At 45.9% G+C, this 143,048-nt stretch overlaps 8 protein-coding genes, 1 long non-coding RNA gene and 1 other non-coding gene across 23 annotated transcripts; 6 read left to right on the top strand and 4 right to left on the bottom strand.

The window, feature by feature from the left end:
- The first annotated feature begins 14,347 nt into the window (after positions 1-14,347).
- LOC117853704 (auxin-responsive protein SAUR71) lies at positions 14,348-15,241 on the top strand. Its single transcript, XM_072292962.1, has one exon. The coding sequence runs from the start codon at positions 14,642-14,644 to the stop codon at positions 14,942-14,944; it is 303 nt and encodes a 100-aa protein (XP_072149063.1). The 5' UTR covers positions 14,348-14,641; the 3' UTR covers positions 14,945-15,241.
- Positions 15,242-23,691: 8,450 nt separating this feature from the next.
- LOC117853743 (twinkle homolog protein, chloroplastic/mitochondrial) lies at positions 23,692-30,422 on the top strand. Of its 2 annotated transcripts, none has more exons than XM_034736032.2 (21): positions 23,692-24,032; positions 24,555-24,685; positions 25,840-25,895; positions 26,012-26,069; positions 26,155-26,298; positions 26,446-26,529; positions 26,620-26,700; positions 26,778-26,843; positions 26,948-27,061; positions 27,149-27,196; positions 27,292-27,377; positions 27,469-27,529; positions 27,642-27,824; positions 28,224-28,355; positions 28,434-28,495; positions 28,636-28,692; positions 28,856-28,987; positions 29,148-29,244; positions 29,325-29,459; positions 29,569-29,636; positions 29,746-30,422. In XM_034736032.2, the coding sequence occupies exons 1-21, from the start codon at positions 23,759-23,761 to the stop codon at positions 29,927-29,929; spliced, it is 2,253 nt and encodes a 750-aa protein (XP_034591923.1). In that variant the 5' UTR covers positions 23,692-23,758; the 3' UTR covers positions 29,930-30,422. The 2 variants fall into 2 exon arrangements, with proteins under 2 accessions (XP_034591923.1, XP_034591922.1); XM_034736031.2 differs by having other exon boundaries at positions 23,698-24,032; positions 28,636-28,719.
- A 928-nt stretch (positions 30,423-31,350) lies between these two features.
- Positions 31,351-33,562, top strand: LOC117853744 (patellin-4). Its single transcript, XM_034736033.2, has 4 exons — positions 31,351-32,546; positions 32,631-32,755; positions 32,863-33,007; positions 33,102-33,562. The coding sequence occupies exons 1-4, from the start codon at positions 31,491-31,493 to the stop codon at positions 33,363-33,365; spliced, it is 1,590 nt and encodes a 529-aa protein (XP_034591924.1). The 5' UTR covers positions 31,351-31,490; the 3' UTR covers positions 33,366-33,562.
- Positions 33,563-33,963: 401 nt separating this feature from the next.
- LOC117853745 (tubulin beta-1 chain) lies at positions 33,964-36,616 on the bottom strand. Its single transcript, XM_034736034.2, has 3 exons — positions 36,095-36,616; positions 35,546-35,815; positions 33,964-34,848 (listed from the first exon to the last, which is right to left on the bottom strand). Exons 1-3 carry the CDS (start codon positions 36,486-36,488, stop codon positions 34,175-34,177), a joined length of 1,338 nt encoding a protein of 445 aa, XP_034591925.1. The 5' UTR covers positions 36,489-36,616; the 3' UTR covers positions 33,964-34,174.
- Positions 36,617-54,743: 18,127 nt separating this feature from the next.
- LOC117854135 (protein G1-like2) lies at positions 54,744-56,722 on the bottom strand. Of its 2 annotated transcripts, none has more exons than XM_034736430.2 (2): positions 56,455-56,722; positions 54,744-55,901 (listed from the first exon to the last, which is right to left on the bottom strand). In XM_034736430.2, the coding sequence occupies exon 2, from the start codon at positions 55,881-55,883 to the stop codon at positions 55,071-55,073; it is 813 nt and encodes a 270-aa protein (XP_034592321.1). In that variant the 5' UTR covers positions 55,884-55,901; positions 56,455-56,722; the 3' UTR covers positions 54,744-55,070. The 2 variants fall into 2 exon arrangements, with proteins under 2 accessions (XP_034592321.1, XP_034592322.1); XM_034736431.2 differs by lacking the exon at positions 56,455-56,722 and adding an exon at positions 56,013-56,448.
- Positions 56,723-63,483: 6,761 nt separating this feature from the next.
- Positions 63,484-67,745, top strand: LOC117851646 (uncharacterized). Of its 3 annotated transcripts, none has more exons than XM_034733504.2 (8): positions 63,484-63,666; positions 65,205-65,562; positions 65,644-65,744; positions 65,825-65,862; positions 66,689-66,866; positions 66,996-67,140; positions 67,222-67,305; positions 67,429-67,745. In XM_034733504.2, exons 2-8 carry the CDS (start codon positions 65,247-65,249, stop codon positions 67,557-67,559), a joined length of 993 nt encoding a protein of 330 aa, XP_034589395.1. In that variant the 5' UTR covers positions 63,484-63,666; positions 65,205-65,246; the 3' UTR covers positions 67,560-67,745. The 3 variants fall into 3 exon arrangements, with proteins under 3 accessions (XP_034589395.1, XP_034589398.1, XP_034589397.1); XM_034733507.2 differs by having other exon boundaries at positions 63,485-63,666; positions 67,419-67,745; XM_034733506.2 differs by having other exon boundaries at positions 63,486-63,666; positions 66,692-66,866.
- Positions 67,746-90,133: 22,388 nt separating this feature from the next.
- On the bottom strand, positions 90,134-92,757 carry LOC117852782 (polyubiquitin). Its single transcript, XM_072293343.1, has 2 exons — positions 92,487-92,757; positions 90,134-91,463 (listed from the first exon to the last, which is right to left on the bottom strand). Exon 2 carries the CDS (start codon positions 91,461-91,463, stop codon positions 90,318-90,320), a length of 1,146 nt encoding a protein of 381 aa, XP_072149444.1. The 5' UTR covers positions 92,487-92,757; the 3' UTR covers positions 90,134-90,317.
- Positions 92,758-94,349: 1,592 nt separating this feature from the next.
- Positions 94,350-102,333, top strand: LOC117851703 (uncharacterized). The gene is made up of 2 exons (XR_011898092.1): positions 94,350-94,832; positions 101,139-102,333. It is a non-coding gene; the product is annotated as an uncharacterized lncRNA (long non-coding RNA).
- A 3,756-nt stretch (positions 102,334-106,089) lies between these two features.
- Positions 106,090-126,201, bottom strand: LOC117852589 (uncharacterized). Of its 10 annotated transcripts, none has more exons than XM_072293341.1 (9): positions 125,857-126,201; positions 124,072-124,214; positions 123,094-123,245; positions 122,550-122,758; positions 121,370-121,496; positions 118,723-118,822; positions 117,675-117,793; positions 114,636-116,808; positions 112,832-114,039 (listed from the first exon to the last, which is right to left on the bottom strand). In XM_072293341.1, the coding sequence occupies exon 9, from the start codon at positions 113,533-113,535 to the stop codon at positions 113,020-113,022; it is 516 nt and encodes a 171-aa protein (XP_072149442.1). In that variant the 5' UTR covers positions 113,536-114,039; positions 114,636-116,808; positions 117,675-117,793; positions 118,723-118,822; positions 121,370-121,496; positions 122,550-122,758; positions 123,094-123,245; positions 124,072-124,214; positions 125,857-126,201; the 3' UTR covers positions 112,832-113,019. The 10 variants fall into 10 exon arrangements, with proteins under 10 accessions (XP_034590627.1, XP_034590626.1, XP_034590629.1 ...); XM_072293338.1 differs by lacking the exon at positions 124,072-124,214 and adding an exon at positions 118,895-118,997 and having other exon boundaries at positions 125,857-126,198; XM_072293340.1 differs by lacking the exon at positions 124,072-124,214 and having other exon boundaries at positions 114,636-116,635; positions 116,740-116,808; positions 125,857-126,198.
- Positions 126,202-136,156: 9,955 nt separating this feature from the next.
- On the top strand, positions 136,157-138,251 carry LOC117854207 (uncharacterized). The gene is made up of 3 exons (XR_011897957.1): positions 136,157-137,393; positions 137,480-137,634; positions 137,726-138,251. It is a non-coding gene; the product is annotated as an uncharacterized protein (transcript).
- The last annotated feature ends 4,797 nt before the right edge of the window (positions 138,252-143,048 follow it).

Here is a 143,048-nt window from a genome sequence, read left to right as displayed (position 1 = left end):
TTTTAACGCGCAAAAATACAATTGATATATGTGGTCAAGTTAACATTATTATATTGATCGAATAAAGGTTCACCATAGAGCATTACAATATAATTGAAAGGTTCTGATAACTATAGAGCATTACATAAAGGTGCACCATATATAGTGCATTCCAATATAACATTAAAAAACTTCTTCTTGATGAAAATTCCTTGGTCATGATCGCGGTGTAAGTACGGAGCCTTTTCTTTGGCTAGCATCATGCTTGGGTCAACTTCGACAGCGAATGGAGGCATGCCATCAAAATGATGATGCTCATCTGACTCGTCTGTTTTGTCCTCGACTCCCACGATTTTTCTTTACCTGGATGAACAATGTGGCACTTTGGCTCCCATGGTTTTTTTTATCTTCTGAATTTCTTTTGGATTTGCTAGGCATGTCCTTTACATAGAAAACTTGATGCACATCATTGGCAAGGACGAATAGTTCATCATTGTATCTAGTCTTGGTCAGGTCCACTATTATCATTCCATACTGCTCTTTTGTTACGCCACCTCCAGTCAGCTTCACCCATTGGCAACAAACTAGAGGGATGTTCAGCAGTTCATATTTGAGTTCCCAGATCTCCTCTATGAAACCATAATACGAGTCCTTACTCTAGTTGCTGTCCATGGCATCTATACGGACACCACTATTTTGGTTGGTGCTTTTTTGATCTTAGGTTCTCGTGTAAAATGTATAACCATTTATCTCATAACCTTGATATTTCACGATTGTGCTAGAAGGTCCCCTACCTAACCAAGTGAGTTGTTAGTGAATTGCGGAGTTACCCATAAGGTGTTAACGCAACCAACAAGGAAAAGTATCCATGTGATGACGTATAATACAGTCATCGGATTTTGTCGGGTATTAGAAAAATAGAATCTGCTTGTGTTCCTCGATATAAGGAGCAACAAAGGATGATTGTTACAGAACCGTGAAGTATGCTTTATGGAACAAATCACTAGCATTGTTCAAACTTGATTTCCTTCCAAGGGTGCACTTTCCCCGTAGCCTCCCCTCGTGATGTGATACTGGAACCCAGATCGAATTAATTGAGTCAATAAAATCAACATAAAACTCAATGACCTCCTCTGTTCCATATCCCTTGGCGATGCTTCCTTCTGGACGGGCACGATTAAGAATATAGTTTTTTAGACTGACATGAACCTCTCAAAAGGCCACATATTGTGCAGGAATACTAGACCGATAATAGTAATCTCTTTGACTAGGTGAACCAGGTGGTGCATCATAATATTGAAGAAGGATGGTGGAAATAACAACTCAAAGTTGACAAGACATTGTACCACATCATTCTGTAGTTTTAGTAGCTTGGTTGGATTGATTGCCTTCTGCAAAATCGCATTCAAAAACTTGCATAGTTTTACGAGCGCCAATCGTACATTCTCTAATAGAATACCCCTCAGTGCAATCGGAAACAACTGGGTCATCAACATGTGGTAGTCATGGGCCTTTAGATTTATCAAATTTTTTTCTTTCATATTTATTATTCCCTTTATATTCGAGGAGTACCCAAACGGAATCTTGATACTATTCATGCAGTCAAACATGTTATCCTTCTCTTCCTTGCTGAGAGTGTAACTGACAGGATGTAAGTAGTGTTGTCCTTTGTCTCTCTTTTATGGATGTAGGTCATCTGTTTGCTTCATACATTTCATGTCTTGTTGTGCTTCCAATGTATCTTTTGAGTTCCCATAGCAAACCAGGAAGCCTAGCATGTTCACGCAAAAATTCTTCGTCAGGTGCATCACGTCAATTGTATTGCGGACCTCTAGGATTTCCCAATAAGGTAACTTCCAAAATATAGACTTCTTGCTCCACATGGGTGCCCGTCCGTTATTGTCGTTCAGAACAAGTTCGCTACCAAGACCCTTTCCAAAGCCTATCCTTACATCCTTTATCATCTCAAATACACGCTTTTCATTATGGTGTGCAGGTTTTTTACGATGGTCTTGCACCCCTTTAAAATGTATCCCTTTCTTTCTTCACGGGTCGTTAGCAGGAAGAAATCGACGGTGACCCATATCCACGACCTTCTTACAGTATTTCAGATACATGCTGTCTGTGTCATCTAAACAATGGGTGCATGCTCGATATCCTTTTTTGTCTGTCCTGAAAGGTTACTCAGCACAGGCAATCATTAATGGTTATGAACAACAATGCTCGTAGGTCAAAGCTCTCTTATTTATCCTCATCCTACACACGTACACATTTTTCCTTCCAGAGCAATAAAAGTTCATCAACCAACGGTCTTAAGTACACGTCAATGTTGTTGCCGGGTTGTTTTGGACCTTGGATAAGCACCGGCATCATAATGAACTTTCGTTTCATGCACAACCAAGGAGGAATGTTGAACATATATAGGGTCACAGGTCAAGTACTCACCGAATGGATTGAATTCATCAATACTTATACCAAACCTTATGTTCCTTGCATCACTTTCAAAATCCAGGAATATTCTATAAATTGATCTTCAATGAGCCCCATCAACGGGGTGTCTTAGCATGTCATCTAACTTACGTTCTTCTTTGTGCCATCGCATCAACTTAGCATTCGCCTTCTTTCTGAACAAACGCTTCAAACGTGGTATTATAGGGAAATACCACATCACCATCGCAGGAACTCTCTTCTTGGGAGGCTATCCCTCAACATCATCAAGATCATCTCACCTGTTCTTATACCGCAGCACTCTGCATACAGGACAAGCATTCAATTTCATATTCATCACCACGATAGAGGATACAATCATTAGGGCATGCGTCTATCTTCTGAACCTCCAATCCCAGAGGGCAAAAAACCTGTTTAGCTTCATATGTTATGGACGGCAATTCATATTCTCGGGAAGCATGTTTTTTGCAATTTTCAATATCCCCTGAAATGTCTTATCGGACACACCATTTTTTATCTTCCATTGCAGCATTTCCAGTGCAGTACCTAGTTTTTTATGCCCCTACTTGCAATCTGGGTACAATAATTTTTTATGATCATCTATCATACGGTGCAACTTTTCTGATTCCTGACCAAGATCATCAATAGTGCCATCTTCTACAAACTCTTCATCAGCCTCGCCCATTGTAGTATCTGCAAAACCTTGGCCTGCAGTTCAGTCTGGAATGTTGTTATCATCCTTCTCTTCTTTGTCATCTTTCATTATAACCCTTTCACCGTGCTTGGTCCAAACTAAATAGCTAGGCATGAAACCGTATCTAAACAAGTGGCTGTAAAGAGTCCCTCAGGAAGAGCAGTCCTCCTTGTTACTGCATTGGAAGCATGGACAACATATGAATCCCTTCTCTGGCTTGTTTGCTTTGGCCACTTCGAGAAAATAATGCAAGCCATCAACGAACTCCTTGGTCCGTCTGTCCGCGTTGTACATCCATTGCCGGTCCATCTGCATTGTATAACGTGAAAAATGGACATAAGTCTTCATATTAGATAAAGAACTTGATCAATATTGATAATTTACACCAATCAACCTTAAGAAAGATAAAAATAATTCATATGAAAATTACACCAATCAACCTTCATAATTCACTAGGTTGACAAAAAGAAAAATGTTGTTAGAATTCTGGAACAAGACAATAAAGATATATATACACACTAAAGATTACAAACGCTCCATAGTGGACTTCACGTAGTCAATAATCCTAAAATAATGGTACAACATAGCATAATGTTTGCCCTCCAAGCCATCTCTACATATGACTCAACCTTATCCGAAGTCTGTGGAGAGTCACCTCCGCTCGTCCAGTGCTAAAAAATAATAGTCGAATAGAAGATCTTCGAGTCCACATACTCTTGCTGAATATCATAAAGGAATCTTGAAATAATTGTCCAAACATCTTTTGGAGCAAGTGCCACATTTTTATAATAGAAGTATGGTGGCACAATAGCCTGTCCAGACAAAAGACCTGTTCACTGAACATGATCCATTTTGGCAAGCCAAAATCGACAAAAACCGATAGGTCAAGGTCAGTGAACAAATCACTGCCTGAACATGGTCCATTTTGAACTCCACTATGGAGCGTATATAGTTCTTAGTGTACCTTTGTTGTCCTGTTCCACAATTCTACCATTAAGTTGACCGGTGTAATTTTTATGTCACTCTAATTTAACATGCAAACTATCCAAAAAAATTATAGCAATGACCAAATTCTATTTCTTACACCTACAATTTATTTACCTTTGTTTTATTACAATGACTAAATATTAAAAACACATTTACTCTATTTTTTCCAATACCTAATGCTGATCAAGATATTTATCTAATATGAATCATATATAACAAGCAAGCTATCCATCAAATTCTAGCTCAAAAATATGTACAAATAAAAAATCCTCTCCATTCTCCCTCATTCTTAAAAACTCATTTTTCTCTATCTCTAAAGCATAAAACGAAGCATAATAACAATAAATGAAGGTTGATGAAGTCGCTAATCTTTACAACACTTTGGATGAGTGAAATCCCCAAGAAATTGAAGGAAAAAAAACGGGCAGCACCTTCCTAAGCTTGCTTGGTCGCTATGGAGAAGGAACCCGAAACTCTCGGTCTGAGTGGCTCGAGCTCGGGGAGGAAAAAGCTAACTTTTATAGGCGAGGCGTTTAGTTTCGGTTGGTAACACCAACCGAGACTAAAGGCCACCATTTTAGTCTCAGTTGGTAACACCAACCGGGACTAAACGCCTAACCAGAATCCATCATCTTTACTAGCCGTTACCACTAGGACTAAAGCTCCTGTCGTTGGTGGTGGTCGTTTGACTCAGGACTAAAGCTCCTTCAGTTCCGAATCAAAAATCGTCGAGACGTATTACGCTGGATGGAAGATGTATTCTCCACCACTGTAGTCAACCCGGCCGTTTCGATTTTGTCGTAGGGATTTTAAATTGTATGTCCGGTGCGAATAGGATTAGGAGGACGGAGGGGTAGAAAACCCCTCGCCCTCTCTGTTTTTTTTTCCGTGGAAGTGGCCATATTTGTGTCGCTGCGAGGAGAAACAGTGGCTTGCACGTTTGCTTGACAAACCGTTGAGAGTTCCAGATTACTCTATGCACCGTTCCAGCTACTTCCCTGCTTGAATTAGCATATAATCTATACCAAATACGGCTGACGCGTATGCATAATTTCCCGAGTCGTTTTGCACCGAATATGTTAATCATCAGGAAACAATCGAGTCAATGGAAAACGGACGTTTTCGTCACTCGCATCTTGACCAAATAAACAAATGCAGTAGGGGCAAATCATCCCCCACACCCCCACCCTAAATTTATTTAAATCGGAGCTCAAAATTTCCTTGCTTAAATGAGCATATGTACATATACAAATACGCTAGACGCGTATGCTTAATTTCCCTACTCGTTTTGCGCGGAATCTGTATGATTGTTTGGGTCTCCAGCTCTCAATGCAGCCACGACGTCCCGGTAAAAATCCAAGACCTGCGCCACTGTAACGATGCATATTGCATAGAAGCAAGACATATCAAGAATTACGGTAGGGGCAAATTATTTTTCAATTCGAATCTGAACGGGATAGCCATTCTCCAGTTCTAAAGAATATAGGCAAGTTGCTAATCCGTCTCCGCGTATATACGCTGGCCCGTGGCGCGCAGCCAGCTCGCCGTGGCGGTTACGCGCCGCGTACGTCCGTCCCGGACACCGGGGGAATATACCCTCCTGGGAGACCCGTACGGAGCTGGTGCGCGTGCCGAGCGCCCGCACATGGTGGTGGAGTGGGGGACCCAGCTGCTGACCTGACCTGTCACGGCGTGCCCACCCTTGGATGGGTGGATTAACAATTGCGTCCGTCAGATGGAGGGGATCGCCGCTCGCCGGCACGAACGCAAAAGTACCTCCTGCTGCGACTGCGACTGCGACTCTTCTGCGCAGCAGCGTACGGGCGACCGGTGCCGACCAAGGGAAAAAAAAAAGTGTCGCGCCGGTGGTGGGGCCCGGTTACCGTACAGTCCGGAATCACGGGCCGTCCTGGCTGCGTCCCCCGTCGTGGGGTTGATTCCGTTTCGTGCCGTTTGCCTCCAATCCTCCATGATTGAGTTGGTGGTGGTCGTCGTGTGCCGTCATGGTGTGGCTGGTTTGGTCCACGGTTTTGGGGTTCCGGCTGGGACACTCCCCACCAAAGCTGCGTGCTCGTTTTTGTTTTTTGTTTACACAAAAGTTTAGGATGTATTTGATTGTATGCACCACGTGATGCATACATGTATTAATTGAGATGATCTCATCCTGGATGAGTCGGTACAATTCACCCTACCAAACAAAACGATTATTATTATTTTAAATCATTTAATACATGAATCAAATAATACAATCAACTAAAGACACCTACTGTACGTATACCATAAACAAGTCGTCCCAGTAGCAGTTGCGAACGAACGGGCCGTTATCAGTCGTCGATTGTGACGATCTGCCGGGGACGGTGGTGCGTGTTCTCGTGACACACTCAGCAGCAGATTTCCCGAGGTCCAAATCACCTGACGCCACGCGCGGCGCCCCCACGACGTCGACGGAAGCTGCCATGCCGAGCAGGTGGCCGGTGATGAGCGATGACTGGTGAGGCGCGATCGATGGGTTTGGCCTAGAAAACTCGGCTCTGGAGACGAAGGAGAAACCCCCGGTCTCTCCACGCAACTAGGAGTACGCAGGAGGACGCAATGGTTTGTCCTCACGTCAACCCAACGTGCTACGACCTGCAGCTACTCCGGCCGGTATACCCGGTGCCCCGTCCAGCAGGGGATCTACAATGAGTGATGATCTGAGCATCATCAGGCATCACGCAGATGTCAGTGTGAACCCAAGCTTATGTGTACATAATTAATGATTCCATAAAATGATCCAGGCAACCACACCCAACAGTCCTTTTTTCTTTCCATTTTTGTGGAAGAACGCCCTCAAGAGAATTATGAACAGATCTTGCACGGATGGATCGATCAGCTAGAATTTTCCCAAAAAGGACGAGAATTAAGACCAGTTCGATTATATTACATTAGTCAAACCATTAGCCAATCGTCGATCGTCGCACTAGCAATCTCATTAGTCACGGGGTTTCAGCTGCTTCTTCTTCTTCTTCCATGGAGACCGAAGAAATGGTTTGGCCGTTGCTTTCTTGACGTGAGTGCACGGGCATCAAGTTGCACTCTTGCACGTACGTACGTACGATTTATCGTCCCCGTTCGCAACCAGTCAACTGTCAACCACTGGTACGGTGCAGCTTGCAACCAGTGAAGAAATTGGCCGGATGATAGCGGACCGGTTTTTCCCCACCACGTTTTTCGGAGACTCCATCTAGTCACTAGTCACTAGGCCCGAATATGAGGTCGATCTTGGTCTTGGACGTCCAGATCTGAAGCGCATGCTATGCAAAAAACCTCTCGCACGAACTTTCGTGGTACGGCGAGGTCCGTACGGGGCGGCTACGGCGTCCATGCGTACGGAGAAATTCCTGCCTCTGTCAGTGTCAGCCAGCCAGCCAGTGACAACAATGTAAATGGCGCCGTGGAATATACCGTACCTTCACTGGCTTAACTAAAACGGAGCTAGCAGCCTAGCACGGTGTCGTCTAAAAGGAGCCTAGTAGTTCCCATCCCAATAGAGTGTGCTTGATACCAGATGCTAAACTTTAGTAGGATCACATCAGATGTTCGGATGCTTATTAGAAGGACTAAATATGAACTAATTACAAAGATGGAGTCTAATTCGCGAGACGAATCTATGAAGATTAACTAATCCATCATTAGCAAATGGTTATTGTAGCACCACATTGTCAAATCATGGACTAATTAGGCTTAATAGATTCGTCTCGCGAATTAGGCTCCATCTGTGCAATTAGTTTTGTAATTGGACTATGGTGCCATTCAGTACCCTGTACCAACCATATGGTAACGGGTTCATGGCTTCGATCATGTACTGCTTGGTGCAATCATCGTCACCGTCGCCAGTGAGGTGGCGCTGACAGGGATCCGCCCAGCAACCCCGCGGGCGTTGACAGGGACCGGCGGCAGGAGTTCCAATGTACTACTGCAGCATGCAATCTGCAATCGCTTGCTGCGGCTGAGGATCGTGTCAGCTGACGCGGCAGGACGTTAACACGACTAGCTAGTCAACAAAACCGCCTGGCAGTCACACATGCAGATCGAAACAGCACGGTGTCAGCCGCCCATAACACGCATACACACTGCTAGTGCCGGTTGTAATAATGCAAAGCGCTGTCACTGGCCCCGCGGCTCCGAGCTTGCTCCATGGGAACACACCAACACGGACGCGGACACGGCCACCAGTTGGGTTTCTCCCCGCAGAGGCCCACGCCGCCGCACCTCCGGCCACCGCGTGAGCCGCCGGCAGATCAACCAATCCAATCATGCGCGCATTCCGTTCCGTCAGCGAACGTAATCATCATGCATGTAGTTGCAGCAGCAGCAACGCGCACGATAACTAATCTCCCCAGGGCAGGCTTCGCTTCTCCTGACGATGGTCTGGGACGGAAAGCGAGTGGCCAAGCAGTGGCTGCCCCAGTGTCCCGAATCAAGAACCAACTTAACGCGGCTGGACGGACAGTTGTGGCTGCGCTTGCACATGGTCCAACCCGGAGGGGCTCTCCAGTCTTTTCTTGCCCCCCAAAGCTCCTCTTTTTGGCTTGCGCGGAAAGATATAACAATGGCTCACTCGGTAAGCAGTGGGTGGCGCATGATTTGGGTAGATTCTCGCTAAGCTCTATGGGTTGTATGGATGGTGCTCGTTTGGGAGAACCGGGATTCTTCAGCAGTGGTGTGGTGTGAAGGCGACTCTGCAGTTGTGGAGTCCGGCGAACAGCCGTCACAGGACACAAGAAAAAAAAAAGGAGTGTCTACCCGTCACCTGGATATTTAGAGCTCCCCGTCACTCGATTTTTCTGCACTCTTTGCCATTCTTTTTTACTCCCCCCCCCCACGTGCCCCTACCTGTCCGGCGGGATCCTAGCTCGCCCGTGCCGGCCGCCTTCCTGCCCCACCTGCCGCCGCCTCCCACCGCCGTCGTCGTTCCCCCCACCCTAGCACCGCCCAACCGCCGTCCACCACCGCCCGGCCGGCGGCGCCCCCACCACCACGCCTCACCACCCATGCACCTGCCACCTCCACCGGGCCGGCCTACCGCCGCCGGCCTTCCCTATAGGGCCACCGGTGAGCACCCACCCCGGAAACTCCGACGCTCTAATCTCGTTGGAATTTAGCTGGAATTGGAGAAGAGCGTGCAGATGGGGAGGAAGAGAAATTCGGATGATGGGGAGCTCTACAACACCCGGGTGACGATTAGCTTTTCAAAAAAAAAGGGGAAGAACGTGGGGGTGGATAAAAAGAAGGCATGTGGGATTGTGGGCTTCGGTTACAAATGTGAACGGATTGTTTTGGAATCTGAATGATTGTTTGGGTCTCCAGCTCTCAATGCAGCCACGACGTCCCGGTAAAATCCAAGACCTGTGCCACTGTAACGATGTATATTGCATAGAAGCAAGATATATCAAGAATATGACTGACCAAGTGTCCAAGTGACAAGTCTTTTCAGATTATTTTTTTACTAAAATATCAACCATTTTTGAACCAGTTGCATCTCAATAAATTCGAACAAATACATCAAGCTGATAAATTTATCAAAATCTGCAGCTTTATAAAATATACCAAAACTGTCATCAGCTGCTACTACTCTCTAGGTTCGCTCATGCACTTGGGTCTTGGGCTTCAATGAAGTTGGGCCGACACGGCCACAGATCCAAGCGTGAGATGGGCTGGGCCTTCTCAACTCTGGGCCTCCGCCAGTTTGAACGCACGCTGGAACTGAATTCTTTCTTTTATCTCGAGAGTTTGAACAACCCTGAATTCTTTTCTTTTAAAACAAAAAAAGGGGTTATTCCGAATCTGGAAAGGCAATTTTCTAGGTTATCTGGAAGGCTTTGATTTACTAAGGGAAATTTTGCACGAGTGCAGCGTGTCGTGCAAATACTAAGTGCGACCTCCATCATAAGCCACTCGAAAGCACCGCTGCCAAATTTCCCGTCCTAAAAGTCACGTTACTTTTTCAAACACACCGAGAAACTCAACACGCATGGTTATGATAAGCAGCGGCTCCAACACCACATGTCCGCATGTAAGTAATCGCTGCCTTGGATTGCATTTGCAAGAGACTTTGGAAAGACCTGACCGGAGCACGCAGAAACGTGCAGATCCAAGTGCCTGATCGTCTATCATGACCCACTCCAGGTTGCAGAAAGTCGTGTCACCGTCCAAAAGTCTCTCGTGATCGATGCATCATTTACGTTACGATCTGCACGGTTGCAGCAGCCTGTGAGGTCAGAAAATATCATCCTTTTCAACCCCAAGAAAATCAGTGTGAGAGGACAAGAGAGGGGACGGGCGGTTAAAAAGTTTGACCACGAATCAGTACGACCTTTTCTGGGGATGAGGATTGAAAAACATTTTTGCACGTCCCATTTTATCTTTACCGGGCGCAGCAAAGCTGGACCATCGTCAGAGTCCCACCACGCAATTTCTTCCATGCACAGCACAGGTCTTGTTTTGGATTCAGTCGTTCAACGACGAGGACGCGAGGTCGATGGACGGATGCTGTCAGTCCGTCACGTTTGATGTCGTCGGATTTCACGGCCAGCAGTCAATATTGGCAAGCCAGTAGGCATAATGCGTGCATCCATGGTATCGATATTGCAGCATCAAATCGATTAAAAGAGCGAGGGTACATACTTTGTACGTAGCATTCCATGGTTTCTAGAACGGTGAAAATCTTGATGTTGGAGGGATTCGCTTTCACTGGCCTCTTTGGAAAGCTTGGAAAAAGTGCCTTTTTCTCTTGAAAAAAAAGTTGAAAACTGATGAAGGTAGAAGAGGCTTTCGTTGTCTCATGGACAAAAGGGAAAGCGATAGTGGTACTAGTTTAATCACCCAATGCTTTAGTTTCGCCAGCCAATCCATTTCGCCTTTGCAGCCAATATAATGCTGGTGGTTACATTGCATACTTACATCTGGTTTCTTAACAATAGCAGCGGTTCGTTCATTTAGCCATCGGTAACTGTCAAACACCAAGTCTGTACGGAGCAAGACGTGTACAGATCCGGGCTAGCTAGCTGGTGAGAGCTACAGGAGGACTGTTCAAAGTCGGTATGCGGCGGAGAGGAACTACCCTGATCGACGAACGAGCGACTAAGATGAGGCTGGAGAAGCCAGGTGCGTGGCTCGTGGAATTACCTTTCAACGCTTCAACGAGTAGAATCTCCACAGCCCAGCCTAGACCAGGCCAAGAAAGTCTCTTTACTGAGATTGGTCTTTATTTGTCTCACGTGCATGTGCTTATTATGCAGTAATCCACTAATCATGGCACGTGCTATATATATAAAACCAGTAAAACACACACACACACACACACACACACACACACACACACACACACACACACACCAAGAAATATCTCCCGTCGAGAAAACGAGAGCCTCGCGCACCTCGCTCTCTCGTCGTCGTCGAGACGTTGGTAGGAGGAACGTAACAGTAGCTCTCCTGGGAAGCTCAGGCGAAGCTTCACCGCAGCAGACCAGGCCAGCTCGGCATTGTGACGTTGCGAGAGAGAGAGAGAGACCGTGAGATGAAACCGATGGCTGTGGAGGTGCGCGATGAGACAATGACGGGCTCGGACTTGTCCACAGGCGACCGAGAGCCGGCGGACGTACGCGACGCGAGCACGGTCACTCAATTCTACTGGTCCGGTGATTGAACAGTGGTGGCGCGGAGACAGACGCGTACGGATCCGATGGTGACGAGCACGCGCACGCACAGTGTACGTACGCCGACGTACGAGCGAGGCAGGGTCACGCGATGCCGCGTCGTCAAAGTTAGGCGCGCGCGGGCCGAGCCGGGATGAAGTTGCTGTAGTGGTGGCCTGGTGGCGAAGGTGATGGTCGTCGTCGTCGTCGTCGTTGCAACTCGCAATTAACTTGCAAGTGGCGGGCGGTCACCGTGGGAGATCGAGCAGCGATCTGCGACTCCGGCGCCGCGCCCGCCCGCGCACGTCCAAGGTCAAGTCGTCGTCGCACGCAGGAGATCGACGGGTCGCGCGTGTGCGCCGGCGGTGATCGGCCGGCCGGGATGTTGGGGGGCGGTACGTGTCGTCGTCGGACGCTGACCACCCGAGCCCGAGCCACTCGCGGTTCTGCAGTTGCAGTGGAAGGTGAGGTGGGCGTGATCTGTCAGAGACGGACGACGAGCGGTCCAGGAGCGACGACGATCACATATCCCGGTCCCTTTGATTCCGCCCTAAAGCTGCGTTTACACTAGTGATGACTACTTACACAAATGGTATATGCAATTGGGTTTTGTTATCCTCGATTAATTCCAATCAATCAATCATATAAAATTTAGTCTGTCGATCAATCAATCAATCAATTGACTACTTACACAAATGGTATATGCAATTCGAGTGAAAATGCTGTTCCTCTCTGTCGATAAACTGAGCCTCGCCATTGCTGGTTCGGGATCGGACGACTCTTGTTCCTTTTTTTCTCATCCACCGGCTTGACGATGTGACTATTCGGCCGTTGGGCAACTCATTCCAATCAATCATATAAAGTTTAGTCACGTTTTGAAAAACAGGGGAATTTGGTTTTGTTATGCATACTTGCCCCTTTTGCATAGGCAATCCAAATTGTTTGTTCAGCTTGCATATAAAATAATATACTCCACGGACTTAACCAGATTGGCAGAACCAATTAGCCATGTTTGTTCTTTTTTTTTATTTGCGTGTGAGGCAAATAAGGCAATCCAACTTATTTGTTGAACTTGCATAAAGAAAACATACTCCATTGATTTAACAATATTATTAGCATAACCAAATAGCAATGTTTTATCATTGACTTTTTTTTTTCTTTCGGATTCAATGAATATCTAGGTGTCCTTCATTGTCTGCACCATGCTTACATTCGTGGTCCTTCCAAAATGTGCGTGTTAGCTTGCGAGTGGCGGTCGGTCGTCGCTCGCTTTGCGCCGGCAACAATTTCAAGCCCACCTTTACATACCAGCTCGCACGTTCAGGAACCCAGAAAGTCCACGCTAGACCAAAAGGTAAGAGAATTTCATGATACATGTGCAACCGATCGGCTGTCCTTTAGCTGCCGCGTGGAGGGAGTTAGGTCACTATCAAATCCACTAATCCAGAGTTCCAGACCCATACAAAGATTTGGTTCTGCTAATCTTGTTTGTTTAATCGACTGAATCTACAAGAATGCTGCTCAGACTAGATCACTCATCATCATGTGGCCTTAATTAAGGGGGTGTTTGGGGGAGGGGGTTAAATTAATCCCCGTCACATTGAATGTTTGGATACTAATTAGGAGTATTAAACCTAGACTAATTACAAAACTAATTACACAACCTCTAGGCTAAATCGCGAGACGAATCTATTACGCCTAATTAGTCCATGATTTGACAATGTGGTGCTACAGTAACCATTCGCTAATGATGGATTAATTAGGCCTAATAGATTCGTCTCACGATTTAGCCTAGGGGTTCTGTAATTAGTTTTGTAATTACTTTATGTTTAGTCCTCCTAATTAGTATCCGAACATCCGATGTGACAGGACTAAAATTTAACCTCCAGTATCCAAACGCCCCTTGAGTCGCCTTCTACCTTTAATTTTGCTCGTGCTCGAGGCTACTATTTGCTAGCATCACTCATCACTAGCATCGATGGTTTTAAGCTGCAAGGTCGCCTAAACGTTGAATTTAGGCATATATCTCCGCTTTTGAGAATACCGTGGACGCCACAATAAAGATTTCAAAGAACAACCAAATTAATCTGATACGGTGATAATAAGCTGGTTGTTTGTCTATTTCCTCACAAAAATAATATCATTTTGGTATACCATCCCATCTAAACAGTGCTCATTTTGGTATACCATCCCATCTAAACAGTGCATCAAATTTCTAGATAAGACGGTATACCATCCCATCAAAACAGTGTGTCAAATTCCTAGATAAGACGCATCCTCGTAGCTAGCGTGCTGCTCCCTCATTCTAAATTGTAGGTCGTTTTCACTTTTCTAGATTTATATATATTATTATGCATCTATCAATTTACATAATAATATATATAAACCTAAAAAAGTTAAAATGACATACAATTTGTAACGGAAGGAGTAGCATGCAACAAATCCACATCTATCTTCAATTCCCGCATTGTCAAAGAGGAAATTCAAGGCTCTCTTAACTTTCAAAGATGCTCATGATAGCCAGCATTTTTTAAACCCACTGCGTGCGTGGTCTCCGCTGACTCCAGGGCAACGCCAGGCCCCCAATTCTCTCTCTCAGGAGTTAGGACGCACGCGCACGCTCACTGGCCCATCGGTTACTTCCCCATCATCTCCTTCGCATGCCCTCGCCGGCCTGCCCTAGCCCTATAAAAGCAGCTCGCCAGAGGCCGGCCAAGCGCGCACAGCCAACGCAACCCACACGCATGCAGATCAAGGTTTAGCTATAGCTGCGTAGTGCGTGCACCGGCGACCCTCGCCGTCGTCTTCACCGTCGTCGGCTGATCGTAGGACGCACACCGGCGTACGTACGTCGACGATGAGGGAGCTGATGCGGCGCCTGAGCTTCTCGGACCGCGTCAGCGACGGCAGCGGCGGCGTTCCGCGCGGGTGCGTGCCGGTGCTGGTGTGCGACGGCGGCGGCGACGGCGAGGGCGAGCGGTTCGTGGTGCGCGTGGAGGCGCTGCGGCACCCGTCGTTCGCGGCGCTCCTGGAGATGGCGGCGCAGGAGTTCGGGTACAAGCAGGAGGGCGTCCTCCGGGTGCCCTGCGACGTCCGCCACTTCAAGGACGTCCTCGCCGCCGTCTCCGCCGTCTCCTCGCCGCGCTCTACTAGGAAGTAGGAACTGATCCGTTCTTTAACTAAGGGAGGCATGCATCGGATCTGAATTAAGAGCCTAACGTGTTAATTACGCATTAGCTTAGTGCTGATGATGGTTGGGATATACTAGAATTAGTGCTTACTTTCCTGTTCTTTCCGCTCTTCTTCGTGTTGATTATTTGGTTTCTTGGTTCGGACAAGATCGACGACGGAGAGGATTTGCTAGGTACATGCATCGGCGCATTGCAGTGCGCGTGTAATTAAGATCAGGCCTCCTGTCAATGTTCATGGGAATAATGGATGGTGTTCACTCTGCACATATACTTCTCTTATGATATTGGTTTCATTCCTGCATTGTATAACGAAATCTGAAGGAATCAAGTTTTCAAGTCAAGTTTTAAGAGCAGAGTACGTAGGTTTTCAAGTTAGTACGCAGTGGAGTCAAGTTTTCAGTAATGTCCTAGCGCGGCGCGCGTATCGCCGTCTGGTGTGCAGATTCTCCCCGACGGTGCTAGTACATTTGAGTTAGTTTTGTACCTCCTATTTCATAAATGGTGAAGACTAGTCCCTAGTCAGAGTGGAATCCAATAAATGTATATAGAACAGATTTTTCTGAAGACTCGATCACAAATACTCCATAGGGAAGTCGGTCAACAGCGAAGTGGTGAGTGGCTGATTGTGTCTGTACTTTGTTTAGCAAAAAGAATAGACAATTGCGACAACACGGGGACATCTCCAGCTACCTAAGTCCAGCACCAATGTAACAAACTAACAATAAAGTTTGTTTCATGGAAAACAAATTCCAGTTCAAATCCCCTTGATAGTGTACTCACACACTAGCACTCGGAATTTATCCCTAGCCGTCGTTGCTCACCTTAATTCAATGATAAATTGCTAATCCTATAGGAAGAGAGCGGAATTACCGTACATGTAATGATTATTGCTACTTGTACGGTTGGACTTGGGACATGATCATGCAGTAATAATTAGTAAGGGCAGAAACTTTTTAAAGTAACAGTGTACATATTCCGCAATGATATCATCTACTCCCTCCGTCCCAAATTATAGGTCGTTTTGACTTTATTAGATTCATAGATTTTGTTATGCACTTAGACATACACTATGTCTAGATGTATAATAATATCTATGTATCTAGAAAAGTCAAAACGACATATAATTTGAAACGGAGGGAGTACGTACTATTGGGATTTTCAGCGTGTAGTATGCTTTGGTATTGGCCATGTGCCCCCCTAACCCCTGTTACGATTGTTTTGTGAATCTTTTTGAGCTGTTACCGCCACACTGGCGCAATAATACAAATGGATGATCTCTAGTTCTCAACTAGGTGGTAGAAAACTAGCAGCAGGCCATCTCATTTCATCCCTATTGTTGTTTCTCCTTTTTTTTGGGGAAAATTTAAGGAGGAGGAAAGTTGTAGTAGTGACGTACTAGGTGTACATGTATGGAAGTTTCTAGACATGCAAGTGCATCATGTATTCGTTGCATTCCAAATGACTAGGGCGTTTAGTACCGTAAAGAAGTTTCAATATCGCACCTAAAACTCCTGACCTTGTGAGGCTTCAACTCTCGTTCATACGTTTCCTCCTCTCTATTATTGATGATGTTCAACGCGATGCAATGTCTGACCGCTACATGTCAACGCCGACCAATACGAACAGATTGGCTGCCACACACTCACGTAGCCCCGATAGCACCGTACCATTTGAAAAAAAATGTACAACGAATCTAAAAGGATGGCACGTGCTATATGTCAAACTTTTGTTTGGGACACCAGTTCATCAACCCGTACTCCTTCACGGGCTACGAATTTTAAAAACTATAGTTATTTAAAAAATAGATTCTCTATCTAATAATCAAAATTATTTATTTGTGATTATTTATTTATTTAATATTCTTCTAACACTCCAATTTTGATTGATTTTAATTGGTACACTTTTTTCATCAAATTCATACTTTTTTCACTCACAATTATAACTACCACCATACATTACCGAGGTGGATAATTTATATGTCAGTATAGTTTTTATTATATTTTCTAAAAAATTACCCACATATGTCATTATAAAAATTACCCACAAATACTATTAGAATATTTTCACAACAATAGTGGTGGGTAAATTTTTAGAAAATATAATAGACAAATGGCTATGATTATTAAGTCTACAGGACTGATGCCACATGTTTATAAATTTTGTGACGATTTTCTAGTGTGTCTTGTTACAATTAATGTGTTGTCTTCAATTTTTTTTAAAAATAAGGGCACATAGCTTACGGCCAAAGTTGTTAACTTGAGCTCTCTCATTTGTTAAATAGGCTGATACAATACTTATATAGAAAAATATAATTATTATCTTCAACCTATTGTGATAGGTTTTAGTTAGTAATTACTCTACAACGTTTTCATTCACATTTAGAACCTTTTTTCACTTTCCATTGCAGGTATGTGCTTGAATTTATTTAATGGACTCTAAATTTGAGCTATATTTTAACATAAAAATCTATATTCTCATCACTTCCTCTATATATTTATAAATGGTGACACACATCATCACTACAAGAAACCTGTTAATTTATGATGAATTCTTCGTGATGGATTTATAGAACTATCATTAACGCTACACCATCTGATTTGTGAATTTTCATCACATATCTTCAAATGGCCCATCCATGCTCAAATTCAGGCCCGATTTCTGTGACGGACCTCGGTAACCATCATAGATTGAAAATAAAAATTGTCATAGATTTGATACCATACTTAACCACAATCTTGACAAAAAAAATACATTGCTTACTTAAAAAAACTTAGATGCGTTACTTTGTTTTCAAAAATATTGGTGCACTCCTAGGGAGGCAAAAAGGAAAACAAAACATATGGTAACTTGGGGGTATTGAACCTAGTACTTTACATAACAACTTCAAGTGTCTTACTACTAGGCTACACCAACACACAACCTCTCTCTATCGAGGTAGAAGCCTTACCACTACACAAGTTGTATTTTTGTGTTTAGTTGTGGCATTTTATTTTTAACATCTTATATTTGCGGCCGTGGTGTGCTTGATACAGCCACTAATCACCACGCGGCACTGCAGGCTTGGCTAAGCGGCGATGCCACGGATTGCGCTTCGCAATCTGCGCGCATTTGTTTCGGCCAATAGAGTTGTGCCACCTAGAGGAGCTAAAAAATGGGGGGGGGAATTGTAGTAGAAGTGGATTCGAACTAGGGACCTACCGCTCAACAAAGGCAACAATGAACTACAACGTTATTTGGTTAATCCAAAGCGAATCATACTATATAAAACAATAAGAATTTGGTTGATTCAGATGAAGAATAGATGAATAGTTCCTCTTTCTCTTTTTAATCTAGGATAAAAATTTGTACTTGGTATTTCTCCATCATAAGTAATCCAAATTTGATGCTTATTTTTTCTAAATTTTTCTAAAATCATACTCTTTCACTTAATGATGTTTGTTTGATGTAAATTTCTATTTCTTGGATCTTTTTTACATTGCTTGTCTTATTCCACCTAAGTACAAAATAGAAAAAACATTTTCCCCCAAACAATTCTAATGTAAGCTCATATTTTCCAATGTTAAGGTAAATATAAGGTTGTGTCCAAATTTGAGGTGCATACGAGTTTGAAAATGCTCCAAGGTATGAAAACTTCAATGTTTGAGTTAAGTTTTGTGAAACAACGTGAGAGATGTATCTATTTGTGAAGAATGTGTAGTCCCACTTTATTGAAATGATTCAATCTTTTTATGGCAAGCTTATGAACCCAAAATATGTTGCCATGTCAGTTTGTAGAATTGTTTGAGCAAATTTACATATTATTTCAATTATTCTATGGTAATTTGGAGATAGAAGGTTGAATTATCCCTAGCATAAAATTATTTTTTCATCTATCTCTAGGATATGAGCTACAATGGAACATATTAGGCAAAATATAATTTTTTTGCAATTTTTTTAATATTATTCGAGGTACACATAGTTCAATTTGGAATTACTATTGATAAGCACGTAGAAATTCATTTAAACCGTAGAAAATAGAAAATTGGTTCAAAAATTATTGAAACTCATACAAGACACCTTATACATAATCTATTACATTTAAAAAATATACTGGTGTATATACGTTATATTATTTTGCAAGTTACTTGACAAGTTGCGCTAAAATGGAAAAAGAAAATAAAAAATATTAAATCGTGAAATCTGCTGAGACAGACCCAATTTTGGCCCGTCTAACTGCTTTGGCCCATGAAAGTGCACAGCTTTTAGCCATTGGATCGAATAGACCGCTGCCTCCTCTCCCGTGCCTCGTCACCCTCTCCAGATCCATGCACCGCCAACCCCATGCAAGTGCCAGGACGGGGCGCCGCCGCTCCCCATCGGCACGAGCACCGGGCAGGCCCCCACGGCCCCATCAGTGTCGGGGCTTGGGCGGAGCGCCTCCCCATCTGAGCCGGGGCTGGGGCCGAGCGTCGCCGCTTCCCAGCGGCGGCCAACGGCAGCTTCTCCCTTGCTCTCGGTGGAGGCGGCGCTCTAGCGCTCTCCCTCCACAAAAACGAGGCAGCTCCCATCACCAGCAGCAACACACCCCTCTCCATCTCCACGAAATCCCAGGTCCCGTCAGCCCCAACTCAACACCATGAACTAGCAAATCCCTCGCCTCTAAATCCCACCACTACCAGAACGTTCCCCTCTCCCAATCCCATCCCAAGATTCTGCAAATCGAAGATGTGCAACCTCCTGGCACTGCTGATGGACAAGGAGAATGTTACGGAGAAGTAGATATGCAACCTTTTCACCTTCCTGAATTAGAGCTCAATCTTTTTGCTCTGCGTCTTCTTCGACGACAACGACGAACTGTTGCTGTTCTATTTCTTCTACGACCTCTACTTCTGCTGCTCATCTTCCTGCATCAAACTCCAAGATCCAGATTTGCATCTACCTCTTTACGTGAGAAGCTCTCCCTCTCTTATGTTCTGTTCCTTGCTCTATTTTTTTAGTACTGTCTTGCTAATATCCTAAACTGATAGTTTATACTCTAAATTGAATGGCTGTGGTAGATTCTAGAGGCACAAATGATAAACTGTGAGATAAATCTGGTAGTGTTTTAGTGCCAGTTGTTTGTTTACCTATGTCAGTTTTGATTTCTGTTTCTTTTCTTCAGATGACAAATCCAATTTAACGAATATCTTTGCTTCAAATTCTAGTCAAACTGCAGCTTTTATGATCTGTATATCTTGGGTGTGCTGAGATAAACTGTATTTCAGAGAGGGAGCTTGCTATTGCTTTTGTCATTAGGTATCCTTGTAGTAAATTATTTAACCTAAACAGCTCCTCCTATTCAGCATACAAATAATAATATATTGTTTATTCAATACATGACCTTAGTTTATTCAGATCAAGCTCCTGCTATTCACAATAGTATATTTTTGCAGCGCTTGAACTTGAAGATAGATCAAGCTCATGACACAAAGGCGATGGAGAAGCAAGACAGATAAAGCTCATGACACAAAGGAGATGGAGAAGCTCAACGTGACTTTTGCTCTCGTGACTTGTGGGCCTGATGGTATTATGCCATGGTGCATTGCTTTGATGTTAGATGAAAAAATGTCTGATGATGAATGAAAGCTTGAGATATTGTATCTGATTTGATGTTTCACTAAATTATGATAAATGGGTTGAAAAACTGTGTATTGGGCTGAAATTCGTATTATGATAAATAGGTTGAAAAACCGTTTCAAATTTGGTCGGCTGAATTTTTATGAACTGTGTTAGTGGGCTAGAATTTGAGTGGGCACGATTGAAATTAATAGTGGGTTGAAAAAATTAGCCCAGCTTATAGGCCTACTTCTCAAATGGGCCCTTGATGATGTCAACATCCACACCAGCATCCATATCATCATCATTGTCCACGTCATTATCCATCTCAGCAGCTACATCAATGTCCATGTTATCCGTTGGTGATGTTGGTGATGTGGCTGTTTAATCTATGATGATCTATGTGGCACCTGTGTATGACATTTATTTTTGCCACTAACGTAGGGCTGAGCGGGCCTGAGACTATTTTATGACTAATTAGAAACGTCACGAATTATTTTGATCTGTGACAATTACGCAAGAAACATCACGGGGTGTAATTTGTGAGTTTAATACATGACAATATGCGAAATCGTCGAAGACACTACTTTATGATGGTTTTTTAGCGATCTGTGATGAAAATTTTCCGTCATAGATTAATAGGTTTCACATGCATGTGTATATACCTTAATTATTATTATGTATAGTGCAAGAATAGACAATTTAAAATCGTATATTGATGTACCTTTGGGTATACTTTTAATAATAGCATATGTGGGTGATTTAGATACAATTATTTTTTTATAATGTTAGTGGTAGGCAATTCTGGAAATTTAAGGAGTTATTTTAAATTATTTTTTATAATGGCATAGGTGGGTAATTTAGATGAAGATTAGGGTGTTACTTTAATTTATTTTATATAATGGTAGAGGTGGGTAATTTAATTTAGATATAGATTTAGTGGGTTATTTTAGACTATTTTCATAATAGCATATGTGGGTAATTTTTTAGAAAATATAATAGATCCAATGACTATGATGATTGAGCCTATCTAATTGATGGCTAGATGTTTTGCTTTTTTAAGAGAATTTTTAGAATTTCTCTGTTTTTCTATGGTGTCTTCAATTAGTAATAGTAAGATAAAATTATACTAGAAAGAGATCTTATGCTACTAACTTCTCTGGATGGCCACATCTCTCTCTCTGCGGTCTCGAGCGTAAGGCTCACGGCCGATTGACTGTTTGAATGGACTCAGCCCTCAGGGCTCAGGCGAACGGCCCCATTGCCTAACGTCAAGCTGAAGCTGGTGTAGATATTATATTTATATACAGGAGCACGTTTCCAATTGACGGAGCCGTACATCTGGAAGAGCCAGAGGTTCAGCTGCTACGGTGGCGGATGATGGCGACGATCAGGAAGTTCGATCGGTGCTCTTGGGGAGGACATCCGTGGCGGCCGCCGACGATTCTTCGCTCCAGTTTCTACAGCCCTGCTGCTGATGATTTTACATCTGGAGCTTGGACGTCTAATCTTTGGTAAAAAGGGAACGCAGACCATGGGTGAAAACGTACATGGAGAGAGAGAGAGAGAGAGTCAGAGAGACCAAGTTCGACTCAGCTTCGGTCACGACTCGACTGAGAGAGATTAGAGATAAGCATGCAGGTAATAACACCTTGAGCACGTCACAGTCTCGTCAGTGGAGGCAGTATTTTGCACGGCTGCTGTTTCTCTGCGGAGGGTTGGAATTCAAGCGCGCGCCGCGCCAGTCGTCTGCTCGTGTTGAATGGATGCGACGGGACGGAGCCCTCTGGTCTAGCACGCCTCTACGGCGCGGCGGCTCGGCGACGACGGCGAGATGCGCCGCGATTGGAGCTTCGGAAGAGGAATCAAACTTGCATGGGCGCGTGCTTGCGCGTGGAATTGAGGAGCGAGCCTTGGGCCGTGCCTGCCAAGAGAGATTGGTAGGCTACCGTGTGGGCCGTGGCTCCGATGATAGATAGGCCGGTAGAAAAATAGTTTGGTAATCTCAAAAAAGAAAAGAAAAAAAGTTTGGCCACCAGGCCGAATTGACCCGGAAAACCTATCCACGTAGGAACACATTGAACCTAATTTGGAGCTTTCCAATCAATTTTATCAAAGCAATTCTGTCTGCTAGAATAACAAAAAAGCGTGGGTAAGAAATGAGATCCATCGTATGCATCAAATCTAAACCTTAACTCCCACCCCCTACCTCCCTTGCCTGCGCCGCCGCCCCCGCTGGCGCCGTCACGGCCCGCCACCCTGCATTGCCGCCCTCGCCGACCCCTGTGTCGCCCCTACCTGCGCGCATGCTCGTCGGCAGCCGGATCCGGAGAAGAAGGCGCGGCTGGCGGCAAAAAAGAAAAATCAAGAATTTTTTTAAAAATGTTGAAACAATTAAAAAATATTGGATCAACTTTTCTTGAAAATTTTTTGGCGTAATTTTTTTTCAAAAAATGTTGAATTCAACTTTCTAAAGAAATGTTGGCTCAACTTTTTTGAAAAATGTTGGTTCAACTTTTTGAAACAAATGGTGGTCCAACTTTTTTAAAAAATGTTGAACAATATTTTTATCCAACATTTTTTTAGTGGGCCATCATCAAATGAGAGGGTTGGGGAAGAAGGTGAGAAAGAAGAAGATAAGATTGAGATGGACTTTGGTGGCTAAAAATTTCAACTTCTATCTATCTTCCACGAGATAAATAGGAGCCCCGAATTGACCATAAAGCCACAAATTTTGTTCAGTTTTCAACCTTCAGCGCAAAAATTAATTTGTACAGTATTGCTAAGTATCGTATCGTTTTTCATAATCGAATCGAACGGCGTCTTCTCTTCTGCCGAGTTCGCCGTTCCAAAATTTCTCGAACCCACCTTTTTTTTTAGGAACTTCTCAAACCCACCTGACAGTTTGGATTCACGGAGGTAGCCTCAATTCATAACAGCCTCTGGACATTGGGACCCACCTGTAAGGCACGGGCGCACCCCGGGAACGGGAACATCGCCCGGCCAAAACCCTAAACCCCCTCCCCACCCAATCCGAAAATCCTCGGCTCTGCCCCTCTCCTCTCTCTTTCCTTCTTCCCCAAGACCCCCAACCCCCCCCCCCCCCCCCCCCCCCCCCCCCCCTCCTCCGCTCGCTGCTCCGCTCCGCCCCATGCGTCCCCGCCCCTGACCCAGCAAGGCTGCCGAGACCCCTACCCGCCGTCCCCGTGATGCCCCCGCGGCTGTCCCTCCACTCGCTGCTCCTCATGGCCGCCTCCGCCTCCTCCTCCGCCGCCGCGGCCGGCGGGGACTCGGGTCTCCTCCTCGCCGCGCGCCGCCGCCTCCCCGTCGCCGCGGCCGCGGCCGCCGCGGGGGGCCACCGCATCCGGCTGCTCCACTCCTTCGCGGGGGGCCGCGTCACCAGGCGGCTCGAGGTGGCCTGCTGCGTCCGGAGCGCCCCGGGCGCGCGGCCCGCGGGACCCGTCACCGTGCGCTCCAGGAACGGTAATATGCGCTGTGCTACTCTGGAACACTCGTTGCTCTGAAAGTTTGAAGTGGGTCTGTTGCTCCTTTGGATTGGGAGATGAGCACCCGGGAAACTGTGCTAATTTGCACGTTTGATATACCAATTTGTTGCCTATTGTAATATCTTTGACCTCTAGATAGCTATGGCGTGCTGTGTTCTTGTGTCCCCTTGAGAGCTCACACTTGAAAAATGCTTCTGGTAATGTCACTAGTTGGCATTGGAATTATAGCAGAGCAACTCAGTGAACAGTGAACCTTGATTTTAAATGTTCTTAGAACTGTAAGTTAAGTGGAGTTGGGTGTTAAGTTAATTGGTGGTACGCCGCACTGGCTATGCTGCCAAATTTCACTGTTCCAGTAGTTTAGGTGATCACATCGTCTACTTAAGCTGCTAGTACCTTTTGACAGTGTAATTATTTTCATTCTGGTTATAACTCATAACAACTGGATGCAGATTCCTAGTTGGTTTTTAATCTTTGTGATGTCTGTTCGACATAACAGTTCATTCGGAGAACAACTACAAGGCTGCATCTGAGGAGAGACTTGGGCAGCTCGTTCAGAAGTTGAAAAGTGAAGGTATTAATCCCAAGCAGTGGAGGCTTGGAAATTTTCAGCGCATGATGTGCCCCAAGGTAGGATGCATGTGGTTTCTTTTACAACCTTACTGCACTGCTTCCATTTGACTTCCTTTTTATGAATTATACATAGCTTTAAAACTAAGCAATCTTTTCCATTACGGGCACTGCCCTGATTTCATTACTTGAACAAGCAACGAAATTACAAAGTCAGTACATGTCTTAACAGAATGCTCAGCAACTCAAGGGCTAAGCCACCCAGCTGAAACCAAACCCCTTAAGATAAATATAGCACTAAGCCTTATTACATTTTAGTCTTCCTTTCTCAGCTCACATGATAAGGCAACAAAATTCAGATGACATACGACATATATCTGAAGATTGGACATACTACTCTATTGGCAAGATAACTGAATTGAACTCAACTTTTGCCTCACATCTTCCTCGATGACATCTTTTTACTGCAGCAAGACCACACCCGTGTCCGCCGTTGGAGCCTCCTGTGGGTGGAAGCTCAGCGCCACTGACTTGAGTGCTTCAGCTCCAGCCTCCAGAGCCTCTCTGTCTCCCTCCTGTTGTAACTCTGCCCAAAAGAAAATAAAAGATGAAGCTAAGCAGATGATCTCAGTAGGAGATCTTACTAGTTTCTTTTCAAAACAAACAGAGTTTCTAGATCGCCATATTGCCCAACATATCCCAGCTAGACCAACCATATGAAAACGGTTGCCTCCAGGCATAGATCTGTCAGCCCAAACCCAGAACTGATCAAAGGAACCTGGTCTGCAGGTCGCCCCAACAACAAAGGCAACCAAACTCACAAACAAATTTAGCCATAGAGCATTCAAAAACAAGTGATTAACAGATTCATTTTCAGAGAAAAAGGAACATTTCACATCGCCATGCCAGTTTCGTCGAATCAGGTTGTCCTTAGTTAGGATAGCGTTTTGTTGCACTAGCCACATGAATATTTTTATTTTTAGGGGGATTTTGGCTTTCCAAATCTTATCTGATTTAAGATACGAAGGATGGTAATAAATTGTTCCCGAGAAGTGACCATCGCTAAATCACACATTGAAATTGTTTAGATTCAAGATAACATGTTAACCTGGACGCAACATGGATGTATAATTTCTTTTTAGTGATCCATTGTGTTTTTGATATTGAGCTATCTAGCAAAAATGATGATGTATAACTTTCCTTATGTTCGCCAGTGCAATGGTGGATCTAATGAGGAGTTGAGCCTCAGTGTCTACATCCGAATGGATGGGTGAGTTGTCACATATCACATCTGAATATATGATTTTATTGGTTAGAGTTGTTTCTTCAGCTATATACTTCAGGGGCTGCCTCTCTCCTGATCTTCATTCTATGTTATTTCGTCAGTACGAACGCAACATGGACTTGTTTTAGATCGACATGTGGGTGGAGAGGTTTTATCCAGGTGCGTACACCAAAAGAATGAAAAAAATGAATTAAGAAACCATCTTGATGTCATTCCTTCTCTCTCTCCCTCTCTATCTATCTAGCCTGATGGAGTTCCCAAGGTATCCCAAGCGAAAGGTGACATAGAAAGTGAAACGGATCAAGAGGTCGAAGCTAACAAGGCAGCAAAAAAGGTTTACAGAAAAATCAGCGAAGAGGACCTCAATCTTGAGCCACTTTGCGATGAGGTAATTAACGATTGCTACTTATATATGACAGAATTGGTGTTTTGTAAACCATGAAAGTAAAACTAAAAACCAGATGCTATTTTTTCTTTTACTTTTGATTTGATGTATACTAATGAAATCATTTGTATCTACAAAATGCTTTGGCAGCTTGTAACGTACTTTTCTGAGAGAAGGATATCCGCGGAAACACTTCGAAGGAATAAAGTAATGCAACGTAAATGGAAAAATAAGGTATAGCTCTACTGCTGTGGCAGTTGTAGTTTGGTCGCATCAGCTGTTGTAATAGGATTATAATTTATAAGCATGTTCCCCCATTTGCAGATATCCATTGCTTTCACCTACAGACGTGATGGTGTTGTTGTTGGCTGCAAATACAGGGAAGTTGATAAGAAATTTTCACAGGTTTGTGGTCCTCTTCCTCTTTGCAATGTATTAGTTTTGCTATATTATTATCAATATGCATTTTTCCTATGTGTCAGGAGGCAAACACGGAGAAAATTTTTTATGGTCTGGATGATATAAAGCGTGCACAAGATATTATCATTGTATGCTCATGATCTCCCATTGGATTTACAGTTAAATTTGCCCAGAAAATTTATTCAACCCATTTGATTCCATGTTTGCAATTTTTTTTTGTTTGGCATTTCAGGTTGAGGGTGAAATTGACAAGCTGTCGATGGATGAAGCTGGCTATCGTAATTGTGTTAGCGTGCCTGATGGTGCACCACCAAAAGTATCCAGTAAAATCCCAGACAAAGAGCAGGTTAGAACTATTTTCTGGTATTGCTAAAAGTAAATCTCTATCGACAATCTGTGACCTAACGTCTGCATACATTCTCTGTAAAGCTAGGATAAGAAGTATCAATATCTGTGGAACTGCAAAGACTATCTTGACTCGGTGAGAGTTTTCTTCAGAATTCAATCATGTATAAACTTATTTTCTGAAGCACACAGGTATCACTCTGCTGACTTTGTTCTGGCACATGGGAATAGACATCTAGGATAATACTTGCCACCGATGCTGATCCTCCAGGCCAGGCTCTGGCTGAAGAACTTGCTCGTCGACTTGGTAAAGAAAGGTTTGTGCATCAGCAAGCATTAACCTTTGTGAAAAACTATGCAACATTTTTTTTTTCATTTTCTTTTTTCTAATTCATTTGATGCAATCAGATGTTGGAGAGTTAAGTGGCCAAAGAAGAATGAGACAGATACTTGCAAAGATGCAAATGAGGTTTGTTAATTGTTATGGAACACATGGGTTCATTTCACGTGTTCATGAATCAGTATCTGAAACTTGGCTCTGATGCCTTTTGTCATTATGTAACACGTCTTTTGACCTACAGGTACTGATGTTTTTAGGTCCGCAAGCATTGAGAAAGGTTATAGAAGACGCGGAACTGTATCCTATAAGAGGCCTTTTTGCATTCAAAGATTTCTTCCCCGAGATTGATAATTACTATCTTGGAACCCATGGGGATGAGCTTGGTATTCATACTGGATGGAAATCTATGGATGACCTTTACAAGGTAACTTTTAGTTGCATTTCAATATTCCTTATTCTTTATGTTGAAGGTTGGTTCTCAAGCAGAAGTTTGCTTTCTTCTTTATTTTAAGAGTACAATATTTTGTTTATTTCATCACAGAAGGTTTCCTTCGCTGACTGAAGTTGAATTTGGCAATCTGTTTGCTTTATTGAACCTGTAGAAGTTGATTTTTTTTATCTGGCTAAAATTCAATGAGAGAAGTCCGTCATCCTTTTGTCTGTGGCCCATTAATATCACCTGAACAATATGACTTGCATTGCATGGTTAGTGAGCACAGAATAGATGGCCTACACTGCCATGGAGCATATGGGGGATGTAATTGCAGTTTGCCATTCATTACCAGCAATGTGTCACATTGTCCTATTGTTTTGCCCTTTTCAGGTTGTGCCTGGGGAGTTGACTGTAGTAACAGGAGTACCAAATTCTGGTAAAAGTGAGTGGATTGATGCGTTGTTGTGCAATATAAACAAAGAAAGTGGGTGGAAATTTGTTCTGTGCTCAATGGAAAACAAGGCAAGCCATTGTTAGTATTTGATGTCAGCTAACTAATCTCATTGGACGCTTTCAAATAACGGAGCTTTTGGTGTTTAGGTCAGGGAGCATGCTAGGAAACTCTTAGAGAAGCGCATTAAGAAACCATTCTTTGATGCTAGGTAAGTTGTCTGCATTAGTGTCCCTAAAGTTTATCTCATTAATTATCTCTGTTAGAGGATCATTGGTACTTTCATTGTGTTTGTTTGGTTAAGATGATTATTTTGAGTTGGTTAAGCACTTTTTGTTTTTGTTACTGCAGGTATGGTGGGTCTGCAGAGCGAATGACTCCTGATGAATTTGAAGCAGGAAAACAATGGTTGAATGAAACTTTTCATCTTATCCGGTATTTATCAAATTTGATAGTAGATCTGCCACTTTCTTGAGTTTCTCTTAATTTGCTGGAATGTACCTTCTCTCCAATCATATGCTTCTCTTGAAAGATGGTACGTGTCTTCATATTTAAATGTTTCTTGTTACAGGTGTGAAGATGATAGCCTTCCATCTATTAATTGGGTTCTTGACCTTGCGAAAGCTGCAGTTCTAAGACATGGAGTGCGTGGTCTTGTGATTGACCCTTACAACGAACTTGACCATCAGCGCCCCTCAAACCAGTAAGCATTACTTTACCTCTCTGAAGCATGATGGCCATTTACAGATTTGTTGATAATTGTTATTCATGTGTGTTATAAAATATCTTTTCCCCAATAAGCTTATTGTAGCTTTGTTAGTATTTATATATGCTGTCAAGTCACATTATTGTGTCATTAACAGAACAGAGACAGAGTACGTCAGCCAGATTCTTACCAAGATTAAGCGCTTTGCTCAACACCATTCATGTCATGTATGGTTTGTTGCTCATCCTAGACAGGTAATCAAACTGTACATAATCAGTTATCAGTTTTGTTGACATCCAATGAGGTCTTATTTGGAGTTCATGTTCTCTGCTAGCTCCATAACTGGAATGGAGGCCCACCAAATATGTATGACATAAGTGGAAGTGCACATTTCATAAACAAATGTGATAATGGAATTGTGATCCACAGAAACAGGGATAAAAATGCAGGCCCTCTTGATGTCGTGCAGGTTACATTTGCTTATCCTTGCTTCAATCTAATTCTGTATTTGTTTTATTTCTGTGGAGATTTAATGATGTTCCTAACTCTCTGTTCTATTATCTGGGTTGTTATTGTAGGTTTGTGTGAGGAAGGTGCGGAACAAAGTGATTGGACAAATAGGAGATGCTTTCTTGACATATGACCGGTGTGTCCTTTATTTTTTATGTTGAAGTTTCTTGAGCATGGATTGTCTTTATCAAGTCATCAAACTACATGGCTCAGCGAATCGCCAAATTTAACATTTTTTCCTACAGGGTTACTGGTCAATTCAGGGATGCTGGTAAAGCCACCATAGCAGCCGCAACGGCAGCAACAGCACAAACCGCAACGCGAAAAAACAGTTATGGAAAGAGTACAAAGGACAATGTGGCATATGAGATGCCAGTTCCGCATGTGGCTGAAGATGACTCGGTTTCTGGTCTAGACTCTCTCTTTTAGGTCGGCCTTCTGCTGAAGACTAACTGCCTGGCACAATCCTTAATCCTGAATTCAGTTTGCTCGGGTTTCAATGGTTCAGAAGAAATGGACATGTTCTTGGGTGTTTTTCTCTACTTGTGTCAATTGGCGCAAGTGAGATGGCACCATTGTTTCTGGGGATGGCCTGTTGCAGCTAGGTTCACTGTTCACCTCATACATAGCGTACTTATCTCTAGTTCTTCTGTGATATGGCACTCATGAGTTGGGTTGGAAACCTCAAGTGCCTACTGTTCCTGCTGCAAATGGGGTTGGAGGCTAACCTCACTCGGATGGATACAAGAAATTGGCGGGGTGGTGTATAGTAAGCTTATGTAATTAATTGCCACACCAGAAGCTAGCACAATGAGCAGCTGGGTTATCATGTAGGCCTTTACAAAAATTGTAGCAGTTGGACGGGCATCAATTGATATCTGTTCACACTTCTATACACCTGACCTAGTGACCTGGGAACCTATATTTAATGTGCCAGAATTGTGAAATCAGGTGTTCGTTTCTTCGACCGGACACATGCCATGCAATCTATCAACCATGTGCCGAGCATTTTAAATTGGCCACCTCCCCCGTCAACCTGTTTTGGAACTGGATTGGCCCCTGCCTGTGCTGTGTGGAAGCTGCAACCATGAACGAATGCTTCCAAAATCTCAAATCATTTGGTCCTTTACCCCCTTTGCATAGATTATAATTGTGGATTCTGCTCTTTCCTTGTCATTTTGGCTGTCAGTGCTTGGCAACCAGCTGCACATGAGGGCAAAAACTTAGCAACCAGGAAGGGCATGCCACATAGGCACCACCTGGTCAGTAGCTTTGCTCTGTACATTTGTACCTGTAACCTACATCTGTTGCAGCTGTGTGGTGTGGGCAATGTGTTCTTGTTCTTTGCCAAGCCAGAGTGCCAGACCACCTTGCCTTGGCCAGCTTGTAAATCCTGCATGATTGCACACTAAATCCTAATAACACAGCACTATGAAGTTGTGAACATGACTTTGTCTTGAGCTGCATAGCTGTCCAGTCAAAGACCAAGCTGTCAGATTAGCAATCAGGCCCCCCAAAAAAGGGGAGAACAGCCTTGCATATGCCATCACAGCTGCAGCACAGCACAGGCCATCTCTGTTCTCTGCTATCTTCTTTAGCTTTTGTAGCCACTAGTAAACAAAGCAAGCTATAACAAGCTAGCCGTTGGCAGGTTGGGTTGGGGGGCTGGACGTGCACCACCGCAAAAGCAAAGCCAACGCCCGCCTGGCGCAGCCCACGGGCCCCACGAGCCCAACGGACCGACCCAACGGCTCCCTCCCTCTCTACCCGCCTACCTGTCGCCACCCCATTGGTCGCCCCCGCCGTAGCCGTTGCGCCGTTGCCTCCCTCACTATATAGCCGTTTCTTCCCTCTCCTCCCCTCTCCACTCGACTCTCTCTCTCTCTCCTCATCGCCGCCGCCGCCGCCTCCATTGATTGCTGGGGGATCTGCGCACCTGCTTCCTGCCGAGTTATTGTGCTCGGTGTTGCGTGTTGTGACTGTGAGCGCCATGGCCGTGGAGGCTGTGTCAGGGAACCGCGGAGAGGCGGTGGCGCCGGCGAAGGAGGTGAGCGCCAAGGAGGCGGTTGCGGTGTCCAAGAACGCGTCGTTCAGGGAGGAGAGCAACTTCCTCGATGACCTCAAGGAAAGCGAGCGGAAGGCGCTCGCCGAGCTCCGCGACAAGGTCGAGGCCGCCATCGTTGAGGGCAAGCTGTTCGACGACGGCAAGCCGGAGGTGAAGGAGAAGGAGGACGCCAAGAAGAAGGCTGAGAAGGCGCCTGAGGAGAAGAAAGAGGAGGAGGAAGTGAAGAATGAGCCCGAAGCCGAGGAGAAGAAGGAGGAGGAGGGCGGCAAGAAGGAGGCTGAAGCCGAGGGCAAGCAAGAGGAGGAGGAAAGCAAGGAAGAGGCTGAGAAGGAGGCGGAAGAGGAGGAAGGCAAGAAGGAGGAGGCCGAGAAGAAGGAAGCCGGCGAGGGCGAGAAGGTTGCGGCTGCGGCGGCGGAGGAGGAGAAACCGGCGGTGGCCGTCGTCGTCGACAAGGACATCGCCCTGTGGGGCGTGCCGCTGCTCCCGAGCAAGGGCGACGAGGCCACCGACGTCGTGCTCCTCAAGTTCCTCCGCGCGCGCGACTTCAAGGCCGGCGCCGCGTTCGAGATGCTCCGCCGCACCCTCCGCTGGCGCAGGGACTGGCCCGGCTTCAGCGCCGGCGCCGACGCCGACGCCGACGCCGACCTCCCGGAGGAGCTCGCGGGCGCGTGCTACCTCGACGGCGCCGACCGCGAGGGCCACCCGGTGTGCTACAACGCGATGGGCGTGTTCACCGACGACGCCGTGTACAAGAAGGCGCTCGGCTCCGAGGAAGGCAAGGCGCGGTTCCTCCGCTGGCGGGTGCGCGCCATGGAGAGCCACGTCGCCGAGCTGGACTTCAAGCCCGGCGGGGCCGCGTCGCTGCTGCAGGTGACGGACCTCAAGAACTCGCCGGGACCGGCCAAGAAGGACTTCCGCGTCGCCGTCAAGCAGGTGCTCGACCTGTTCCAGGACAACTACCCCGAGCTCGTCGCAAGAAACGTGAGTACCGATCATCAAAAGAAATTTCTTCTCAGGCCGACGCGTGTGATTTAATATGTTTTCTTTGTATGATTTAACCTGCAGATCTTGATCAACGTGCCGTTCTGGTACTACGCGTTCAGCACCCTGTTCTACCCGTTCCTGACGCAGCGGACCAAGAGCAAGTTCGTCATTGCTCGCCCGTCCAAGGTCACTGAGACCCTCCTCAAGTAAGTAAATCGTAAAGCCTGTCTTGTTGCCATGCCTGCAAGAAGCAATGTTAGCTTTGTGCGTAATTTCGAACAATTTTTGACAAACATTGTTCCCCTTTCTGAAGGTACATTCCGATTGAGGCCATCCCGGTGAAGTACGGCGGCCTGAAGCGCGACAGCGACACCGAGTTCTCCGCCGATGACAGCGAGGTCACTGAGCTAACAGTAAAGGGAAGCTCCACCGAGACCATCGAGATCGAAGCCACTGAGGTACCGCACTGACATACATTGAAGAAGTTTCTTCAGACAATTCAGGCCGGGATGCAGAGTTGTTCTGACGGAATTGTGTTTGGTCTTGATCCAGGCTGATGCCACCCTGACATGGGACCTGACGGTGCTGGGCTGGGAGGTGAACTACAAGGAGGAGTTCGTGCCTGCCGACGAGGGCTCCTACACCATCATCGTCAGGAAGGGCAAGAAGATGGGGGCCGGCGAGGAGGCGGTCCGCAACTCCTTCCGCGCCGGCGAGCCTGGCAAGGTGGTGCTCACCGTCGAGAACACCTCGCACAAGAAGAAGAAGGTGCTGTTCAGGTACAAGGCCAAGAGTCCCTGCGCCAAGAAGTGCTGAGCTCGATCGGAACAAGATGCAACCGAATTCTTTGGAGGCTGAGAGATGTGCTGAGAATTGATCGTGTGGAATTCTTTGTGTGTGTAAGAGAGAGGAGAGTACATTGTTTGTGTTCATGTGCTGATTATTTGAGGGGTGGTTGTTGCGGCATGGCATTCATTACCTGAGAATAGAAAGAAGAGTTGGTATCACAAAAATTCCATGTGCTTCATTGAGCAATCGAGCGTTCACCAATCACCATGGTCCGTCCGTCCTCTGCTTCAACCAAGCTGTCTATGATCTGCGGTATCATCGGGCCTGGGTGTCCACTCCAATTGTTCTGTGTTGCTTCAACCAAGCTAATGCGCAATTGTGATGGTTTCTTACTTCCTTGCAAACGTTACTCTTCGATTTTGTTGGAGGAATTGGCATCTTCGATTTCATCGGAAGATTTGTGGTAATATTGGTGCGAATGCATCAGATCTTCCAACTTAACACACGTAAATTCTATCGCATAAACACAAATAATCGAAGCTTTTAACATAAACTGCCGATGCACCACCGAACATATTACTGATGAATTCTACTAATGCATAAGACACTTGTAATGCTGGAGTAATGGTATAACAACAATGATTTAAGCTACCTCATAGAAATAACAGCTTGAGCAACATAAACACAAAGAAATGCAGTTTTTTCACCACAACATCGCATTCATAAGAAATACCACCCACCTATCACCTAACATCACCACAAGCACCTCAAGCGACATAATGACTAACAGCGATACAAGGGATATCACATCTGTAGCAAGCACAGGGAAAGGTAGCTTATTCAGCAATCTCCTCTTCCTCCTCCTCATACTCCTCTTCATCCTCCGCCGTGGCATCCTGGTACTGCTGGTACTCGGCCACCAGGTCGTTCATGTTGCTCTCAGCCTCAGTGAACTCCATCTCGTCCATGCCCTCACCCGTGTACCAGTGCAAGAAGGCCTTCCTCCTGAACATGGCTGTGAACTGCTCGCTCACGCGGCGGAACATCTCCTGGATGGAGGTCGAGTTGCCGATGAACGTGGACGCCATCTTCAGGCCCTTGGGCGGGATGTCACACACACTCGACTTCACGTTGTTGGGGATCCACTCAACAAAGTACGATGAGTTCTTGTTCTGCACGTTCAGCATCTGCTCATCCACTTCCTTGGTGCTCATCTTCCCACGGAACATGGCGGATGCAGTGAGGTAGCGGCCATGGCGAGGGTCAGCAGCACACATCATGTTCTTGGAGTCCCACATTTGCTGGGTCAGCTCTGGTACAGTGAGGGCACGGTACTGCTGGGAGCCCCGCGAGGTCAGTGGAGCAAATCCAACCATGAAGAAGTGTAGACGTGGGAAGGGGATCAGGTTCACTGCAAGCTTCCGGAGGTCAGAATTCAGCTGACCAGGGAAGCGCAGGCAGCATGTGACACCACTCATGGTTGCAGAGATAAGGTGGTTGAGATCACCAACTGCACCATAAAAGACAAGGTTAAAGGAAGTGCCAACTAGAGCACCAAAATACTTGCATGTACAACAATAACAACCAGATTATGACAGTGGCATATTACTTTGGGCGTCTAAGATAACAATATGGACTAGAATATTAATTAGAAGACAAGCAAGGATGAACAATATCAACCCCCTACAACATTACACACAGTGACACCATTCAATTTAAACAATTTATTGGTTGAGTGATTACATGTATATAACAAGTTGAGTGTTTACATGTATATAGCAAGTAGAATAGAAAAAACTGTGTATTGGCAATACATGAGTTAAGCATGTTTCCAAAGCATAGTCAACAACTACTCTGCTTGTGCTGCATTCCAGGGAAAAAGAAATGAATGCAATGTAAAAATCATAACACTCCTCAGAATCACAGCTCGCATATTATTATTAACAGGATTATCAGCACCAAGCATGAACAGGCATATCATTGTGTAACCAATTCGCAGAACATAAGCAAACCAGCTATTATACTATCAACAATAGAAGTTGGGATAGAAAATCACTGATCATCATGTTGCAAACACATAAGCAAACAAATTTCTTCTATGAACCAGAACGTGCCACCTAAATATCAACAACAGAAGCTGAAGAAATGCAAAAATTGAACTGTAAACATTTTGAACGACATAAAGCTGAAGAGCATTCAGCACTTACAGGTTGGTGTTGCAAGCTTGAGCGTGCGGAAGCAGATGTCATAGAGAGCCTCATTGTCGAGCACCATGCACTCATCCGCGTTCTCAACAAGCTGGTGCACGGAGAGCGTGGCGTTGTAGGGCTCCACGACAGTATCAGACACTTTGGGCGACGGGAAGACAGAGAATGTCAGCATCATCCTGTCCGGGTACTCCTCCCTGATCTTGGAGATGAGCAGTGTGCCCATTCCTGAGCCAGTACCTCCTCCCAGCGAGTGGCAGACCTGGAAACCTGCAGTAAGGAGAAAATGCATACTGAATAACTAGGCCTGGCAGCTATCTAACTCAACAATCACTCAAGGACTACATGTAACCTCTAAAATGGCCATGAATTAACCGCTCAATTTGAAGAAATTCTCGTGAACCGCTTAGATCTAGGTCCTAAAGTTCAGATCTACTAGCTCAGAACAAGCGCAATGCCGCATAAAACCTTAGATCCAGAAGGCACGCGGCTCCAGAAACCGAAATGAAAATGGGGGAAAACATCAGATCCGGCTAGATACACACATACCTTGGAGGCAGTCGCAGTTCTCGGCCTCCTTGCGGACGACGTCGAGCACGGAGTCGATGAGCTCTGCGCCCTCGGTGTAGTGTCCCTTCGCCCAGTTGTTGCCGGCGCCGGACTGGCCGAAGACGAAGTTGTCGGGGCGGAAGATCTGGCCGTAGGGTCCCGAGCGCACCGAGTCCATGGTCCCGGGCTCGAGGTCCATGAGCACGGCGCGCGGGACGAACCGGCCGCCGCCGGCCTCGTTGTAGTAGACGTTGATCCGCTCGAGCTGGAGGTCGGAGTCGCCGGCGTACTTGCCGGTGTGGTCGATGCCGTGCTCGTCGCAGATCACCTCCCAGAACTTGGCCCCGATCTGGTTGCCGCACTGGCCGCCCTGGATGTGGAGGATCTCTCTCATGGCGCCGGGTTGGGGGGCGGGGCGGGGCAGCGGCGGCGGGTGAGGGCTAGGGTTCCGGCGAGGCGGTGGGGTTTGGGAGGTTTGGGGAGGCGGAGCGCGGAGTGAAGTGTGGAGGGGTAGGAGAGGGGTGGGAAGAGATTTTATTGGAGCGCACCAGAACTGAAATGCGGTGGGCCATTTTAAATACAGTAGATTTTTTCCCCGTACAAAGATATCCAGAAAAATCTTTTGAAACACGCGTTTTTTTTTTCTTTCGAATTTCAAACGGGATCGTCATTTTGGATGGTGACCGTTACGTATATATTTTTTTACTATTTTGCCCTGCAAAACGGACGGAGGATCTGATGTGTCGCCGACGCCCCCGACGTCGATGCGCCAGCGACCGTACGGTTGGAAAAGGCACAAAGCGCCAGCGCGCGCATCGCAATCCACATGAGCCGCTGGCTGGGCCTGGGCCAAAAGCGCAGGGGGCGCATCACGTGGCCCGTGAAAGCGGAAGGGGGCCCTGGCTGGATGGATACGCGCGCGCGCACATCGCCGCCATAGCCGGCCGGCCGGCGTCCGGTGAGCTGTCGTCGTCGCCGAGATCTCTGCACTTGCAAGTTAGGTATATACTTGGATTGGATTCCAAGCTACGCCAACAACCATTAGTGAGCAACCGTACTTGATCTAGCAGAAGCTTGTGACAAGCTGAGGCGTTAAACAGCTTCACTGCCATTGAAGTGCCTCTTCAACACCGATGTAACGGGAGAGAGACAGAGATTAAAAAGGCAAACAGAAACGCGCTGATCCAGTAACTTGGCGATTTTTGACCGATCGCCACTTGATGGCAGGCAATTGACTGTCCAATTACTTCAGTTTCGTTTCAGCATCCATGTACATTCATTCTGTTCGTAATCGTGTACTATATATAGCCCGGTTCGATCAATCGCAATGTACTGAATTACTGCTCTGCTCCGTGGAAGCTGCAGCAGCAAATCTCGCTCGAGCATTGCAACAAGCTGTCGACGTCGAGGGCAAGCTCTCGATCGCACCGGAGCTAATGGCCCGCGTCGTTCTTGTCGCCGCGCTCGTGCTCTACGCAGCCGTCGCCGTGGCTCACGCCACCCGCGTGCTCGAGTACGAGCCAGCCAACGCCAGGTTCGGCGAGGGGCCTACCGGCCAACTGGCGGCGGAAGCCGTGTCGCCGTCGTCGGCACAACACGTCGCGCCGCCTGCGGTTCCCGGCGGCGGCCGGGACCAGGAGGGAGGCAGCGCGATCGCCGACATCCTGTGGTTCGTGCTCAGGTGGGCGAACGAGGCACCCGCCGGCGACAGGCGGAAGGACTACTGACGAGCTTGATCTACGAGTAGGAAGTGATTGGGTGGTGACGAAAGTTAAACTCTCGCGTCTCGTCGTCTTGGCCTCTTTGATTTACTTCTGATGGTTAATAAATCTCGTTAGTTTTCAACATTAGCAAGAGCTGCTCTCTTTCTGCCCAGTTCGTTTCCTCTTGATATGCTAATTTTTTGATATTTTATTTTAAAATAAATAGATATAAATATTTATGTTCAATCGTGTCATTTAACAGACTAAGGTATCATCTACTCCCTCCATCCCGAACATAGTGCATAGTTGGCTATATATCTGGACAAACCATTGTCCAAATATACATGGTAAGGAATGCCCATTGCCTCGTAAGCCCTTGCATATGCTGGTTTTCTTGCTCCCTTTATCCTCCACGTCCCTCTCCAACCTTTGAATGACCATCTTGTGGCTGCCGCTACCCTCAAGTTTCCCCCATCATGTACCAAATCTATTCCTCTGCTGCTGGATCCAAATAGATACTCCATCTACCCGATGTTCTCTATGTCTCTCACTATCAACTTTTTCGAACATCAGCAACAACTACGCTAGCTGGATTTTGGAGGACAGACGACCACTGGGCAGGTGCAAATTTCCACCCATTAGTCTGGCTTTGATTGCTAGCCCTACTCGTCAACAGCTGTGGAGGTTGGCGGCAGCTATGGAGGTCGGCAGCAGCCAACAGTGTTGATTGAATATGCAATTTGACCCCCTCTCTAGCTCTATGCCCTTCCTCCCTTCCTCCCCTCCCTCTTTCTCTCTAGAAGGCTCTAGTGATGATGGTTGCCGTGATTAGAATTGTGTCAGGTCAAGTGTGGTGGCCTCATTATTGGGCGGCCACCATGTTTCTCGAGGGTTCTTATTCTCACGTGTCCTTATATTCGATTATCGCTAGTGCGGATATGCCCTCTTCCATGATGATTTTGTCTCTAGGATCCATTATTTGTTTCTTTCTCCTTCAAATCTAACACATACACCATGATTTTTAGTGGATTCCATCTTCTAGCCCTCAATGTTGCATGAAGTTAGCAAACGTTCATGGTGCAAAGTTGTTGCCGCTGACATCCACAATTCTGATGTTCCATTTATGCATTATGCCTTTGTTATGGTCCAACATAGGTGTCTCTACTCTTCTATCCACGGCCCTAAGCTTCTGACTAAAGTCCCTAGGGAGGTTTGGCCCTCAATGTTGCACAAAGTTAGCACACGTTCATGGTGCAAGTTGGTGCTGCTGACATCCACACTTCCGATGTTCGATTTATGCACTATGCCTCAGCTGTCGTCCGACGTATACGCCTCCACTCTTCTATCTCGCAGCTCTAAGCTGCCGACTAAAGTCCATCAAGAGGTTAGGTATGGCTCGTTGCAAAAGCTATGTGGCCTTAAAATCGAATGAATCAGTACATGGGTTCTCTTTTCTAATACTACACACTACTATCATAAATCCAATAATGTACATATTCTTTTTTCATTAGTATGGTAATTTCTAAACTATCTCGATGAATGTGATGAATTGTTAATATTATAGTATTAAAATAATAATAGATTATACTAAAGGACAACGCAAGACAAAAATAAAGAAATAGGGAAGATTGTTTGCAACTGGTTTTATTTTGTTTCATTTTGCTGAAAAATAAAAGGTGTTTGGTATGAAGATGTAAAAAGATAGATTAGAACCCCTCGATCATGCAAGGATGCGATACTTACATACAAAAAAGCAAAAATATTTAAAATGGGTTTTATTGCTCCGTCTCTTCTCTAATTGAGATACGGTCTATTTTCAAACACATTTTTTCCCATCCCTACTACATCTTGTCTCTCTTCTCTAATTGAGATACGACCTATTTTCAAACACATTTTTTCCCATCCCTACTATATCTTGTCAACGTAGCAGGTAGGGTCCATGTAAGGTTTAAAACCATCCCGTATCATATCTTGCAGAATTTTTTATTTTTTAGTACTAATTATTACGGTAATTATATAAGTAAACCTTAAAACTGCAAAATTACAAAAATATATCTTTGTCGTCCGTGGAGTGGGCAGACGAAATACGATTACTGAACGCATTTTGTCTGCTGGTGCGACGAAATTTCTTTTCATCCGCACCATCGACGAAAACATGTGCATAAACTTCACCCTAGCGGTTTGCGTCGCATCGCACCACGCGGAGCGTGATTCAGCTGCGGCCTGCGGGGCTAGTTGTGGAGGCTCGCCGCAGCGGTGTTGGCAGCATAGGCGAGCGTCAGCTCCAGCGGGGGCGAGGCGCTGCGGAGGGAGGAGGTGGGATGAGAAACCGGCCGGGACGCCGCGCGAATGCAGGACCGGCCGGCTACGCCGGCGAGCAGCCCCTAGGCGTGGATTCTGCTCGGGCTAACCCGAGGGCATGAGCCGTCGCTAGCATCCATGCCGCGCCGCTTCTTCCGCCGCCCGTTCCCTGCCTCGCTTCGGCCAGCGGGTGCCGGCATGCGCATCGCCGGTCTGAGTTGGGGCGCGGCCACTTCAGCTACATCAGCATCGCACGCGCATCCTATCTCTGAAGCAAAGACCTCGCCGTTCGTGATCTAGCACTCCTGTTTTACTCAACGCAAAAACTTTTGAGTTCCAAGCTATCAATCGTCTTGGCTTCTGTCCTCCTGCCATCTCTTCTCTCTTTTCTTTCGACGGTTTGAGACTCCGAGCAGCTGGCGGCGGCGAGCGAACAACAGGCGCCGGCAGGCGGCACCGCGCGTCACCGCGTCGGTTCTCGTCTGCTAGCGGATGAAATCCCGTTTTCGTCTGTTGATTAGACGAAACCCAATTTTCCTCATGCAAAATCAAACGATTTTATTTTAGTCTGGCACACAAACAATATTATGCAAATATCGTCCACTCAAAATATTTTCGTAATTTCGTGATTTCGGGGTTTTTTGAATTAAATATTTATTTGTCGTATATGATATGGACTCTTTAGAATAATATAGATATTCTTCTTTTTTTTCTGATTAATGTGGGAATTTCTATACCCTCTCGATGAACGTGATAACTTCTTTTAACACTATTATATAATAGATATCTAGATAAAAAAAACCGAATCTTAGTTGCTCTAATCATGTATAACAGTACTTGCATGTGTTGGCGGCACCCCGACGATCGGCGGAGAGCATGTACTCCTATATGGCTATTAATCATCCAGATCAGGGTTTTCAATTTCGATTTTGCTATTTTTTCGGTCGCCAGAGAAATTAACGAAATTTGTTAAAAATTTCGATCAAGATTGTTCGGAAAAATGTCAATTTAAATTTAGAAAAAAGGTTAGTAAATTTCCTATTGAGTTAGTATTTACATTATGGACAATAGCGCAGTGGTTTGCGATCGATTGGTCTTGGTTTAGAACCATAGTTGGGTCTTTTTTGTTTTCTTTTATAGTAGACCACACCTGTCGCTAAGAGAAAAAATATCCAAAAGATGAAAAAGGACACGAGGAATACCCTCGAACCATCAATAAGGTGGAACTCCGACCACTACACCAAAGCCTATTACATGTTTTACCTTGCTTATTATTGACTCTATATTATATTATTCTTGCCGAAATTGTTAACCGAAATTGCATTTTTTTTGTTCACCGGAATTCACGAAATTTTGCTGAAATTTCACCGAATTTTGAACCCTATTCCGGATGTCCTTTTCAGATGACACATCATAAGTACTAATCTGCTTTCATTTACTTAGAATCACCATGTGTCTTTCGGAATGTTTAATTTGAGTTTTGTTTCCACCATCATGTTTTGTGTAGAAAGCTGAAAGCTTAACAAAATGAGATCGATGTTGGATATGTTTTAAGGACGTTTAGCAATTTATACACAGTTTTTTAATTAAAATTGTCAACATGTTGTTTCTGGATCAACAGGTAATACAATGTATATGGCTTTAGCAACATGTCTTACTGCTCTTTATATCTGACTGAAGTACTAACATCTTTCGATTCAAATTATTACTGCAACAATAGATCGACGACATTTCTTTATGTTTTTAGCTCAAGTAGAAAAAACATTAAAAATTTTTAAGGAAATTTGATATTCTCCTTTTCATCTCTCAGAATACATGATATTATAGGCTTGCCACCATATTACTGTTTTTTCTTTTATTAAAAAAAAACAGAGACTCTTTGAGTAGGAGCAACTTAACGAACGAGAGCCGTCGTACTAGGCCGTATTCTGCCCCAACCGGATCTCTAAAAACTTGCCTCACATCTGTGTTGGTTGCAACGATACTAGCTAGCACCTACAAATATCGCCATATCGCCGTATTCTACTGTTGTGTTGTTACTATGGATAATTTAATTGTTCTCTTATGTGTTTTTAGGTGTTCGATGATATATGTTTTTTACTGTTCCTATGTGGCTATGTTGTTCTGACTGTACATTTCAATAGTTCCAAAAGGTGTATAATTGTTCACTTAGTTTATTTCAATCATTTTGATAGTACATTTGAATTGTTCAAACATTATTTGTTCCACGTGTATAAATTTCTATACCATCTGCAAATTGCTTTATTAAATTTGGAACAATTTTATCTTACATCTGAAACATTTTCTCGTGAATTGGAAGATTTATTCTAGATTTACTAAAAAAAACATTCCGTTATCATAAAATCATTCTTAAGAAAGTATCATCGAAACATATTAAAATGTGTTCTTGTTTAAAGATTTTGTTTTAAAGAATACGATGGTGCAATTAGAATTTAATTGCACGATCCGTTTAAGAGTACATGAGTGCAGGGGGGTGATTGGCGATGGTTCCTGCAAGTCATACCCGCATCCAGCCATCCACAGCCAAGAGCTTGCCGCGTTCCTGCAACCGTGCAAAACCGCGAGAGGCATTGCTCCTGCTGTCACGCACCGTACAAGACTGCAAGCGCCAGCAACGTACTGTTCCCCATAGCTTCTCCCATTTTTGTGTGCGCATGGGCGTGCGACAAGTTCCCGTATGAGTTCATTTACAGGATCAAAAGCACACTTAGGCCCCCTTTGGAATAAAGAAAAGTATAAATGAATCTTGGTGGATTCAGTTCCTATAGAAAAGTACTCGATCAGGACGTCAAATGGGAATGCCACGCCAATATCAATGGCAAGAGTGCGAGGCTAGGAGTAGGACATGAGATACGATGTTATTGTGGCATCAGTCTCAATGTATACATACTCCCTCCGGTAGTATATATAAATCCATTTCACGCCGTGCTGCTACATTTCCAACCGCCGCTCTCAACTCGACGCTCGGTTCTGCCAACGCACGGCGCCTTCACGGCAGTATCACGGGCCCCGCGCGCCGTGCGCCGGTGAGGAACGCGCTCGCGGCGGAGACGTCCGCCGCCGGCTGCTGCTGCTGCTGCTGGCTCGGCGCGGCCGCATCCGGGAACGCGTCGGCGACATCGATGACCCCGGCGTCCAGGCTCGACGACGGGGCGGGGCTCTCGGACACCAGGAACGCCGGCGGCCACCTGGTAACACCCGGCGGAAGCTCCTCCGCGAAATGGGTTGCGCCGGCCGGCGGTGTAAACGCCGCCGCCATCAGGACGACGGCCGTGGCTGCGGCGCTGCATGCACGGGCCATCGGACGTTTGGTCGTGGGAGAGATCGCTTCTGCTGCAATGTACAAAGTGGTTCAGGACAGCAGGAATGCGCGTTCTCTGTGGATGCTGCTGCGGATTTGGAGGAACTTGTGGTGAATGATTCATTTGAGAAGAGGTTGGAATTTATAGGAGGAGAGATCAATGAACGCTTGTTCGAGTGTGGCGTAGTTCCATGCGTTCGTGCGTGCCGTCATTATGGTGTTAATGTTGAATCGATTAACTGATAGGGGGCTACTGACTGAATTTGCTCGAGGGTTTTTAATAGGAGGGTCGTTTCTGTTTTTGAGCTGCCATTTGTCGTGTTTCTGGGCTGAAATGGCGGAAGGCCCGATACGTAAAAGCCGAAACGTCGAAGAGACGACATCTGACTATGGGCCGAAAGAAAGTACTGTTCCGTATGGTCGGTGGGTGGGCGGGCAGCCCAACTGAAAAAAGGAATTCCCTCCTCTTTAGTCGGCTTAAAGTTTGATGGTCCATTAAGGCTTGGGCTGGGCCGCTCAATTCTGCGGCTGCAGATTATTGATCACCGGAAAAAACACGTCTTCCGCACAAACCAACCAGGAACTAAAAAAAGTTAAACCAGAAGCTACTGTTGTGTCGGTTAAGGTTAACGCTAGCAGTGCATAGCCAGCCTATCAGAGTTTTAGTTATAGACCTTTTTTGTAAAAAAAATTAACAGTAACATTTTAGCTATAGACCTCGCGCTGGTGCTCACAAAAACAAAAAGACACAAGCATAGGCATACGAGAAGCATGCGTGTCGAAGCTGTACGTTTGGTTGGTGTGTTTTGCGTGTTCTCTATGTGCCAGATGGGCGTAAAACAAACGCAACGGCTACGGAAACTTTCTGTCTCTTCTCATGTGCATGATGATTGTTTACGTTATCGTTATCTTTCCCTATTGCCACAGTTGGAAAAGATCCAACGCCATCTCGGAACTTGAGCGCCCAAGCTAACCTATACTAGATTATACAAGACACATGACTACATGAGGCATCCCTGTTTCATGGTTTGCAGCAGAACTAGGAAACCAGCAACATGCCTTCCTGGCGCTCCACTCCAAAGAGTCCAAAAGGAGTCCTCGCATCCCAGCAAAACGAAATCCAACCAAAAGATACTCGCACCGAACCGCCACCTCTCCCGTCCCATCGGCCGCAATTGTTTATGCCGGCGCCGGCTCGCCGCCGATGTGGCCGCACCACGGCCATCCGGCCCTGGATTTCTTTTTAGCGGCGATTAGACCCCGTGATCTGCCTCCATGATTCGAGACATGACCCCTATTGCTATCTTCTTCGCTTGTGGTGCACGGACTAAAGTTTAATCCCCCTCATATCGAATATTTAAATACTGATTAGGAGTATTAAATATCTCATGAATTAGCCTCAATATGTGCAGTTGGTTTTATAATTAGCTACGGTTAATAGATTCATCTCACGAATTAGCCTCAATTTGTACAATTAATTTTATAATTAGTTTACATTTAATCTTTATAATTAGTATCTAAATATTTAATAGGATAGGGATCCGTGGAACCAACCACCCTGAAGTCTTCCTTCCCCCGGCCAACCCAACCCCTCCACTACGGCGTTGGATCTCGGGCACCGGCGTCAGTCGTCACCGCTCTGACGCGGACCGGGCGAGGCAAGGCATGTGTGTGCATATCTATCTGCACCTGCACCTGAAAGTCTGGCCGTAGGGTGTTTTGTTTAATTTCTAGGGTTCGTCGAGCTGGCTCCCTTCGATTTGCTGAGGCAGATTAGGCTGACTCATGCGAGTGGATGAATGAGTGATCCATCGATCATCGCAGGCGGGCGCCAATCATTGGAGCTGATGAACAGCCGATGAGATCATGAATCAATGATCGAGCCTTCGCTTTCTCGATCCAACGGCTCGTGTCGCTACGAAAGAAAGACAAACCGGCCGTGCCTTTCGTCGTAAAGGTAGAGGACCCGAGAGACTGCTTCGCCAACAGTGCATATCGTGTAGATCGCTCGCCGTTTCAGACGACGATCAGGCTAACTGCCGACCACGAAAATGGGCCTGTCACAGTGCACGTACACGTATCCAGATGGATCGATCGATCGCCGATGAAGGTTACCGTCAGCCGTCGCGCTCGTGTGGACGGAGGCCATCGATCCGGGTCGTGATCGCCATGATATCGAGCACCCGTGGCGAGCCCGATCGATCGAGCCGTCGTTGTCCGACCGCCCCCCCCACACGATGAGCTTCCAGAGGATGATGGATGCAGCAGCTGGGCCTGCTTGAGGCAACTTGCTACTGATACTATTTGGACGAAAAACACTTGCATTCATGGACGCGCAACTTGCAAGTTTTGTTACTTGCTTTTCTCCCAAAAGAACACAAAGAGTTTGTGGCCCTGAGGTTTTTTGAATTTTGGCTTTTTGTATATGTGTGAAATTAAAGATATCTTTTGCAAACTGTAATGACTAATGAGTATGTGTATCTGGAGGTCAGATAGCGATTGTGATGGCTGAAGGTGGCAGCGCGAATCTGGGAGGAAGACGCTACAGCAGAACAGCCTATATGGCTATATCTACATACATTTCTGAAGAAAAAAAAATACAAGCTCGTACGGCCATGTAAGTGCCACGTTTAGCTTACTGTATGTGTAAAGATACATAAGGGCGCTATAATTGTTTCCTAGCTTTTATTTGCATGTTCCCTTTTTTTTTAGGAATATATAAACATTCCGTTTCCAGGCTTGTTGATAGAGACAAGGATTAGACATGGAACACAAGGAAACAATATGACGTCCACAATAATAAAAAAAAGGAGATATATTCCGTGTTCCAAATGGGGCTGAACTTCGTCAATGTAGTGACTTGTTGATGCTTACACCAAGCTACTGAAAACAACAGTTTTTCCCCCCTGAAAACAAAACAATCTTTTTTAAAAAAAAAATATTCCCAACAGGAACTGAGTAATAGAACAGAGCAGAGGTACCAGTGATGAGGCCCTGCAGGCAGGGATCCAGGACAAATTAATTAGCTGCAGGGAAGTACGTACTATAGCTAACTGCCCGGCGTAATCTTCTCTGCCTTGCCCGTTCTGCACCGCATGGAGGACAGAGCGACAGACATCAGGTGCGCCTCTCGTTCATGGCCAGAGTCACAGGTGAGGAGTACTAACTGACGAGATGGAGCTGGTGTATTACGCCCACGAGGCCAAGAGGATCGATGAGGTCACAGCCATGGATGGAATTTTGATGCTAAAGTGGCGACGACACAGCACTAATCAACGATCATCGATCAATAACCAAGCGTTCAATACGGCTGCATTAGCAGTGCTGGCCAGGAGTACCATACCACGCAGTGCTAAGTTAAAAGCTAATAGCATGGACCATCGAGGGTGATGATATCCACTGGACACTGACCAGTTCAACTGCGTTTGTTGCAGCGCAGCCAGATGCCTGCTCTTGCTCGGGACCGATGGACGACGAGGTAGAGTAGTACAGTAGAAATAAACACATTGGTCCGGCATGCCATGCATGTCTGCGATGAGATGAGACCATCTCTGCTCGACCTGCGCCTCCGGCGATGGTGGCAGTCAGCGGCGCTCAGCAGACAGCAGTGGACTGCACTTCATTTATCGCGTGAGCCCATGGCCATGCATGAACCGACGACTACGCCTGCGTGCAGACCTACCTGGCATTCTGGCTAGCTGCAACAGCCCCGCATCGTCAGCTATAGGCCACCCATATCACATTTTATGCGTTGAAGAAGTACTAACAGTCCTGCATCGTCAGTAAAAGATAGGAGGGGCAATAAGTCCGCAAGTTTATTAATAATAGATTATGTTTGAGTTTTCTGTCAGCTTCTCGGTATGGAAAGTTAGCAACTCAAACAAACAATGAAAATTTCTATTGCATCTTTCGAAAAGACGAAAGCGCAGAGTTTACATGGAAAGCTTATTCTAAGCTTTTTTAGCATTTTGAGTCCAGAAAGATAAACGCACCTTCTAAAGATTATTGTTGGTTTTTCAGAATAAAAGAAGCTAGCAGTAGCTTTTCAAAAAGCTCCAAAAATTAGAGCTCAAACACACATACCCTTAGTCTAGAATGCACTTGAAGACGTATATATATGCAGCTTTTAATCTCTCCATTATTCAACTGTGAAAAAAAACACTCCATATTATTTTATTTAAAAAAGCTCGTGTTGCTTTTGTCCATGGGGTTGGAGTCGTTGGTTGAGTAGCTTGGTGTTAACCTGTCGTCGTCGTCGTTGTTATTATTTTTCTCATTAGATATATGGTTTGATCTAAGCTTTTATTTTTTATTTTTTTTTTATAATCGGTTTATTTTTTTAATTGTGCCATGATGCTTTAGTCGAGCTTGCACATACGTCGCGGCCATGAGCTAACCCTAGCATGCACCTCACTATCTTCGCAGTGTAGGTGCTAACTAAAGCCGTCGTCGACGATCTCCGGGTGGGTCAAACCCGGGGGTGCACGCGCAAGCGAATGTGGCATTCAAGATCCGTGAAACGCGGGCGCGTGACGCTGGAAAACGCCAGGTGGAGCCCGTGACAGGACGTGGCACGTCGCGGCGCCATGTCACGCCGTCCCCGCCTCGACCAGACACCCCTCGTGTGCACGATTATTAGGACACCCTCCTCGCTGGCCCTCGGGCCCCGCCTGTCTGCTCGGATTTCGTCTCCGTCCCAAGATACTCCTATGCGGCTGCCACCGGAAATACGTACACGTAGACGGTAGACCTTTGTCAGCGTGTCGCGTAGCGTGTGCACGTATACGTACGCCTGGTAGACGTAGAGGAACGCCATGGTAGAGCCGTGAATACGAGCATGGTGGCGGGGGCAAGATGGTCATCTTGATATGTCTCTGGAGTCCCTGTCGGGGCGGCAGGCGACAGCCGCGGCCCTACGGCCACGCGGCGGCCGGCGACTCGCCCGCTCCGCCTGCCACGACCGATCACATCGCCATCAAAGCTTGACAAGACCCCGGCGCCTGCCGAGCGGAAGCGGACGGACGCCCGCCGGCCGAGAGAGAGCTCTTTATCTGACCGTACCGGAGCGTGACTCGCCTCGTGCCCGGCGGTCGCTCCCACGTCTCGTCACCGCCGCGCCCGCCGCGCTCGCGTATTCAATCAGATCTGCACCGCCGCCCACCGGCACTCGCCGCCGCCGTGCCCGCGCGCGGCCTTCGAGAGAGGGGTTTGACGCGACCGAGATCTTCTGAGCTCAGCAGCAGGGCCGATCCGATCCGCCCATGTCTTGCAGGAACAACCTGTGCCCTGTGGGATGGGGATGGACGCGTCGGGAGGTGGCAGGAGCAGGGTGCTGATGCGGTAGGTCTCGTCGTCGACGACTCGACGTCCTGATCGTTCTGATGGCACAGCCTGATCGACTCTGACAGACAGGCACGTACCTGAATGAAAATTCTCGCACGAACATGAACATGTCTTTTCCTTCGTGCGAAAAAACTGCAAGATACCAATATCTTCGGCTAGTTTTTGCCATGAAATCACGCCGTTCGGATCCTGTGTGGCGTGCACCATATGACCAGAGAGTGTGTGTGTGGCGGATTGAATGCGTGGCAGTAGGATGGTAGCTTTCGGGACGAGATTATCGACGTGGAGATTCGGGCGTCAGAAGACGCTACTTCTTTGGATGAGGCGAGAAGAGTTGGGCTCTGTGATGCCGAAACATGCATGAATTTTTCTCCAGCATGTCGGCATCGCCATTTTTCCCGTGATAACAGCTATACTCTTGACAGCAACGTCTCAAAGCTGTCTGTTAGCGATGTGTTAGTACCTGTCTTGCGTAAAAGAAATACATTAGTCTCTTTCGTGCATTAACTACTACATACATCACTTGAATCTTGCCCACCATGAATAAGAGACCCATGAGCATCTCCAACAGTAAACTTGCTTAGACTCATACTATCATTTATGACATATAAATCCTCTAAAAGACTATCTACAGTATGCTCTCTAGTATTTTCTTAATAAAGGAAACTTTATTAATTTACACAAAATGTTCTTGGTATGAGTTTATTGACACTAAATTCTGAATGCATCTTGGATTACATTATAGATTAGTGTTAGGAAGTAGCTCACCCTTTCTTAAAATGTCTTCAATGGTGGACATAATCACCATATCTAGATGTATGCCTTCTGTAGTGCCACATCAATTAGCTATAAGGTCACTTGCATAAGTTTTTTTTTGGTCTGCTTAGCACATTGTAAAGTAATTGAGGATAGATATATATAAAGGTAACCCCCTGGTAATTAGTATTTCAATACATACTCTATTACATGTGAAACTATATTAGTTGCGGAAAACATGTTGTAGCTAGACCATTAGAGATAATTTTATAGTGATGTGCGCAATGTTATAGCTTGCAAATAATCTATTATGCATCTAATAAGAAATGTGGGCAGATTATTTTATAGATAGCATAATAGATGCTAATCTACATAAAAGTATTGATATTTATGGCACAAAATATAGATATAGTATAAAAATATATTTCATGATATAATAATAATTATCTAAGTATGTAATGCACTACACGTGCACATGAATCAGATTGATTAATGGTGCAGACAGGTGCGTGTTTGTTTATGAGCGTCTGTCTATGTTTTGAAAAAAAAAATAGTGAGAAACGCTCTCTTATTGAAGTTGAGGGTTATGCACTTTGTTTTATGTTTACGTACCTATGCGGTACTGCACTGCATTGTGGCACATCGAAACCAGAGAGAAGACAGGGATCAGCTGCAAGTTCACCAGGCGCTGCAATGTGCTGCGAGCGGTTGGGCACCGGAAGGCCGCAACATGTGGTTTCTTCGTGGCAGGGAATCAGACAAGCTCCCGAGTTGGTGGCAGCAGAGGAGGAGAGGCATCCCCATTGCACGGTGCTGTTGAAAGATCTAATTTTCTCGTTATTAAGAAATGCCTCCTACCGAGCTTTTTTCTCTCACACACAAATATGATGTGTGGCAACTCTTTATAACCCCGTTTAAATCATCTCATTATACTTGCTTCCACCACATTTATCATTTCTCCGCACATTTTTAATGTCGTAAGATATGACTGTAGCCCTATTAACTTAATCAAACCCTTTCGCAAAAAAACCAAACCGGCGAAAGCTCCGCCATCAGACGAGAAATACCTACCCTAGCCCTGTAGCCAATGCACTGAACCTCATGAATGAACCACTTTGTGGGAGCACACTTTTTACTGTACATATCCGTAAAAGTTGTGCTTAACATTTCTGCCATTGCCCTCAGTTTGCTGCAACTGCAAAACCTTTACCGAGCAAGTAGCTACTACTCTACTCCTATAGCTTCTAGCTTCCTCCATCCGTGCCGTCGGTTTTAATCCTCCAGTCTTTTCACCGTAAACAATCAACCGCTCTTATTTCATGACGCCAGGCCGATACTGTTGAGCCGGCCGGACGGGCACTGTTCCGAATTTATGCGGCTCCGGCCAGCGGCCCAATGGCGACCGGTGGTGGATGGAGTTCACCGGCTCACCGCTGCTCGTCGTCTCTCGTCGCCTACCTCGCCCAAAGTTATTGTCGCCAACACGGACCTCAACCGCCTCGCGCCAGATGAATTGAACGCTCGAATCTGCCAAGGATTCAGGGCTCAGGCGGCAGGCAGGACGGCGAGGCGACGCCCATACGTCTCCTCACGTCGCGTCTCGCGTCGTCGTCTTTGGGCACGCACGACAGCAGGTCAGGCACCCTCGTCCCGTCTGGTCCGGTGATCGATGGACGATGGATCTGATGAAGAACACACACGCGCACACATCCAGCTTTGGATCCTTTAAATGGGGCGCCCGAAATCTTCCCTTTTCGAGTGAATCCTGTGATCGGCCGAAGTGACATGTAACAGATGTAACAATAGTATGGTGCCTGAACAAACCTTGTACTGTTCAGTTTGGTACACATCCATCAGGTTGAATGCATGTATCCTACTATATCCTAGAAAATTCACATGAATTTGGCAGGGGAAAATCAGGTATTCCAGTACAGAAAGGCTGCTCTACTCTAGCATCTACAGTGGGAGATAGGGGACAGCAAATGGATCGAAAAACATGTGGTTTTGGACGAACGCGAGCGAGCATGCGTGTCCTACCATGTGTCAAAATGATTGGCCGGACCCGCCACACGGCCCATTTGCAGACAGGTTTTTCTCCCGGGTTAAGTTAACCAGCGTGTGCAGGCAGATAATCCAAACCAGGTCCCTGTTCCATGCAGGAAATGTCATGCATCCCAATAATAAAGCCAGTGTTAAGCAGGCCCTACAACGTACAGACGGGTCACGACTCACGAGAGACGACAAAGATCAAAGTTTAACACGTACAGACGGGGTCACGACTTGCGTGATGTGCATCTTTATCATCATTTGGATTCTGGAAGGTGCGTTGCAGGTGCAGTGAAAAGCTGCTCACCATTGCACGTTCTTGCATTGTTCCTCGGTATTCACACGCATGGCTTGTCGTCCTCTACGCTAGGAAACCTCTCTCTCGTAGCGAGCTATCAAGCTACGCGATGCACCAACTTTGCAAGTCCAGGACCACCGCTACTTTGTGTGCATGGTGCACGATGGCATGTAGCAGCTGGTCAACACAGTAGGGTGCTGGCCTTGACCTTTCTGCTTGGGAGAAACTAACAAGAGCTACCGCCTGAAGGCCTGATGAGCACAGTGTGAGAGGCCTCATTCCTGATAGGGCAAGTGCATATTTTATTCTGTTTGTATATATGCAGATATTAATCATGCCTGCATTTGAGCAATGACCAAGGTGAGCCTTTTGGACTTTGTTTAGTAGTCCTGCAAGGAGGTACGTGCATTACGCATTGCCTGGTGCGACCATGGAACTGTTTGAAAAGGAGAGGCCAGCGGCTGCACAAGAATCCATAGTCACTGTGACTGTGAGACAGGTGCTGGGCTGCTGGCCGTGGCCGGCATGTACTGCACCACCTGAGAGGCTGAGACTGCTTGCTGCAAGGACCTGAGAAGTACTTAGTGAGAACAATTAATGTAAAAAAACAAATGTGTCTGTTCAAATGCAAAACATCCTCACCAAACATAAAGATGCATATATGTAACAAAACTTCTACAATTTTCCTTTTTTTTTAAAAAAAATAAACCTGATATTCCTTTTACATACTATAGGCATCATTGAACTGAACCATGCACTGCACACTCACTGTGCTCGTCTAGTCCCCAGCACTGTAGGACCGGCACTACTCCTCCTGTATGTAGTAGTAAATGACAAGACACGATTAGGCCCGGCCGGCAGTGTGCTTACTGCTTAGCCAGTTAGCCGTGTGCAAAAGAAGAAAATTCTTGGCCATATATCGGGGTGGGTCTGATGATCCGGGCAATGAGTGAACCCTTTTCTCCGGCCTTCAGGAATCAAATCATTTGGGAATCCATGATCCATCTATCGCCTCGCGCCCTCGCCTGCCCCTAATCATCGAGCACAAGAAAGCCGCACGGATTCCCATGGCCGTTCCATCACCTCGAGGGGGAAAGAAAGATTAAAAGAAAGTGAGAACACGCCAACTCCCGGCCCTTCGTTTCAACATGACCATGGACCAAACGTTTTTCCTCTTTTGCGAGGCCAAAATGGTTGCTGCTGGTTGCCGCACACATGTCAACCAGTCGCGTCGGCGCCACGCATCCTCCGTTGATGCATCGTCCCTGCTACACTGGATCTTGATTCTTGTGGGAGTGATGAGAAAGCTTGTGTGTGGTTGGGGTGAACCAGCTAAGATGGAGATGGTGTTTGGTGGGCCGTACTACCGCCGCCGGCGAGCTCGAGTCGCTTCATCAGCTGGTAAGTGGTAATCGATCGATGTGCTATGCTACTCCGTAGTGGTGGTCAATTTAATGGCTACTGAAACGGACATGAACATGGCTACCGAAACGGACATGAACATGGCTAATTGGCTACTCGCACAAGCAAGCGCCATGCAATAGTGATCTATCGCGTACTACCATATGTTTATTACATTGTGGCTTAAACAGTTAATGAAGTCTATGTACGTGTGCGGAGACAGTAAATTGTGGTAAGAAGGAATTCTAAAATAGAAAGATTCATCTCTCACTTTTTTGTGGTAGAATATTTACAATTTATAAGAGGTAAGAAACGTCATATATATGCGCGCGCGGATTCGAACAGTGCAAGTCCTAGGATTAATGCATATTGTCAACTAGAAAAGGAGGTGGAGCATATGAAAAATGAAAGGAGTATTAATCTCCTCAATCCGTCATATTTGAAAATAAATTTCAAATGCCAGGGTACTTAGGCTAATCCTAATGAAATTTCATAGATGTTTCATGTACATTAAATACGATGACACATCAGCATATGTAATGACATGGCAACGTAATTACAATTATGAAGGTAAGGGAAGAAATTTTATCAGGATGAAACTGTGTGTGTACTGTTACCAAAACTATGAAAGCTTATTATTAACGACCACGAGAACACATGGACGTGGAAGATCAAGTACAGTTGTTTTCATAGTACTAAGCTTTCCGGTCTTTTCCTATTTCGGAGTTGGTTACTGTTATTTGCAGAAATCCACCAGAGCACAGTGCATGAACAATGAGTGATGGTCCAGCCAACGCTCTTCTGAATAATTTGAGCAGGTAATCATCTTGTCTTGATGAAAAACGTGCTTCCAGACATTCGCGAAGGAACAAAAATAAATCTTTTCATGTTTAGTCGTTTACCTTCAACGATATATGCATAATTTGAACGGGTTTTGCTGCTGCGACTACTACTTAGCTACAATTATGTTTTTTACTCAAAATTTCTCCAGATCATGTAAATATATGCATATTCTTGTTTGAACAGTAAGAGAAATATCCTTTCTATTTTATAGTTAAGAGTAAAATCTGAATTTTGCGCGGTTCTCTTTTTTATCACCAAGAAGACTGCTGGTTGATGTTTATTTGGATAATCCTTTAATTTTGTACACAGAAGTGATCATACATACATGATTTACAGTATATACAATCTGACAAGCGGTTATAAACTTATAATTCATACGAAAAATCAAGATAACCCAGAAATTGGAACCACTTAGCTTTGAGAGTAATATTTATCAATCAATTAGGGCAAAAGATATACCTGAAATTCGAACGGGCAGATCGATCAAGACACTGCCAATATTGGGACAAAGAGGATGCATGCCATCTCAAAAGAAGAGAAAACCACGGAAAGGAAGCAATATAAGGAAGCACAACCTATAAAGAACAGCAAGAAGGGAGATCAAAAGTTAACCAGAGAGCTAGCTCAAGAACTGTATTAGCCTGGTAATTAAGCCTTCCATTATATTATCTCCATCATCATTGCATTGCATACACAAACCAAGCAGCATCCTGCAAACCCTACAGTACCAAGTACCACTACTATTTCCCAGCAGCATACAGCTGCAGGAAAAGCATGTAACCAACCAACCAAAAGAGATCGAGTAGAGAGAAAATCCATACGAACAGCAGCAGCACGTACGCGTGTTGATCGACCCATCACGACGAGATCGATCTTAACACTAGATAAAGATAAACCTCCGATCCGGGTGGTGATTAATCCATCCATTGCTTAAGCCCTACCTCGATCCGGCTAGCTACAAGGCTAGTTGAACACTGACAGCGGCAGCAGGCACCCCGCCGCGTGCGCCTCCGCCGCCGCGGCCATCGCCAGCGCTAGCTCGTCCCCGCTGCCGGCACCGGCGCCGCCGGCGCTGCTGCTGCTGCTGCTGCCATTGCCAGCGGCGACCGCTTCTGGGTGGTGGTGGTGGTTGCCCGGCACCAGGCTGAAGCCGTGCAGGAACTGCGGGTGCGGGATGAAGAAGTGGTGGTGCGGGTGCCCGGCGGCCTCCGGGACGTGCGGCGCCCGCGCGTCGGCGGCAGCGTCCGACATGGCCGGCGAGGAGGCGGGAGCCGCAGCCTGGTGCGGCGGGGGAGTGGCGGCCTGCTGCTGCTGCTGCTGCGCCTGTTGGGACGAGGACGGGCGCTTCCGGCGCTTCTTCTCGTAGGCGATGCCGCGCGCCTTGGCCTGGCTGTCGCGGACCTCGCGGAGGTAGAGGCGGACGGCGCGGGCGCCGAAGGGGTTGGCCTCGGGGCGGCCGCCGTGCTCCTCGAAGGCGGCGCGGAGGCGGCCGACGAGCGCGTCGAGGCTGCCCCAGGCCTGGCGGAGCGGGCAGGGGCAGGGCGCCGGCGGCGAGGGGTGGCCGAAGAAGGGGCAGCCCTGGGCGTGGACCTTGGTCTTGCCGAACTGGTCCAGGTAGCGGAGGAACTCGAGGACGTGCGCGCCGCTGCAGCGCGACAGCTCCAGCGGCGGCCGGTGGTTGCGCAGGTACTGCCCGAACGTGTGCCAGTCCCGGCGCTTCTGCGACTCGTACCGGCTCGGCCGCGGCGCGTCCCCCGCCGCCGCGCCGCCCTGCATGTCCTCCGCGCCTCAGATCTGCATGACGCACGCCCTCGACCGGTTAGTGCAACTCCGACTCCAGTAACCAACCAAGAGAGAGACAGAATCAAACGGAGCTTTTTCACCGCCATCAGCGAGCTCGATTACATGCTAGAAATAGTGAGGTAGTACAATCCTGAGCTTCTGAAGAAGAAGTAGAAGTTGGAAGCTTTGGAGGCGGCGGAAAGCCGGGGGGAAGAAGAACAAATTAGTAAACTAGGAGCTCGGGATTTCGTGGTCCTGGATCCTGCCGCTACTTAATTCGAGGAAAAAGGGAGAGGAGAGGAGTAAAGAACTAGGGTTTGCAATGGGGGGGAAATGAAATCAGCTGGTCCAGAGCGCCCGTACGGCGCGCCCCAGAGCGCATCACATCCCAAGAAATTGCCTGATCTGAGGTCAGCAGCTGCAGGAGCTACTAGCTGCGGCAGCGTAGGAACTGACGCACGCACACTGGCTAGCTACAGATCAGTTGGGAGACCCGCGGCGCGACACGCCAATTGGAGACCCGCCGCGCATCGATCGAACGGCCAGTTCCAGCCGGTGGCCTCACCTGAGTCCTGAGCTCCGGACGGGACGACCTCGTCGATCACACTCCCGCTCTGGTGGCCGTCGATCAGCAGATGCAGTTTCCCTTCCTGGCGAGAGCTAGCGGTAGCAGTGATCGAGGAGGGAGGACGGGGGAGCGCAGTGGAGGTGGGAGGGTGGGCGTATATAGCTGGGAGGCCGCTAGACTGTAGAGGAGGAGAGGACGGAGCTGCAGCTGCGGCAGCAGTGGGGGGGGGGAGAGGGGGAAAGGCCAAAGGGGAGGAGAAAGAGGGAGGCGGACGCGGCCGACCGGGCGGTGGCCCCAATCATTTATGGCCACGGCAGGTGCAACAGTGCTCGGCTGCGGAGGTATTGTATGCGTCCGAATTTATCCGTTGTCGCCTCCACTGTATTTGCGCACGCTGGCTCGCTGCTTTTACTACCTACGCCATACCGTACGTGCAGCGAGACCAAATAGTGCACGCGCGATGTTTGACTCGCTAACTAGAGCCTCGCGCAGGCAGCCTAGGACTACGACGATGCAGCACACGACTGCGCAAACACGGCCGGAGACGAATTTGGGAAGAAGAGGAATTTGAACTTTGAATGCGTTATTACGACCGGGGCATGTTTGTTTCGCAACTGTTCTTCTTGCTGTCTAAGGTCGTTTCTTGCTGCACTTTTATATGTTGCAAGAAAACAAACTTAGGCAAAAAGAAAGTGTGGCTGGTCATCTCCAACCTAGGAAAAAAATTAGTCAATGCGATCAATATATAGTACAGACCCTCTAAATAGCCTCTATCCTAAGGTTAGAGCTTAAAAATGCACTCCGGGAGACCCTTTGTTAGGCTCCCAATTTTGTGGAGACCTCTAAATTTCTCCATCCACCCTCTATTGCTGCGGGGTCTCTAGGGAAGCCTCTATCCATGAGAGCTATTGTTAGAGTTGGAGATATTTTTGTGGCCCTTAAAAAAATAGATAGAACCCTATTTGACCTTGGGGGATTTGATTTGAGAGCTATTGCTGGAGTTGCTCTTATTAAGCTATTATTATTATCAAGAGGTTTAAACTACTTTAATTTATTATATTGACTATAAATTCTGTATGGACCAATGTCCCAAGGCCTTCATTCAAAAGCACATATGATTCTCATCTTGAAAAATGGGTGATTCATAATTTGGATCTGAGTCTACAGAAAACGATGATAGAGAGATGATAAGGCGTAGGCTAGTCTTTTTCGAAGGATATTGATGCATAACTAGTTGTGCGTCCTAGAACAGGTAGTGGTGCAAATATTGATGCATCCCACACTATAAAAGGTTGTTGTGGCTATTTCACATAAGCTGATCCCACAGTATAAAAGGTTGGTGTTGCTATTTCACATAAGCTGGTGTTTCAAGTAGCAAACTTGCTTTTGAGTAGGGATAGAAAATGCGTGGGATAGTAATAGCATGCTACCCACAATCATTGACAAAGGTAGGGATTGACCTCATAGCTCCCTAATGGGAGTATATAGGGTAAGGGATGTGAACGTGGTAAGCCGTCTCCAACATGCTATCACCATGAGCAGAATGTTGCTTATCTAGAAAGTAAAATTATTCAAGTATTTTGATGCAAAAAATCAGAAAAGTATCTTGTGGATACTAATCAGACATCGTAAGAGTAAGAGCCATTTTTATCTAAATTCACCATCAAGCAAATTTTCAAGAAACTCAATTCTATCTAGACAGGCAACTTATCCTCTTGTTATGGCTCTTCCATGACTCTCAAGTCCTATCTCTCTCATCGTATATTACTTTTTGATCTAAAATTTACCATAACAAGATACCCACTAATGAAAAGTGATGAGAATGTTCAAGAATAATGCTAGGATGTTGAAGAATAATGTTTCAAAAGCGCAAGGAGCCAAGCAGGCGGCCCAAGCTCCGTTTGGCGCCTAGCCGCCTAGGCGTTCTTAGAGCGTTGACCTTGTTCTAGCAAGTTAAAGCAATACCTTATTAAATAGAATAAATATATCAATATAACAATGTAACTATAAATTATCTGCATATTTGAGGTACTTGACCACACTTCATCCCCCTCCCCCTCTCTAATTTTTCCTATCTTCATGCATGGATCAATTCCTAGATCATTCTAGGCAGAAAAAAGTGCCTAGTTGTTAGGCGATGCTGTGCTGCACCTACCTAGTCTTCATCTAGGACCGCCTTTTGAAACGGAGTTTGAGAATACGTATTCGAGTAAGGCCACGCTTGGTTCTTCAGGAGCTCCTAAAATCCCTATCACATCGAATGTTTAGATACTAATTAGGAATTTTAAACATAGACTAATTACAAAATCAATTGCAGATAGAGGCTAATTTGGGAGACGAATCTATTAAGCCAATTAGTCCATGATTTGACAATGTGGTGCTACAGTAAACATATGCTAATGATGGATTAATTAGGCTTAATAGATTCGTCTCGGGAATTAGCCTCCATCTGTGTAATTAGTTTTATAATTAGCTCATATTTAGTCTTTCTAATTAACCTCCGAATATTCGATGTGACATGAATTTTTAGTCCGAACTAAAGATGCAAACATCCCTAAAATCACTAGTTCGCGAGTAGTGATGCTCCATTCAGAAAGTCTCCAGTTTGATAGGGAATATTTGGATACGGTTTTTGCAGCATTGAGCTTTTTTGAAACCCTACGCTTTATTTTGAAAGGATTTATACCTTTGGTGTGAAATTTCTACTAAGTTTTTAAGAATATTTCTAACTTCATGTGAAATTTTTACAGCTCTATTTTTTTTTTGAGGAGCCATTCGATTTCTCCTAGTATTAAGAAGAAAAAAAACATTTGAGGTGTTTGTCTGAGAACGTTTTACAATGATACTGGCTCTATTTTAAAATACACGATGTCTAAAACATACTAATTATATTAATTTGATCTGGACGTAATATGATTAAAAGTGGATGCAACGGAACTACGAAGTTGGCCTAGGGACCCATTCTTGCTCACCATGTTGGTATGCATCATGTATCGTTGTCCGTCCGCTTCCTACCTACGTACGTGGGACTAGCTCAGCGACGATCGGCGGAGGACAGACACGGCGCGTCGTCGTTGTACGTATGGCGTGTGCAGCATACAGCAACGCGCACGGGCGGGAAGGCCCGGGAGCACCCGCTAGTGGACGTTGGCCGTGGGAGGGAGACGACGACGACGACGACCCTAGAAAGTAGAAAGCGGAGATGGGAGAGGGTAGGGAGACAGGCCGGGGCCCTCGCCGGTGGGACCTGGGGAACGTAGACATCCACCTCGTGGGCGTGATGGCGGACTGGCAGGCAGCGGGAAAGGATGGATGTTCATCGTCCGATCCGGTCCGTCCCTGGACGACGGACGGTCACGGATGGCTGGCCGGAGTAGCAGCAGGGTCTTCCTTTCCACGTTACGGCAGCGGGAGCACTGACTCTGCGGGCGGGGAAAGGTCGTCACCTCACCAGTCTTTTCACCCAGCTACTCCGCCTACTAGCTAGCTGCCCCCTCCTCCCGTCTCTCTCTCCCCTTTCACCGCCCCATTCATTCATATTGATTTTGATTCGCCGAGCCGGTGAAGCGACCATCTATCGTCGACGCCTCGACGGTGATATTTTTTGGTTGCTCTGCAGCCTGCCAGCCTTTGCCGCCCGCGCCGCGCCGAGGCGGCCGGAGACGTCGCGTCACCGGCGCCAGCACGCGAATGGCCGGCGCGGCCGGACGCGGCCTGGCTGTGCCTGCTGGCTGCCTGCGCGGCGCTGCCGCCCATATTTGCCCACCCTACTGCTGCTGCTCCGCTTGCATGGAGTTCTGCAGATGCAACGCTGATACCACTGGTCTCTACGGTGCACTGTTAGCCATCATCCATGGATCTCCTACGGGCTACGGCCGGCGGCCGGCGGCCGGCAAGAAAGAGCGCGCGTGTGCACGCTGATGACTTGACAAGCATTCTTTCTCGACGAGGGACGCGTCGGTTGGTTGGCTCACCAGTCATCATCAGGACGAAGCAGAGGGGGTTTCTGTCAAGAACACGAGGACGACGACATCGCTGTTGTAGGGACATTAAGAGACCGGATAGAAATGGCCACGCAGGGCAACAAACTCGAGTCCGGCCGCTCCCTTAACCAGGCGACAGAAATAGAGAGGGGAGTACTCGTACTGTGGAAAAGGCAAGGTTCGATCTCCGCAGCGTGCAACGACGTACTCCAAGGACTGTACAGGAGCTATACTAATAAACAACCGAAAACACAAGACGACCAGGTCATGTATCGAGGGTGATCAAAACGCGTGTAGGACGCAACAACCAACAGATTGCACGATCTACTCCTTCCTATCTTGACACAGCTTGGTTACATATTGCACAATTCAGATTGCTATATTAATCCTCACCGAAAAAAAACTATCTTCACATGTACACGTAGTACATTGGTTATCTCAACTGTTCATTAACCTCACACGATATCCATCTAACCATTAAATTTTTCAGCTACCTATGATTCATTTCACTGTTAATTTCCAAATAAATAGTCTAAGTATATAAATCATATAGTCAAATGTATGTATGAAAATTCCACGTTCATCGTCATTTCACAATCTGGATTGTACAGTCTAGTAGGGATTCAAGCATGTCCTTAGTATCGGCTCCACCCTCCATGTGCGCTTAGCCGCTTTACTATCATCATTGTTAGAGAAACGACCTTCCATCCAGCTAAAAAATCTCGGTCGTTTTTGACCCGGGACTAAATAAAGAAGCTTTAGTTCTGGGTCAAAAACCAGCTCCGACAGGGACTCTTTAGTCCCAGTTAGTAATATCAACTGGAACTTTAGTCCCCATTGTAATAGTTAGGAACAACGAGAAAATCTGGTGGGACATTTAGTCCCAGTTAGTAACACCAACCGGGACTAAATAACCCTTATTTAGTCCCGGCTGATGGTTCCAACCGGTACTAAATATCTTTAGTCTTTGAAACCAACAACCAGAACTATATCCTTCTTTTTTTTATTCCCCCGATAGACTCTCTCTCTCCCCTATCCTTTCCCCACCGACCTCATCTCTCTCCCCACTACCTTATTCTTTCCCCACCACTGGCCTCTCTCTCCCTCCACCGCTTCCTCTCCTCCATCTCCTACTCTCCCCTCCCTCCATTGGCTGCCACCGGCGCGCGGGGCACCCTACCCTGCTCGCTGGTTGCCGGCGCACGGCCTCCCCAGCCGAGCTCGGGCCGCCAGCGCGCGCGGCCGGGCCCCGGCCCGCTGGCCGCCGGTTCGGGCACCCTCCCCGGCCGGCCCCTAGCCACTAGCGCACGTAGGAGGGCAGCAGCGCGAGCAAGCAGGACGGTGGTGGCTCACTTTTTTATTTTTTTAACTTTTTAGTCCCGGTTAGTATTAGGTGATCTTAAGTTCGGGTAAAATATTCACGACTAGAGAGGGGATCTTTAGTCTTGAAAGATTAATCCATGTTGGATTTTTGAGACCCATGTGGCTCTCGAACTGGAACTAATACTCACTTGGAACCAATGTTCACTTTTCCACGTGTGCACGGCTGGGACTGGCCGTTAACTCGATCGAATTGCTTGATTATCCTGTTCTGTCGCTTGCTACGCACCTAGTACCTTGACATGTTTTGTCCTGTTGATTTGGATTTGTGTGTGCTTCGATTTCTCGGGAGGGGCTAGCTCAACAGTGCTGCTGCCACGTAGGGGTTGCACTGTTCCAGAAGGCCCAGCGTGCAGGGTGCACGGCGCCGCTACCATGAATCATCGGTCAGGACACATCGCGCAGGCCACAGCCAGAGAGAGACGTCAGGAGCTGAGTACGCTTTTACCAGTCATAATCCATCGCAGCACTTGGGCCTGCTAGCCCGATGGTAACAGATGTTTATATGGTCCCAAATGGAAAATTACGGGCTAAACATATAGTCCTGCACGTACATCACGGGGTCTTACATCTCTCCTGCCGCATGCAAACAATCTGTGTGCCCGTGGGCTACTGGCCTACTGCATCCTGCTCTGAGCTGAGCAGCGGTTTCCTGAGACGTCTCCTCCCCTCCCTGCGTGTTTTCTCCTTCTCAGCTGCCGGCCATTTTTGACCCTGGCAGTCTACCCCACGCACACGTGTGAATCCATGCGATGATCGATCGAGCGCGCCCATGCACGCCTGAGCGCCTGATCGATCAGATCAGAGACCAGCGCCTGCTCGTCCACGCTCTTTTCCCTTCCGGGCGGATGCCTGTGCGTGCCAGCCTTTACCCCTGGACCAAACTGATGGTTCGAGCTCTGTGGTCATGGCCTGGCCTCATGGGAAGAGAGAGAGAGAAGAGTGCTTGGAAGGCCGTGCATGCGACTGACCCATATTTTGTCGGTAGCCTCGTTCAAAGGTCCTCTGCAGCCCTGCGCTCCGCGCTGCTCGCTCGCTCTTGTCTCTCCGTTTCGGACAAACTCTGAAACTCGAGCCATTTCAGTTCCATCAGACTTCTCTTTTTTTGTCATATAAAAATATAACGATAACATGTGGAGCCGATGATTAGCGCGCACTAAGCATTGCATTCGCATCATCGCATGCAACCTGCAAATGTGAAATGGACATGTCGAACAATGTGTGATTAACCTGGAGACTTCAGAAAAAAAAAGTAATTTTGGAAGTATGTGTGCTGCAAGCTTGCTCAGCCGGTGTATAGTGAGGGAAAGCACATGTACGATCAAACTTTTCCCAAGATACAGAGCTTTCAGCTTTTGGGTAGGAGTTTACATATATCATCTCAAAGAGTATGCTTTCATAGTTACATAAATATGGTGGGCAATGGAGGAAAACAATGCTGATGTAGAATTCGCGAAAAAAAGAAAAAGAAAAAGAAAAAGGAGCATATTAAATGACCTATAGCATGGATGCATGGTATATACAGGCTTTGAAAGGGAAATGGATCTGCAGAGCATGCAGAAGGCCCATAAAACCCATGTAGCGGAAGCTATTGGGCCCCCACTTGAGTTGGGCCTAATGTGTCAAGCGCTGCTGTCCGGGTGTCCCCCTTTTTGTTTTTTCTTTCGGGTCCAACCGCCACCTGCTGCTGCGCCCCCCTGACCTCCGTGCCCCACGTTCTGACCCGTCCGCCGCCCCTGCCGCGCCGCTCTCCGGCGGCTGCCCCAGCTCCAAATCCGTCCGTGCGCCGGGAGGCATGTGAGCAGCGAGGAGAGGTGGAATCTGCATCGATTTGGGATCATGAAGGGTAAGACTCGAACCCTAGCTCTGTAGCTCGTAAGTGTTCCCCTACTGGTTGCTACGAGATTGGTTGTATGATTGAAATAAGACGCGAAATACTAGTGTATTGCGTAATTCCTGGACTGCTTGTGGTATGTGATTGCGTCTGACCAATGTGGATTCCTCAGAAATTGCAGGGAATAAGAAGACGTGTGCACTCCATTTCTATCCCTTAAAGTTTGGCAGTGATCTTCTTATTTCTGTTGTTTGCTGAATTCAAGCTGCCGTTGCTTCGTTAGAGCTATTTCTGGTTTTCTGCGTGTTACTTCTGGAACACAAGGAAGATTTACTCTATATGGTCCGGTGGTGTTTGTCGATCGGGGGATCTTCACGCACTACAATGCTGTTTTTTTTTTTTGCGTCTGGATTGGTTTGGTGATAGCATTTGGTGAATTGAGGCTGCCGATCCTGTGTTTTCTGCATGCTTTGTATATGCTTTTATTGCCTGGTATTGAAACTCTACACTGGAACAAGATCAAATTCTAGAATAACGTGGAATTTTCTTGAGAAGTTATATTATCAAATCATGAGAGTAGGATCCGCACTGCATACGACAATAGATAGTGGCAGACTATGCTGCTGTATTGCCGTTACAACCATAAAAAGCTGTGGTTTTAAACTCAAGGAGTTCATAGTCTGTCATCGCTCGGCATTTTTCGCAAACTACGTGTTTTCTTTGTACTTGTCAAACAAATTTAAATTCTATTCTTGGATCTGTTGCTTGACTTGTTTCTATTGTCATTTTAATTCTCGTAATCTGATTACTTTATGCTGTCGCAAAGATTTGACGATGCCAAGTAGGTGATGAAGTGATGATCGTGTCTTTTTCTATTTCAATTGAAGCAAATCACTAAACTGAGGAAGTGATGATTTCGCCTAAATGGTTTCTGCTTTTGGTGATTACATCTTGCACTGGCTCCGATTATTATGCACTCAGTGTAGTGTTTTGTTTTCTGTTTTCATTCTATTATGAATGCGTCTGCATCCAGGAGTTTTATACTTTTCTATACTTTTTTGTCTGGTTAGACGCAATCAATAGAACATTGACCTTATCCTCATTAGAGAACAAAAGAAAGCGGAAGTTTCTTTAGACAACAAATTCCCACGACCCATATGCAGCAGTATTGTTCTTTTCTCCTCTTTTCGGAGCTTAAGTTTGTATAATCTCTGTGAAGATATTGTTTAGCAAAATGGTAGGGGAAGACATCCAGATACTTTACAAGATTGCAAAAAGAGTGCATTCGTGCCACATGCATTTTTCATCATATTCTTGGTGTCCTCTTAGTTAGTTCATAACTGGAATCTGTAAAGTGCAGTTTTATTCATATAAGCATTTTACACAAACCATGCTAATCTAATATGAGAAAGTGATCAGCCTCTCTAACAGATAGACTCAAACACGTAAAGTCAGACTGCTGCTTTGTGGGCTTATACGGAACTTTAAAAAAAAGAAGATTCGTGACTCCTCTGTATTACTTCTCACCTAGACTACAACTTGTTTTTCAGGCCAAAGATAGTTCATTCTCAGATGTAGAAGATCTTGCAACTATGAAACTGCGGTGTAGGGAAAAGTTGCAGAAAGTTGGGACACCTAAGCATACCGGTGTTGACTGTTTTGATGAAGCCTGCGTTGAACATTCATTAGTTGAAGAAGATAATGATAGTGGTGAGGATTACATTGCTGGTGTTAAGAAGAAGTTTACGAAAAAGCCAAGGGCTGGTGTAGAAGAGCCACAGCAGCAGGAGGTTCAAAAAGATAAAAGCCAGGTGTCTTCCGGGGGTTGGAATACAACCTTGAAAGATGCATTGGTACAAAAACCTGAGAAGAAGCTTACCCATAGAATTCACCAGAAGAGAATGAAAGGTTGGTCATCAAAACATGAAAGGTTCAGTTTTAATTAATGTGAGTTTTTCACTCTTTTATCTTGGGCCTTTTCTGTTTTAGAGGTTAAGACTTTACTCGAAACACCTCGTGAGGAGATAGATCCAATGAAGCTTAGTGCAGCACATCTCAGATTGTTACAAGAGGCCAGAGAGCGTGTTAATGTGAGTTTTGTGGCAAGTGTAGCAGTTATATTTATTTAAACACTTTATGCTTTCCTCATGATTTTGTTTGACTTATCCAGGCAAAAGAGCTTCCATCTGTACCATCCTCTAATACAAGGTATACTACTTTTTTTCTCTTCATTTTTGAATGTTATGCATAATCATCTAAGCAAAGTATATTTGAGGCATTTGCATGAGCATAAACCAGCATGATTGACCACTTTACCGTTCCTTACTTTCCATCCAGATATGTTAGGCTTTCAATCTAGCAAAATGACCCCTTGAGTCCTTGACAGCACATTGATGCATCATCAATTCTAGCCTATTAGTTTTACTATAGATCGATCCGCTAACTTGGTTTAGCTGTTTGTTTTCTCTTGGCGGCATTGCTATTTTGGATAGGTTATTTCAAGATGAAATTGATGCAGCTCCTGTTGCTTACAGAATCATTTTTTGCATTCTTCAATTTTGTTGTACTAATTTAAAGCTTCTGTCACACTCTGTTATTGGCTAGTGCTATGTATTCCATTTCTGTCAATCCTTTTCGTGACACTACCATTTTATTTCATGTAAGTTGTGTTGAATAGCCATAACCATTCCACTGTATTATATTCAGAAGTTTCAATCTGGTCTTCTTCCCTTAATGAAGTCTCAATCTCTGTATTATATTCAGTCCCTCTTGGTTTGGGCTGTGTCTTTCCAAAAAGCAGTTTCTAACTGGCTGCCTGAAAACCTGGCTTAAAAGCCAAGCCAACCTATTAGGCTGTTTCATCCTTTCTTAAGTGGCTGATTGGTTTAGCTGAATTTAAGTCGAAGGCTAAAATATCTAAAACATTATTGATCAAAATTTGAAATTTAAGGGTTCAAACTGAGTACTTTAGTGTCGAACTTCTTGATTTGTGTTTCTCCAATTTTGGTTAATATGATATCTTTCTTATGCACAGCAGATTTCAACTTGAAGATATGGATGATTTGGACTACATACATGAGGAAGCAAGGAACTTCGACAACGACAAAACAGAAAACCATATACAAAATGTAACAAAGTTGAATTACAATTCCTACATGAACATACAAACTCGAGCCAAATGGTCGAAATCTGATACTGACTTGTTTTACCAGGTATTTTTTATAAAAAATCTCTTGGACTGCTATTTTTCGTTTCATGTGACCTCAGATCTGCAAGTTTTTTTTCTTACCTCTTTGTATTAATGCTGGCTCAATTTGTGTTTTGTATTAATTCTTGTCTAGGGTCTTCAGCAATTTGGTAGTGATTTTGCAATGATACAGCAATTATTGCCTGCTAAGACCCGCCATCAGGTGCGGGCAAAATTTAAAAACGAGGAGAAAAAAAACCCGTTGCAAGTTCATGATGCTATAAGTCATCGTTCAGGAGGTGAGACACGGCACTAGTTTTTGATCTTTGATTTAGTTTTTCTTAGTGCTTGTCTTTTACCTATTTGATTTATGTATGCAGATTACTTGTATTTCAAAAAGGTTATTGAGCAGCTCAACATTGAAGATGAGCTGCCAGAGATTAATAGTACACATAGAGAAGAAGGTGCATCAAATGAAGGGGGGCCTGGAAACGAGTTTTTTCTTGGACAAACACAAACTATGTTTATGATGATGAATTTATTTAGTTAAATTTGTATCTCATTTGTTTGTTTCTAGGATGCACCAGATGGTTTCATCAACGAGGAGGATGCACATTGGTCTGATGAAGAGCGTGGTGTACAAATGCCTGATGTGCAAGAAGTGCATGTTTCTGGAAATGATGATGATAATCTTGGGGATATTTTTGATTGGTACTAGGCTACTAGCACGACAATCACGATGGAAATTAGGACTCATGACCTGGGATATTATGATTATGACTGTTTACTTTCTTCTCTATGGACATGCGTTATCATTTTCTTTATCACAGCAATACAAATATACTGGTGTGGAACAGTACTGTGTTATTTCATCACAGCAACAAATATACTGTTTGAGGCCGAAGATATAGGTTCATTCTCTGATGTTGATGATCTTGCATTCTTGCTAATACATTTTCAAAGGTTAGCTTTCCTTGAAAACTGGGATTTTCTTTGCAGTAACAAGCAACCCAAACTCATTGTCCTCTTTTTTTTTGTTGTTAGGGAATTCTTTGTTTTCTTGTTACACTCTATACATCTTTTTAATTAGAGCACATGGACTCGTTGTGACTTGTAGCTCTAAAGCTAGCTTAATGGTTTAGTTGATCCATACATTTGAGGAATGAGGTTTATTGTGTCAGTGTTAGAGTAATTATTCTTTCCTTTTTATCATGCAATGAGTTATAACTTTGTCGTATTATTTATCTCCTATATGCTAAGCTAAAGCATGCATTACAAATTACAGGAAATTGTACTATATGAAATTCTACTTTACCTACCTTGGGAGAAAGAAAATTCTTTTTCTGTATCTTATCTGAAACGTACTATCCAATCTGCCCCTTTGTATTTGGCCTGATGTACAACTGCTGCTTCCAATTAAATGTATGTACTGACAAGGAAAAAACTTCCCTTGTTGTATACTTGGGAGTCTTGGACTCTCCTTTCTTGTTGATTATTCAATAGTACAGCACAACTGACCTGCTTACCACTTCACTAACTTGTATCCAGAATGATCAGAGAGAAGGTAATTTCTAGCTGTAGTTGGTTTTCGTTTGCGACAGTTGTAGCATCTAGGTACGGGGGCTGTATCACTTTGAATTTACTGGAGATTTTACAGTCTTTAAAAACCACTACATGTGTTTGGACATTGCTCTTGGTTCTGTAGCCTGCTCAAGGCTGGTCTTATGTTTTAATTGAATGGCATTACATTGTGAAGTGACCAACTTGGCCATGGTCATTGAATTGACATCCAGCATCTCTTACTTTTTTATGAAGAGATTCATCGTTGAGTGACGTCGTGGATGCATTTTTTTTTTTCCTGCTGGCTGTTTGGTCTGGGATACTGAGAAAACATATCAATTTTCTCCTGTCTCACCAATGTTGGGGTTCATATTAATGAAGTATACTACTGAGATAACAGAGCTGTCAAACAGGTTTCCTGAAAACTGGGAGCATGTCCTATAAATTTATGATACCGAGTTCAGTTTTATGTGACACTGCTGAAAAAATTAACACGACTTGCATGTGACCTTGAAATAAGAATAATCTGTTCCTAGCTACTCTCCGAAATTTTGCTGTTACTTGTCTGAAAGCATGGCGTTTTGCCTTAAAGTAACGAGCTGACGATTTGTGTAGTTTGAGCAGTTACCTTCTTAAGAACACGCGTGTTGTCCACTCGGTCGTCATCGTTCACCGCCCTCGTCTTCGGCGGTTCGCGCCTACTCATCGTCGTTCATCTTCGCCCGGTGCACGCCATCAACATCAATAGGTACGTCTCCTTCCATGTATCTCCTGTTTTTGTTGTCGACGTGTCTAAATCATACTTTGATTTCACGATCATGTTTATAAATTTGCGTTCATGATAGATCTATGTTTACCATTAAACCTAAACTATCATTAGTCCAATAGCTACTAGCATCAATAGTAGTTGTGTAATGCTCTTTGGTTTAGCATATGATTTGTGCTTAATATGATATATCATAAACACTTTAGCGCCGTTTAATTTGTTTTAATCTTGCATTGTGCGATTATTGCCTAGTGCAATAATTAACGTGACGAACTTCTAAGGAAGCAGAAGCTAGGATTTTTTTTTTAATTTCGTTACTGAAAAGGGCATGTATATGGGCATATGGCCTATATGATCATGTGTGCCTCCGGGGCCCACGTTAGATTTGGATGAGATCAACCAGAAACACGGCCATAGAGAACTATTATGTATGGAAGGCTTTATATATAGAGTCCAGTTGGACTATGCCTTTCATTAAACGAACTCTATTGGGCTGGGCCGAAATCGAAAGATCTGTTGGACCGTGACGCAAAAACGTGTTTGTTCTCGAGCAAGCTTGCTCATGCCCAATGGCCGGCCTCGAAGACCTGATGGGTAAATGGCCGATGCGACACCAATGTCAATATCCGTGCCGGATTATGAAGCGACACGATGGTGGCCGGAAGTTGGTCGGGTAACGAGGATGACGAGCCAGAACGTGCTGCAGTTGGAGTAGTTAACATTGCAAATTTGCAACCATGTAGGGCGGTGCAAGCTTGCTCGCCTCTATCAAGTTTCGAGCCTGAGATCCAAAAGCAAAAGAAACCTTGGTACCTGCTAAGCTTTTGACACGCCGTGACAACGTCAGTCTCAACAAACTACCAACAGAGAACACATCTTAGCCACATCCGCAGAAGCAGCAGAAGGGTTTACCAGCTAAACATTACACCGAGGAGCGCTAGCACGCTCCACGTCATGGAGAACGCTAGAACCATCGCCGCCGCCTGAACCCCCGCTGCCCGGATTGGCGTCAGCGGCTGGGTGAAGATCCTCCAGCCCAGCATCGCCACCACCAGTGGCGGTGACCAGAACGAACACCTCGATCGTCGTAGAGGGTAGAGAGAGCCCGGACGTCCTTGACGCGGTAGCTCGATCAGCAGCACCACCAGCAGCGTCAGTGACACACTGATGAAGCAGCTGTGTGACGCCGACACGCCATGGTCGTCGTCGCGGTGGCTTTACCGGAGACACTGCGACCACCTGATCGGCAAGACATGCTTCTCGTCGGCCAGCTGCGTGCACGCCAGCGATGGTCTCGGGGACGAGCGCGAGCATCGCGTAGCCGCCCACCTTGGACGCCGCGATCATGAGCGTCGTGGCGACGCCGCCGTAGACGAGCGTGCACCCCAACGCCATGAGCTCCCTCACTAACCGCCAGCACAACGTCGAAAAGTCGCAGGGGCGGAGCCGGGCATGTTTATTGTATTTTTGCAAAATTAGTAGAAAATTATTGTTATGCACTGTTTATCTATGCGGCTAACACTTGTGTCTAATTGAGCTGACACTAGCGGCTCCGTCAGTTGGCTCCGCCCCTGAAAAGTCGCCGCGGGACAGCCTTGATCGGCTCCACGTCAAGGACTCCGAGCGTAGGAATCGTGCGGCGCATGTCTCCTACGGGCAGGGTAAAGTCATAACCTCATACTGAGAGAGGAGTTCAAAATGTAGTAAATTGATTACTCGGGGCTACATTTATTTTTTGATTGAGTTAATTGGTAAATCTTTATGTGTAATGGTACGAGCGGGTATATGTGGGGGAGGGGGCGCATGCCCCTCTATAAAGTAAGTAAAAAGAAGATCATACCGTACCAGTCGTCAAAATAGGATAGGCCACAGTGTTTGAAAGATTAAGCCCTTCTAAAAATTCATCAGCGCGGTTTGGAATCATTGTTAACCCCACCTTGGATCGCGGCCGCCATGGAGACCCCTCCTCCCCACACCAAAACCATTCGATTCCTCCGCCCCAGCTGGCCGAATCCAGCTTCGGGAAAAAAATTCGCCGCCGCCCGGGCCGGAGCCCCAAGTCCGACAAGCGTTCCATGAACTCGCACCCCGGATTAGCGAGGGATTAGCCACCGTTGCGATGGCGTAGTGCCACCCCGTGGTGTGATGAATTCATCATCGAGAGCATACAACCCCTAGAAGTGAGAAGCGATCTACAACGGGTAATGTAGAAGAAGGGAAAGACAAGGGAAAGCATCTCTCCCCGATGAAGAAAATATGAGCTCAATACTGGTAATGGGAGTCTCTTCATCAACCTCTAACCAACTGACATGGATGGTATTCATGGGCATCTCATCTCTGATGCCTTGCTGCTGGTGACTTTCATCCTTGGCGACAAGATCATGTCAAAACTTCCTCTTGAAGACCTCGCTCCAATATGGAAGAGGTTTTGATGATTTTGAATTTGTATGGCTAAATATAATACTCCCCCCCCCCCCCCCCCCCCCCGCGAAAGTCACCAATCTCTCTTAATGGACTTCTCAAAATTCAACTTCCAACTGGGCAAGGACTTCAATCGGAAAGTTCATGAGCAATTGGGAACTCAAGTCAATGTTGATGGAAAGCCAGCAGGCAAAGGCTTTCACCTGCTGGTATCTTTCAGTCGAAATAGGTTTAGGCTCATAGAAGAATCTGTCAATACTTGTTTGCATTCTGTGTTGGGTGGCAAGGTCCAAAACTTCTTTGCTGAACAGCTAGAGGATCAGCTATTTAAATTTACAGTACATTCCAAGCAAGTTGGATTTCTGGCAACTGATCTAAATCCTGTGGCCTGTGAGTTTTTCAAACTCTCCTTCTTTCTATATAATGATAAAGGGTTCTCAAAGGCGCTGCTTTTTGCAAAAAGGATTCAGGACCTTCTTTTGTATGGAAAAATGTTCGTTCAAAGAGTAAACCTCTTTTGCTGATGTTGCCAAATCTGCTTCTACCCCTCTATCGGGAGCAAATAGAATTCTTCTGGGCAATGGCAAGGCTAATGTCAATAGCATTCCTCAGCATCGATCAATTTTTGGCAAACAGAGCTACAACAGCGTCAACAAATCCATCTTCTCAAGATTAACTTTTCCCCGACGCTCAGTGTTTGAAAGATTAAACCCTTCTAGAAATTCATCAGCACAGTTTGAATCTCGTCAACGGGCTGCATTGGCCTCTGGATCATCAGGCCCACTTTTTGCGAAGCCTGGTACTGTAGCAGGCTTTGATATTTGTTGCAAGTATTGCTTAACTTCTAACTACCAATCTTACGCCTGCAAAAGCCGCCTAAAGTGCTGGCACTGTAAACAATGGGGGCACCGATTCAAGGCATGCCCCTCTTTTTACAGTCTCCAAAATTTTACCCGGTCATTTACTCCTGCGGCTACCAGTAACTTCTCATCAAAATTCGCAACTGCCAAATGGCCTATGGACGTTGGGCTCAAATGGTTTAGAAAGGCTCAGCCAACGCAAGTTGGGCCAAATTCTTCAAGCCTACCAGTTTTCTCCTCTCTGCAAGGACTGGGACGAGCGGTTCTTGGTATACAGAGGAGCATCGCCTCTTCGCCTTCGTCGCCCCCTCCGCACTCTCCACTGCCACAGTCCCAAGAAAACCCCAGTCTCACTGTAGATGACGATAGCGAGGAAGCAAACCTGCTGGCGGGGATGGCATTCTTGAACGTCGACCCGGCGCCGATGATGCTCCCAGGATTCGCAAGGGTCCTGGTTCAAGGAAGGCTGAAGTTTGCTAGGGTGGTGAACCCAAGAACAGCACCGGCGAACAAGGATCTAGCGATCGTCACCGTCTCCAACTTCCCCCGGGTGAGATTCCATTTGCTGAGGTTCAGGCTGCCATTGTGGGTCTTGTAGAGGAGGAATATGAACTTAGAATCCAAGAGATTCAGAGATGCCCCTTCCATAGAGCCCAAGCTTTTGTCCGTCTCAACCGGGCAACTGACAGAGATGCCTTGGTCCAACACAGTCCCCATCAACGCCAGGGATTGAGTTTTTCGTTTGTGAATCATAATAGGGGGCCAAATGCCAGGTGTGTGGTTTTCAATAGGGAGTGTTGGTTGATGTTAATTGGTTACCCCTTTGATACCCGCAACATTGAGGATATTAGGGACACCGTCAAATCCTTTGGCATGTTAATCTGTTGGCAGAAGGATAGTATAATGGCTAGAGTCATTGTCAAGGCCATAGTCACGGATTTGGAAGACGTCCCCCATTATCTTGTTCTGTCTAAAGGGGATGACTTTGAAGGTGTATCTATCACCGTTCAGTGCGAGATTATACAGCTATACATGCTAGGGGGACAACTTCAGGATGAAGACATTCCTCCTTCGGGATTCGATGACAATTTCATTTTTCCTGGGTTTGGCCATAATCAGATTGATCACCAGCATGACCATAACCAGGAGCAACAAGATGATCACAATGCCCACATTCAGCATCTTTAGCATCCAGCAGCAATCCCTGACCTGAACATTAACTTGATGTTAGAAGATCAACTGTTTATGCAGCCTGATGATCAGCAGGATCAAGAACCAGACCAGGAACATCAAGAAGAGCACCAGGAGGAGATGGATTTACAGTTGAGCCTCTCTGTGCCGCTGCCTTCATTCACCAGCTTAGGTAACAGCAGCTGTAATCAGGGACAGGCTTTTGAAGAAACTGTTGGTCAAGACAACCAGGTTAATGAGAAATCAATAGGCCTAGTTAATTTCATAGAAGATGGGCAAGAAGTTCAGGACCCTGTGGCTCAAGAAGTTCATGACCACCAGCTTGTGTTGGCCCTTCCCGCCTTACCCCAGCAGAATGAGCAGCCACAAGGGGAAGATTTAAACCATGCTGCTCCAAATAACAATGGGGACAATGGGGCCTTGGAGGGAGGAAACAAGGACATGGCACTGTAGCCTCTTGCAGGGGAGGGAGAAAATATAATGGGTGGAAATCAGGAAGAGGGGTATATGGACGTCGACAACAACAACTTGCCAGAGTTCCTGCCACCCATACAGCAACAGCCAAACAATGGTCAGGGTGCCTCATTCAACCTTAACTTCAATATCAACATGGCCATAACAGATAGGGGGGCCAGTACTGGAGCTGATCTAGGTTGGTTCTTCACAGAGCTCGTCCTAGTCTGGTTCAAGCAATGGAAGTGTGGCTGCATTTTCTGTAATCTTTTTTATTTAGTCTAGATCGCTCTTTTTTCGCTCTTCTGTTTTGGTTACATTTTGCTTTCTCTTAGCCGTTCTTTGTACTTTGTCCGAAGTTTTCATCTATTTTTCTAATATATAACCAGTAGGGGTTTCTGTAACCCCTCCTGTTCTCTCAAAAAAAAGGATAGGCCATGAAGGGATAGAGTGCTCGACGGTTAGGGGCATGTAACGTGTCGATACCGGCGGCGAGAACCATGACAACAAGCGAGCACGACTGGATGCTCTTGTTCAGGCGCACCATCAAGATATCGTAATTAGTGAATTGCTAAGGCTTCTCTATAGTTTTGTTCTGGCTTGGCCCTTGCGCTTGTTGAGACCCCCGAATTCCCTAAAGGGTAAGGAAAAAGGTGAAACCCTGTGTGCTTTGCCCTAGAGGTGAGAAGAAATCAGCCAAGTAATGACCTCTTGGAAATCCATCTTTGCAGCTTCAAGTTACTTGTGAGCTGGTTCTTTACGCTCACATGTATAGCTATGGCCCTGTGCTCGCGCACATGAGCACGTCGCTAAAGATGTGATGGACTTTCGCGTCTCATATCAAATCACATTGTTACATCAGTTGGTTGCGAATAGAAAGGGAAAACTCTGTACAAATTTCACCATTGTGAAACCAACTTTTTTTTCTCCCCTCCGAGCTTTACAATACCACTCAAACTGGTTTTTGGAGGGTGGTTTTTGGACCGTGATGACACGTCATGGTTTTTTTTTAAGTGTTATCGCAGCGCGGTAAAAAGTAGCTGGTTTCAAAGGATAGGGTGAAATCTAAGGATGAAGCCAATGTTGAGAGGGTGATTTGCAGTTTTTTTCTTCTTCTTTAAAGATCACGCAAATTGTTGGATGAATGGTATATACTAGGAAGGCATGTGCGCTACGCAGCGCTTGAAGGGCAGCCGCACATGGCATTTTTGTGAACGTGCATGTTTTGTTGTGTATTTGTCCTGCACTAATATACGTAAAAAAGGGATAGGTAAGTAGCATTTGTAGTTCAAAAACATGAATGTTAAAATAATTGAGAACAGAAAATAAATTTGGAGATAAGAGCAACCATATAGGTTGCAGACATGAAAGCCAACATCATATAGAGGACATTCGATTCATTTGGTTGCCAAACATAAAGATCCTCCATTCAGGAGATGGTCACAGCTGCCATTAGAGCAAATTTATCCATCTAAACCGGAACACTACATCGGCAAGGCACAAGAATCTCTTAAATATGTTAATCGTCTGATGCTGCTTGCATTGTGGAATGTCGAAGGGCCAAAACATGTGATGGGTTCGTCTTCGAATTTTTTGAGCGAAAAATTCATCTTGGATTCGCAGCTGAACAACAACACACACACGTATCAGGGTGTCATGGCTGCACCAGGTCAGCTGCTGATTTCGAAAATGAATCACCATTGCATTGGAGTGGTTTGCCAATGCATGACAATGGTCTTGTAGCTTGTCCATTGTAGGTTGCTTATCCAATAGGTAGTAAAAAAGAATCTCCAAATGTAAATATGTAATGGGAATTTATACAGGTGCCTTTAAATATTGAGGTGGAACCTTCAAATATGAAGCATTTCATGTAGATTAGTCATGTGAGTATGACAAAAAACTGTGCACATAGATATCTTATGAAAATAGAAAGGTGTGTAGCAGAGAACGAATAAACCTATCAAAGCAGCAAAGCCGTTGTAGAACTATCTTTACATTAGTAAATTAACCTTGTCTCATGATCCGAGTCCGATCCACAGGTTCATGAGTGCCCAATGGCATAAGAAGATTGCAAGTGCGATGAACAGACCACTCTTATGTTACAAAACAAATACGAATTAAGCATAAATAATGATTGGATGGGCAGGAGCACACACAAGTGTGACATCGCAGGGTCAGCAGAACAGCAAGTGCCTCAGCTCCCTGGACAGGTCCATCTCGCCACTGGTCAAGGTACCTTTTATCGTGCCTGCAGAATTAGTATAATAGAAAATGTGTATTTCTGATTGGAAGTACCCTACAGATATCATGTGCATATATATAAAAGAAGGTGACATAAGTGTGGAAAGGGACATCTAAGAATTGGCATGGTAAAATAAACAAATTAAACAATATAGCAGTTGCAGTATGGGCATCCTGGAAAACTGAGATAGCAAAACTCGATCAGGGAAAGGCTACTTGAAGCTGCATGGAGGCCAAAATTAAACTTTAAATTGAACCTATTATAGAAAATGTGCACGGTCATGGATTATGTAATCCTGATTTTGGAGCAGGAACATGAATTGGCAGCAACCTTTTGTGTTGACCTGGGTCTGGGTGACCACAAAGTTGCCATAAAAATATTTGAGTAGGTCTCTGCATAGCTAGGTAGCCTGCATCTAATTCATTTGAATACTTGTATTAAGCTCCCTCAAGTTCACTACTTTGCAGTCGAACAAAAATCTGTACAGGAAGGAACATTGGTCCATAGTAAGTATTAATATTACTGCATATTACATGTTTTGGTTATTAGGAAACTGTATAGTGTAAACTAATTTGGAAGAAACACTGCCTTAATATGTGTTACTCCAGACATTTAAGTTGCAAGAACTGTAGCCCACTGAATTCATAAATCCTCCCATCATTTGTTGAGGCCATAGTGTTCAGAACCTCAGATAACAATGCAATTAAACTCATCGGGATGTGTTGGAGCCCAAAAGTGGCAGCGGTACCGATCAGGCTCATAGCCGATCTAGTGCGTGCCCACCGGTCTAACCGGTGGCCAGGCTGGTCAGCCCGAGTCCGAGATAGTTACTGGAATCCTTGTCGAATTGGAGATAAAGCGGGACTTCCTTGCGGGAAAAGACCTCCCACCCTATAAATATAAAGGCCTTGGCCAATTGAGGGCTAGCACCCAATCGTCAAACACATTTATCTACTTTTCATCTCCAAACCCTAGCTTTTCCAACCCCTGCTTTCCTCCTTCGTCTCGACGGCGTTTGAGGATGTTCTAAGTGGCCTGACTGATCTTAGAGCAACCCTAGGCTCGCCATCTCCGACGGGGTCCCTCCTGAGGTGGTGAACGTAGGCTTTCGCGGTGCCCGTGCGAGGACCGGTCTGACTGAACCCCTGACCTGTCTGACCGGCTAGATGCAGAAGCCCCGACGAGGTAATCTTCTGATTCACGCGCGAACCAGCGCATTCGTGTGTTGGCCGGAAAAGGCGCCAACACATTTTGGCGACTCCGCTGGGGACAAAAGATCTGGTTTTTACAACCGTTCCGGAAAACCCTAGCAAGATGGGATCTAATACGGAGATTGACAAGAATAACATCATTGAGGCTTCTGTGGAGGATCTCAGCATGGAGGAGCGGCGAAACATCGCAACGCTCCAGAAATACGTCAAGATGCAATATCTTATGGGTGTCAAGAAAGATCGCAAGGGCAAGGCGATGAGAGTGCAAGACTTCGAGATGCCCGCGATCAAGATGAAGGATAGCATGATCGAGGAAGTATGCAACGTAAGTGATTCCCCCTCCGATCAGTCCGCATTTAATGAAGAGTTTCGTAAGAACCTCTAGGAACAAAATAAGATTACTGCTACTTTAATGGCACAAATAAATCAACTTGTAGAGGGTAAATCTGTTGCATCTAATAAAGATAATTTTTCTCAAGTTGATTCGCGTGGGGTCGTGCTTACGAGTCCATCGATAAATCCAGGGGCTACTCCTGAAAACCCTAAGTATGGTATGCCGTTGAACTTCTATGCGGGACAGACGCCGCCCCGGGTCCAACCGCCAAAGAAGAACACGGCTGAAGTGGTTAGATTGGTCTAGGTAGGCGGTCTGACCGGTCAGACTTCCCAGGTCGGCCAGTTGGCAATCATCCCTAGATCGCCCGTGCCACTCGCTGTTGTACTAGTTCGGTTGCTCCTAAACGTACTAGTGAGCTTGGGATGAATACACCCTCAATTAGCACAATAGCGTACACGTCGCTTCCTATCTCTAACACCACTGTAGCATCTAGGGGTATTTCAAATGATGTGTTTTCTGATTTGCATCGTATTCAGAATGGCGACCCACCCCACGAGAGTACTGTGAATACATCAGCCCCAGAACTACCAGAGTCACATCCCCTTCGCAAGATTAGAAGATTTAGAGAGGAGATGTTGGCAAAGTAAATTTGGCATAGATACGAGTAGTTCAAAGCTATATCAAAAGCCGTATCATGTTGATTTTGACTATGTCCCCTATCCTGTCGGTTGGTGCATGCCCGATTTCGTTAAATTCAGTGGCGGAGATAACCGAACTACCTGGGAGCACATTAGTTAGTATCTGGCTCAACTAGGCGAAGGTGGTTATTATAATGCTTTGCGGATTCGCTTATTTTATTTGTCATTAACTGGAACCGGTTTCGCTTGGTATTCATCTTTGGCTCCCGGCTATGTTGATTCGTGGGAAAAATTAGAGCAGAAATTTCATGATCATTTTTACACCAAGAGTTTTCAATTAAAGTTGACGGATTTAACATCGGTTAGGCAAGGCAAAGAAGAATCTGTCTTTGATTACATAAGACAATTCAAAGAAACTAAAAACTGATGCTTTAATTCGTCACTTTCTGATAGTGATTTGGCCGATCTTCCTCTTAAAAGTTTAAAACCATCCATCAGGGATCGGCTAGAATGTTTTGAACTTCATACCATTGCACAAGTACTCATGAAGGCTTCAACAATGGAACTTAGAATTGCTAAAGAAAAAGATAGCTTTAAGTCTTGTCGGTGCAATATGCATGCTATTGAATATGATTCTGATAGTTTGAATGACGACGACAGTGAGGTTTATGTTACTGAATTTGTGTGGCCTTCTAAAGCTAATCCTATTCTTGTGCATCTCTTAAGCTGGCCCATAAGAGTCGGCAAGAAGAAGTAAAATTTACTTTCAATGTTTCCAAGTGTGATCGTATTTTTGATGAATTGCTTAAACTTGGACATCTGAAAATATCTTATACCATGCCTCCACTTGAAGAGCTGAAAAGGAAAGTATATTGCAAGTTCCATATGCCACTAATGGTTGCAATGTGTTTTGTCGACAGGTTTAATCAGCCATAAATGAAGGTCGTTTGACGTTTCATGAGATGCAAGAGGATAAGGCACCGTTCCCTGTCAACACAATGGACATACTTCTGGGCAAGGTACTGGTTCGGCCGCATCAAGCCGAAGCTACTAAGGGTAAGAATGTTGTGGTCGGGGAAGAAAAACCCGATTTGAGGGGAAAAGAATTGACAAGGGAAGTGGTATATGAAAAAACTCCAGATGGCATAGAGTCATTCAAAATTACTGTAAAAGCTTCTGGACACGAGGGCGAGCGACGTCCACAGCATCTGCTCAAAAGCCGCTCGAGTCTGCTGGCTAGACCGAACCGGTCAGATCGGTCAGCCCCAGGACCGCCCCCGAATGCTGAAACTGAAGCGTCCAGAAATTGGGACTTGGAATCTCAACATGGCAAAAGATCAGGGGAGCAGCCCCAGGGAAAAAGTCACCTTTGATATGCTTCTGGACAAGTATACTAAAGAAAAGGCCGTTACAAGTGATCGGCCAGTAAAAAAGGGAATGAGGTCACCTACTCATCAAGGGAGACAAGGTTCGCCGCCGAGAGCGGTTATAAGACAGAGAGGTGACCAGGTGCAATCAAGGCAGTACCCCTCCACGTTTTGGGCTCCTCCGGCATCAAAACCCTCATGCCCGATGTGGGATGATAATGGGGTAATGTGGGTACCTTATCAGTTTGTGCAGCAGCCGTATTTTCATCCTGGATGGGGGGAATCAAGAAAGTCGGCTTTGGATAGAATCTCACGCCCCTTGCAAGGCCGTTGGGCACCCCGCTCATCTGGTCAGGGTATACAGACCCAACCGATCAGACCGGTCTATCCCAACCGATCAGACCGGTCTGTCCAGGCGCCCACGGCTACTCCTCCAAAGCAAGTGTATCATCCTAAACAGAGGGAGGAGGAGTTTCAGAGGATGGAAGTAGAGTCAGGGAAAGGCAAAGAGAAATATATTATCCAGATCAAGGCTATGGAAGTTCCCGTTGAGACTAATGCAAAAGGACCAATTGGCACAAGCAATCTGGTCATGTCGTCTAGTCAGAAGGTTCCCGCTGCTAATTATCATGAAGCCAGTAGCAGTGGGTCGAGCTCCAAGTACTTCTTGCCAAGGTGGTGTCCTCCCAAGTTGACTCGCACACAGAGGAGGAAATTGCAGAGGCTGAGGCTGCAAGAAAGAAGGGAACAGGAGCTGGAAAAATAGAGGGATGAGGCATTCAACAGATACAGACCCATGGCACATCAGAAGAAGGAGTGGAGAGTCAAGGCCGATGCCCCAACTTTATAGGTCAGACTGGCTGAGGAACCGATCAGACCGGTCGAAGCATCTGTGCCAGCACCCGAGCTGGTCAGATCGGTCGTCCCAGAGTTGCCACCCGATTTCACTCTTTCTATCCCTATGGCTTGCGGCGATGAGTTGGCATCAGTCCATGAATCAGAGGACGATGAACAACTTGTTGATTAAGGAACTTCGCTTGAGAGCATGAACCTGGATATAAATGTGATTCATATGTCGATGGATGGTTATGTGATCTCAGAAGATGATTTGGCTCACCTTGACTTTGGGCCTAAGGAAGGTGTGTTCCAGAAGCCTAAAGCTATTGAAAGTCATCTAAAAGCGCTATATATGAAAGGACATATTAATGGGATGCCAGTTTCTCAAATGTTGGTTGATGGAGGGGCAAGTGTCAACTTGATGCCCTATTCCTTGTTCAAGAAATTAGGAGGTTCAGATGAGGAGCTGATTAAGACCAATATGACTGTCAGCGGCGTGGGAGGAGGCGAGCCTATGGGAGCTAAAGGCGTTGTCTCTATGGAGCTCACTGTTGGAAGCAAGATGTTGGTACCGCTTTCTTCGTCGCCAAGACCCAAGGTAACTTCAACTTAATTTTGGGTCATGATTGGATTCATACAAATCAGTGTTACCTTGCATCAATTCTTAATCCAATGGGTCAGCGACGAAGTGGAGATTATACATGGGGATACGTCGGCTTGTGTTGTTGTAGCTGATAGTTCCACCATAGGTGCTCATGATAATGTTAAGTGCTTATCTGGTGTAGATCTTTCTGATTGTGAATACATTAGTTGCACGAAGGATAGTTTCGTTGCTGCTGTATTAAAGCCGGTTGAGGATCAGCTAACTTACCGCATATGATGTAATGGATGTAAATCTAGAGTGGTTGTAGCATAGGCTAGAACACTATCGGGCGCAGAAGAACGATATGTGTGAGGCCATTGAGGATCTTGATGATATGAGTAAACTAGGACAAGGGTTCACGGTGGCCGATCCTTTAGAGGAGGTGGATATTGGTGATGGTACTGTATCAAGGCTGACATTTGTAAACAAAAATCTTGAGCCTGCTTTTAAGGACGATTTAATAAAGTTACTAAAAGAGTATGTCGACTATTTTGCATGGAATTATACTGAAATACCTGGTTTAAGCCGTGAGCTAGTTGAGAACAAGCTGCCCATTAAGTTGGTTTTAGGCCTCATAAACAACCTGTTAGGTGTTTCAATCCTATTATTTATGACCGAGTGAAAGAAGAGATCAATCGATTACTTGATGCTAAGTTTATTAGGCCTTATCGATATGCTGATTGGGTTTGTAATATTATGCCTATTGAGAAGAAAAGCATGGGTAAGCTCAGAGTATGCATTGATTTTAGAAATCTTAATAGAGCTTCACCAAAAGATGAATATCCTATGCCTATAGTCGATGTGCTTATTAATGCTGCATCTGGACATAGAATGATTAGCTTTCTTGATGGTAATGTTGGATACAATCAAATCTTTATGGCTGAAGAGGATGTATCCAAAACGGCCTTTGTGTGTCCAGGGTTTGTTGGTTTGTATGAGTGGATCGTTATGACTTTTGGTTTGAAGAATGCTGGTGCTACTTATCAAAGGGCTATGAATTTGATTTTCATGATTTGCTTGGAGTAGTGCTGGAAGTGTATATTGATGACATTATGATAAAATCAGCTGGGCCAGGATCTCATTTGGCTGATTTGAGGCTTGCGTTTGAGAAAATGCGTCGATATGGTTTAAAAATGAATCCACTCAAATGTGTTTTGGTGTATCGGCTAGGAAGTTCATGGATTTTGTAGTGTATGAGAAAGGTGTTGAGATTGATCCTAAAAAGATTGAATCGATTATAAAACTATAAGTTTCTGCTTGCAAAAGAGAGTTGCAAAAGTTTCTGAGCAAAGTGAAATATTTGAGAAGATTTATGTGCAACCAGTCGTGGAAGGTGAATGCATTTACTCCTTTACTTCAGTTGAAGAATGAAGCTGATTTTACTTGGGGGCAAAACAGCAAGAAGCATTTAAGGAAATCTAGAATTACTTGTCTTCACCGCCCGTTTCTCAGGCGCCAAAGCATGGTGTTCCTTTTAAATTATATGTGGCAGCCGAAGATGGTTTTGCTCTATGCAACATCAAGGAGAATCAGGTCATAAACTTTCTTTAACAGTCAACCACCAATGGATCAATATTTTGAATAACCAATCATTTCTTGTTGTCCAAATGCTCCGTGACATCAAAATGATAATCTTCATAAAGAATGGAACAGCCAGCCTTCCTCTGATGTGATTAAAAATCTGAAGAAATGGTCTTGTAGAGAGAAATGAGATTCCTATAGACGCTCAGCAAGCTTTGGTGAAATTGCATTCGGCAAATCGTCATCCCACACCTTACAATGCAAATGCGAGAACCTCGAATCGTAGGCCAAGATGCTGGTGAGGTTAGCCTTGAAACACTTGTACCAATACTCCGAACCAACCTCCCTCTTCCACACGGAGGCCGTCCAACCACAACCACGATCACCACCATTGTCATCATCAAAGCTCAGCTCGACGAACCTTATGACCTCGTCATCGTTGCTCACAGTCACCGCCACGTCCCAAATTGACCGAGCAGTGTGCATCTCGATGCACGCGTTGCGGGGCTGCGGCACGGGCCACTGGAGCACCCGCAGGACGGGGTCGTCGTCGAGCACGTTGCACAGCAGGACGCCGCCCCATAGGTCGATCCACGCGAGCCCGTTCCCGCTAGCGGGGACGGCCTTGGAGGGCTTATGCCTCAGCACGTCGTAGCACCCCGTCTCACGATCCTCGGTGACCGTGGCCGTCTTGGTGATCCCCGTTTGGCTCTCCGATAAGCACACACGCATCCCGTAGTCCCAGCGTGCCTCGAACCGCTGGGCGGGGAAGACGACGGCGTAGTGCTCGTGTTCCCCCTCGCCGCCGCAGGGGAGGATGCCGATCTGTGGGGGATTGTAGATCTTCGGGTAGGGGCCTGGGATGAGTTCGAGTGACGGTAGCTTGTTCCCGGGGCCGCCGGCATTGTAGATGGCCCACGGACAGGCGCCATCCCCGACGGCATCTTCTGATGGACACTCCATCCATCGTCGCTCATCGACGCGCGGGGAAGAACGCTTCCGTCAGGGGCCAGCAGCCGTTCCAATCGCCCGCGGGGGCGCGGGCTGCTGCAGACACACCCGGACCGCGACCTGCCGTGGCCGCCCTTATGGGAGGGGCTGCCAGGTTCGCGGGAGAACGCCGGTCGGGATTTGCACGCCCACTCCCTCTTGTGCGTCGACGAACAACAGCTGCCAGTAAGAAGCCGTCACATCCACCGCTCAGTGGACCCAATGCGAATGGAGTCCACGTTCCCACTACTTTCAAACCAGGCTCCCGTTCCGTTGGGCGGCACAGCGTTACCATCACCCACCATCTGCACATACCGTCGCTGGCCAAGAAACCAGAGTGAACAGGACCGGAACGCCACGAACCGTGTGGTTCCAACAGTCATTGAGTCCACTCAGGATGCTTCTGAACACTGGACACCGGTAGGCAGGCGTAGTCCGGCAGTGGTCGCAGGCAACACCGTGCGACCTCGAGCACAATAGGACACGCGCGTAGATGACCAGCAGCCACTGGCATTGGCGTCATCGCCCTCCCCACCAGACACTGCCAGCACCACTGCGGCCAAAGCCAAGACAGTTATTTTCCTTAGCAGCGTGCGCCTTGCCCTCTAAGCGCTGCTCGCTTCCTTGCCGCGGGCGAACGGTACAGTGGCAGGACCGGCTCCAACGCACAGGCGGCGCAGCGGCAGGATCGCCAGCCAACCACTCAACGCCGTTCGGCCATCGAAGAAAGGGGAAATTCTTGCGATGAAGAAGCTAGGGATCATATCCCGCAATGATGAAGCTGAGCAGGTGATGGGGAAGGAATTTGACAAGTTTCTCGCGTCAACGATGCAGCCCCGCCACTTCGCGGCGCTCCACGACATCTTCCCGACCGCGAACGCGCTCTCTGACGCGGAGCTCATGCTGATAACCAACCAGGCAACCGCCGCAACCATGGTCTGCTGATGTGGGACGTGTTCCTCCACTGTCGCCAAGCTTCATGGATTCATGCAATCACAACATTCTTGTTTGGAACGTGCGAGGGTTGAACGCGAGAAGTCGTAGGGATACGTTGCGTGCGGTGGTCAGCGACGCAAGTCTTGTGTGGCCGACGGCAGGAGTGTTGGAGCTCGGATAGCTTCTCTGCGCTTCTTTTTCAGTTTGGTTGTGGTTATTTTCACATGCAACTAAGTGTTCTAGACATTCCGTGTGCGTGTGTCCGGTTGACCCGCGTTGTAACATTTCTATAAACGTTATTCCTTCTTAATATAAAGATACGCAGCTCTCCTGCGTATTCACGAAAAAATTGTAGATGAAAAAATTGCAGACAAAGTAGTCGACGGCGCGGCCGCCGTGCTCCGGGAAGACGGCCATGCGCATGAGGACGAGTGAGTCGGTGGCGTTAAGGACCTGGGGCTTCCTTATGTACTCGCGCTCTGGCCGGAGAAGCTGGCGAACCAGGGGGAGACTCGCGTTCCTGCGGTCGCCGATGGTCGCGAACTCGTCTAGGAGGGCCCATGAAGATGAAGCGGGGCTCGAGAATTGGGAGGAGGCGATTACGTGGTCCGGCATGGCGATGGCCAGAATAGGCGAGCAGCGACAGCGCAATTGGATTTGGGGATTACGGTTCCCTCCTTCCGTTGTACGGAATACATATATCTGGCTTGGCTGTTGCAAATTCGCGCGCCAATCGGACTCGGACGCCACGGCGACGATGGGTTCCCACTTCCGGTCGGAGTCGGGCTAGCACGCCATGGCGCCACAGCTCGGCATTGCAAGGTCTATAAACTTCTACAACACCAAAACCGCTTCAGAATTTGATAGTCACTTGCTATCCATTAGAATCGCTCTACAAGGTTTCTGTCTTGACAGACTCTGCTTTCCTGCCTTCCTGGGCACGGTAGCAGCAACCTAGTTGGAGGTGCGGTACAGCTTCCCGAAAACATGCAGCATAGCAACAACAGCGACGATCCCAATGCTCATTATCAGAACGGTGTTCGGGGACATCTTGCGCCCGGCGGCCTCATCGGTGTAGAACTGGAGCATGGAGCTGGCACCACCGCCAGCGCCAGCAGCACCGCTCGTGGTTCTACGCCTGCGCAGGCTTGCAGCTGCTGCGGCACTCCCTCTGGCGGGTGCGTCACCATTGGCCACCGTCTTGTCTAAGTCCTCTGCATGGCAACACCAGATTCAGACATTAGACTTTGCAGCACTACAACTGTAAAAAATCACAAAGGTCAAATAACAGGTCTCGCTGAAGTGTATATATGAACATGAAAAGGCATAGTTTGCATTTGATAGGCAAGGCACCACACATCTTGGAAATATAGCGGCATACACCTATATCATATATTCATATGAACCTTATGCAATTGATTGTTCGTCCACAGAACAGCTTATGCAATTAATTTGTTCATTCACATAACACAAAAGTAACAGTTTTGATTCCTCATGCTTGCAAATAATAATTAGGCGCCAAGTTCTGAATTCTTATTTAGCATCAATATTTTAAACAGATGAAATTAACACTCGAATAACTATACTGAAACTCAGTCCAAAACTTGCACATACAGCATTATGCTACTACTTCAAGAACACATTGACCTCATATACCAGCTAGATCACAATGTTGGTAATGGCATGGGATAGCATCAGATTATGCAACATGCAGACTATATATCTCATGACAATTGACTCCAAAGGAACAACCGCAGGTAAGCATGTTTACCACAAGGAGCATTCCAAGATCACCATGCATGACACACTAGAGGGATGAGTCTAGGCTTGCAAACCGAGACTGAAGCAATAAGGGGCTGTTTGGCACACAGGGGTTAAAATTTAGCCCCTGTCACATCGGATGTTTGGATACTAATTAGGAGTATTAAACATTGGTTAATTACAAAACTAATTGCACAACCCCTAGGCTAAATCGCGAGACGAATCTATTAAGCCTAATTAGTCCATGATTTGACAATGTGGTGCTACAGTAACCATTCGCTAATGATGGATTAATTAGGCTTAATAGATTCGTCTCGCGATTTAGCCTAGGGGTTCTGCTATTAGTTTTGTAATTAGCTCATATTTAGTCGTCCTAATTAGCATCCGAACATCCGATGTGACAGGGCTAAAATTTAGCCACTGTCTCCCAAATTTAACCATGTAAGAAACCAGTTTCTCATGCAACTAAGGAATATCAGATGAACTAGATGATCACTGAAACAGAGAACTCAGGGTGAACCATGAATTCAAACAACACCACGTACATCCTGATTAGATAGGTGCAGTCGAGGTGCCAACATGCTAATTACACCGCATGGCAATTCAAAACACAGAAACGGCAAATATAGGCAGGATTCAACAGTATAACCAGAAACGGGATCAGCGTATCGACACGAATCAGTTAGCAGTACTTCCCAAAATTTATACATATCCTTCTGGCCAAGGTGACCGCAAACGGATCACAGGCCGGCAACATGCTAGGCGTGATTCAACCTTCTTAATTTTGACAATACAATAATCAATCTATTTGAATGGAAACATAATTATACGACAATCGGCATGATTTCGTCCGAGAAAAAATTCACTGCCCAGGACGGCAACAACCTAAAGTTACAGATCGAGGCTAAGCGAACCCATCGATCAACAATCTAGCGAACCATGGATGGGGAAATTTGACGTGATACTACTAGGCTGAGATAGACAGGGAGCTGGATCGGATCGGGTGGGCCAAGAGAAATGGATCAGCCTAGAAACAAGCACATCATATATAGAACATGCGAAAATCTACCCGGATCTCCGTACGAGACTCGACTACGTCCAGACGAATCGAGAGAGAAGAGTACGGATCGAGAGGGCGCGCGCCTTGACGAGACGACCGTGAGAACTGAGAACCTTCCTTCGTTCGCTTGCCGGCGAGCTCGGAGATTTCGCGAATGGGGAGACTGGAGACTGGGGAGGATTGGGGAAATCGGAGGCCGGGGGTGGGGGGACGGACAGGCACAGGCAGGCACACAGCCACACAACAACAGTGGGCCGTGACGGCTCGACGCTCTCTCTCGTGCCAGTTGCGTAGTGGGCTTTAAGGAGGGCCCGCTTGTCTAAGAAACTGCCACGGGCCAAACTGAAAGCAGCGATTTGGGCTGCAGCACTCTCATTAAAGCCCAGCAGCGACAGGCCCAGATAGTGCACAGAGGGCTATTTTCGGGAAAAAAAACTCAGCTGACGAGATTGCTGCACAAAACATGGAACGCATCGCTATTGGTCTCCTCCGTATTATCCAAACTCCAAACACCTTTTTTTTTTGGGGATCATCATGGAGGCACATGATGACTCCATCAGCAAATACTCAAGTATCACACACAAGCCCAGGATTATTACTGCACTGATGACAGAGAGCGCCTTATTCACGAACTCAACGAACATTCGACGCTCGTAGTTGACGACAATCGATCACACGGGAGGGGACAGGCACTTGAGCACGGTGCTGGCGACGGCCGCGCCGGCCCTCACGGCCCGTGGAGCTGCGGGCGTGAGCACCAAGAGGCACAGGCACGCGCCGATGATCCAGAGGAGGAAGCCGACGACGAGGGCTCGTGTGCTGTTGGCAGCAGCGGCGTCGGCCGAGTCAAAAGCGGTTGGGATGGCCATGCACACGCCGCACAGCGCGAGCGCGCGCCCGGCGTCGAGGCAGAGTTGCCGATTGCGGTGGTCCGGGGCGGCCGGGAAGACGCCGGCCGGCTCGACGGGCTGCTCGGGCTGGTATTCACGCGCTGCTCCTCGGTTCTCAGCCATCGATGTGGTGAGGAGGTGCACTACTGCTGCTTTTGCAGTTTTGCCTCACTGCCTGCTTTAGTATCCACGGTGTTTTTTTAGACAAGGGAAAACGGTTCCAGCTTCTACACACATGGATCATGGATGTATACAGCCTCAGTATTCGGGGCTATTTATAGTGACGAGGAACGGGTGTAGTTGTCGTTTGGCTATATGTCCACCATATTACTGAGGAAGGAGTTAGGAGCGTGCTCACAGCCCCGGAGTACGTTGACCACGTTAGCTGATATACCGCGAGACTGACATCGGGGACGCCTTATTTTCTGGCGCCATGCTGGACAGGCCAACAGGGTCAGCATAAAGAGGGTGAGTAACAATTTTGGTGAGAATTGAAAGGCTGTAGCAACAAGCAACGCTAGTTGACTTTGACTTACATCGATTTGTCTCTACCACTTTGTTACAAGGAGAGCGCGCGGTGGGGAGGATCGGCTAGCGGGGAAAGGAGGGAGAGAGAGAAGAGAAGGGGGAGAAATAGAAATAGGGAGAGGAGGCCAAGAGCGTGGCATCTCGAGTCTAATCGCAAATATCTTTTCTATGTCTACTCAATCGTAAATCTTTTACTCAATATACCAGATCAATCCCATATTATTCCGAATCAAATCTCGAATATATTTCCAATTTCATTTTAGATCTGAAACTTTTATCAATTATTTGAGCACCAAGATGGCTTCAAATGAAACAAGTTTAAGCTACAAAGTTGTATATCTCGTCGAGATCTACAATTTTCACATAAAATTTATCTTCATCCGAATTCATATGAATTAGTTATAATTTTTAAAAAGTGTGCTGCTCAAAGAAGGAAAATTTCGCCAGCCTTCCGCCGTTTCATTTGGCTAGATTCCTAATTTTTCTATTAGAACATATATTTTTGCAAAATATTAAAATAAAAAATAAAGAAATCAGCCATTTTCATGATTCCATCGGCCTTCATTTGCAAATGTGCTCCCTAACCTGCCATGTATTCTTTTCTCTCGTTTGAAGCAGATGAGCAGTGACGCGGAAAACGAGGTCGTCGGAGCTCCGGTGATCACCTTTTGCGAAGCTTTGTTCCGCCGTCGCTGGTTAGCTTCTTTGGCCACGTCTCCTCTCGTTCACTTCCTTATTTGATTCTCTATACCGTCCGTCGGAGCCGTCCTAAGCCGCTGCCCGAGACGACAGTCGCCGTTGAGCAAAACAAATGCAGAATCTGTTCTAATTTCCTCATTATTAGACTGTCAACGAGAGATTCCTGATTCAGGGTGTACTTCCAAAATTGTCCAGCGAGCCTACACAATATCACAAGATTGCAACTTCTTTGTCCCTCCGAAATACGTAAGTAGCACAAATCCATTAACACGTGCTACCAGATTCAAACCCATTAAGACGGTGGTTCATTTACCCATCGCCGCAAGTAGCAGCGAGATCAGCTAAGGTGCAAGATAGAGAAACAAATTTCATAAGCCAAGATAAAACCAAGTTCACTAATCCATTGCAGCAATCAAATACGTTTTGCGAAACATCATACGAGGCTTTGTAGAAACTTAAGACAGACTCAAACTTCAGACACACAGTAGAAACTTAAGACAGACTCAACTTCAGAGACACATCAGACAGACAAATTGAACTTGGTACGCCAGCCCACCTCGGACCTTCACTGGCCACCTCGGAGGCGCAGAACCAGGTGGAGCGTAGACTCCTTCTGAATGTTGTAGTCTGCCAAGGTGCGGCCGTCCTCAAGCTGCTTACCAGCAAAGATCAGGCGCTGCTGGTCCGGCGGGATGCCCTCCTTGTCCTGGATCTTCGCTTTCACATTGTCAATGGTGTCGGAAGACTCGACCTCCAGGGTGATGGTCTTCCCGGTCAGGGTCTTCACAAAGATCTGCATGCCACCACGGAGACGGAGCACCAAGTGGAGGGTGGACTCCTTCTGAATGTTATAGTCAGCAAGAGTCCGGCCGTCCTCCAGCTGCTTTCCAGCGAAGATGAGACGCTGCTGGTCTGGTGGGATGCCTTCCTTGTCTTGAATCTTTGCCTTCACGTTATCAATTGTGTCGGAAGACTCAACTTCGAGCGTGATGGTCTTTCCAGTTAAGGTCTTGACAAAGATTTGCATGCCACCCCTGAGGCGGAGGACGAGGTGGAGAGTGGATTCCTTCTGAATATTGTAATCAGCCAAGGTACGGCCATCCTCAAGCTGCTTGCCAGCAAAGATCAACCGCTGCTGGTCCGGAGGGATGCCTTCCTTGTCCTGAATCTTCGCCTTGACATTGTCGATCGTGTCAGAGGACTCGACTTCAAGGGTGATAGTCTTGCCAGTTAAGGTCTTGACAAAGATTTGCATGCCACCCCTGAGGCGAAGGACGAGGTGAAGAGTAGACTCCTTCTGAATATTGTAGTCAGCCAAGGTACGGCCATCCTCAAGCTGCTTCCCAGCAAAGATCAACCGCTGCTGGTCCGGAGGGATACCTTCCTTGTCCTGAATCTTCGCCTTGACATTGTCAATCGTGTCAGAGGACTCGACCTCAAGAGTAATAGTCTTGCCAGTGAGGGTCTTGACAAAGATCTGCATGCCACCCCTGAGCCTGAGCACAAGGTGGAGGGTGGACTCCTTTTGGATGTTATAGTCAGCAAGTGTGCGCCCGTCCTCGAGCTGCTTGCCAGCAAAGATCAGGCGCTGCTGGTCCGGCGGGATCCCCTCCTTGTCCTGGATCTTCGCCTTGACATTGTCAATTGTATCCGAGGATTCAACCTCGAGGGTGATGGTCTTGCCTGTGAGTGTCTTCACAAATATCTGCATCTGCATATACAGAAATCTCATGTTAAGCTACAATTTAAGTATATGGAAGGCATGGAATGGAGAAGAAACAAATCAAATCTAACCATGAATGAACAAACGAATACAACTATAGCAGGAAAAAAATGAACTCAACAAGTATCACACATCTAAAAGAGCAACACTGATTAATTAGGTCTAAATCATTATAACCATGAATCTTAATTAACAAACAGAGAACACATACTTTTAAAGCAGAACATGAATTGAACAAGAAACACACCACACACATCTCCAAGAACAATCCTGATGAGGTATGCCCAATTGCTAATATGCTAATTAACTGCTAATTTACCATGACGTATTTATATAACATACAAAGCATCAATTAGATAGGATTCAACAGTATAATCTGAAAGGGAACATCATGTCAACATGAATCAGTTAGTGCTACTTCCTAAAATCACAAATATCCTCCTTATAAGGTAATCATAAACAGATCAAAGGTAAACTACACAGGCAGCATGACATGCATCATCTAACCTTCTAGATTTTGGTTGAATCTAATGAATTAGCTGATCAATCAATTGAATTGAAACTTAAATATACAGGATTTCGGTTGAGGCAGCATGATAGGCATGATTCGAACTTCTCAATTTGGATGATACAATAATCAATCGATTGAATTAAAACCTAATGCTACGATATCTACTATATCTACTGGATTTCGCTCGAGAAAAGATAAAACCACGGGGGCAACAATAGTACGCAGCATGAATCGACTAAAAGTAAGCGATCGAGCATAAGTGAACCTGTCGACCAACAATCTTGCGAACCCCCTAATGAGGAAATTTGAGGGGAATACTACGATTAGGCTGAAACAAACACGGAGCTCGATCGGATCGGGCGTCAAGAGAACTGGATTAGCCTGGAAACTAACACATCTTAGAACATGCGAAATCTACACGGGTGCGATTCTGATCCCGTGATCGAGTACCACAGCAAGTCAAATCGAGAAGGAAGAGGACAGATCGAGCGGGCGCGTACCTTGATGCGACGATCGGGAGAGAGGCTTGTTGCCGGCGGGTGCGGAGATTTCGCGATCGGGATCGGGGGAAACTGGGGATTGGGGAAACCGGACCCGGGGGTGGAATTTATATAGGGAGGAACGGAAGGAGGCGTTACGTCACGGCTCACGGCAACCAAATCGGACGCGAACGAGAGGTCGTCGCAGAGTCCGGCCCCGCCACGCAGCCTCTGGAACCAACTCGACGCGCTCTCCTCCAATAATTGCAGGCCAGTTGCGTGAGGGCTTTTGAGGCCCGCTTGTCGTCACACAGGCCAACCTGAAAAACGGCATATTGGGCTTAGGCTACGGCCTATGTACGACGTATTCCGGTCCACACACTGAGCCCAGTAGTTCATGAGAGGGGAGAGGCACCTGATCAGCACGGTGCTGGCGGCGGCCGCGCCGGCCCTCACCGCCCGTGGAGCCGCGGGCGTGAGCGCCAGGAGGCACAGCCACGCGCCGATGATCCAGAGGACGAAGCCGACGAAGGCAAGTGCGGTGGCGTCCGCGACGTCGGCGCGGTAAAATGCGGGAGGGACGGCGACGAGCACGCCGCACAGCGCGAGGCAGAGCTTCTGGGCGCGGTCGGGGAAGGCGTCGTCGGCCGGCTCGACGGGCTGCTCCGGCGGATGGTTACGCGCGGCGGCGCGCCTCGGTGTTCAGCCATCAGCAGTGCTGCTGACTGTTATCCACGGTGGTGGGTCTCACGAACGACAGGCGCTATTTATAGGAAAGAACGAAGGTAATGTGTGAAGCTTGACGCGACGCCACGCGCTAGCTACGGACAATTGTGTTTTCTTGGTTTCATAGTTTCATCCGTAAACTAGCAGTCTAGCACTCCTAGCTAGCATAGTGTGTGGCGATGCCAATTGCCAAGCGGATCCAGGGAAAAGGTGTTTTATAATTTATATAAAACATAGTTTATATCCGTGGCATAATTATGAAGTCACGGCTTGCTCGATCCGAGTGCCTATAAAACACAAACAAGTCCTCTGCTTTCAAAGTGCAGGTAGTGGGTCCAACCCCAACCATGTGGCCTTTGGATTATAATAATTAATAAATGATAGAAACCCCTATAATATTTTGCCAACAGAGAGAGACGATATATATATAGAGAGAGAAATTACACTGCGGCTACTTTCAAACGACGAAATTAAGGTGCAAACAATAAACTCAATTTTCAAGTTGAAGATTCATAATGAAGACTTCCCTATCCCCCTAGTTTAGTTGGTTATGTTCCCTTGTGGTGGAGTTTGTACACTTGGATTTAAGTTTCCAACTTAACATGGATGCTCATATTTTCAAGAATTATTTTTTTAAGTAGTATGGGGCGTGCCAGCAATAATACTCTATAATGATTATGATTTTGTTGATCCGTGGTCCCCAGCCTATATAAGCTTCTATGATTGTAACAATGTTTTGAAAAAAAAAACAAGCAAAAAGAAGTGCAATCTCTAAGCGCAACACCCTCGTGGGCTTTTGAGAAGGCCTCCTTGTGTTGTTTGTCGCATGGATTTGGGCTTTACTAGGACCCCCAAGGCCTCCTAGCCCGCGCGTCGCAACGTTTTTCCATATACTTTAATAAAAAGTATTTCCATATACTGTAATAAGAAGTATGTGGAACAAATACAGAATTGGATCATATCACATGGCCTATCTCATTTATACTCTTTAGGATCTTATACGGGTCTACTCATACCTTGGGGGAAATTGGGATATACTCCTTCCGTCCCAAATTTTATACCGTTTTAGGTTTATTAGATTCATAGATTTAGATATACTATAGATAAATAATATTCTAATTTGGGACGGAACGGTTTATCTGAGCGGTGGGCCCGTTTGCAACTGCGTGAGCTGGGAACTAGTCGCGGTATCGCATTCGCATGGATATCCAAATTCCCCGCGGGCGACGCCGTAGACCTCGTGCCAAACAGAGACTGACATCGGGGGACGCCCATTTCTGGCGCCTTGCTGGGCCGACCAACAGGGCCAAGTTACAGAAACCGGAGGACCGAGGCTGAGTCGGTCAATACTTTTTGTTCCACCATTATAGTTGACTTGACTTGCAATGATTCTGGGTCTATACAATCTAAGATCGACCGAGCCAATGCTGCGAAGCTACAGGCATGCCAACAACTCTGCAAAGCTCTACATCCAAGCAGCGCAGCCATCGGCGGTTGGAGAAGCGAATGAAGCTATTCAGCTGCGAGCTCAGGCAGCTGGCGCTCCAATTCTCCATGACCATGGATGGAGTCATGGACCTAGCTCTTCGGCTTCGGGTTAGCGGACGCGGACTGCAGAGGAACCCGCTGCCGGATTAGCGGGTACGTCATCATCCTACTGCACATATATGTGATGCGAATCAACTCCTCAAATTAGAGCTGGCTCTGCGTGTCCGCACGGTTGTGTGTTTTTTGCTAGAAGCCTAGGATTAGGAAGAAATGCTGTGTGTAATCCGTGCCTCACTTTCTTATTTCATTATTTTTTCTACTATGTGCTAATAGAACCTCTCCACAACAATAATCATATACTAACTGCTAACATCTCTAATCCTGGGGCTGTGAGAGATGGCCGTGTGTGGTGGCAGGAACTGGTGTAGTGTAGGTAGGCAACAAGGTGAAGCGGTAAGGACGCTGTAGGCCGGATGGTGGAGTGGCGTCCTAAAGTTAATATGCGTCCCTTCGAGTTTTTTTTTCATAAGTGTAAATCGGCTAACAATTGGATTTCTTTGAGCCAAATTTGGTAGTTGGGATACATAGATACTCCACTTAATTAGAAAGATACATCTCTAGTTCTCTTAATTAGCAGTCTAAATGTCTTATTGGGCTCATCACATTGCCAAAAAAGTATTGACCTAGTAATACTTTAACTTCTTGAGTATTTTTCGAGGGATCTCAAACATGAACTAATAATTACAGAATTGACTAAAACCACTAAAGCAGTCTACCCCTAGCTTAGTCACTTAGCTAATTTCTTCTTGGTTGATCCTCTATAATTTTCCAATCTTTATTGCAAAGTTTATTGTGGTGCATCAGGAGACCTAATTAATATAGGTAAAAGAATGTAACCATGCCATTTTGCCTCCCAATATCAAAATAATTTGCTTTTACGAAAAGGAATGATGTTAGCCTACAAGCTGCTCAAAATGTGCAAAACATGTCAACCGATACTCCTTTTCTGCTTAAAAGAACTCATATGGTTTTTTCTTATTGAAAGAGGTTTCGTAACTTATTGTGTCATAAGCCAACAAAAAAATTTGTAAAAACATATATATGCCTACCATATGATTTTTTTATTGTAAGAGTTTATAACTTAATTTTAATTTGAAATGGAACAAAAGATGTACCAGCAGTCCAGCACCATGAAAAGAATCCTGCCACATTAGTACATTACCAAGTCGACAAAATTAAGATATAAGTTAGATAAAAATTAGCATAACTTTATTATTTTGGAAAAAACAAATAGAGGCAAGTGGAAATAGGACGACTGTAAGTTTTTTGAACGGGGCACGCAAATAGGGACCCGTTACATCTGAGGCGGAGGCAGCCTAGTGTTACAACGCGCAGCTAGAGGAAAATAGAGTAATCCCTGCTCGGTTTTAGTTGTTTCTATTGTTGTGTCGGTGGTGCCAAGTTTTGATGGAAAACAAAATGTTTGCATCCATTTTTTTCTAAGCACGAAAAAGTGAACGGACAGACCCGGGAGTTTTTATCCGTAGCAGTAATTTTCAAAATGGACCGTGCTATCCCACAACGAGTCGCGCTGCCGCGCAGCACGCGACCCTAGCCTCCGCCATTCTACTGCTGCCGTGCTGGGTTCAGACGATGTCAGTGATATGTCAGTTAGGGGAAATGTTAGTACATTTTTTTAAATGAGCATAACTCACTCTTCAAGTGTCCGTTTATAATTCCATTTGCGCCATTATGTTCCTAGTGATGAGATCTACAAAGCAAGATACATACCTGATATATTTCAATGCTGTTTTATAAGACTGGCAATTTATGGACAAACTGTGTAGCAACTTATAAACAAAATAGTGGTATTATCAGTCAGCTTATATGGAGTAACTTATATAGAGAACATGACAACTTATATGTTGTATTGCCTCAAATATGTAACTATATTGAGTAAAAAAATGTAGCAATTTATGTATATAATGTGTTGATAGATTTATACATAAGTTGCTACACACTTCATGCATAACTAGCTATTATATATTTAACATAAGTTGCTAGAATATAAAAAATATATTAAAATATATTCATCATGGATCTAGTTTCATAAATATCATCAAAACGGTGGTGCAAACGGAATCGAAAACGAACGTATCATATTTTACAAGAGGAAAGAAATAAAAAGTACGTGAACCGCGACGGTACAACTGGGCCCTGCAGGCCGCGCGGACCCAGGACGCGCTAGCTTTTTTCCTTTCAAAATTGGTCTTTGTGGGAGAAAAGCTCAATAAATATTGGGGGGCCACCGGCGGCCCAGCTTAGCTCAGGATATTTAGCCCACTAAGGCTACGGGCCATATAGTGGTGGGCGTACTACTGCTAAATGACGGTGGGTAATTGGGCCATTCTCTCCCTAGGCCCTTTTCTCAGTTCAGTATAACCAAATGCGCTGAAAGAACAATAGTATGTGGGGTCAATTCTAAACTGGACCATATATTGAAGGTGAGCCCAATACATTTGGAACAAAGACCTTTGCATGTTGAAACTTTTTTTATTTTTTATTTTAGCATTTTGCAAAAATATATAGTCAAACAAAAAAATTGTAAAACTAGGCTATTGTCGCCGGATGGACCGGTGAAAGGGCCTTACCGCCGGCCCAAGCGGCGATAAGGGGTACATCCCTCCGTACAATACTTTCAAAAAATCATAACTAATTCATATGAACTTGGATGGAGATAAACTTTATATGAAAATTGTAGATCTCGACGAGATCTACAACTTTGTAGTTAAATTTTTTTTCATTTGATATCATATTGGTGCTCAAATAATCAACACAAGTTTCAGATCTAAATTTTTGGATTTGAAACTTGTGTCAATTATTTGTGCTCAAATAATCAAGTTTTTTTGGATTTGAAACCTAGCGCGCGTTCTATACGTAAAGTACCAGGAGTCCAGGACTCCCTCCTGCAGGCGCCAGAGATGATAACGCCGGGGTGCACGTCAGTTCATCAGCCAAACCTGCAGCATATTCAGGCCGATGATCCAGAGAACGTAGGCCGCGAGCCACCACCCGGCCGTAGGGGGCGGCACGGCGAGGGCATCAGCGAAGAGAAGGTACACGGCCGCGGCGATCATCGCGACAAGAGCTACGACCAAGCGACGGCCGCGCGGCCAGATGCCCTTCCTCTGCCCGCGGCGGTGCCCGCCGTTTGCCTCGTCGCGGCTCGGCGGCGGCGGCGGCGGGCCGGGCGCCTTCCCCGTGCCACGGGCCGTCAGGCCGCCGGTCGTCCCGCCCTCCATCCACCGATCCGAGCCTGCGACCGCGACCTGCTCCCGTCTTCTCGCTAGCCCTGTCCCAACTCTGAAGGGTGTGTACTGTGTCTCTGCCGTTTCCGAGCAGCAATGATGCCGTTTTATGCCTGCCGTAGCAAATTTTCCCTGGGGGAAAAAGTGGGGGCCTGAGGCGAGGGAAGGTTCCTGGAAGACGGTGTGGAGAGCATAGCTTCCCGGAAGTTCATAATCTCAATTGCCTACGTGTAAGAAAGCTTAGCATCGTGGTCGGCAGAGGAATAAACAGGCCCTGAAACTACAATATATAACTTTTGACTAATATAGCTTTTGGCTAATAAACCTTTTTAGTGAGTGCTTCGTACTCGAATTTGAAATCCCATTAGACCTGTTTGAAAGGAGTGTGATGCTATCATTTTACTCGCATTGTAGGTTCCCATAGGAAACTTTTGAATTCAAATTTTAAAAGTTTACTTACGATGTTGAGGGTTTTAACTTCTCGTCAGTAGGCATAATATTTTTGGACCATAGCTTTTGAGTGATCGCTTCCTATTGTAATATGAAATCGATTAGACATACTTCTGGGGTGTCTGTTACCAATATGTTTTCTTGCCTTGCAGGTGTTCCCATTTCATATATTATATTTTAAATCTTATTAGGATAGATATTCTGGATTTTTTTCCAATTATGGGCATTTAATTTTAATTGAAAATTGGAAACCTGCAACCCCTCACTTCGTCTTTTGCAAATCTGAAATCAGAACCTTATCATGTTTGAACTCAAAACGTTTTAGTGGAAAAGTATAGTAAGTTGGTATGTATAGCGTCTATAACAATAGAAGAAGGTCTAACTTTGACACTAAACTAATACCTTTTGTCCACGGGTGACGGGAGGAATACAAAAAAGTTGCTTCCATGGAGCATCTTCAGTAGATCCCCTTTCCTATTTTTCAGCCATAAACACTATTGGGGAAAGCCCCATCACTACCGGTTGGGAACCCCTATTTAGTACCGGTTGTGCAACCGATATTGCTAGTTCGGTACTAAAGGGGGTCTTTAGTACTGGTTGAAATAATCGGTACTAAAGGGGTATTAAAAAATAAAAAAAGAAATCCCACCCCGCCCGAGCCCAACCCGCACCCCGCCACCCCCCCCCCCCCGTCCGAGCCCAAGCCCTGCCCTTGCCCCCCCCGCCCCCGCCGCCGCCGCTTGCCTCCCGCCATCCCCGCCCCGCATCTCGCCGCTGCTCCCAGCCTGCATCCTGCTGCTGCCGCTCCATCCGCCGGATCCCACCGTTGTCGCTCCATCCGCCAGATCTCGTCACTGCCGCTCCATCCACCGGGTCTCGTCGCCGCATCTCGCCGCCCCCAGCCTCGCATCCCACCGGCCGCTCTGTGCCCCGATGGCCGCCGCCGCCACTTCTCGCCTCAGGCATGAGATGAGGGACGAGTGAAGGGGGTAGGAGAGGGGAGGCCGTGGAGGGAGGGAGGGGGCCGGTGGAGGGGGAGGGAGGGGCCGGGTCGGCACCGGCCTCCTGGAGGGAGGGAGGAAGGAAGGGAGGGGGCTGGTGCAGATGGAGAGGGAGGTGGAGGGAGGGTGAGGGAGGGAGGCAGATGGATAAAAGGCTTGCGCGCGGGAGTTAGGCAGATGGATAAGGCTTGCGCGCGGATGGAGGGAGGTGGAGGAAACCCTTTAGTACCAGGTGGAGGTTTCACCCGGTATTAAAGGTCACCCATTAGTACCGGGTGAAGCCCCCAACCGGTACTAAGGGGGTCACGGGGGGCTCCTGGGGAACTATCCGTTAGACCAGTACTAATGCTCATATTAGTATTGGGTCAAAAACCAACCGGCACTAATGCAATGGATGAAAGGTCCATTGCCCAGTAGTGAAATAGGATTGATGGGAGAAAAACATGCTCCAACAGATCCTCTTTCAATTCCCTTTTCCCCTTTATTTTTTCTCAATCCCCTTTATTCCCTTCTCTCACCCCTTTACAAAGGGGAATTGCCCCCTCTCCCCTTTCATCTATCTTTCCTTCCTTACATCTCAAGTCGTACGATCTATTCCCCACGTTGTTTCTAAGCCACAAGATGTGCTGCCGCTTTCTCCATCCGTTCGCCCACCCACCGACCGTCGTGATGCCTCGATGCCTACGCGCTGGGCAGCTCCACCCTGGCTGCTGTCGTGCCTCGCTCACCCGTGCACCGACAGGTCCTGTCCTGGTCACCGCCACGTCGGCCGGCCCTGCTTTGGGTGCTGTCGTGCCCGCGTGCTGGCCGGCCCGAGCCTTGGCGCACAGAGGGTTGGTGAGTCGTGTGCCCGTGTGAGGCCTACCCTCCCCGTCCTGGGCGTGTGCAGTGCCCCAGCCACCGTCGTCCCCTTCTACCCGTGCGCCAGTCGGCCGGTCAAGCACTTTTTTTTATTTTTAACCCTTTTTTTTTCTTTATTTATAAAAATAACCTCAGCGGGGGTTTATTTGCGCGGCCTAACCCTTTTGGCCGCGCCAGACCGCCTGGCGTGGCAGGAACATGCTGCCGCGCCACATGCACTGGCGCGGCAGACCCCTGCCATGCTGGCGCGGCGAGTCGCGGCGCCAGGCGGGCGCTGACGTGGGCGGGCGTTCGCCGCGCCAGCCCGCCTGGCGCGGCAGGGCCAACACTTAGACCACGCGCCGGCTCCCTTCCTCCTCCCTCCCTCCTTTCTTCCTCCTCCAGAAACTCCCGAGCCCGAAGCTCCAGCGCCGCCCCCCGCCGCCCCACCCCCAAATCCACCCAAAATCCGACGTTTTCGGTGGGGGAAAGTAGTGGGAATCGATCCCTGCTTCGTGTGGAAGGTATTCCCCTACTTATTCTCGTGTTTTACCGTTGCATTTGGTAGATCGGAGGATGTTTAGGTGACTTAGGGTTAGGTTAGTGATTTGAAATTTCAATGAAATGCAATGGTGTTTTGTGTTAGATGATACGTAGTTCATACGCAATTCAGTCTCTGCCCGTGATATTGACGTGTAGAACTTGTTGATTGAAGGATATATTCATTGAATCGTATAGTGCAATGTATATGTGTATTTTTTGTTTGCAATTTGTCCAATATATGTAATGTGTGTAGTTGATATGTCGAATATATGCAATGTGTAGTGTATATGACATGGTGAAATGTTTGTATTTTGTAGATGGATCGTTTAGTTCGATTTTTTCATGGTGGTGTTGTGAAACAAAATGGGGAGTTAGAGAATATGAATGAGTCAATTGAAATATTTGATGGTCCTCCAAGTTTTAGTGATTTAGTTGACCGTGTAATGACGAAGTATGGATGTAGAGTGGATGAGATCAGTTTGAGAGGTCGTTTTGATTGTGGGAAAGCTAGAGCTCATTATGTTCTCATGAAGTTAGCATCCGATGCGAATTGGAAGCACTATAAGGATGTTGTGCATGAAGCTAATGTTGCATGTTTGGAGGTTATAGTCGAAATTGTTCGTATGCCTGGCCCAAATGTTGTCATGAGGGAGGAAGTGACGGTAGTGAACCATAATGGTACCCAGGAGTCAGAAATGTTGCATCACGTGTTAGGTGAAACAGAACGTGATTTTGACTTGGCTATTGCCAATGATGATTTTCCCAATAACATTTTTGAGAGGGATGAAGCAAATATAGATGTTGATAATGTCTCTATGGGTTCCGAAGATTGTGAATTGGAGGAAGATGGGGTAGTAGGTGAGGAGGTAGAGGAGGAATCACTATTTGAGAGTGATGGGCATGAATATGAGAACGTCGGGGTAGAAAATGAAGAGGATGGACTGCAATTGTCCATTCACTACCCTTGTGAAGCTAGTACACCAATCGCCTGCTACCTCCAAGTCTACAAAAAAGAAGAGGAAGGCACAAGGGAATGCTAAGAAGCAAAAGGCTGCAATGGAGTCAAAGAAGCAAGAATTGGTGCCACCTCAAAGTCCTGCTATGTGCACCATAAGCAAGACTCCTACTCCTGACAGCCCTGCAATGGGTACTAGAAGCAAAAGGAAAATCCTCAAATGAATGTGCTTCTATCTTGGCCTATTTTGCTAATTTTGTGGGATGAAAGTTGCATGATCTGGATGCTGGAAGATGTATCTCCAAGCTAGTCTATGTGTTGAGAAACTGAAACTCAACTCATTTTGGTTGGGAGAACACATCTGTAATGATCCTTTTGCTATTTAACTTTGCTGTCATGTAATTGACAACTTGTGCATGTCAGGCGATGGATCTGTATGCTCTTTGAGAGCCTATGTTGTGACCCGTCCTTATTTAGAACTTTGGAGATATTATACATGTTTGAGTGCTTGAATAGACCTATTTGTTGATCTCCTACATTGGATTTGTGTGCTGAAATCATATACATTATTTTATCATGGTATTTTATTCTGCTCACCGTACCATCACTGCTCATTTTTCTTATTCAACTTATACATGTAGTGATTGAGATGTGCAATGGCATGTAAGGAATTGAAGTAAATTTCACTCCATTTTAGTAGAAGGGGTATAATCATCTTTTCCACTGATGTTAACAACAACTTGACAGCCATTGGACGGTAATGACAGTGAGGGAATTGTAAAATTGAAGTAGTGACAGTGGAGGAACTTGAAGAATTTCGATGGCAATGAGGGAAGCAGTATAATTTTCAATGGCGAGGGAATTCACTCTATATAAATAGTATCAGACATCGTATGAGCAAAAAGATTTATTTATATATAAAATACCTAACAAACACAGAAAAAAGTAAATGAAGCAAAGATGATGCAGAGTTGAGTTTACAAAATGGTAGTTTTGGGTTATGACAAGTGCATGACTTCGTGGTTGGCACATGGGACAGAGTACTTTAATTTTCATCCTTGTACCGGAAATAAAGATATACTCCCTCCATCCTAAATTACTATTCGTTTTGGCTTTTTTAATACATAGCTTTTGCTATGCACCTAGATAAATATTATGTCTAGATATATAGCAAAAGCTATGTACTTAGAAAAGACAAAATGAATAGTAATTTGGGACGGAGGGAGTAGAAATTAAGGATTTAATCCCTACCTCAACTGGTGGAGTTGGTGGGAAAATCCCCCTTTCTATATCACAGTCTGGAACAAGAGCATTACTTCCACCTTCCATGGTGTTTTTCTGAGGATTCTCCATCTTTTGCAGCTACAGCTGCAGTAGTATATATGCATGTATCACACTAATTAAATATCCATTAAATTATATCTGAGTTTCTAGATATGAACATGATAAATCTATCAACAATTAAAGAGAAGATGCCGTGATGGGTTCACTATCCATATCTTTGCAGGTGTGTGATCGAGGACAAGGGATAAATCAAAGAAGGGTGATGCATGCACAACTTTTGGAAGGAAGTGCTGATGAACTGCTGATGCAATACAGCAATAGAGATTAGAGAATAAAGAAATCTGTTTCTTTCGTACTGCAGATACGAGGAGCTAATCTGCCAGATGCAATCCCTTCTCTTCATCTCTAGCGCTCACCAATTGAGCTGGAGGAGGGAGATGAGGAATACAACAAACTTCCCCTGTTCCCACCATCTCCTTCATCTGAAAATCTACCAAGCAAATGGAGGAAGATGACTTACAAACGAGTAGCTAGCCTGCAACCTGCATGTCTACTCTATTCCTTCTCCTCTAGGCGAGCTTCTCCATCTGTTCTCTCCAATGGAAAAGAAAATGGAAGAGGGTCGGGCAAAGGAATATGGATTTTTCATGTATACATGTGATCACATGAGTTATTCAAGCCATTCATTTTTGAATCACTGATGAGATGGATCATGGGTAGATAAGAAGTACATGGGGTAGGTAGTGGCTCAAGCAGTTGGATGGAGAGAAATCAATGGTCGAGATAAGCTATATGGTCATATGTACATGTGGTTTTGCATTTTTCCGGAGCATGAGAGATGAGGAGTGGAGAAGTAACAGGATGGGAGAAGCTTTCCCTGCTTAACTCTCTAGTCTCCACGCTATATATCCCTATCACTTCAGAGGTCCTTCATCACCCCAAGTAATTTGCTCATGATGCCTGGGTCGTATCGTGAAAAGAAGCGGCCGGTGAGACCCACTGCTCGGTGCCTTACGAGAATCTTTGAAAATAGCAGCCCATGCAAATGCATGCATGGATACGTACCTCAAGTGCTTTACCCTGCCGCATCATCAACGGACCAGCTAGCAGTGCTTGCAGTGGTGGAAAAATCACATTTAGTCCCGGTTGGAGAGATATATAGGTCTCGAAAATCCAACCGGGACTAATCTGTTGAGACTTTAGTCTCGGTTGGTGTTACCAACTGGGACTAAAAAGGTTAAAAAAATGGGCCACCCGCGCCGGCCTGGCCAGCCGCCCACGCCACCCGCCCGCTGCCCGCGCCCGCCCGCCCGTGCCGGCCGCTCACCTGGAAGAATGGGAGAGGAGGAGGAGGAGGAGCTACCTTCGTGCGGTTGAGATAAGGAAGGGAGAGGAGGAGATAAGGTGGATAGAGTTAGGGGGGCCGCGTGAAAAGGCCCTGATTGGGTGTTTAATCCCAGTTGGTGTTACCAACCGGGACTAAAGACCTCTAGTCCCGGTTGGTGCGGGGGCCTTTAGTCCCAGTTGGTATTTTCAATCGGGACTAAACGCCCCACCAGATTCCCTCCATTATAATCGGGACTAAATGGGGCTCTTTAGTCCCGGTTGATATTACCAACCGGGACTAAAGAGCCCGTCGAAGGTGGCTGTCGGTAGTGGCCTTTTGGCCTGGGACTAAAGACCCTTTAGTTCAGGGTCCAAAGATAACCGGGACGAAAAACGTTGGATGAAAGATCTCTTCTCTACCTGTGCTGAATTGATCTTTTCCCCTGAAATTTAATGAAAAGCTGAGTTTATTCTCTTAGCTGTAAACCTGTGACAAAAGTGCATGATTTTTCTGATTGCAGCATTAATAATTATTTATCAAGAGCAGTATTATCATCAACTGTTTCTAGTGGTTCGTCAGACCTCATCCGTACTATACAATACTTCACTGAATCCATGTACTCCATTCCTGTTGGTTTAAATTAATTGGTCAACTATAGAGTCCACATCAATACAGTGACTCTCTGTACTGGTTCAGTCACACTCTAATTAATTTGATTCTTCCCCGGGTATGTTGAGCGTCGCATTTAATTTCTTCTCTCTGATAAGAAAAAATTATGACACGCATTGGAGGAGCCAGCTGATATATATATACCTTCTAGATTGCTCAAAAAAAATCACTCGTCTGGCTCATACGTAGTACATACGGATCAAACCAAGAGTAAAACAGCTTCATTTATATAAGTATATTCCATTCAGCAGTCGTTCAAAGGACTAAGCTGCCGAACCTTATCCCAATGATTAATCTGCTGTCGTCCACTCGTCCTCCTTCGTCCTTTAATTTGGTCTCCTGCTTGTGTTCACTAGTCAACTGAAGTTTGTTTACCGTATCTTCCGAAAGATCTCCGGAAAAAACAAAGGAAACACCTAGAAGGATTGACTGAAGAAAAATGCTGAAACTATAGTCCAAGTGCAGTGAAAGTATAGTACCTCGGCAGCCAGGGTCTAGCCACACACTACGAGCTAGTATGGTTGGTCTAGGCTGCGTGGTTTTGGGTACTTGGGTAGGGTAGCAAGGCGTAAAGCATCACTCAACTCCAAATAATGGGGATCGGTACCAGATTTGAACGCTTTCTCTCTTTTTAAGCAGAATATCCATTTTTATAGTTCCTCATGATAAGAGCTTGCAGATTATTAACCGCTTCAAAAAAAAAAAAGGAGCTAGCTTGCAGGTAACGACTTGTACTTCATTATTATTGCAATATATAGTTGGACCGACTATTGTTACGATTTACAATAAAGTAAATTACAAACAGCGTCAATTGTTGTAACTTGTAATGGAATCCCAAATACGAGTGGTTACAACTATAAATAGCCACAATTACACTAGTCAAATACTCAGATGCTGTTTGTAAACCCTGCATAGTATCAAAAATCATTGCAACCCCGTTGAGCACAATCACATGAAACATAGGTCAAACATAGTTAAGAGTAATCACGATCTTGCCAAACAGTAAACCGCATGTCGGAAAGGTACGCGCAAATTCACAACAAAAAGATTGAGCCCCAGGTGCTCCTCGGCATTCAGTAGTCCAACATATCCTGGAATTATTACACACATACAGCTTTGTTCAGGCACATGTAAGCTGAAACCGTTCTACCATGCATGTTGCAGCACGGATACTAAGAGTTGGGTCTCTGGATCGGAAGGTAAGCTAGCTAGGCATGAACGCGATCAATGCACTCTCACACCATCTGCTTCATGGAGAGAAGAATGAGGCAGATTGCACACAGGAGCACAGTGAACATGGCAAGCTCTGGAGGGAACAGCTGGTCCTTTGGGGCAGCGTGGATGTGGTTGTTGAGAACAATCACAGAAGCAGCAGCGACGAGGAGCCAGTAGTATGGGAGCCACTTCTTCTTGCAAGGGTTCATCTTGCCAGCTACTGCACCCCCCTCAACCTGCTCATGCAGAAGAATGTGGTAGAAAAGGGGAACATGTCAGACATGCATACTATTCTCATTATCATGGTAACTAGGAAGGCATTTAAAATATGGAATCATGGATATCGATCGAGGGTTTTTAAGTGTCACCTGTGCACACAAAAGGCGTCCGTTTATATACTGAAAAATGTGGATCGATCAAGATTGTTACAAGTTAAATGCAGTATGTGTTCCTGTATTTAAACACGATCAGCTCTAGTTAATCATGTCAATCAAGCTGCCTAAATGATATGTTGACTTTGACGTATGCACATTATTGAAGCCTTGAAGGTTGATGTTCTAGTGCTTAATAACTAACTGTACACGGAGTGGTTCAATAAGTGACAGAAAATTAAGCAAATTACATGCATGCATAATCTAACATGCTTGTGAGGATTGATCCGGATCGCCTATCACTACCAGAAAACGGAGATTTCGTGAGGGGCATGCTATTTTCGTGAGAGTAATTAACAACTCTCATGAAAATTGTCATTTTCGTGAAGGAAACACTCTCACGATGATGCAGTCATGTCATAGTGTATCCCGATGATATTGATAGAAACACTAGAAATCTGTAGCCTAATGATACCGATAGAAACACTAGTATTGAAATTTTCTTAGCTTGATTGAATTGCCTATTGAAATATGGTAAGATGGACTAGTAGAATTACGTAAAGAATGAAGTCAGATCCAATCTTCCTCCCACCGTTTACAACAACTACTATTGATGTTTGCTGGAAGGACTGGTAAAATTAAACTGATATGAGAGAATCGTCCAGAAAAAAAGGTTACATTGGAAAATTGAGTTGGGCATCATGTCGGTAAATCCACCCCTTTTAAAACAAGATCGTTGATCAAATTTTGAAATCACACAGGGAGAACCAGGAAAGGAAAAGGAGGGGGAGGAGTGAGGTCTTGTGAACGCATGAACTAAAGAGGAAATTACCTGGTGATATCTCAGATCCTTAAGAATCAGATGTTCTTGTTCTTCATCTTCGGCCATTGCTTGAACTTGACCTGCGTGAGTATCCATGCCCTTCTCCAAGTCCGGCATGTGCTTCGCCTAAACAAACGAAGAAGAAAAAGCAAAAAGCGAATGGAAAAGAAAATACATAAGGATTGAGCCTAATTAGCAGAAACACGAACAATCTCCTGAATTGATTAGGTCAGAAAGGGTGAGGAGGGGGGGGGGGGAGAGGGAGAGGGAGGGAGAGGGAGAGGGAGAGAGGGAGGGAGGGAGGGAGAGAGGGAGAGAGGGAGAGAGAGAGAGAGGGAGAGAGGGAGAGAGAGAGAGAGAGAGAGAGAGAGAGAGAGAGAGAGAGAGAGAGAGAGAGAGAGAGAGAGAGAGAGAGAGAGAGAGAGAGAGAGAGAGTACCGGCAGTAGGCGTCTCAGATCCCCACTCAGAAGCTCCTTTTCTCCACCTCCGGCCATGGCCGGAACCGGAAGTTGAGCATCCAGAGCACCCATGGTCTCCTCGGTCCCCTTCTCCAAGTCCACCGCCATGTCCGTCGCCTGCTCCACCACCTCCCCATAAACACAGAAGAAAGGAAGAGAAAACGAAAAGGCATAAGGTTCGTGTAATCGGGAAGCCGTTGGTAGGATGAATTAAGGTGCTCGATTGCAGTCTGGCTCACCATTTCTCGATGATCCAGCTCGGAGCTAGCCGTGGTACGTCTCGATCGCGCGCGTTCGCAGCGAAACCCCTAGCTAGCTTCTTCCGCTCTGCGATTGGTTAGGGAGCAGAATTAAATTCGTTAGGGCCGGGATAGACTAGACTCTGGGGAGAAGAAGTGAAATTGGGAAGAGAGGATAGCAAGAACTCACCGCACCAGATCGATCGAATCCCAGAAGCTAACGCGACGCATAGACGAGAGATCAGGATATCGATCGACAAATTTGGGCGACCAGCAAACTGCGTCAGTGGAGCGGATCTACAGCGGCTAGGCAGCTAGCTGCTAGGGGATGAAGACGATGATGGCTACTGCATGCAGCTGCCCCTCCAGAGAGACAAGCCGAGGGAGGGTAGGAGTAGGACCAAGGGCATCTCTGTAAATTTCCTTACTAATCCCCTAATGAAATTCCGGCACTGCCCTAGCGCTTATTCGTGGAAATAAAAGAAAGGCTGCAGGGGCACGAGCGGACGCGTTGGGACGCGCGATGGACGCGGTGCGGACGCGCTGGTGTGTAGCACTGTAGCTAGGGCCGTAGTATTTGCATGCAGTGAGTCGTTTTGGACTTTATTTGGTCTGCACGTACTGCATGGACCTGCACGTACGTCTTTTTTTTTTGGCATGGTTGTGCGTGTTAGCAAACCCATCTTTGAGCTGCACGCCTGCACCACGCGTGTCGCCCCCTCCATGGCTCCATCCTCTGAAACAAAACCAAAACAAAACGCAATAGTTTCATCAATGGGTAGCTATCAGCAGAGACGGCGACTGGAACTGACTTTGATTGTGTTTTGCCAATTGTGTCCAGTGGTTAGCGACTGAATTACTCTTTCTTTAGTAAAATACAGTGACAGGTTTTATTAGCACGTCGTTTTCATCGTCAGTCTGTCGCTTTCGTCCTCCATTTGTCGTCCCTTATTACTACATTATATTATCGGCTTGTCAATTCAGATAAGAAATGAGATAGTATGTTAGCGAATGCGTGCAAGAACAACTAAAGCAAATACAGAATGAGGAAAATTGAAATAAGTTGTCCACGTGGAATGTAAGTAGTACAATATATACACTGAGCAAGGTAGCCTGTACCAGGCCAGACTACTGGGTGGGTCGTCAATGACCGTTGACGGGGTGGTTGGACGGCTCATAAGAGCTGCCTTTTTCAAAGTTTCATATGAACAGACTGAAGGTTAACACGACAAGAGTTACAATCTTCTTCCCCACAGGTATCTTATGAGTAGCCTTATTTTAGTAGTTCATAGCATTCCTTGAGTAACGGACAATTTTCAATATTATCTTTCTCAACAATTTTAACAAATTATTCCCTCCGTCCCAAATTACTATTTGTTTTGGCTTTTCTAGGTACATAGCTTTGAACTTTTTTACGGTACACAATACTACCACTCGGTGATATATAGTATAGAGAAAGGCTAATTTAGTAATCTTACTATTACTAATTGGAGGCTCCTTTTGAAGTCTCCAGATGAAGCCACCTAGGATTCCTAGGTGGACACTCTAGAAAAAGAGAGAAATCCTAGAAATTCTCACAAAAAAGCAAAATATCCAACCATCAATCGACAGATTCAAATCATCATAGCTATTGGATCTATTATATTTTCTAAAAAAATTACTCACCTATGCCATTATGAAAATAGCGTAAAGTAACCCCCTAAATCTATATATAAATTACCCACCTCTGCCATTATATAAAATAAACTAAAGTAACCCCCTAATCTTCATCAAAATTACCCACTTATGCCATTATAAACAATATTTAAAATAAACCCCTAATTTGCAACTGAATAGCCTACCACTGTTACTTAAAAACTTAAAAACCTTAAAGTAATCCTTAAATTTGCATCAATATTACCCACACCTACTATTATTAAAAATAACATGAGGTAACGCTACATTTGAATCAAATAACCTTAATTAAAAATATACAACAATATATGATTCTAAATCGTCTATATCTTGCACTGTTGGTATACAATATAATAATTAAGGTCTATACGCATGATGTGTATCACCATTTATAAGGATATAAAGTGATGGAAATATACATTTCTACGCTAAAATTCTATCTCAAACTTAGGGTTCATTAAACAAATTCAAGCCCATACATGCGATCCAAAGTGGAAAGTTAAAGATTATAAATGTGGATGAAAATATTATAGAGTAATTACTAACTAAAATCTATCATAATTGGATGAAGATATTAAGTATATATCTATATATATATTGTGTTCGAATATTTAACAAACTAGAGGTAGCTTATGGTAATAGTTTTGTAGCAATGTAGTCTCTTTTTTTTTCCATTGGAGACTCCACATTCCCACGAGACAAGCTAGAAAAAAGAGAGAAATTCTCATAAAAATTAAAAACATCAAACATCAATTATGTAAACTCTAATAATCATAGCCATTGATCTATTATATTTTCTAAAAAGTTATCCACCACTGTCATTGTGAAAATATTCAAAAATGAGCTCTAAACCTATATCTAAATTACCGAGCTCAGCTATTATAAAACATAATCTAAAGTAACCACATAATCTTCATCCAATTTACTAATACACATCATTATAAAATCATAACTTAAATGTCATTCTAAAATTTTATCTATGTTACCCATGTATGTCGTTATTAAAAATAACCTAAAGTAAATACCTAAATCTTAATCTAATTATTTTCATGTGCATCATACAGAAATGTCAAAAAGTAAACTAATATATGATTCTAAATTACCTATTTATGTCATTATTAATATAAAAATACTAAGTTAAAGTATATACACATGATGTGTGCCACCATTTAGACCATTTATACATGTGTGTGTGGAATCGATGAAAAATATTGATTTGTATGCTAAACATAATGTATAGAGGATTGGAGGTGTGATACAAAATGGAAAAAGTATGGATATGGATGAAAAAGTGCATAGAGTAATTATTAATTAAAAATCAATCATAATTGGACAAAGATAGGTACATATCTATATAAGTATTATGTTGAAGTATTGGAAAAATAAGAGAGTAGTAGGTAGACAATTTTGATTATTAGCTAAGAGTTTAATTTCTAAATAATTTTCAAATCCAATTGCTTATAAAAATATTAGCCCGTGTGGGAGCACGAGTTGATGGACTAGTTAGTACTAAATATTGATGGGTCATTGCAATCTTATCAAATGAGAAATGTATTACCATCTCAAAGAATAAGAAAAAATATATTATGCATATGCTATTTATATTCTTTTTCCCATAATACCCTTGTACCACATATACTACTCATCCATACTACCCATACCACTAGTGAAGTCTTTAGCAGTATATAATTAATCTCAACCATCGGGATGGCCAAAGGAAAGGCAGGGGATTCTTTTTTTTTAATATCCGTCACTTTCCTCTTTCAAGAAGATAAAAAAAATTACCAATAAAAAACTAATAATTGTTCACAAGCATGAGGCTTGCGAACTTCTTTTGGGGCCCTCAAATTCGAATTATTCCCACATGTGCTAAGAGCCACCTCCGAAAAATTGGAATTACCTCTACCCCAGGATATCACTGTGTGATCTAATATATTTATCTTCATTTTGAAACATGTTGATGCACATAAACTCAAAGATTCATGCTTCAGGGATCTGATTTGCTACTCCGTGCATTGATTACTAGCTTATGGATCAGGGGATGATGTCAATGAGACAAAAGTAGTGGCAAATCCTGAAATTTACTCCTACGTCTTTACAGTGGTAAATCTGGTGTATTTAAGTGGAAAAACTGAACATTTCGCATGATCAACTCAATATAATACGATTCTCATTTCACGATATAATGTGTTTTGTTATTCATGATTTAGGAATACTCTATCTTATTACAAAGTATCAGGTTTAAGCTCCAAATTACTGATATTAACTTGTTAATAGTACTGCCTGACGTACAAGTAGTAGCTGCATTACTAGGTTGTGATAGTAGTGTAACCTGACAATTAACTAGGTGCTGCTACTACTACTACCGTATACGGAGTATTGGAGTAAACGGTAGCCATAGTTTAGATACGATCAAATTCGTTGCTAAAAATAACATTACCGACATAGCAATGGCACTGTTACTTGCCTCCCAAAAAAAAGGCATAAAAAAGATGGCATTTGTACTCACCTACATCAATACATTACTGGTGGCTCTCTTGGAGATCTGGTTACTGGTTGCTAAAGTCCATATGGCATATCCTATATGCATTTTGATAATGCACAGGCCAGTTTGTGAGGCTATGATCAGGCTGCATTCGTGCTGTACTCGTCTCCTTAAAGCCAGCCTGCTCCCTGTCTACGATGCCACCATCTGCAAAGAATTGCTTGTTTTATTAGCTTAGGGCCATACAGTCACGAAATGACTGTCTTTTTTCCATTAGAAGAAAAAAAATGATCAAATGGGCTTTCTTTTACACAGAGTACATCTGTATGATTATAAAAACATAGTGAATCAGCCCAAGGCAGGACCCAGCTGCTACTACATCATACATATATCATTGAATCATCAAAAGCACATATTATATCACTGATCAAAATGGAGGGAGGATCAGCATAAATTAAAGCTCAAAGGGAAAATAAATTCGATAATATATCACTGACAGATTGAAAAAATAGCATTAATTATCACACCATTATCAATTCCTCATTTATTTGGTAAAAGACATACACTGATATACACACATTATGTCACACTGCACATCCACATACACCACTCCCTCCGAAGACCCAACAAGCACCAGAAAGTAGAAACGAACATAGGAGAACACATGTACAGGACTACAGGCAGCGATCGATACGAACTAGAAGAAGCCCCTGAGAAACCTCTCCATTCGATCCGCTGCCCTCCCGGCGCCACCGCCGGCGAGCGTGAGAATCGCCATTGCCGCGCCGATGTTGAACATAAACAACCCCGCGAATAAGTGCTCTGGATTGACGGATCGGTTCAGCGCGGTGCCGTTGAGCACCGTGCAGCCTCCGAAGGCGAGGAAGAAGGCCGCGGCCTGGACGCGACGGTCCTCGGGCTCGATCAGCTGCCGCAGGGCGCCGACGCCTCCCGAGCATGCCCGAAAGAGGAACAAGACCGCGGCCTGGAGGAGGTTGAGAACCTCGAGCTCGATCAGCTGGCGCAGGGCGCCGAGGGCCCCCATGAATCCCCAGAACAGGAATAAGGCCGCGGACTGGAGGCGGCGGCGCACGACGAGCCCGAGGTCGATTAGCTGCCGCTGGGCGCCGAGGACGACTCCCCCTCCGCCCCCGGCGGCCGCAGCAGCGGCGGATTCGTCGCGGATCTCTTGCTTCGCGGGCGAGGACTCCATGGAATGGATCGATCGATCGAGCTAGCTTGTTGGTCGTGGTTGTGCTGGATTTGATGCGGTTTAGGGTTTCGGCTTCGGGGGCACACACTGGCTTGCGTTGTCTCACTGCCTGTCTTGAAGAGAGAAGCTCTCGGACGGTGTGGGACTGCGGGGCCATGCGGGCCACCCTTCTTCCCTTGGCCCGCAAGGCATCTCTCATGTGCAGCAGGGCTGGGCTTTGGCCCAACAAGGAGCTGCATGAAGGGACCTTTTATGGGCCTCAAATATCATACGGGCTTGTTTGTGTTGGGCGGTGCTCTAAAGATTAATGGGCCTTTCAGATATGCCCGGCTCCGGTTGTTTTACTGATTTATTTTTTCCTTTTTGGCAATGGAAGACCAACCTCACCGTGGTGGGGGCGGCACCTTGAGGCCTTGAACTTGAAGCGTTGACATTGATTCAGATCTGGAGCTTGTGCTAGGCTGCTAGCATGTGCCTGGACGCTCTACTTTAGCAATTAGCATCCTATTTTGGGAGATTGAAAGCCACCAGTCAGTGCTCACGACGTGATGAAATTTCTTTTTCTTTTTTACATGTCCTACTACAAGTCTAGTACGCAACAGTCCAACCCGCATTTCTCCGTTTCAAATTGTAGATTGTTTAGTTTTCTATCTAGCGCATAATAATATTTATGAATCTAGAAAAACTAAAACAACCTACAATTTGGAATGGAGGGAGTATTAGAGTGCATAACTATCTTTGGATGTAGTGTAGCGAATTGAAACGCCAAAACTACTCCCAAATCAAACGGTTGAAGTTAAAGGGGAGGAAACGAATAAGAATCGCACATGCTTGCAACGAAGAACAGGTACATGTATATGAGAATTGGTGCCCGTAGCTAAGGATATCAACCAACCCTATTTAGTTCAATTATGGTAAGATGAGCATGGCAAATGAAAGGCGAAGATTAAAACACGCGGCAAAACGCTTCATTTCAAAGCAGGATAACTTTTTCAAAAAAAAAAGAAATCATCTCAAAGGATTAAAAACGAAAGACGCTGAAACGCGTAACAAGTTTCAAACCATAAGTAAGCGAATCAAATTAGGACAGAGCTACTTACATGGATGAGCCGAGCGGGCCGGGGGCACGGTATGAGCGGGCCGGCCGGTAACGTACGGCGGTGGCACGGCGACCATGCATGGTAGGGCGCCGGCGGCGACCTGCCCGGCCGGCGATGAGTTGACCCGCGGAGCTAGCTCGCGAGGGAGCATGGCGGGCTTGAAGTAGGAATACTTGAACAGCTAGTCATAACCATGCGCGCTGAGGAGGAAAGAATATAGGGACAATCAATAATGGACTAGTTTAGTCATCCTCTGGCCAGGTGTGGCTGATAGGAAAATTGGGCGTGTTTGGTGGCCACGCCACAAGTGGTCCACCATGCATTTGTTTGATTGAGTACTTCCACTAGCCAGGACGAAATGTCATGTGAATACGATGTACGACGAACGCCAAAATAGTGACGCCCGGCCAATAGAAGGTTTGCAGCTGGCGATGGCGTGATCTTTTCTGGTCGGCAAATTGAGCCGGTTCCAGCGACGGGTTGGGCCAGGCCTTTGAAGTTGCGACGGGCGGGTATAATGGGGCGGGCTGGAAAGCAGGCAGCCCGTCCGGAACTCCTATCCATCTTTCGGAAGGTGCACAGGGTTGGTAGCTTCCAATACTTCGGATCTGTGTAAGAAATGAGGTTTGTTACATCCACATCCCTAGCCCCTGTTACCGCCTCCTACCATGCGCCCGTTGCTGCCTCCTGTGCCGCCACCCTCGAGCAGGGCCCACGCTGCTGCCGCCGCGCCGCGCTGTCGTGGCTAGTTGGCGCGCCACCCTCACCAACCCCTGCGCGCAGGCTCGCCGCGACACCGCGCACAGGCTTGTCAGCCGCCAGAGCTGTAGAAGAAGGTCCGGAAACCGGAAACAGTGTTGAAAATTCTTTTAAAAAATGTTGAAACAAAATTTTCAAAAAAAATGTTGAAACAATTTCTTAAGAAAAATGTTGGATCAACTTTTCTTAAAAAGATGTTGGTTCCACTTTTTTCAAGATTTAACATTTTTCAAAAAAAAATGTTGGTCAACATTTTTAGAAAAATGTCTAAGTTTAACTTTTTCAAAAAAATATTGGTTAATATTTTTTATCCGCCGAAAATGTTGAATGGGTCGTCATCAGTTGGACCTCGGTGACTTTGAAACGGAATGCTGGATTCTTAACCAGTACAGGAGCCCCGGTCCATCGTCTCAAAGTCCACTAGCCTGACTTGCTGGACCCTGGACTAATTTATAGGCGAGGACTCGTCGCTATCTGACATAAATCTGTCAGTAGAAAGGACAAGCCGTTGCAATACTCTCCCAACACGGGCCTAAGCAGAAGACGACGGATGGGCTCGCTCAAGTAATTGGGCCGTCCCCTCTCAAAAAAAGTAATTGGGCCGTCGCTTGGTCAAGCGACGCTGCCGCGTCAGATCGAATCGTGGCCGCAGCCTGCCGATCCAACGGTTCATAATACTCAAGGCCGGGACGGTAAATGAGATACCGTCCAGGGTACCGTCCACCCTGACTCTCCCGGTGCTCGCTGCGCCGTCGCGCTCCGCATCGCTGGCGGTCCGCGACGCCGAAGCACCCTCCCCTAATGTCGGATGCGCAGCCGCCGGCGCCGCCTCCCCTCGCCGCATTTCTCTCCGCGGCGGCGGCCGACATCTTCCCGCCGCACGTCGTCGTCCGTCGTGTCCATCGCGACCCGGGACGACACCGATCGACAGCCCCGCCTCCTGCAGTCCAATCAACGTCAATCTACAGGCCCAACGTCCTGGGGTCAGCTCCGCTGCTTGGACTCGGAAGGCCTCGACGATGATGACTGCCGCAGTGGATGTCCATGCCTCCGGGTTGCTGGATGCTGCATCCTTGAGATGAGGAACTCTCAGTTCTCACTTTTCTTCGCAGCAGGTTCTCGTTCCAACTTCCATGGCAACATCAGCAGCAATGGTGGCGGTTACAATCCGCTGCTGCCAAACATCCGATCAGAGATGCAGGGGGAAGACGCTGCATCTGAATGTTCAGACTTCACAAATCCTGCAGAGAAAGTGGTTATATCCCTCCAGTAACATGCATGTGAAGAGACCGTCAGAGGACAGTGATTAGAATAGTCAGAAGTCAGGAGCACCACATAAAAGTACATGTTTCTTCTTCTGGACGACTTCTTGAACTGTATAATGTATACTTCAGTTTGTCCTTGTAATAAGATGCTACAAAAAACATATTGGTTGTCTTCAGAGAAAGTTTATATTTGCATAGACAAATCATCTCGGGAATACATGATATTGGGAATTGTTTGAGCTAGCTAGTAGTTCTAAAGGCAGAAGGCAATAGTTGGATCAAAGTTTGCATGGAACACCTGGATACACATAGATAAACTATAGCATTGTAATGTTCAAGATTCCATAAATATATTATGTCAACAGTACTCTCCCAGTTCCAAAATGAAAGAGGCTTCAGTTCTGTCCAAAGTCAAACTTTATCTCTAACTTCGACCAAGTTTAGAAAAATGCACCAAACATATACAACATCACATTAGTTTCACTAAGTCAACTATTAATTATGTCTCGATAGTACATTTATTTGGTATAGTAGAGGTTAATATATTTTTCAGTAAACTTAGTTCAAGTTTGAGAATTTTGACTTGGGACAAAATTAAAATCTCTTACATTTTGGAATGAATGGTTTAGTCGTCAAAGTTGTGTTTAAATTAGAAAATTAGGTCATATGACCAGCTTAGATGCATTTTGATGTCTCCTAAAATGCATTTGACCTCATTCTTTGAAAGGAACTAGGGTTTTTTTATAGAAAAAGCGATCCTATAGACCTATTTGTTTGTGCTAGAATAGGCTAATATAGAGATTAGTACATAAGCCATTTTGTAGGAAATTTCAGGCTATATAGAGATGTTGTAAGCTAAGTCTTACTGCAAAATAATTTTACGTTTTCCATGATCATATGTTGTCATTTCATAAGTGCAACTTGATCTTGTTAATTAGTTGACATCATCATCTAATAATTCGTTTACGTTTCATTGATTCAACTACATAATAAACACAATGGCACAGTTACTCACCAATAATGCGCACGATTTTATGATTTCCACGATCATGCATATGTTTGTTATTATCAAGAGTCAAGTTTGTTAACTAGCTCATGCTGCCACTGCATGCATCCTGTCTCCTTGAAGCCAATCTGCATTGCAAGACCTTTACTTAGGGCCATATAAACATACATGAAAACTCATTTGAAGAATAAGAACTGGAATTGACCATACAGCCTTAAATTTATGTATCACGATATTTTTCATTATGAAGGATTAAATACTTGTTCCCCCAGCTGTCCAGATCGAATCAAAATGAGGGACATCAAGATCTAGCTGCTGTTATATCAGATTGATCAAGTCAAAGAGGTCGACATCAATGGGCGAGGATGAAAAGAAAATTCATGCATAACATGTGTTATTCACAGGAAAACTTTTGATGGGTAGTATTTCCTCTCGCTTTACTCCGGTTTATTGCCATTCTACACAGATTAAGAAATGATGTAAATTATTTGACATATATATGTTGATGCACATTATATGAGGGCAGAAGGATGGTAAATCATGAAGGGCATTTCTTTGGGCAGAAAATCCTCGAAATATTCTGGGAACACTTCAATGTTCCCAACATTCAGCAATCTTGATGGTACACTTTGCATGATTCAATGTTGTAAGCCATTCATGATTTCAGAATACAAATAAAGAGACCACATTACCAATCGAATTGACATAGATGATTTTATTTAGTCAGAAGAGCCCTCTTATCAATCTTTAGCTAGGCTTACATAGGTTTCACTACATTGAAATGCTGGATAAAAGAGAGGATTTAAGTTAAATATGCTATAGGCATGGTAATTTAATTTAATTTCATAATAGTAGGCTTGTGCTATAGTACTACCACCACCAAATATATAATCATAGTTGCATGTGAGGAAATGGCTACTTTCTATCCTATGTAACAATAAACCAGATAAAAAAACTACATATACAAGCATAAGTGTTAAAATTATGGCACGACACAAAACCTGATCAATTAGAATCTACATTAGCAATACAGGAATGACACATATCAGTTGCTCACCTGAACCGGTTGCTGGTTTTACTAAACTCTTGTGGATTAATGCCCTAAACCGGCAAAGTTTCGTATTGTAGCTTCTCTCCTTGATGCACGATTCCACCATCTGCGCAAGAAGTACTTTCTTTAGGATACATGCAAATTCACTTATTATTTGTAGTAAGAAATGACTACACACCAGTCATAAATTCTTAAAGACAATGAAAGAATTGGGACATTGTCCACTATGGCAGTTACAGCTATTACTCATCATCCCTGAATCCTCCGTTAGGGCATTCTCGCTGTTGAATCAATCAATTCATCAATCACATATATAACTAGAATCACAATTCACAATGGAGGAGAGATCAAGATCCTGCAGCCACTATCATCAGATGGAATCAAAATGGTGGACATATCACAGATGAGTAGATGAAAATGAAAGGGAAAATTTGTTCACAACATTTTGTTGACACGAAAACTGTGAGACTCAAAGACTGTATTGCAAATTTGCAACGACATTGATAAATTGCGACGCACAGTCAAGGGACTTACGGCTGCACAGCTCAAACACAGTCTACACCAGCCAAATTAAGGCCGTACGGCCTCCCTTGGTCAAACTGGTGCACCAGGGCTCGGAGTCCATTGCCTCGGGGCGCAACGAGCCATGTAGCAAGCCAACCAACTCCGTTGCCGTGGCAAAAATTAGCATTTCGCCTACCGCTATAATTTGCTAATCCATGACTACATCCATCGATAGGGTACGCGTGTTTGTTCAGAACTTTAAGCTGGCTGAATTTTGCAATTACTTCAGTCTTCAAGATTATATGTGCCTTCGTAGTTCTAAATCCGCTCAAGTGTCTTTGAAATAGAGGGCATGAGGCAACAAGCCAAGAACCTTCAACATCGATAATTATTCCTTATTTACTAAAATGCATCCAACTAAGTAAACTGCTTGAAGAGGACATGAGCAATTAATTACACCATTTTCGTTCTACAAATCTATAAATCACCCCTGCGAACTACACCGATGCATGCCTACTCATATGAACATCTCGTGAGACCAGATCGCCTTATCTTGAGTTTGTAGCTATCGACTATATATTCTAAGTTTCGTTAACCTACTCTTATTGATAAAATGATATTATGCAAAACTTAGATCTCTATTTTTATTTTTTGGAATATAGTACAACCAGAGATGCTAACATACATACCAATATTTACTCCTAAAAGTGTGTATACGTGTACTCAACTCTATGAATGCCTATGAGATTGAGATGGCAGATCTCAAGATTAATAAATTCACCTTAAATTCACCTTAGGCACTTCACAATCGACAGACACGTCACTTAATTAGAATTGATTCATTAAAAGTACCATTAGCCGTAAATGCATTCAATCGTATTGAGTCAAAAACTCGAACCCAATTAGATAGGTTCCATCATAAAAAGTCTAAAATTTCTTATCTTTGATTTATATCTGCCAAGAAAAATGCTTTCATAATTATATTGTAATATTATATACTTTATGGATGTAAAATAGAAAAAACGGCCTAATCCGTCCAAAATTGACAAACACATTTCAATAAAATTTCAAATAAAATAGATCGTGGCTATATATACATGCTAAAATGGTGCACCAGGCTTCTCCAAGCCCTAGCTTCGCCCCTAGGCACCGCTGAGCGCGAGCACCGCGCCGAGGAGGAACTCGACGAACCCTAACCCCTGGAAACCCGCTCCAGCTTCGCGGAGTGGTTCGGCTTCGGCACTGTGACGTAGATGAGAATGCAGCAACTCCAAACCATGATGGATACCGCGTATTGGAGGAGGCGGTCGTGGGGCAGGATCAACCGAAGGGGGTGCTGCAGTCCGCCTCCGTCTCAGGCAGCGGTGGGGGCGGGGGCGGCGGCAGGGCGCTGTGGGATCGGATTGATGAGGCAAGCCATCTCCATTTCGCTCGATTTTTAGGTTTAGGGTTTCTCGCTCTCACACACACTCAGGCGCACTGCGTCTGCATATATGGTTGCCCAGCAAAAAGTCCAGGCATTACGGCAGGCTGGGCTTTCATACTTAATGGGCCTAAACACGTCTCTTGTGCTGGGCTGCTGACCGTATGCTACCAATATGGGCCAGCCCAGTTGTCCAGCGGAGTGACATCGCATAAGCTGCAAAACTGAGAGAAAACTGTTTCTTCCTATGCGAAATTGAGAGATCTAGCTCGTTCCAAGCCTTTAGTTCAGTATACTCACGGTTTCAAGTAAATCTCAGCGTTTCAGGCCGGTTCTGTTGCAGTCTTGCAGAGAACATTTTATCACTCTTTAAATCTAAACTACACAAGATGAGGTTATTAAGGGGCCGGGAAACTGTGCAACCTCGCTCTATGATCTCTGAATCGATTCAGCCTGGTGCGAGAAGGGAATCAAGTTAGCACTGTCTATCTCCTATGCATGCCAATCGAGTAACGACCCTGAATCATATCATGCATATTTGAGAAACTAACTGAAACTCTGAAAGCGAAAAGAACACAAGATGCAGACACACATGCAGCGAAACACTTCGTTCAAATTAAAGGGTGGAAATAGAAGAACGCTCTCTGACATAAGAACAAACTAATTGGAACTTGCTGCATAGACATCCGTAACCGTAATAATATAAAGAGCAGCAGAGCGACGTACATTCGTGGTTGGCCAGCTTGAGCGCCGACCTTGTGGTTGTTCTGAAGCGTCTCAAGAACATATCCCCACATGAATGTTGTACATGATGCTCTAAGGGACCACCAACTCTCAGGTATAACATCGAAACCTGCACACATTTTTTGTCCACTTATAATTGTTGTCCATACAGACCTGCCCTTCCTCCTTCTCACGGTCAGATATTAGCTTGTTGTACTGTGAGGGAAATAGATGAATTAAAGGTGCTCTAGCTCAAGGTATGCATGTTTTCAGCATATATGTGGCACTCTGACCGGTTACATTGAGTATACACATCCCAGGGTTCTGATATGCCCGTGCAATGGACTCGTTTTCGTGCAATCCATTTTTTTTTTTTGCGAAGGTGCAATCCATATTTCAGAACCATGTCTTTCCTAACTTTCCACTTCATCTCGAATTCCTCAACTGCAGCTACCTCATCCATGCCAGCAGAGTATATTTGTGACATTGGGACACAAAACTAAAACATTTTTTACATTTTCGAATGGAGGGAGTAGTGGTCAAAGTTGTGTTTTAGAAAAAAAATACATCAATGTAAAATGATGTGTATTTGTGACATTTGGAGTAATATGATCAGCTTTAGGTGCATTCTGATGTCTCCCAAAAACACACTTGAGCTCATTATATTCAATTGAAAGGAACCAGAATTTATAGTAACGGCGATCCCTATGGACCTATTTGTTAGTGCTAGGAAAAAGGCTATGCATGCAGATGCTTGTCTGAGATAATATCATTTCCATAATGAGTACATACCATTTAGATATGACATGCCAGAAATTCCACATCAATACTCTTTCATTAATCTACTAAGCATCAGGATTTATCGACTAGGAAAAGCATTTAAAAGCGTATTAGGGTCATAGAAGTCATCCAGGTTCGTCCAACAAGTCATTATCAAAATAATTAGCAGTACAATATACAAGGTTGATGGATTGAATTGTATGGAGAAATCGTCTCAATGGTAAGAAACAGCCAAAAAGAAAAAAAGAAAACCCATTAACAAAATTTAATTGGTCCAACTTTTTAGCTAGATACAATCAAATTAAATGCGTTGCTCAATGGATTAAACTATATTTCGTTTCAAATAAATAAATTATGTAAATGAAACTACATTACCAAATACAGCATCGACCCTGTTACTCACCTGCATCGATACATACAGCTGGTGGATCTATGCAGGGGAGTTATAGTTATTGGTTGCTAAACTCCACGTGAAAACCCAGTTACTTAGCCTATGTCCCTTGTGCAATATTGTGGCAACAACTTTATACATCAGACAATCATTAAGCAAAATCCATGCAATGTTACAATCAATCATCATTGATCTGCAGCTCATCTCTATAGCCATCAGTTCTGCACAAGAAGCACTTACTTGTTAATGGGACATATATGCATACATGAAAAAACACTTCATTATTGTCATTGCAATGGACAAAAATACTAAAACCCTGTGAATTTGGTCTTTCAGAATTAATGGAGAGATTAGTACAAAAGCCATTTTGCCGGAAAATTCAGGCTATAAAATGTGGTTGTAAGCTAAGTCTTGCTGCGCAAAATAATTTTACGATTTCCATGATCATATCTTGTCATTTCATGAGTACACAGCTTGTTAAGTAGTTGACAGCTAATAATCCGTTTATTTTACATTGATTCAACTACTTGGAAAACACATTGGCAAAGCTACTCACCGATAATGCACATGATTTATGATTTCCATGATCATATGTTTGTTATTATCAAGAGTATAGTAGTTAGCTAGCTCGTGCTGCCATTGCATGCATCCTCTCTCCTCGAAGCCGGTTTGCATCTGGCCTGCAAGTGTCAACACTAATGCGACCACCTGCACAGCAAGGTTTACTTATTAGGGCTATATATGAATATAGAGGAAGAGTGATTTGAAGAATATGAACTGATTGCACAGCTTTATGTGCCATGAAATTATTCATTATGAATTTATGACAGATTAAATACACATGTTCCCCCAGCTGCTACCTATGATCATATTGAGTCAAAATTGGGGACATCAAGATCTAGCTGCTAGCCTGCTACTATATCAGGTCGAGTCTAAATGGTCGAGATCAATGGGTGAAGATGAAAAGGAAACTTCATTGCACAGACATGTTATTCATAGGGACTTTATGTCCATCACCGTTCTACACAGTTTTTATATGAAATGATGTAACTTATTTGACATATATATCACATTATATGGTCAAGTGACCAAATGTCAATGGGGGCAAAGTGGGTGTGTGGTAAAATCGCGAAGTGCGATTCCTTGGGTGTGGGAAATCCTCAAAATCTTCTGGGAACACAAATTCTGAAAATTAGGCATGATGTAATGTTGTATGTCATTTATGAAATAAGACTACAAATAAAGAAACCACACATTGCCAATCAAGTAACATAAATGATGTTATTTAGTCAGAAGAGCCCTCTTAATTTTCATCTAGCCTTACGTAGGTTTCACTATCATGGCACAATAAAACCTGACCATATGTGTAACAGTGAAAAAAAACTATATTAAAAAACTCTATGTAACAATGAACCTGAAAAAAGGCTATATATGTAAAAATGGAAAGAAAGAGTAATCCAGCTTGTTGCTACCATGAGCAATAAAATCCGATCTAATCAACTCTACATTAGCAACACAACATTGGCACACGTACCAGCCAACACAATACATCCTGGTGGGTCTCTGGGTTAACAGCTGGTTACTGGTTTTTAATAAACTCATGTGAATGGATGCCCTAAATAGGCAAAGTTTTGTATTGCAGCTTGTCTCCTTGATGCATGATGATGATGCCACCATCTGTGCAATAGGTAATTGCTTTAGGGCCATAAATACACGAAATTTTCACTTATATGTAGTTAATTATTACAGCCATATTTACAAAAGACAATGAAAGAATTGGGACGGTGTCCACTATGACAGTTACATCTATTATACTCATCATCCCGAATCCTTTGCTAGGACACGCTCGCTGTTTAATCAATCGATGAATCGATCCCAAAACTAGAGTCACTATGGCGGAGATCAAGATCCTGCAGCTACCACCATCAGATGGAATCAAAATGGTGGAGATCAGTACATGAAGATGAAAGGGAAAACTTGTGTACACGATATTTTAGTGACACGAAAACTGTGATTGGATTGCAATGACATGGACAAACTAGTGAATTACATGATACACATTCAAGGGACATCCGGCCGCACACATGTACTCACACAGCAGACAGCTCAAACACACTACGTACGCTACTAGTATAGCAAAAGCCTCAAGGCCTCCCCAGCAGATGTTGAAGAAGTAAGAAGCCCCCAACAAGAACTAGACACACTCATGGCGATTCCCTTGTGCAGCAGATGTTGACGAAGAAGCCCCTGCGGGCCCCCGGCCCGGAGCGTTTAATTACTCCACGCGAGCATCGGTGTGCCCGGCACCGGCGCCGCCCAGCGTGAAGAGCGCGAGCGCCGCGCCGACGATGAAGACGAAGAAACCCGCGAAAACGAGCTCCTGGTTGGCGGCGGAATGATAGTTCAGCCCCGTGCTGTGGATGAGCATGCAGAAACCCAAGGCCAGGAAGCAGACCGCCGCGCGCGGGAGGCGACGGTCCTGGGGCGGGATCAGCTCTAGGGCGCCCAGTTCGCCGCCGCCAGCAGCGGCAGCGGCAGCGGCGGCGGCGGCGGCGGGGCGGTCACGGCGGATCCCCTGCATCGTGTCTAGCTAGGTGGCGGCGCAGTCTAAGGCTAAGCTAGGGTTTCCACAGTCCCTTTGGTGCTGCCGTGCGGTGCCACCACCTTTTTGTAAGCGAAGCTGCGATGCGAAGGCGAAGCCGACGCTGGAAGTGACCTGATCGCTTGGGCTGAAAGACAGTTTTTTTTTTTGACAACAGGCTGAAAGACAGTTAGCCGGCCTCAGCTTGCTAGTCATGGGCTTGAAATAGTGATGTTCCGCTGGCCGTTCTTTCAATATGGCCCGGCCCAGTTATCTTGTGGACTCCACACACGACAATACGAGGTTCAGGGAAAATCTCAGCGATATGATTCAGCTTCTGTAGCAGAGAACATTTGCTACTCTTTTGAATCTAAACTGCACAACAATACGAGGTTCAGGGAAAACAATGCAGGCTCTATAATCTCTGAATCGGTTCAGCCTGGTGGAAATTTAAAATCAAAACGAGTTAGCTAGAGTGCGGCATCATTCGGCCTGCCGGCACCATCACCCATAGCTGCTGAATATATAGCAAGGATCCGAGCCATCTCATACATCTTTGAGAAACCAACAGCCAAAAACGCCATGATGATGACTTGGTAAATAAAGGTGAGAAGCATATGAAGTGAAGCCACTTCCTCGTTTCAAAAACGCTTTATATACGAAACAAACAAAAGTACAAGCTTCAAACTGCATAGACGATCGATATAGCTCTATAACAAAGAGGAGCGAGCGACGTACCGGAGTGCATGCTGGTTGCCGAGCCAGCGTGAGCGCCGTGCTTAATTGCGGTGCCGTGGCCGCGTCACGGCCGGCGGCCGGCGCGCATGGTGGTGGAGGACTGGTGGCCAGCCGCAGCGGCAGCGACCCAGCGAGTTGACCTGACGAGCTCGGTAGGCGTCCTGGTGAACCATGGCGGCCGCTGGATGAGGAACGAATTGAATATAGGGAGCGGCTAGCGCTGAGGAGGTTGGCAGTTGCCGTGTGGGGCAGCTTGGCGTGGGCAGAAAATTAATTTGCAGCCACTCAGCTTCGCGATCTAACCAAATAGGTCCTGGTTGGATTGAAGAGTCCACCAGCCGGCCACGATGGCGTACAGTCAATAGGATTGTGATGGATCACCACCCAATAGGATTGCTGCAGGTAACAGCGTACGATTGTTCATTTGTTCTGCTGCAAACTGCAATGGTGTGGTCTGCTGCAACTGCAATGGGAAAGCGAGCTTACAAAGGAGTACTAGCTAGGCTCGCACAGGTTTTATGCCCTCTTTTGAACATCATATAGGCTTACAGATCCATGCTACGCGACGCGTCAGCAGAGCACACCAGCCAGGCCAGGCCATGTACGTACTAGAAGACGGCCGCCATCACTGCCTCCACGAGCCGAGCCGCGAAGCGTGACGCCGCCGGAAGCGGCGGCCGGCCGTGAAAGCGAGCAGCAGAAGCGCGACCCCGGCCAGCCACATCAGGAAGCCCGCGGGTGCGAGGGTGCGGCCGGCCCGACGAGGATCGCGGAGTAGGCGAGTAGCGCACACTGCTACGAGAAATGGCGTTTCGTCCAGCACCTTAATGCCGGTTGCCATTAGGTCCGGTACTAATGTGAGGGTCTAACTGATAGTTCCCGAGATATCCTCGTGATCCCCTTTAGGCTCCACCCGGTACTAAAAGTTACCCATTAGTACCGGGTGGAGGCTTCACCCGGTACTAAAGGCCCTCAGGCACTTTAGTACCGGATCCAAACCCCCTCTTAGTGTTGGTTGTGCAACCGGTATTGCTATTTCAGTACTAAAAACCCCCTTTAGTACCGGATCAAATAACTGGTACTAAAGGGGAATCTTTAGTACCAGTTGTAACCGATACTAATTTGGGGACCCTACCCGACCGCCCCCACATCACTGCCAACCGCCCTTCCTCCTCGTCGACCGAGCCTGGTCCCGGCCCTTGTCCCCGCCACCTCGCCTCCACGTGACCCCCTACTGCCCCCCTCGTCCGGCCGGCCGCCCTTCCTCCTCGTCACCACCGGCCTCCCTTCCTCCTCATCGGCCGAGCCTAGTCCCGGTCCTCGTCCCCGCCGCCTGACCTCCCCCGCGAACCCCTGTCGGGCGCCTCGCCCGGCCGGCCGCCCTTCCTCCTCGTCGCCGCCGGCCACCCTTCCTCCTCGTCGGCCGAGCCTGGTCCTGGCCCTCATCCCCGCTGCCTCGCCTCTCCCGCAAACCCCTACCGCCCCCTCGCTCGGCTAGCCACCCTTCCTCCTCATCACCGCCGGTCGCCCTTCCTCCTCGTCGGCCGAGCCTGGTCCCAGCCCTCGTCCCCGCCGCCCCGCCTCCCCCGCGACCCCCTCGCTCGACCAGCCTGTAACATCCCTAAAAATCACCAATCAAAATCACTCGCTAAAAATCTCTTTGAAAATCTTTCACCGTTCAGAGCTCTCAAAATTCCAACTTCTCGGCGACGTCCCGGCACCAAGCCAACCACCATCCATCCTTTTCCCTTTTCCCTCTCCGCGCGTCACGCCGCGTGCCGGACGGATGACCACCGCGCGTGCTCGCGACTATTTCCGCAATCGCCACCATCTCTCCCTCTCTTTTCCTCTCTCTTTTTCTTCTTTTTCCCCTCTTTCTTCTCTTTCCTTTTCCCTTTCCTTCCTTCCTCCTCCCTCCTACCGCATCTGCACCCAGCCCCTGCGCCTTGGCCCTGCGCTCACGCACGCGCACCGCGCCCATCGCTCGCCCCGCCTGGCCTCGCTCCCGCACGTCGCGCGCCGCTACCTACCTCGCTGCGCGCACCCGTGTGCCCGCACACACGCCCCTGCGCCCGCTCACCACCACACTCCTGGCCCCCACTCCCGCTCGCCCAGCGCGCCGCGCGCTCACTACCACACCTGGCCCACGCACGCCGTGCACCCACCATCGCCCTGCTCACCGCACGCCGCCGCGCTACCCCTGCCTGCCTCGCCGCGCGCCCCCAAGCCCTACCTCGCCGCGCACACGCTTCGCTAGCCCCACACGCCACCACCTGCTCACCTCGCCGCGTGCGTCCGGCCCCGCCACGCCGTGCACGCACATCTCCACCACGCCATGCCACCGCCCAGCTGCTGGTGCACCGCTCGCTACAGCACCACCCTGTGCACCTCCTGTGCCCACGCATCCCGACTGTCGCCTCCCTGTGCGTCGCCCATTGGCTGCCTCCGGCCTATAAAAGGCCCTCCACTCTGCTCTCCACTCAACCACCAAGCCCCGGCCAACTCCCTTCCCGTTCGTGCTCCCAGCGCCGCCGCCCAGTGCCGCCACCGCCGCATTCCGCCGCTGCCGTGGAGCCGCCTCTCCAAGCTGCCTCAGCCCAAGGTAAGGAGGGGAATGGAACCCCCTCGCTCCCCTCTCCGTTTTCCCTCTTCCCCTAGCCGCCGCCGTGCTTTGGCTCGCCATCGGCGCCGCCACCTCGGCGGTCGTCTCCTTCCTTTTCCCCTCCTCTGTTTCTATTTTGAGGAGGAAGAAAGGCAGTTTTGCATTTAAACCCTTCCCTTTCTCCTTCTTCCCCACCAAGACCTCCCCCCTCTCTCTTTTCCTTTTTGCCAGAAGCCCTCCCTCTCTCAAGTTCTTTACAAAAAGGTCCCTGGACCCTATAAAACCAGCCCCTAAGCACCTTCTCTCCAACATTTTATGCGCCAAATTTCCTCCTAGGAATCCCAAATTCGACCACATCATTCCTAAACATATTCCCGCCTAGTCATCTACCAATTCCATGAAAACACTCTTCCTTTATTTTTGGTTCACTCTCTCTCCGAGCTCAATGGGTAAAACTTTATTTTCTTTTATTTATTGTGTGCTCGCTCGTGTGTGCCGTAGATCACGAAGTGACCGAGGAGGAGGAGCTCGAAGAGGAACTTGACAGCCAGGACCGCGAGCTGGAGCCCGAGAACCCGTATTGCGAGTAGGAACTCCCGGAAGGCTTTGAGGACTGCAAGTCCAATCTCACCCTTTGATGCATATTTATCCTAGTTTTTCAAACACAACCTATTAGCTTGTTTTAAAAATTGCATATTTTTTACTGTTGAAACACGGTTGGATAGCCACCCCTTGATCGTTATGATTATTCCTTCATGTCCTAGAATTATCTCTAAATATATATGCTCTGTATGGATGATAATTACTGCTAGAATGCTTAGGACCTTGTTACTCATTTTATTACAATCCAATTATGACTACAATGTGTTTTATTAAAGAATAAATGCGTGAGTGTTTTGGTGAAAATAAATGGAATTTTGGTGAAAGATAAGAAGAGATGTTTTGATGAGATGGATGGATGTTTCTTGTGTGAAATGTTAAGTTGGGCTCGTACCTTAGTGGTTGAGCAGGTTGGGAGATATCCATCTTGTCTTAATTAAGGACTGAGTTGATGTGTCATCTTGCCTAACACAATTTATCATGCAACCACTCGACCTTTGTATGCGGCAAAGGCTTAGCATAAATCCCACTAGCTGGTCTGTTAGCCATCAGAAGAGCTGGTGAGCAACGGAAGATCATGGAGAAGGAGCAAGTCTTTGTGACTTAGGTCCCAGTTAAGACCTCGTTGGTAGGTCGTTAACCCCTTGGTTGTTTTCATGTTGGCTAGTCAGGTCTTAGCTAAGGTGGGTAATGGCTTTGATAGGATCCGCACTGACACTAAGGTGATCATGCTGCGGCACCCTACTTGTGGGTAAAATGTACACCTCTGCAGAGTTAAAACCTATTCAAATAGCCGTGTTCACGGTATTGGATGAGTTACGGCTTGGTCACATAACTAGCTTCTGGGAGATGGATGATTTTCATGGCCTGTGTTGGATTTTGGAAGTGTCTGGCAGTTGTGCCATGAGCTACCGCGGATGGGGAGTCTGGTAGCATTAAAATTTAGATCCTTTGTGTAGGTTCAACCCCACTTAATTATTCGGTTCCTAAACAAATATTTTATGAAAACCTTTTCAAAATGAACCCTTGCATGTGTTAAAAATCTAGCTTTATTGCAAATGAACCTTAGCCTTATCCTTGTTATGACTTGTGCATATTCTTGTTATACCCCTCCGTGGGTGTGGTTGGACTTGTTGAGTACATTTGTACTCACCCTTATTTTGTTGCTTCAGAGGAAGACCCGGACTTTGTTGCCGAGGACAACGAGTAGGTGGTCGCTTCCGCACCCAACGTTGCCTACAATGTTAGCCCTTTGCAGGATGCTTCTACTGGCGTGTAATCCCGAGTGTTGTCTAGCGTTCATCTGGATAGTAGCTTGGATCGTTACTATTGTTGTTTTACTTATCGTTTTGGCGTGGCTTTCGCGCTCGCTCCCCTGGGAGTTGTACGGTTTATGAACCATCTGTTGAATAAATGTGTTATCAGCTTTCTAAGATTGATACTTGTATCACATTTAGTCTCTGCTTATGTGGGGATGCTTCAGGTGTTATCAGAGCTGTCGTTGGCTATAGGACGTGACCCTTAGGACCGGAAAAGCCTTTTTGACCCAAATATATGATTTATAAAACTTCTTGCTTCCCTTGATATATTGCAAAAATGATTTACACCCAAATTCTTTCCAGACGGGCGAAGAAGGATGGATCAACAGCCACTGCCTGGAAGAGCCCAGTTTTCCCAGGTTGCTGTTCGCTTGCATGGACTGCCTCGAAATTTATGAGCGTCCGGAGTACACTAGCAGGGAGTACGAGGACCGTGGGACCCCCCGTGTGAGATGATTATCTACGTCGAGAGGAGTAGCCGCTACCCCGAGATCCAGCCATGGAATGTGACTGCCACCGGATTTCGGCACAAGCACACTTACCAAGTGGCAGCTCGGAAGGCTCTGCGTTTCCTATGCCAAATTTATGAGAAGCACATCGGACATACTCCGATGAGATTTTACCCGCCTGTCAAGAAGAACCGCCCGGTCTGGCTGACCCAGGTGAGAACTTTGGAAGGACATGGATAGCGCGAGGATGACCCCACCGTGCTCCATATGGCTGCCTATCTCCTCACCTTGGACGAGCAGGCCGTGAAGCTGAAGCAGCAGATTTGTAGAGTTGAGGACGCAGAAGTTATGGTGAGGAGACTCCAGGTGAAGTTGGCAGTAGCCGAGGCACGAGCTGCGGCCGCCCAAAGCAATGAGGCTGCCGCCATTGAGGCCCTCAAGGAAGCCGAGGATCGGCACTCCTAGGAATTGAAGGAGGCCCATCTTGTGAATCATGCTAGGAGGAGGATGCTGGCTTTTGAGGATGAGGAGGCCCCGATCCTAGATGGGATTCCCGTCACCCAAGGATCCGGCAAGCGGAAGAGACCCGATGCTCCACCAGCACCACCATCTACAGAGACTTCTAGAAGAGGCTATGAAATCGCCAAGCCACCCTTGGTGGAGGACGATGTGCTGGCACTCCTCATTCTGCCAGAAGACCACTCCATTCAGGATGAAAACTCACCCCGCGAGTAGGGTACCCAGCTCGGAGTTGTACCGTCCCTATTCATAAAATCCAGAAGAAAGAACTTCACAGTAGCACGGCGCTACAAAACAATTTCTGGATCGCGTAGGTGTACCCGCTAACAACCGGAGCTGAAATCCGTGAATATGTCAATCTATGGGAGGATATCCAATTACAGGTATGTGACCCAGGACCGATGACCAAATCATATGGAGAAGGATAGAAATAGAAGAGTATTCAACAAAGAGCGCTTCGCATCCAATTCCACGGCAGAGCAAAGACGCTCAACACAGGCCCAATATGGAAGGCAAAAACCGAACCAAAATGTCGTTTCTTTGCTTGGATACTACTGCACAAAAAGATCGTGACAGCAAACAACCCCCAGTGCAAACTTTGTAACTCTGAGCCGGAAACATCAACACACCTTTGCAAGAGTTGTACATACACAAAGGCAGTATGGGCTAGATTAACAATCTGGTTCGGCCTCCAGGGTCTGCCAGCGAGCGACTCAGTCAGTTCAGTAAATGGATAGTGGAAGAAATGCAGAATAAAAGTGGACAAGCAATTCCGACCTTACTTTGATGGCCTCATCATCTATTTTTGGTAGAACATATGGAAACAAACAAACAGGAGAACGTTCAACCAAGAATACAAATCAGCTGAAGAGGTTGCCTATCTAATCCGGGAAGATGCCCAACAGTTCGGCATTGCTACGCAGACATCAACATTTTCCTCGCCCACCTAGTAGCCGGTCTCTGAGAAGTTTTATCGAGCCCCCTAGTCGATAGCTTTTTTTTTGAACATAATAGTCGATAGCTTTTTGCAGTTCCAGTTGTTTGTTTTGTTTCTAGGCAGTTGTGGTTGTTTTCTTCCTTTTTTCGGTTTTTTCCTAGTTGCCCGTTTCTTTGTACATATTTTTTCTTTCCTCTAATAAAAATTCGGCAAAACTTTTTCCGTCCGTTCAAAAAATAGCAGAAATAGAGAGAGATTAAAACAACAAACACACCTCAGTCCAAACTAAACAAGAGCCGACAGGAACCACCTACCATCCAGTGATAGTTACTCAAAGCGGTATTAGAGGCCAACAACCTTTTGTGCTTACGTCAACAGACAGAACTAATCGCTGATCATGGGGCTACTTTTCATAGTTCATATCCTAGCTTACAGTTACAGCTGCAGCACCTCTGAAACTTGAAGTGTCAGAGAGCTCGGTCTCCTCCGACAGGACAATCATCCAATGCTGCAGAAAACTGGTGATTCTGTAACCATTATTGAGACAAAATCATGTAAAGATCATCAGCAAGATGATATTAAAGTATTCTCTGTTTGCCGTTTTGGTGCGAGTAGCAAGCAGACGAACAATTCGAACATCTTTTTACTCCCTCCTGGCGCTGACACTGACCAGTCAAATCATGTAGAGAATAGTGATTATATAGTAAGCCCATCACCTACTTGACTGAACAGTCAACACCATGTGTTGTAGATACTGAAGACCGTCACAGAACTGAAAATGGACGAGATTAGGGATATACAAGACAATCAAATTTTGTGGATTATATGTGCACTTATGCTAGTTTCCATCAAATTTAACACTGCCGAATAGTATAGAAGAGGAATGCAAAAGGTTGGCCCACCAGCAATCTATATGGGTTATACAAGACAAAATAATCTAAATAACCAGAAAATCAAAGTAAGAAAACGATGTGAAAGAAACACAAATAAAGCTTACAGTGCTAAAAAACTAAAGTTAACATTAATTAGAACACTAAGAGATACTGAGAAAATCCAATAGCCAGCGTTCACGTCACGTAGCAAAATCTGATTAAGACTAGGAATTTGATTGATTTTTTGTTGAAAGAAATCCACCAACTTATTTACTTCTCCTTTTTTGAAATATAGGGATGGATTCTTTTAGTAGCTAATTTAAAACACGTATATAGCATCGTTCCCCACCCTCCTACGTGTCACTAACAATTGATCCCTAGACCCCAAGACCATGAAAATGGCTATTTACAATAATGTTGCAATAAATCTCATTGATGTGTTGAGAAAAATAATGACGGTCACGTCTTCTACCAATGTGGCTACGTGTACAATGACGTAAACATCTAAACCGTTAAGACGGTAGCTATGCCACGCGATACCTTTTTTATAATTCAACACGTGACACCCGCAGGTGAGCGGCCTATAAAAACCACACCATCACCGCCTCCCTGGACGGGTATCATCTTTGCGTTTTCCTCTTCCTACCTCCGCTTCTAAGTCACACGGCACCACCTAGCTTCCATATACCATTCTTATCGCTTCGCCGCTCTGGCAAACCCATTGCACTCGACTTCTCACCGTTCCATGCACCTTCTTTCCTCACTCAACCTCCACCCATCAAGAGCGCCACCACCATAACCATATTTTCTTCTACAAGAGGAGGATGCCCGCATCTCCGTCGGCCATGGCCGTCGATGATATCTTCTCTCAAGATCCTATTCGCCGACGAGCCGCATGTTCTAGATGGGGTATGAATGGTATTCCTCCAATCTTCCACATCATCGATCGACCACGCCACGCCTCCATATCCATATCCCTTGCAGCCAGGGCAAGAGCTCACATGATTCTCCCAGGGGCCCAAACCAACTCGCCGGATCCCGCCGCGCCGGTCCGCCGGAGCCCACCGGGCACCAGCAAACGTCCGCGCCGCGCCCAACAACCCCACCGCGCGGCATGCAAAAGCACCCCTTCTCTCTGCCCCCTCACCGTACAAGTGTCGCGGCCAGCAGACCTCGCCGCGCCGGGCATGCAAACCTCCTCTCACCGCGGCGTACAAGTGTCGCGGCCGGCCACAGGCTGGCGCTGCCGTTTCCGCCTTTCCGTTGCGGAGCCGCTCCCCCGGCGGCAGTTCCAGCCCGGAGCCTCGCGCGGCACGGCGCGGCGCCCACAGTAAGTTTCCCAAGGGGAGGCTCGCCGTAGCCGCGCGTCCCTCGTGCTCGGCGCCCTATAAGACGGAGGGGTTCGGGGCCGGGTCCAGGCATCCCAATTCCAATCTCCGGCAAGTTGTCATCAGCGAGAGCACTGCAGACAGAGAGCAGCAAATGGCCGGGAGCTCAGCGAGGCCGTGCCACTACGCGGTGCTGGGCGTGGCGCGCGACGCGTCCGCCGCCGACATCCGCTCAGCCTACCGCCAGCTGGTCCTGGTGAGTACGCTGTAGGCGTTGCACGCCTTCTGTTTCATCTGGCCAATGAACGCCACGCACGGTGGCGCGCGTCTGACGCCGGCGTCCGGCTTGTGTGTGCTGTATTGTACGTAGAGGTGGCATCCCGACAAGGTGCAGGTGCAGGGTGACGACCCTCGGGAGAAGGAGGAAGCCGCGGCGAGGTTTCGCCAAATCCATCAAGCCTACGAAGGTATACCATGGTTTTTCCTACTTGTGTTCGTGAAGAAGAATTCGATAGATTTGTGTATATGCTGATGGAGCGAGTACTATACACTTGGCAGTTCTTTCGGACGCCTCCAGGAGGGCCGCGTACGACGCGGTGGCGTTCCGGCCCGTGCGTGATCGGGCGAAGAACGCTTTCCCGTCGAGGTCGACGATGAACGACGAGCTTACGAGGGACTTGGCGCGGAGCTTGGGGAAGATGAAGGAGTTGGTGGAGAGGATGAAGCAGGTGACGTTGCTTCATCGCTCTTTCTACCGTCTCCTATGAATTAGCCAACAAAAAACTGAACGAAGCGGCTCGCCGGCCGTGCCCCGTGCACCTCTGATCGACGAAAATGTCATGCAGGAGCCCAAACCCACCAGGGAGGAGCTTATTGCCTTGATGAAGGAGATGCAGGACGCCGGCCCCACGGCCGCTGCCCGGAACGCCGTCCTCCGCGGGAGGCAGAGTGCGGCGTCCTCGCCGGCCTCGTCCTCGACCTCGACCTCGTGTCGCTATTGCCCGTTCAGCCGCAAAGGCTAGCTGCTCTTTCTTCCGGCGATCGCTGAGCCGTAGGCCGAGAACCAAATAATCGTAGCCTCCTTTGTATCCTAGGGCTGTCTTGTTCTTCGAACACCAACTGCACCTGTGCTAGAAAATAAAAGAGTCATCATCTCATTTGAGCATTTTGGCGATCGAAATTGTTGATTTAAAAATTTCATGGAACTTACCCGAGAAGACTGGAGTGAGTGCCACTTTTCTTTAGTGGAGCAAAAATCAAAGTAATGAACAAGTAACAAGGCAAGACAAGTACAGCTTACAATGCTAAAGGATGAAGTACGTTAGTCTAAACAATAAGAAACAGTGACAAATGTATCGTGGCTGCACATCACACAGTAAAATTAGATGGCTTGGAATTTAATTGTTTTGAACTTTTGATTGAAAGAAACCCATCAACTTACTTATTTTCTCTTTTTTTAAACAGGGGGTGGACTCTTTTTAGCTAATCTAAAATGCATAATTATCGTTTCCCACCTTTTGTGGGTCACCAACTCTAGATCCTAAAGCCATCGCAATGTGCAACGATGCAATCAATACTGTTGTTGTGTTGAGAAAATTACTTGTATGTTTTTTTTTACTAAATGTGGGTATACGTGTGCAATGACGTAAACATATGAACCGTTACGATGATAGCTACAACACGAAATAATTTTTTTATATCTTAACACGTGACACTCGTATGTGAGCGGCTATAAAAAGCACACACCAACACCACCTCTCGCGAGCCGTCTCATTTGGCATTCGTTTCTCCTCTTGCTATCTCCGCTTCAAGTTGCGGGGTACCACTTAGCGTCCACATACCATTCTTCTCGCCTCGTCGTTCTTACAAGCCCACCTTCCTTCCCCACCCAATCTCCAAGCATCAAGAGCGCCGCCGCCACAACTATTTTCTTCTACCAGAGGAGGATGCTCGCATCGCCATCGGCCATCACCGACAAACATAATGTCTCTCGGGACACCATCTGATCATCGACGAGCCATACATGTTCTAGAAGGGGTAAGAATGGTATTCCTTTCCTGTAGAGGAAGCCTCCAACCTTCGACATCATCGATCCTGCCACGCCTCCATCCATATCCTTGCAGCCAAGACCAGAGCTCACATGATCCTCCCAGCCCCCAAAACCAACTCACCGGATCCCGCCGCGCCGGTCAGTGAAGCCCATCGCACGCAAGCGCTGATGTCACGCCACTCGACGACGCCGTGCCCGCAAACCCACCCCGGCGAGCAAAAGCATCTGCCACCGCCCACCGGAGCGCACAAATGTCGCGGCCGGCCGCTGGCTGGCGCACCAGCGCCAGCCGTTTCCACCTTCCCGGAGCGGAGGCGCTCCCCCGCGCGGCCGTTGCAGGCCGGAGCCTCACGCCCCACGACAGCTGCCGCGCGCGCCGCGGGGCGCGGCACCCACAGGATATGTCCAGTTGGTGGCATCGCCCCGCGCGTCCCTCGTGCCCGGCGCCCTATAAGACAGACGGGTTGGGGCCCCGGTCCAGGCATTCCAATTCCAATCTCCGGCGAGTCGTCGCCGTCAGCGCGAGAGCACGGCAGACAGAGATCGAGCAGCAATGTGCGGGGGCTCAGTGAGGCCGTGCCACTACGCGGTGCTGGGCGTGGCGAAGTGCGCGTCCGCCGCCAACATCGACGCCGCCTACCACAAGAAGGTCGAGGTGAGTGCATACGCGCGCCTTCTCTCTTTGAGTAGCGAACATCACGACTCACGCGTATGCACGGCGGCGGTGCGCGTCGATCTTACGCCGGCCGGCCGGCTGGTTTTTGCTGTGGAACTTCTTGCAGGAGTGGCGGCTGGAGGGGGATTCTTCTACGACGCAGGAATCCAGGGCAAGTTTTCGCCGGATAAAGGAGGCATTCGAAGGTAATGACAACCTGCTTTTTCCTAGTACGTGTGTGAGCGTGTAGAATTCGATCGTTGGATATGCTGATGGAGTGACTTCATGGCAGTGCTCTCGGACGCCTCTAGGAGGGCGTCGTACGACGCGGGCGTCTCCCCGGCTGGGTTTCAACTGGCCAAAGTTTTGCCGTCGATGAACAAGCTCCTCGCAGATATTGGGGAGCTGCGGAAAGGGATTAGCAACTTTACGGACAGAATGAAGCAGGTTGCCTCATCGTTGTTCTTGCCCTTTTCCACGCAGTTTAAGGCTAAAAGCCATCAGAAACTGACGCTGCGCATCTGTGATGGACATGCAGGACCCCAAGCTCTCCATGGAACAGATGCTGGCCATGCTCAAGGAGATTAACAAGCGCAACGACGACCAGCCTCCGGCGCCAGCAGGGAGAGGGAGGCCGCCGAAGCGCAACGGCTCGCCGTCGCCTCGCCCAGGCGCACCCGTCCGCAAGAAGCTAGCTGCCCGGAAAGCCCGTGGGAAGAAGAGTTCGGGCGCCTCGTCCCCTACCCTGAGCCCCCCTGCCCGTGGCACCAAGCGCCCACCGTCACCAGGGTTCTACAGCCCATGCGCATGCGTCCTCAAAAAGCTTCATGCGGAAAAGTGAAGGCTGATCTATGAACGAATGATCGTAGGGTCATATATATGTATAGTATCCTGGGGCTAGGTACCTTACTATTGAAGAAAATATTGGGGCGATAACCCTGGTTCGTTTGGTTTGTTTGTTTAGCTAAGTGGCGTTCCTGCGTGTGCACCCGTTGGCTCGCGTCGTTATAATCGAACATATCATGCTTCTTCTTAATAAAAAAGATGAGCAGCTCTTATGTGAATTCGAGAAAAAAAAACAATTCTGATTCACGAGTTCATTATATAGTAGTCAGGATATTAGAGTTACAGACAAGCATTGTATGAAACAACTTGTTAGCTTCCTGTTCTTGAACAAAGTGGTAATCAATTTCAATATATTTTGCATGAGTATGCAACACCTGCTTAGATGACAAGTATGTAGGTCCCATATGACTATAATGACTATAATAGAGAACTGACCTTCCATCCAATAGCTTTTGTCCCGGATGACTTTGGATCCGGGACTAAAGGGCTTTTAGTCCCAGGTCTAAATTTTGTAGACTGTCGGAGCCATTTTAATCCCGGTTGGTGGTTCCAACCGCGACAAAAGTGGAGCTTTTAATCCCGGTTGGAGCCACCAGCTGAGCGGAGCGGAGGCTGGGGCAGGGGCGGAGCGGAGGCTAGGGGGCGAAGGGTGGAGCGGCCGGCGCGGGGCTTTTTTTTAGTTTTTTGAAATTTTTTAGTCCCTATTGGGAATACCAACCAGGACTAAAGGGGACATTTAGTCCCGGTTGAATGACCCGGGACTAAAGGATCCCTTTGTCTCAAAAAATTTATCCCAGATGAATTTTCGAGAGTTTTAAGGTCTACCAATTGGGACTAAACTCAGTTTTCTACCTGTGCCTTTGCGTAGCTTTCTGACAAGACGTATCTCCTCGTACGACAACCTTGTCTTTGCCCATCCCGCCATCACTCATTCCCACCGCTGTTGTTGGCGGCCCCTTCACCTCACCCATCCACTGGCTATACACCACTGCTCGACAAGCGCTGTCACTGGCGTCTTGCTTCATTTGTGGCCCTTGTGCCAATCACCACCACCGATAGGGCCCACAGGCCGCGGTCATTCCTCTAGGGCCGCCACCTCTTGTGGCAAGGAAGCCTCACTCTAAAACCCCAAATCCTAATCAGCTCACAGGGGCTGGAACCGGAGCACCAATAGAAGCTTTTCCGTGGCAAAAAAAGTCCATTTCAACGAGGTCATATGCAAAAAAAAAGAGAAAGAATGGTGTCTAGAGCATACATACATGTTCAATATCAAAAGGAGAGTTATCGTCACATGAAATGTGTTTTTAGACATTGGAAGAACATTTTTGGTCTTCACCATATACAATTATATATGATAAATAGGAATGATATGGAGGCCGACGTGCCGGATTTGGGCCGTTTAGCTCCACAACGCTGCCACGAGTGAGGCAAGTTGCAACCGTGAATTTCCACAACAATAATAATAAATGGCAAAGACAACATCAGTGTCTATTTTGTGCAGCTGAGGCAGAAGTATGGTTCAAGTCTAGCTGCGGCGTTATTTTCATATGCCACCTTGATTCTTCTCTGCTTGAAAAGATGGAAACACGTAAGACGACGTAAGTAAGAACCTGAGCAAAGTCGTCATATTGTCAAAAAAAATTAAAAGAAAAAATGAACTAGCATATTCTCGATCGTTAGTTTATTGGTTGCACCGCCATCTACTTCACATGTGTAGAGTATATGGACCCGAACATTCATTGGTATTGCCGTCTTAGGCTCTTAGCTCCTCGACACGCCGGCGATCATTGGAAGCACACAGCATACTACTATACACACCTCTAGTTGTTGCGTCCGCCGGAGGGCGTCGTCCCCGATGCGTGCGACTACTTGACTCAACATTGTGTCCAGTAATCTCGTAGTATAAATACGATCGATCAGATGAGACTTCCACAAGCGCATGCACAACGTAGCTAGCTAGATACTCCCTCGGCAGTACGGTCTTGGTCGGGAATGGGTAGTAGAGGTACTGATGCAGGCGGCGGCGACGGGGAGCAGAAGACGTCGTGGCCGGAGGTGGTGGGGTGGGTGACGCTGAACGCGGCGTTCAAGATCAACGACGACAGGCCCGATGTCTCCACGGCCTTCTACATGATCCCCACCCCGCTGCCCACCGACTACGACGCCCAGCGCGTCATCATCGTCTGCGACGACCGGGAAGTCGTCGTCCGGACTCCCGTCATCGGCTAGCCGGCCGCAGGCGAGCTAGCTATGTATAGTTCTTGCATGCTCAGCGACCCCAGTTTAAGATTTTGTTTTCCCCGATGCAAAAACAACCTACTTTTACGTTTGTATCCACCATGTCGTATCCACGCGTACTACCTATGGCCGGAATAAACGATCAGCACTGGAGTTATCATTTATATGTCAATGAATTATCTATAAAAAATATATCAATGAATTAATTTTGTCAGTCATCACGGTGGAAAATGCAGCATTAGTCCTGGTTGGTAGGCCTCAAATCTCTCGAAAATGCATCCATGATAAAATTTTCAAGACGAAAAGGGGGTCTTTAGTCCCGAGTCGTTCAACCGACTAAAGGGCATATGTGCATGTGCCCGCATACATGCCTACATGGTGCATGCACGTACCCCTTTAGTACTTGAGATTTTTTTATAATGAAATCAAACTAGTATTTATACAAATCAAACTAGTATTTATACTATTACTATATATACAATTATTAGTATATTATACAAATCAAACTAGTATTTATACAATTATTATATATACAAAAATTTGTCCATTTTATTCCTAGGATCCTCCCATCGTGGTGTTGCTCGGTGCATCTAATAAACGTCCGTTGTAATGAAATTCTCCCTCTGCATTTATCACCTCGTCCACCAGGAATCCTACGAGACCTTCACATATTGCCCCTATTCTCTCCTTCTCCAAGATGCTATGTTGAATATTCCACGTTTGTAATTTGGAAATATGTGAATGTTACACGAACAATTAAATATAAGGAGGTAGAAAACAATTAATTATTAGCAACTTGGGTCCCACAAAATTGTACAGTGCTCACAGACGTAGTATCCACATAGATTATTACTGAGTTCCTGTCTTAAGCACTTTAGTGGAAAAAAATAAGTTATGAAATATTCGTGTTATAGAATGTACAAAATGTGCAAACTTTGTACGTACCGGGAAGTCTGTTTTGAATGTAAGTTTTTCTTTAAATGGACCTTGGTGATTCTTGAGGAATTGTTTCCATGTGCTGCGGATTAAAATAATGAATGATACAGTGTTAGGTGAAAATTTATGAAACAAACTTTTGCATAGAGATAAAGGTCCATAATTATTACAAGTTTAGCATGTCTTGAATGTTTTGGTAGTCCTTCGGTGGTTTCCTCAATGAATCGAACATAGTGATGTGGCTTTTATCAACCTCAATTATTATGAGGATCTAGTGAAAACTGCCTACGTAATTGTTCATATTAGAGCTAACTAACATTAATTAGCTAACTTCTGCTTTATGCACAACCAAGGAGGAAGGTTGAACATACATAGGGTCATAGGACAAGTACTATGACCACTACTCAACTCACCGAATGGATTGAATCCATTAGTACTTAAACCAAACCTTATGTTCCTTGCATCACTTTGAAAGTCCGGGAATGCTCTATCAATTGATCTCCATTGGGTCCCATCTGCGGGGTCTCTCAGCATCTCATTTTGCTTTATGTTCTTCTTTGTGCCATCACATCAACTTAGCATTCGCCTTGTTTCTGAACAAACGCTTCAAACGTGGTATTATACAGAAATACCACATCACCTTCACGGGAAATCTCTAATTGGGATGCTGCCCCTATACATCACCAGGATCATCTCGCCTGATCTTATACCGCAGCGCTCCGCACACAGAAAAGCATACAATTTCTCGTATTCATCACCACGATAGAGGATGCAGTCATTAGGGTATGTGTGTATCTTCTGAACCTTCGATCCCAGAGGGCAAACAATCTGTTTAGCTTCATATGTTGTGGATGACAATTTATTATTCTTGGGAAGAATGTTCTTGACAATTTCAATATCCCCTGGAATGCCTTATCGAATACACCATTTTTGTCCTTCCATTGTAAAAATTCTAGTGTGGTACCCAGTGTTTTATACCCCTGCTTGCAATCTGGGTATAATAATTTTTTATGATCATCTATCATGCGCTGCAACTTTTTTGATTCCTCACAGTTTCGCAATCTCTGTGTGCATCCCGTAGCACCTGACTAAGATCATCAATAGGGTTGTCTTATGCAAACTCATCTTCATCAGCCTCGCCCATTGTAGTATCTACAAAAGCTTGGTCTGCAGCCCAGTCCAAAATATTGTTATCATCCTCCTCTTTTTCACCGTCTTTCATTACAATCCGTGTTTCATCGTGCTTGGTCCAAACCAAATAGTTAGGCATGAAACCATATCTAAACAAGTGGCTGTGAACAGTCCCCCAGGAAGACTAGTCTTTCTTGTTATTGCATTGGAAGCATAAACAACATATGAACCCGTTCTCTGGCTTGTTCGCTTTGGCCACTTCAAGAAAATAATGCAACCCATCAACAAACTCCTTGGTCCGTCTGTCCGCATTATACATCCATTGCCGGTTCATCTACATCGTATTACCTGAGAAATGGACATATAAAGTTAATGTGATTATAATATTTAGCCTTGCAAAAAAATATTAGATAAATAAATTATTACGTGAGAAATGGACATAGGTCTTCTTATTAGATAAAGAACTTGATTAATATTCATAATTTACACCAATCAACCTTCATAAAGATAAAAACAATTCACATTAAAATTACACCATTCAACATTCATAACAATCACTAAAGATACATATAAAAATTACATTCATAACAAGACAATAAAGATACATATGCACTAAAGATTATAGATGTTCCACAGTGGACTTCACGTAGTCAATTATCCTAAAATAATGGTACAACATAGCAGAATGTTCGCCCTCCAAGCCATCTCTA

This window comes from Setaria viridis, chromosome 4 (genome assembly GCF_005286985.2).
Source record: "Setaria viridis chromosome 4, Setaria_viridis_v4.0, whole genome shotgun sequence".
Lineage (NCBI taxonomy): Eukaryota > Viridiplantae > Streptophyta > Magnoliopsida > Poales > Poaceae > Setaria > Setaria viridis.
This window is presented reverse-complemented; position numbering and strand designations above follow the sequence as displayed.

Bases quoted from the DNA above. Each gene is read 5' to 3' on its own strand.
- LOC117854135 (XM_034736430.2), bottom strand. From the start codon at position 55,883: ATGCAGGGCGGCGCGGCGGCGGGGGACGCGCCGCGGCCGAGCCGGTAC.
- LOC117853745 (XM_034736034.2), bottom strand. From the start codon at position 36,488: ATGAGAGAGATCCTCCACATCCAGGGCGGCCAGTGCGGCAACCAGATC. The intron at 35,816-36,094 runs GTATGTGTGTAT...TCCTTACTGCAG, and splicing joins GAACTGCGACTGCCTCCAAG to GTTTCCAGGTCTGCCACTCG. The intron at 34,849-35,545 runs GTAAGTGCTGAA...TTTATGGTGCAG, and splicing joins CAAGCTTGCAACACCAACCT to TTGGTGATCTCAACCACCTT.
- LOC117852782 (XM_072293343.1), bottom strand. From the start codon at position 91,463: ATGCAGATATTTGTGAAGACACTCACAGGCAAGACCATCACCCTCGAG.
- LOC117853704 (XM_072292962.1), top strand. From the start codon at position 14,642: ATGAGGGAGCTGATGCGGCGCCTGAGCTTCTCGGACCGCGTCAGCGAC.
- LOC117853744 (XM_034736033.2), top strand. From the start codon at position 31,491: ATGGCCGTGGAGGCTGTGTCAGGGAACCGCGGAGAGGCGGTGGCGCCG. The intron at 32,547-32,630 runs GTGAGTACCGAT...TTTAACCTGCAG, and splicing joins CCGAGCTCGTCGCAAGAAAC to ATCTTGATCAACGTGCCGTT. The intron at 33,008-33,101 runs GTACCGCACTGA...GTCTTGATCCAG, and splicing joins TCGAGATCGAAGCCACTGAG to GCTGATGCCACCCTGACATG.
- LOC117852589 (XM_072293341.1), bottom strand. From the start codon at position 113,535: ATGGAGTCCTCGCCCGCGAAGCAAGAGATCCGCGACGAATCCGCCGCT.
- LOC117853743 (XM_034736031.2), top strand. From the start codon at position 23,759: ATGCCCCCGCGGCTGTCCCTCCACTCGCTGCTCCTCATGGCCGCCTCC. The intron at 26,844-26,947 runs GTATGCTCATGA...TTGGCATTTCAG, and splicing joins GTGCACAAGATATTATCATT to GTTGAGGGTGAAATTGACAA. The intron at 28,720-28,855 runs GTATTTATCAAA...TTCTTGTTACAG, and splicing joins GAAACTTTTCATCTTATCCG to GTGTGAAGATGATAGCCTTC.
- LOC117851646 (XM_034733504.2), top strand. From the start codon at position 65,247: ATGAAACTGCGGTGTAGGGAAAAGTTGCAGAAAGTTGGGACACCTAAG. The intron at 65,563-65,643 runs GTTGGTCATCAA...TTTCTGTTTTAG, and splicing joins TCACCAGAAGAGAATGAAAG to AGGTTAAGACTTTACTCGAA. The intron at 67,141-67,221 runs GTGAGACACGGC...TTATGTATGCAG, and splicing joins TATAAGTCATCGTTCAGGAG to ATTACTTGTATTTCAAAAAG.